Source organism: Engystomops pustulosus, chromosome 5 (genome assembly GCF_040894005.1).
Source record: "Engystomops pustulosus chromosome 5, aEngPut4.maternal, whole genome shotgun sequence".
Classification (NCBI taxonomy): domain Eukaryota; kingdom Metazoa; phylum Chordata; class Amphibia; order Anura; family Leptodactylidae; genus Engystomops; species Engystomops pustulosus.
The window spans coordinates 39,310,631-39,454,809 of record NC_092415.1 but is presented as its reverse complement, the minus strand read 5'-3'; the positions used below and the strand labels follow the sequence as shown (position 1 = coordinate 39,454,809).

The following is a 144,179-nucleotide window of genomic DNA, read 5'->3' as shown; positions in this document are numbered from 1 at the left end:
AAGGAAGCACACTACTATGCCAGATGAGATGACACTGAGTTATTGCCTAATAGAAATCCAACCCCTACTGAATTTTGCCACTTCGGCCTTTGCTATGGATATGTGCGCCACTAAGCGCAGAACACAGCGGTCGCAAGTCTCACTACAAATTGCTCAGAATTGGCAAGTACATGCACTGCAGAAACTACAGCCACCAGCAGATCAACCAGAAATCAAATATATAGAACGCTACTGTAGGCTTCAAGAAGCTGTTTGTATTCTCCTATGGCTATTTTCTAGCCAAGTATCAAAGGAAGCACACTACTATGCCAGATGAGATGACACTGAGTTATTGCCTAATAGAAATCCAACCCCTACTGAATTTTGCCACTTCGGCCTTTGCTATGGATATGTGCGCCACTAAGCGCAGAACACAGCGGTCGCAAGTCTCACTACAAATTGCTCAGAATTGGCAAGTACATGCACTGCAGAAACTACAGCCACCAGCAGATCAACCAGAAATCAAATATATAGAACGCTACTGTAGGCTTCAAGAAGCTGTTTGTATTCTCCTATGGCTATTTTCTAGCCAAGTATCAAAGGAAGCACACTACTATGCCAGATGAGATGACACTGAGTTATTGCCTAATAGAAATCCAACCCCTACTGAATTTTGCCACTTCGGCCTTTGCTATGGATATGTGCGCCACTAAGCGCAGAACACAGCGGTCGCAAGTCTCACTACAAATTGCTCAGAATTGGCAAGTACATGCACTGCAGAAACTACAGCCACCAGCAGATCAACCAGAAATCAAATATATAGAACGCTACTGTAGGCTTCAAGAAGCTGTTTGTATTCTCCTATGGCTATTTTCTAGCCAAGTATCAAAGGAAGCACACTACTATGCCAGATGAGATGACACTGAGTTATTGCCTAATAGAAATCCAACCCCTACTGAATTTTGCCACTTCGGCCTTTGCTATGGATATGTGCGCCACTAAGCGCAGAACACAGCGGTCGCAAGTCTCACTACAAATTGCTCAGAATTGGCAAGTACATGCACTGCAGAAACTACAGCCACCAGCAGATCAACCAGAAATCAAATATATAGAACGCTACTGTAGGCTTCAAGAAGCTGTTTGTATTCTCCTATGGCTATTTTCTAGCCAAGTATCAAAGGAAGCACACTACTATGCCAGATGAGATGACACTGAGTTATTGCCTAATAGAAATCCAACCCCTACTGAATTTTGCCACTTCGGCCTTTGCTATGGATATGTGCGCCACTAAGCGCAGAACACAGCGGTCGCAAGTCTCACTACAAATTGCTCAGAATTGGCAAGTACATGCACTGCAGAAACTACAGCCACCAGCAGATCAACCAGAAATCAAATATATAGAACGCTACTGTAGGCTTCAAGAAGCTGTTTGTATTCTCCTATGGCTATTTTCTAGCCAAGTATCAAAGGAAGCACACTACTATGCCAGATGAGATGACACTGAGTTATTGCCTAATAGAAATCCAACCCCTACTGAATTTTGCCACTTCGGCCTTTGCTATGGATATGTGCGCCACTAAGTGCAGAACACAGCGGTCGCAAGTCTCACTACAAATTGCTCAGAATTGGCAAGTACATGCACTGCAGAAACTACAGCCACCAGCAGATCAACCAGAAATCAAATATATAGAACGCTACTGTAGGCTTCAAGAAGCTGTTTGTATTCTCCTATGGCTATTTTCTAGCCAAGTATCAAAGGAAGCACACTACTATGCCAGATGAGATGACACTGAGTTATTGCCTAATAGAAATCCAACCCCTACTGAATTTTGCCACTTCGGCCTTTGCTATGGATATGTGCGCCACTAAGCGCAGAACACAGCGGTCGCAAGTCTCACTACAAATTGCTCAGAATTGGCAAGTACATGCACTGCAGAAACTACAGCCACCAGCAGATCAACCAGAAATCAAATATATAGAACGCTACTGTAGGCTTCAAGAAGCTGTTTGTATTCTCCTATGGCTATTTTCTAGCCAAGTATCAAAGGAAGCACACTACTATGCCAGATGAGATGACACTGAGTTATTGCCTAATAGAAATCCAACCCCTACTGAATTTTCCCACTTCGGTCTTTGCTATGGATATGTGTGCCACTAAGAGCTAAACACAACGGTAGCAAGTCCCCCTGCTAATTCCTCACAAAATGGTAAAAGATGCAAATTAAAATAAAAAAAGTAGAACGTTATTGTAGCCCTAAGAAGGGCTGTTGGGTTCTTTGAGAATCACTCCTGCCTAACAGTAAGCTAATAGAACACCCTAACGCTTTCCCTGACCAGCAGCAGCTCTCTCCCTAGCGGCATCCAGAGACAGAATGATCCGAGCAGCGCGGCCAGCGGCTAGTCTATCCCAGGGTCACCTGATCTGGCCAGCCAACCACTGCTATCGACGTGTAAGGGTACCACGTCATGCTGGGTGGAGTGCAGAGTCTCCTGGCTTGTGATTGGCTCTGTTTCTGGCCGCCAAAAAGCAAAACGGCGGGAGCTGCCATTTTCTCGAGCGGGCGAAGTATTCGTCCGAGTAACGAGCAGTTTCGAGTACCCTAATGCTCGACCGAGCATCAAGCTCGGACGAGCATGTTCGCTCATCTCTAATAATGACCTCTACATAGATATAACCAATGAACCCTCATAGAAAACATCTATTTATTCCGGTTTCAATCATTTTGATCATTCTTTACTGTAAGAGCAGTGAGACTATGTTTGGTGGACTCTATGGGGCAGATTTACTTACCTGGTCCGTTCGCGATCCAGCGGCGCTTTCTCTGCGCTGGATTCGGGTCTGGTAAGTAAATGAGCACCACTGTGTCAAAGCTTATCTCTACCTCTCCCTGTACAATGTCCTCTATATAGATAACACTGACCTATGATTACATCACTGCTGACAATAGATGATGTCACAGCTTATCTCCTCCCCCTCCCTGTACAATGACCTCTATATAGATAACACTGACCTGTCATTACATCACTATTGATTATAGATGTCACAGCTTATCTTCTCCCCCTCCCTGTACAATGACCTCTATGTAGAAAAAACTAACCCATCATTACATCATTAATGTCAATAGAGGATGCCCCAGCTTATCTCCTCCTCCTGCCTGCACAATGACCTCTGTATAGATAACACTGACCCATCATTACATCACTACTGACAATAGATGATGTCACAGCTTATCTCCTCCTCCTGCCTGCACAATGACCTCTGTATAGATAACACTGACCCATCATTACATCACTACTGACAATAGATGATGTCACAGCTTATCTCCTCCTCCCTGTACAATGACCTCTATATAGATAACACTGACCCATCATTACATCACTACTGACAATAGATGATGTCACCGCTTATCTCCTCCCCTCCCTGTACAATGACCTCTATATAGATAACACTGACCTATCATTACATCACTACTGACAATACATGGTGTCACAGCTTATCTCCTCCTCCTCCCTGTACAATGATCTCTATATAGATAACACTGACCCATCATTACATCACTACTGACAATAGATGATGTCACAGCTTATCTCCTCCTCCCTGTACAATGACCTCTGTATAGATAACACTGACCGACCATTACATCACTACTGACAATAGATGATGTCACAGATTATCACCTCCCCCTCAATGCATAATGACCTCTACATAGATATAACCAATGAACCCTCATAGAAAACATCTATTTATTCCGGTTTCAATCATTTTGATCATTCTTTACTGTAAGAGCAGTGAGACTATGTTTGGTGGACTCTATGGGGCAGATTTACTTACCTGGTCCGTTCGCGATCCAGCGGCGCTTTCTCTGCGCTGGATTCGGGTCTGGCCGGGATTCATCAAGGTAGTTCCTCCACCATCCACCAGGTGGCGCTGCTGCGCTGAAAAGCATCCGAATGCCCTGAAATTCACCAAGCCGGACCAAGTGAAGGTAAGCGCGTCCCAAGCGACACTTTTATTGTTTTAAATGTGGCGTTTTTTCCGAATCTGTCGGGTTTTTGCCCGCCCACGACCCCCGATTTCCGTCGCGTGCATGTCGGCGCCGATGCGCCACAATCCGATCGTGTGCGCCAAAATCCCGGGGCAATACAGGGAAAATCGGCGAAATTCGGAAACGTCGGGAAAACGCGAATCGGGCCCTTTGTAAATGACCCCATATGTGCATGTTCAAAAGAGACCTGTATGTCTTTCAAGATAGTAAAAATATCCCGGGTTATGGGTATGGATTTTTAGGTTGAACTTGATGGACTTTTTCCAGCCTTATATACTATGATGCTATTATAAAGGATCCTTACTTTTTAAAAATAATCCTTGTATGATCAAATAACAAAATGGGGCCCGACTGTGGAAAACAGCAAAGGACGCATGGTCCCCTCAAAACACCACTGTTTCCCATTTCTAATAACTACATTTAAAATTGATCTAGGACTGATCTAGAACATGTAAATATTTGCACTTAGTAATAGTTCTAATGTCACATGACCTGCTATCAGTTGTCGGTGAATATTTCTTGCAAGTGCAACATAGTACGGACCATACTGTAATATTTGAAGCACAAAACTCTTAGGCTACATTTACACGATGTATGCCCGCCGTACCATAGTATGGCAAGCATAAATCGGCCCTGCGGAGAGGACCCGGGGATGAGTGCAGCTCACCCTGCTCTTCTCCTCAGGAATATACAGCGCACGGCGCCGTATTCCATCGAAAGTAAGGACATGTCCTATCTTTCTACGGGCTTTGGAACGGTATGGTGCCGCGCGTGCTGCACTGCATCGGTCCAGTACGGTGCTGTGAGGCCATATAAGTGTATGGGAGACGTATATCAGCCGTATATACGTCCCCCATACGTTCATGTGAATGTAGCCTTGTATTGTACAGATGTTGAATATATTTTAGATACATTTTAATTTCCCGCCAACTTCTGTCTAAAAGACATGATCTGGAAAGATTGGAAAGCTTCCAATTCAGCAGTAACTTCTTAGTTACACATTGATGGTTTCATCTTCAAATATTTCCATTTTTTTTGTTTCATTTGATTCCAAAACTGCAAATGTCAGCAAGGAAAGCTGATAGCATTGGAGAAACTAGTAATAAGCAATGGCGGACCGAACTTGACAGATTTGTTGATGTCCATTTCGTTCACTGCTTGTTTTTTTACGGAGTGTACAGTGATCTGTAAATAGTACATTTATAGTCATATTGTTTGAAATGGTTTTGACTTTTTAGTTAATTGTTCAGCTTGAGGACAGATCTATACTAGAGATGAGCGAGCACTAAAATGCTCGGGTACTCGTTATTCGAGACAAACTTTTCCCGATGCTCGAGTGCTCGTCTCGAATAACGAGCCCCATTGAAGTCAATGGGAGACTCGAGCATTTTTCAAGGGGACCAAGGATCTGCACAGGGAAGCTTTGCCAAGCACCTGGGAACCTCAGAAAAGGATGAAACACCACGGAAATGGACAGGAAACAGCAGGGGCAGCATGCATGGATGCCTCTGAGGCTGCTTAATCGCACCATTATGCCAAAAGTATGGGCAACAGCATGGCAATGACAGAGTGACCGAATGAGGCTAGATAGCATCTAAAACATCCAATAATTGACCCTGACACTATAGGGGACTATGCAGAGGCAGCGGCAGCAGCGGCAGGCGAGAGAGTGCCTTGGCAACATACCCCAAATGGACTCAGGCTTAAAACCAATGGGTGGCAGAGAGGAACCAAAGGAGGTGAGCAAGAAGCGCTCAAATAATATCGGTAAATAATAAAAGTTTGCCAGTATATTTTGTGGATTACACAGCAGGGTGGCGACAAAGTTAACAAGTTTGATGAGGAAGCCATGAAAATAACCCAAAATTCTGCCTGACACAGCTCGTTTGATAAGGGGACCATGTATGGAGGCACTGAACTAGTAGTAGATTAAAGGTGCTGCAGTTAAAACTATGTTAGTTGGATCTTGGGATGGAGCTGGCGCTCCGCTGCCAGGCGAGCTTTCGCCAATCCAAGCCCCTGTCTCTAGGCTACTCCCCAAACAACACTTCTAAGAACCTTTTGTATAAGATCAAGTGTAGTAGCGTTCTTATAAGTTTAGGATATGGTGGGTGAGGGGAATGTAAACAGATGCGCAAGAAGCGCTGAAATAATATTGGTAAATGATAAAAGTTTGCCAGTATATTTTGTGGATTACACAGCAGGGTGGCGACAAAGTTAACATGGAAGCCATGAAAACAATCAAAAATTCTGCCTGACACAGCTCATTTGATAAGGGGACCATGTATGGAGGCAGCTATATGGACTACTTTTGGAGGCAGCTATGGCGATGACGTGTGGAGGTAGAAATGGAGACAACGTGTGAAGGCAGCTAAAAAGACGACGTGTGGAGGCTGCTATGGAGACAATTTAATTTGGATAGTGCCTGTATGTGGCAGTCCAAAAAAGTTTTCAAACCAGAGGAGCAGGTAGCTGGTCCTCCAGAAAAATTACATAGATTGAGTGCCTGTATGTGGCAGTCCAAAAAAGTTTTCAAACCAGAGGAGCAGGTAGCTGGTCCTCCAAAAAGATTAAATAAATTGAGTGCCTGTATGTGGCAGTCCAAAAAAGTTTTCAAACCAGAGGAGCAGGTAGCTGGTCCTCCAGAAAAATTACATAGATTGAGTGCCTGTATGTGGCACTCCCAAAAATTGTTTAAAACAGAGGACAGGGTAGTTGGCCCTCCAGAAAAATTAAATACATAGAGTACTATAGCCAGAGCCAGTTGGCCCTGGCAAAAAAATAGCCAGTTTCCTCTGCTTTAGTGTACAAAGAGGAGGAGAAGGAGGACAATGAGGAGGAGGAGTGCATACATTATTCAGGTTCAGCTTCTTTCACCTGGTGGAGAATGGAAATGCGGAGAAATCCAGGCTTTATTCATCTTGATATGCGTCAGCCTGTCAGCGCTGTCAGTCGACAGGCGTGTATGCTTATCGGTGATGATGCCACCAGCTGCACTGAAAACCCGCTCGGACAACACACTAGCGGCAGGGCAGGCAAGGACCTCCAAGGCGTACAGCGCCAGTTCGTGCCACATGTCCAGCTTTGAAACCCAGTAGTTGTCGGGAGCTGTGTGATCATTTAGGACGATGGTATGGTCAGCTACGTACTCCCTCACCATCTTTCTGTAAAGATCAGCCCTACTCTGCCGAGACTGGGGACAGGTGACAGTGTCTTGCTGGGGTGACATAAAACTGGCAAAGGCCTTGTAAAGCTTACCCCTGCCAGTGCTGGACAAGCTGCCTGGTCGCCTACTCTCCCTCGCTACTTGTCCCGCAGAAGTGCGCCCTCTGCCGCTAGCGCTGTCAGAAGGGAAATACTGTTTCAGCTTGTGCACCAGGGCCTGCTGGTATTCATGCATTCTCACACTCCTTTCCTCTCCAGGGATGAGAGTGGAAAGATTTTGCTTGTACCGTGGGTCCAGGAGAGTGAATACCCAGTAATCGGTGCTGGAATAAATTCTTTGAACGCGAGGGTCACGGGATAGGCAGCTTAGCATGAAATCTGCCATATGCGTCAGAGTCCCAACGCGCAAGAATTCACTCCCCTCACTGGCCTGACTGTCCATTTCCTCCTCCTCCATCTCCTCCAACTCCTCTTCTTCTGCCCATACACGCTGAACAGTGAAGGACTGAACAATGGTCCCCTCTTCTGTCTCGCCAACATTCTCCTCCTCTTCCTCCTCATCCTCCTCCACCTCCTCCGATATGCGCTGAGAAACAGACCTAAGGGTGCTTTGGCTATCAACAAGGGAATCTTCTTCCCCCGTCTCTTGTGACGAGCGCAAAGCTTCCGACTTCATGCTGACCAGAGAGTTTTTCAACAGGCCAAGCAGCGGGATGGTGAGGCTGATGATGGCGGCATCACCACTGACCATCTGTGTTGACTCCTCAAAGTTACTCAGCACCTGACAGACATCAGACATCCACGTCCACTCCTCATTGTAGACGTGAGGAAGCTGACTGACCTGACTACCAGTTCTGGTGGAAGTCGACATCTGGCAGTCTACAATCACTCTGCGCTGCTGGTAAACTCTGGATAACATGGTTAGTGTTGAATTCCACCTCGTGGGCACGTCGCACAACAGTCGGTGAGCGGGCAGTTGGAGGCGGCGCTGCGCTGCCCTGAGAGTGGCAGCATCTGTGCTGGACTTCCTGAAATGCGCACAGATGCGGCGCACCTTCGTGAGCAAATCAGACAGATTGGGGTATGTCTTGAGGAAACGCTGAACTATGAGATTTAACACATGGGCCAGGCATGGCACATGTGTCAGTCTGCCGAGTTGCAGAGCTGCCACCAGGTTACGGCCGTTGTCACACACAACCATGCCTGGCTTCAGGTTCAGCGGTGCCAGCCACAGATCAGTCTGCGCCGTGATGCCCTGTAATAACTCTTGGGCGGTGTGCCTTTTATCGCCTAGGCTCAGCAGTTTGAGCACCGCCTGCTGTCGCTTAGCGATGGCACTGCTGCTGTGCCTAGAGCTACCGACTGATGGCGCCATGCCCACGGATGGTAATTCAGAGGAGGAGGTGGAGGAGGGGTGGGAGGAGGAGGAGGCACAGTAGGCCTTTGAGACCTGGACCGAGGTAGGCCCCGCAATCCTCGGCATCGGCAGTATATGACCAGCCCCAGGGTCAGACTCGGTCCCAGCCTCCACCAAGTTAACCCAATGTGCCGTCAGCGACATATAGTGGCCCTGCCCGGCAGCACTCGTCCACGTGTCCGTGGTCAGGTGGACCTTGTCAGAAACGGCGTTGGTCAGGGCACGGAGGATGTTCTCTGACACGTGCTTGTGCAGGGCTGGGACAGCACATTGGGAAAAGTAGTGGCGGCTGGGGACCGAATACCGAGGGGCGGCCACCATCATGAGGTTTTGAAAGGCCTCGGTCTCTACCAGCCTATAGGGCAGCATCTCCAGGCTACGCAACTTGGAGATGTGGACGTTGAGGGCTTGGGCGTGTGGGTGGGTTGCGCTATACCTCCTTTTGCGCTCCAGTGTCTGGGGTATGGAGAGCTGAACGCTGGTGGATGCTGCGGAGGATCGTGGAGGCGAAGATGGGGTTTTCGCACGGGAGGTGTTTGGGCCGGGGTCCTGGGCAGGGGGCTGACTAGCAGATGACACAGGGGAAGGAGCAGTGGTGTGCCCAGCCGGAGGTAAACGGGCTTGGTGCCATTGAGTGGGGTGTTTAGCATTCAGATGCCTGCGCATACTGGTGGTAGTTAAGCTAGTAGTGGCGGAACCCCTGCTGATCCTGGTTTGGCAAAGGTTGCACACCACAGTCCGTCGGTCATCCGGTGTTTCTTTAAAGAACCTCCAGACTTCTGAAAATCTAGCCCTCGCCACGGGAGCTTGACTACGGGCAACATTTGGCGCTGATGCACCAGCTCTGGCCCTGCCTCTCCGTCTGGCCCCACCACTGCCTCTTCCAACCTGTTCTGCTATAGGACTCGCCTCCGTCTCAGAAGCACTGTGTTCACCCGGCCTATCAACCCAGCTTGGGTCTGTCACCTCATCATCCTCCGATCCCTCAGTCTGCTCCCCCCTCGGACTTCCTGCCCTGACAACAACTTCCCCACTGTCTGACAACCGTGTCTCCTCATCGTCGGACACCTCTTTACACACTTCCACTACGTCAAGAAGGTCATCATCACCCACAGACTGTGACTGGTGGAAAACCTGGGCATCGGAATATAGCTCAGCAGCAGCAGGACAAGTGGTTTGTGACTGTGGGAAGGGTCCAGAAAACAGTTCCTCAGAGTATGCCGGTTCAAATGCCAAATTTTGGTGGGGGGGGGGGCAGACTGGGGGGAAGGAGGCTGAGGTGGAGGAGCTGGAGGAATGCCGATTTCGGTGACATGGGTGGACTGCGTGGAAGACTGACTGGTGGACAAATGGCTAGAAGCATTGTCCGCAATCCACGACATCACCTCTTCGCACTGTTCTGGCCTCAACAGTGCTCTACCACGAGTCCCAGTAACTTGAGACATGATGAAACTAGGGAGTGTACCTCTGCGGCGTTCCCCTGCTCCCCCATCAGCAGGTGGTGTCTCACCCCGCCCAGGACCACGGCCTCTGACCCCTGCAGTAGTTGGACGCCCACGTCCACGCACTCGTCCTCTACTTCTAGCCCTCGGGTTAAACATTTTCCAAATTAAAGTGTAAACTTGAAAAAAAAAAATAATTTGTGTTTATTTTTTTTTAGTTTTTTATTTTTTTTAACAAAACGATGCTATCCTATTGCTATGGCTAGTTTATAACCTACACTGACAGCACACAACTGGATTTTGTGCTTTGCAAGATGAGTTTGAGCTATAAAATGAAATAAAGGTAAAAAAAAAAAAAAATCAGCAGACTCTGCCTAATTCTAATCAAACCCCTAATAAATTGTCCCACTTCGGTGTTTGAGGTGGATATGCGTGTCACTAAGAGCTAAACACAACGGTCGCAGGTCTCCCAGCAAATTCCTCACAGTATGGTACTAGCTGCACTACTAGTGCCAGCAAGCCCAGCCACAAGCAAACAAAAAAAAGGGAAATATAACGCTATTGTAGGCCTAAGTAAGCCGTTGGGGTTCTCCTAAGGCTATTTTGTAGCCTACACTGAAAGCACACTGCTTTGCAAGATGAGTTTGAGTTTAAAATGAAATACAGCTAAAAAAAAAATATTAAATCAGCAGACTCTGCCTAATTCTACTCAAACCCCTAATAAATTTTCCCACTTTGGTGTTTGAGGTGGATATGTGTGTCACTAAGAGCTTAACACAACGGTAGCAAGTCCCCCTGCAAATTCCTCACAATATGGTACTAGCTGCACTACTAGTGCCAGCAAGCCCAGCCACAAGCAAATAAAAAAAAAAAAGTATAACGTTATTGTAGCCCTAAGAAGGGCTGTTGGGTTCTTGTAGAATCACTCCTGCCTAACACTATTCTAATAGAACACCCTAACGCTTTCCCTGACCAGCAGCAGCTCTCTCCCTAGCGGCATCCAGACACAGAATGATCCGAGCAGCGCGGGCTGCGGCTAGTCTATTCCAGGGTCACCTGATCTGGCCAACCAACCACTGCTATCGACGTCATGCTGGGTGCAGAGTCTCTTGGCTTGTGATTGGCTCTGGTTCTGGCCGCCAAAAAGCAAAACGGCGGGAGATGCCATTTTCTCGAGCGGGCGAAGTATTCGTCCGAGCAACGAGCAGTTTCGAGTACGCTAATGCTCGAACGAGCATCAAGCTCGGACGAGTATGTTCGCTCATCTCTAATCTATACCCTATTCCTATTTTTGATAGGCAATGACTTCCATTCAACTACAATAAAAGTTGGCGGATGATGTATCAGAAATGTATCAATTACAGGCGGTCCCCTACTTAAGAACACTCGACTTACATACGACCCCTAGTTACAAACGGACCTCTGGATGTTGGTAATTTACTGTACTTTAGTCCTCGGCTACAATGATCAGCTATAACAGTTATCACAGGTGTCTGTAATGAAGCTTTAGTGTTACTCCTGATTCTTATGACAACCCAACATTTTTAAAATCCAATTGTCACAGAGACCAAAAAAGTTCTGGCTGGGGCTACAATGATAAAATATACAGTTCCGACTTACATACAAACTCAACTTAAGAACAAATCTACAGACCCTATCTTGTATGTAACCCGGGGACAGTCTGTAATCTAAATTGTTAAAGAGATGAGGGAACATTTCGGACTAACCAATCAGAGAGTTGTCTTCTCTGGACAGATTTTCCCACTTGAATTGTGGATTTCCGTAGCTCCTCCAGAGTGACCCTAAGGCTCCTAGCTCCTTTTTGTCCTGGGCTGTCAGTCTAAGTGGACGGCCATGGCTTGGTAGATTTGCAGTTGCTTATAGTATTTTTACTATGTATTTTACGTTTTACCATGTTCTTCTCTTTTGTAAGTATTTTATTATGAAATTCTGTATTTAGGTAAGGTGTCTGAATATTGAATTTAGTGGTGCACATTTATTTACCCATCCGACTGAGTTCACCTAAAGTGCTTTGTCAGACGATAATGAAATCTGCTGCAATTCACTAAGATCGTGCGCCCGAGATCCTGCATGTGTCGCTTCCCCGCTCAGGTCCGACGGAGTTCACCTTCTTCTTCCTGGTGCATCTAAGTGCATTGTCTTGCAACACAATTTTAAACTTAAATCACGCGCTCAGTTCGGGCCCGTCCCCCTCCCCCCCCCCCAATTTCTGTCGCATGAGAGCCATAATTTGTTTGCGTGCCACACAATCCCAGCGCAGACCCCTGTAAATACCTGTCAAAGCTGCGCAAATCCCGAAGACAGCAAACAGTCTGAAGAAAGTGCATCCGCGGAGCCTTAGTAAATAAGTTCCAGTGTCTTGTCGTTTTTTATTACATTTTGAATGTCACATGTTCACCTTATTTGCACTAGGTGGCACTATATTAAGTTTTGCACTGTTGGTTTTTGTCTTTATTTCATGTCCCATAGCCCATACATTGGTATTGTTATACATATTATTTAATGATTGGATTATTTTGTTGTTTTTATTTTGTGGTGTATTTTTTTTGTTCCATGCTAGCTGCGTATTTCTTCTGTATTACCTTGACAATTCTGCCCTTAACCTTTCCAATGATTGTTTACTATTGCCAGTTTCCAAGATGGGGCTGAGTTGTGCTGGTGCTAACTATTTATATAAAAGGTCTATAGTGACCTCACTTTATGTAGGTCTGAGGCCTTCACAAAACAGCTGAATGTATGCTAGCAATAAGTTATGACTTCTACACGAGTCTATAAAAAATAAACATACATATTCACCATCCGGCACTCCCAATGCATGGCGAGGCTCTCCGCAGCTCCTCTTCTTTCTCCTCTCTGCTGTAACAGCTGGCAGAGGCGCATAATGATGCGTTTATTATGTCATAATGTGCACCGGCCGGCAGAGTGCATAGCTGTGCCTCTGCCGGCTGTTACAGTAGAGGGAAGAAAGAAGAGGAGCCGTGGGTAAGGGAACATTGGGGAGCAATGCCGAGCATCGGGGTCCGCCGGAATGTGAGTATGTAAGTTTATTTATGTGTTGGCTGGCTATATACTACACTGGGCTGGCTATATACTAAAGAAGGCTGGTTATATACTACAGGGGAATAGCTGGCTATTTACTACAGGGGGCTGGCTAGCTATCTACTACTGGGAGCTGTCTGGCTATATACCACTGGGGGTTGGCAGGCTATATACCACTGGGGGCTGGCAGTCTATATACTACAGGGGCTGGCAGGCTATACACTACAGTGGGCTGGCTATATACTACAGGGGGCAGGCTGTGACCAATGCATTTCCTACACTTGGCTTATGCTCAAGTCAATATGTTTTCCCAGTTTTTGGTGGTAAAATTAGGGTCATCTGCTTATACTAGGGTGGGCTTATACTAGCATATATACAGTACTTAAGAACTCTGCCCGCCCTGACCTTGACCTGAGGTATTAGGCACATAAATCTTAATTTCTATCGCACCATTCTGCAACGCTTTACAGATCACACAGTACACAAATAAAATAAGGTAATACTGAGTAAAATCATAGTTATATGAAACAATCAGTTTCCTTGTAAGCTCAAAAGAGCCATTCTTTTGGATCCGAATCAATAATATAATCGAGTAATAAATAATGCTGTTTGAAGCAGTCATAAGCCACCATCTTATATATCTAAGATCACTAGCAGATTGAAGAGTATGTGTTGACCAAAAGACTGAGATGAGGGAAGAGAGGTAGGGAGGTACAGCACTGTGCAGAGCTTTGTGGATGAGGGTGATTCATTTAAACTGTATTCGTAAGCAGTGCAATGAATGGTATATAAAGAGCAAAGGAAAGGTCATCTTTTGACATTTTTTGCTGTGGTTATTCCCCAACCAATTGCCTAATTCGGAGCACCATCTGGCTCATCATTTAAGAGTTTAAAACCTTAAAAAAAAACGCCTTGCATCGCTATAGAGAGGGGAGGAGTAACCACTCCTCCTCTTCATCGCAGCTAACGTATGTCCGCTGGATACGTTTGTGTGAATGTAGGCTAAAGGCCACTCAAAGGTTGTCTGTCCTCTATACAATATAATAGAAACTAAATTTGTTTTAGCCTTGGATCCTGGACTATGAAATTGTTCTGAGACATTGCAGAATATAGCATAGTAAAAATTTCTTATCTCCATCTATGTACAGTCTGTTATATCTACAATTACTACGGTAGTACCCAGACAATATACCCATTTAATCCACGTGTTCATAACCTCTTGTTGGCTTTCGTCTGGCCGTCCGTATACTGTAAAAATTAGCAGTATGTAAGGTGATCGTTGAGGTGTTTTTTTCTGTATTAAGTAAAGTTTGGATATAATTTGTAAAATAAAAACTCCTGTGAAAAAGGTGAGAAGCCGAGAAAATCAGATCTGGTTTGCCCTTCAGAAAATTAAATATCAAGCGAGAGTGTATGCAAAGATGTTTAATAGGACACAAAGAGTCTCTCTTACGTCCAGTGGATGCTTCCACAGAGTCTACTTAATTTTCAATTTGGAAGAGAAGATATATAATTTAGGAAGAGTTCCAGAATCACAGAGCATTCAGCATTAAAAGCTTCAACACTGGATGCACAGAGGAAGGCTTCTGGTTTGTGAGCGTGCCACTAACATTACTACATTCTGTATTTGCTTTTAGTACACTAAGATAGTGGTCATTTTAGGTCATAAACAGCCATATTTGTGTGAATAAGCCACAAATGAATGCTTCATTCTAAGTGCAGTAACAGGAGTCCATGACGCCTGAAGACTTTATTGATGGAAATAGCGTTGGCCTGATATAGCACCACACGTTATTTTGATATTTAGAGAAGCCATCTTTAACATCATTATAAAAGTTGACCAAATGCAACTTAGAACAGATAAACCTTACAGTTCAATCAGTCACATAAGTCAACTAAACATGTAGAAAGAAGATTAGCCTCTGAAAAGTTTCATACCAATACTAAAGAAATCTACAAAATATACACTATTGTAATGTCTTAAATGCCTCTTTTGCTTGTGATTAAATTTATTATTAGTAAACAGATTTATTTGGTAAACTAATAGTAACTGACAACAAATAGTCATTTCTGTAGTCAGGCTTTTTCAGTAGAAGCCAGGCTTACGTTATACGGTAGACGGACGAGTTTGTAAAAGAATTCATCCCACAGCTTTATCCAGTGACTGGCAGTGACTGTTGTGATGTATGACCAACACTTCTGGTAGTTCAACCAAAATTTTATGAATTATAATTTTTATACATTATGTACCTAATAAAAACTATTTGAAATCAATTATTTTAGAGTAATCTGCTCTGTATTGGGTGAAAATAGTAGAGTTGTTTACGCCTTTCCCAAAATGAAAGGACTATATAATTTATAAATGTGTATAAAAGTGAAATATGTGAATTAAAAAAAACATTATAAATATATACACTCACCGGTCACTTTATTAGGTACACCATGCTAGTAACGGGTTGGACCCCCTTTTGCCTTCAGAACTGCCTCTATTCTTCGTGGCATAGATTCAACAAGGTGCTGGAAGCATTCCTCAGAGATTTTGGTCCATATTGACATGATGGCATCACACAGTTGCCGCAGATTTGTCGGCTGCACGACGGGGCTGTGAGGAGGCATGCATTTACTCCGGATAGCATATGTCGCTCAACCAGAGGCTGCAGGATGAAGAGACGTAGCTTGCTACATCTTTCCATCCTGCATTTTTTTGACAGAGAGGACGTATGGTGGCCAGATTGAGGCAAAACTATAAAAAAACTATACTTAGCATGTAGGTAAGATGACAGGTTCCCTGTCAGCTATCATGACTACAAGGAAAGTGACAAAAATAATTCTCCCTTCCCAAAGGCTGCAGCCGCTAATACCTGGGATGCCCAGTGGGGCGAGTACATAAGCTACTTAAATGTCTCATACAATCCTTTTAAGGTTGGGGCATTATCCTGAATATATTTTTTAAGTCTCAGGCCTCATGAACAAGACCATATGTGAGTAGGTGATACAGCTGCACATTTTGCGGCCAAAAAAGGGCTCCCATAAAAGTATATGGCATTAGAAATTTGCTGAATATTTGTGGGAGTAGCATGGCAAGAAAGATTGAACACATCAATTCGTATTCTTTATCTCCATCTTGGTTCCAACTTGTTCACAGGAAGTACCAAGTCAATGGATAAATGAATGCAGTAGCAACTAGTCATGACTAGAGATGAGCGAGCACTAAAATGCTCGAGTGCTCTTTACTCAAGTCAAACTTTTCCGATGCTCGAGTGCTCGTTTCGAATAATGAACCCCATTGAAGTCAACGGGAGACTCGAGCATTTTTCAAGGGGACCAAGGCTCTGCACAGGGAAGCTTGGCCAAACACCTGGAAACCTCAGAAAATGATGGAAACACAACGGAAATGGACAGAAAACAGCAGGGGCAGCATGCATGGATGCCTCTGAGGCTGCCTAATCGCTCCATTATGCCAAAATTATGGGCAACAGCATGGTGATGACAAAGTGACCGAGTGAGGCTGCTATGGAGACAATTACATTTGGATAGTGCCTGTATGTGGCAGTCCAAAAAAGTTTTCCAAACTAGAACTAAACGTTCAGAAGAAATCAGACAGCAACCACAGAAGATGATTGCTAGGGCCAGTTTCTAACCTACACTGACAGCGCACAAAAGGATTTTGTGCTGTTACTGAGTGTGTCAATTTAACTTTTGAAAAACGCTAATGTAGCCTTAACAAGGGCTGTTGGGTTCTTGGAGAATCACTCCTGCCTAACAGTAATCTACTAGCACACTCTAACACTCTAGACCAGCAGCAGCTCTCTCCCTAACTGCATCCAGACAGAGAATGATCCGAGCACTGCGGGGAATGGCTAGTATATTCCAGAGTCACCTGATCAGGCCAGCCAACCACTGCTATCGACATGTAAGTGTACCACGTGATGCTGGGTGTACTGCAGAGTCTCCTGGCTTGTGATTGGTTCTGTTTCTGGCCGCCAAAAATCTAAACGCCTGGAGATGCCATTTTCTCGAGCTGGCGAAATACTCGTCCGAGCATCGAGCAGTTGCGAGTATGCTCGCTCCTCTCTAGTCATGACTGTACTTGAACCGCAATGTTTGGCAAAACCACGCCATAACTTACACTATGATCGTCACTCCCTGTTGATGTCACAGTAATGAGGATACTCAGAAAAATGGTGGCGCATGAAGATGGTTTATCAGATTAACATTTAAAGGGTACCTCCCGTGATCCAGTTATTACTGGTGAGGGTGAGCCTTCAGATTTGGGTACCCGGAACTGATCAGTCAATCTAGTGGCAACCAATGATGTTGATTGTTGAAATTTCAAGCGTAATGGAAGTTTTTTTAGTGCATTTCCATTTAAATATGAAAATGCAAGGTTTTTATTGTCCAGTTGTACAGCACAGCGGTCCACACATGATTCCTAGTCAATAAGGTAATTGTGCACCCTGAGGCTCCCCATTTATCACTTGTGTTTTCAAGTACTTTTCTTCTCATATGAGGCTGAAGAACCTTTTTTCTCTCTGAAGTTGAAGACCCACCACATTTGATCAAACCTTTTGTCATTTAAGGATATGGCAAAATAAAACTTCATGATACTTTGTTGATCCTTTAGAGCAGTAGTGGCAAACCAATGGCCCAAGTGCCAGAGGTGGTACTCAGAGCCCTCTCTCTGGGCACCCAGTACATCACCCCAAGCAGAAGAGGAGTTAAAGAGGACCTATCACCTGTACAAAAACGCACTAAGAACTGCTGCTCAAAGTAAGAATCTCCTAGTGCTACAACAGATGAAGCAGTGTTGTACTGCTAGCGTTTTCGGAAACCCCCAATGCCCCTAGCAGACACTGCCGCGCTGTACAATAGGAACGCTGGACCACGTTCAAAGCATTCTGGCGAATTCACGAGGAGACGTGACTGCCGCATCAACTCTGGCAGTCACCGCCGGCCTCGGACCGTCCCCTCATGAATATGCCGGACTGCTTTGAGCATGGTCCTGCGTTACTATTGTACAGCACAGCAGTGTCTCCTAGCATTATTGGAGGTTTCTGAAAACGCTAGCAGTGTAACACTGCTACATCTGTTGTAGCACTAGGAGATGCTAACTTTAGTAAGCTTATTAGTTTACTCTAGAGCTATTTATACAGGTGACAGGTCTTTAAGACATCCTCTTGCAGTCCCAGGACATCTAGGATATGCCATGTTCAGTATAATTTTGAAGCATCACATCTTTGGCAGCCTGGGACTACCGGAGTAACATGGAGTTGTGGGCAGAGCTGGACTATCATTGGAACTCCAGCTCCAGGCCTTGCAATCCTTCCTGTTCAGTGGACCCTGCAGGGAAGCTGCAATGGTAATCCGAATTTCTCCTCCCTCTTTCTACTGTATTGCTGTCCTCAGGATGATACATTTGAAAGGGAGAAATAAGTTATTGCTTAAATTGTCATGTTGGCAATTTCGATAAATAATCAGGTTTTTGTTGTAGTTTAGGTACCCAATCTGTAAAAGGGTAAACATCACTGCTCTAGGGTGATATGGTCATACTTCAAGTTTTCTTTCTTTGATTTGTTGGATTTTTTTGTCAATGTTCTTAAAGTCGTAAAGTTCTAAGTATTCAATAATCACACCAATTATTTTTATTGGCTTTTAGCACATTTGGGATTTCTGCCATTATTGCTCCTACAAATATAGAATGGTGTCATGAGTCAATGGTAAGAACTGTCATCTGTGCTCCATCTTATTTTAGAACGCAAGCTCAAATACTGAAATCCTTGTAGACCTGCAGAATATTAACAAGGAAAACGTCTTGTAAAGTCAAGAAAATGTTGTGCTCCTTTCCATAGTCGTTAGAATCATCCAATAAAAGGTTATTTTATGATTACTTCTTGTAATAAAAGTTCTGTTTTCTTTTGGGTCACTGGATTATACTGTGCCGATTCTCTGGCATGGAGCCCGGCTGGCCGTGGTAAGTGGTAAGTTCCTGAGATTAATGCCCTGCTGATTTTTAGGCTATTCTTTAAATCTACTTGTGAGTAATTTTCCCAATCTTGGTACTTAGACTAAAATTATTAGCAAAAGTTTTATATATATTTATATATCATGTATAAAACAAAATACAGGCAGTCCCCGGGTTACATACAAGATAGGGTCTGGAGGTTTGTTCTTAAGTTGAATTTGTATGTAAGTCGAAACTGTATATTTTATAATGGAAGTTCTAGACAATTTTTTTTCTTTTGCCCCAGTGACAATTGGAGTTTCAAAATTTTTGGTGTAATTGGACCAAGAATTATCAATAAAGCTTCATTACAGACACCGTACAGCTGATCATTGCAGTCTGGGACTATAGTAAAGCATCCAGAGAGCTTCACCAGAGGTCACAGTGGGCAGAGGGGTCCGTCTGTAACTATGGGTTGTCTGTAAGTCGGGTGTCCTTAAGTAGGGGACCGCCTGTAGATGATTAAAGTCAATGGTACTGTCATTACTTCTTCTTCAGTACTTGATCCTTGGCAGCTTTACATCTCTGGGCAGTGATCTATGGCTACAGTTTAGCTACAGAGAGTATGAGGTAGTCTCAGACACGCCCCCACTTTGTTATTGGCCCAGACCGATGCTTTTGACATTCACCTTGAATTGGTTGATGTGAATGAACACATGAAGTAGTCAAAACCAAGCCCCCCAGTAAATAAGTTCAAGGACCCATTGATAAATATATGTGCAGGAAATTATTGCCCTTGTGCTTTCCTTTGGAAGTCTCAGCCTCCATAAAAATATGGCTTAAAGAGAACCTGTCACCAGGTTTTACTCTAATAAACTACCAGCCTTCTCATGTAGGGTATGAAATGCCCTTTCTAGAATTCCCTTCGTTATGCGAAATATAACCCATTTACCATTTATATAAAATCTCCCAGAAAGTCAGGTAAATTTGACTCTTCTCAGCTGATTCACATGAAATGAGTCAAGTTTAGTGATTGCAAGGGTAGTGTCACTTCAGAAGCCCCTATCTTGGTTCTTTAGTACCTAGGGACATGTTTGATGGGATCTAAAAGATAATATTTTTTTTTTCCAGGATGTAGGATTGTAAACCCAGCACACTGACATACTGGGGGAAACATTGTTCATTGTTACACAGCAACCCCCCTCTTTTTGTTGCACCCTGCCGGCCCTAACGGTCGTGGATGAGGTCTATGCTAGTACGATGCGACTGTGACATCTGCGGCCCAGCAACCATAAAGTTAACCACTCTGTTTCTAGTCATCAGCTTCCATCATATACTGTCAGCCCTCAGTGGGCATGGTCCAAGTACAGTATGTGTAAATGATCTAAAATGGGATTTCCAAGAAAAACTGATCCATGGGATAGGTCATTATGGGGGATCATTGGGTGTGTGGCATTTGGAACCCCCAGCGATTTCCCAATTTCACAGTACAGAAGAAGTCAGAAGTAGATAGTTCTCTCTTGTATCACTGTTGATGCCGCAGTCTTGGCTCCTTCTGAGCTCTGCGAATGCGCAGTATTTCTGGCTTCAGAGCGCACACGCATACCTGTACTCCCGTCAGCTCTAAAGCAGGAGCTACTGCGCATGCGCAGATCTCTGAAGGAGTGTTAGGACTACGGCAGAAGTGTGAGTAGCGTGCCAAGGATGCACAGGTATTAAGGAACGCAGAGGCTAATGAGGTGTGGAGTACCATTTGCTCCCACTTCCTGGAGAGGCTCCTCCACACCCCAGTAGCCTCTACTGAAAATTAGCATATTAGATAGGAAAGGGGGGTAGAGCTGCACAGGAGCACAAAGGTGGGGACCAAGAGCTTAGCAGTCTGCAGCATAGACAAGTCACAAGACACGGCCGCAACAGTGCCGGATATGTGTGTAGCAAGCTCTAGCTGCAATGCCAATCCAATATCGGGCAGCTAGGGCAATCGCTGAATAAGTGTTGTATGTCTAAGTGTAACTTGGTATGCCTCTGATGATGCATCGATTGGTAGGGTTGATGCAGAAACGCATCAGACAGGGACATAATTGAGACAGACCTACTATATAAAACCACTGATAATAGGTGTTACAGCGAGAAGCTAACCTATGCTCCTGTGATTGCGCCTTTCTTGGTTTCTTGGTGTATGTTATCGGACTTCGGTTGGCACATATGTGTTTGGATTGCCACCTGAAGGTGCACCTTGAAAAGCCTGAATGGTTACTTAGGGCTATTTTTCTAGCGCATTTTTAATGATATTTTGAATAAAGATATTAAAGACTTTTAAACATTCTAATCAGGCAGATAATTGTGACAAAAGCAGGACGCGAACCTTGTATTGATAATACTTTTAGCATATGTCACATGTTGGTTTTTGAAATGGATCCAAACCAAAGCTCGACCCCTGGGACTACACAGAGGATTCTGTCAGGGTGCAAGGTAAGTTATAGCACAGAATTACACTCACCGGCCACTTTATTAGGTACACTATGCTAGTAACGGGTTGGACCCCCTTTTGCCTTCAGAACTGCCTCTATTCTTCGTGGCATAGATTCAGGTGCTGGAAGCATCCCTCAGAGATTTTGGTCCATATTGACATGATGGCATCACACAGTTGCCGCAGATTTGTCGGCTGCACATCCATGATGCGAATCTCCCGTTCCACCACATCCCAAAGATACTCTATTGGATTGAGATCTGGTGACTGTGGATGCTATTTGAGTACAGTGAACTCATTGTCATGTTCACGAAACCAGTCTGAGATGATTCCAGCTTTATGACATGGCGCATTATCCTGCTGAAAGTAGCCATCAGATGTTGGGTACATTGTGGTCATAAAGGGATGGACATGGTCCGCAACAATACTCAGGTAGGCTGTGGCATTGCAACGATGCTCAATTGGTACCAAGGGGCCCAGAGAGTGCCAAGAAAATATTCCCCACACCATGACACCACCACCACCAGCCTGAACCGTTGATACAAGGCAGGATGGATCCATGCTTTCATGTTGTTGACGCCAAATTCTGACCCTACCATCCGAATGTTGCAGCAGAAAACGAGACTCATCAGACCAGGCAACGTTTTTCCAATCTTCTACTGTCCAATTTCGATGAGCTTGTGCAAATTGTAGCCTCAGTTTCCTGTTCTTAGCTGAAAGGAGTGTCACCCGGTGTGGTCTTCTGCTGCTGTAGCCCATCTGCCTCAAAGTTCGACGTACTATGCGTTCAGAGATGCTCTTCTGCCTACCTTGGTTGTAACGGATGGCGATTTGAGTCACTGTTGCCTTTCTATCAGCTCGAACCAGTCTGCCCATTCTCCTCTGACCTCTGGCATCAACAAGGCATTTCCACCCACAGAACTGCCGCTCACTGGATGTTTTTTCTTTTTCGGACCATTCTCTGTAAACCCTAGAGATGGTTGTACGTGAAAATCCCAGTAGATCAGCAGTTTCTGAAATACTCAGACCAGCCCTTCTGGCACCAACAACCATGTCACGTTCAAAGGCACTCAAATCACCTCTCTTCCCCATACTGATGCTCGGTTTGAACTGCAGGAGATTGTCTTGACTTGTCTACATGCCTAAATGCACTGAGTTGCCGTCATGTGATTGGCTGATTAGAAATTAAGTGTTAACGAGCAGTTGGACAGGTGTACCTAATAAAGTGGCCGGTGAGTGTATATTGTAATGCAAATGCTTAGAGAAAGCAGAAAGGCAGATGTGCCATGCCGCTGTAATGGGCTTCTATAACCTGTCTTTAGTGAAAATGAGGTCTCTGGTAACAGGATCCCTTTAAAGGTCCACCATCCAATATAGTATGGACTCCATGAAACCTCTACAAGTCTTCCAAGGTTCAGTATCTGGCACCAAGGCATACCAGCAGCAGATCCTTAAAGCATCTTTCCCACGAAACAAGTTAGGCCCTATTCACAGGATAGGGCCTAACTTGCTAATCAGTGGGGTTCGCAGTGTTGAGACCCCCACAGATCACTAGAACGAGGAGTCCGATGGTGTCTGACTCTCACTGATCAGCAAGTTAGGACCTATCCTGTGGGAAAACCCCAATCTTTCTATCTTATGTACTTATCTGTCTTCCTAAACATCTATTGTAGATACATGTGTAATGTATTACATGCAGTAACTACTGTACTGCTTACTCATTCAGTTACGTCCTTCAATTTATATGTTTTCCAGTGGCTTCTATCTAATAAAACTTAAGTAGTTACTAAACTACATGCAAAACCCAATGTTTGAAAATGTAAAATGACATGTCTGTGCTGTTTTATTTACTGTTAAAATAATATGCTTTATCTGGTTTCAATCACTATCTCTGCTCTACGTAATTGCTTCATGACAAACAACATTAAACTGACCTCAGGACTATTAGCAAGTGTTGACTTATAACCAAAGTGTGGAAACTTACCAGATTTAATGAATTCACACACTGTATCAATTGGATCCCATAACCACAAGATGGAAAAGACCACACATGAATCCGAAGAAACACTAGAGAACCTTGTAGAATTTCTACCTGGACTTAACAGCCATTGATCCGGTGACCTTGGCCATTTCGTATGGAATAAACTTCTGAATAAAGTACCTGCTACAGCATCACAACTCCAACGACAGCTCCTTTACTCCAACATGGGAACGAAAGTGGTATATACATTAAAGGAAATCTACCATCAAAATCCATCATGATAAACCAGAGGCACTTACTCATAGATCCATGCACCAGGACTGTGGTAATCTTCGTATATTGGTTATCCATGGCCTCCTTTCTTCTAAAATTAGCTTTTAAAATTATGCCTTAAAGGCTACTGGGTGGTTACCAGAGCCCCTTTGTGCTGCAGATTCATAGAATGTTACACTGTCTCTCGCTCCTGCAACATCCCCCACCGGGGCCTAGCCTTTTCTCGGGGCCTGGAGTCAGCCGGGGCCCGCAGTACCTGAGTGGCTGGCGGTTGCGGCCTAGGCACGCTAGTGTCACGGTGCTTGGTATGGGGAACCGGAGGGCTGTCCTACAGCGTGGCAGGTCTCCAGCAGGGTGGTGTTGGCAAGAAATGATGAGGGAGAGGCTGCTATAGCAGTTCTCCCTGGGGCAACCCTTTGGGGTCTAGAGTATGAGTCTCTGTGTGGTGGACAGGGTGCCCGTGATGGTGACAGCCGTAGTAGCAGGGACCAGACGGAGGCAAACGTTGAACAAAAATAACTTACAGTTCTTTATTGGAACCGACAGGAACATTAGCAACGCACCTTGACAAAATGGTGGAATGCTGGAGATGCAGTTGGAGGGAGCCACATGAATGGATCTTAAGCCTGGATGCAATGGCAGGCTGGAAGATAGCTGTGTCCCAGTAGGATGCTTCAGCTTGTCCTGGGTTGCTTCAGATATCACCCTTGAAGGTAGGATGATACCCCTTTGCTCTCACTGACTAACTCACTACACTCTTCAGGCAGGGAGCTGAGCTCTCCTGCTCTGGTCTGGTGTGCTGGCTGCACTGACTCTTCTGAGTCTGATCTGGTCTGAGAGAGTGAATGCTCTCCTCACACTGCACTCTCTTCTGAGAGAGAGAACTGACTACTAGAAGTTTCCTGACCAGGGGTTTTGTTACTCCCACTAGTCAGGTGGTGGCTACTCCTCCAATTATGTCTCAGCTTACAGATAGAATACATGAACTGATGTGATTGGTTGACACATATTACATCACAAAACAATTAACTCCTGCCTTACCAGGCAGACTCTACCGCTGCAGTGCTCATCTGTGTCATGTAGTTGTTATGTAGTGACCTGTTGTGGGGTTGATCAGACCCTTCACAGGCTGCACGCTACATGGTGGGATGTATTCGCAACAACCCCTCTGCCTTGCATCGGCAGGGGTGTTGCACTCCCCTCTCAGATGCTTCAGCACTTCCCCCTCCTTCAGCCTGATATAATTTCACTGCAGCACAGGAAGTTCCAGTACGCAGTGGAAGGGGAAAGTGCAGGTAGGCAATCTGGTCTGGGAACTTTCCCAAAATCTAAGAAATTTGACTCTTCTTACCTCATTTTCACATGAGATGGGTCAAGTTTAGTGGTTGCAGCAGTCATTTAAGAAGCCCCTATCTTCTGTTCTAGACTTTCAAGAAACATATTTTTGTGTCATATTAAAGATAAGAATCTCATCTTTCAAATCCCATCATGCTTACAGTTCAGTAAACTACAGAACAAGAGATACAGGCAGTTAAAAAATAGGCAGGAACTGGACATGCAGCTTGCATTTCCAACTATGGCCCACATGAAAACTGGTGCAAACTACTTTAGAGCGGTTTACCTCACTAATGTGCACTTTGCGCCAAATAATCTAATAGTGACGCACTGTCTTAGTAAATCTTATCTGTTTCCACGATGTGACACAGTTGCACTTTTTTTTCTTAGTGCACTTTGCATCATGATGTTGTGACAGAATAGTGGCGTTACTCAGTAATAAATGTGTCGCAAACTCCAACTAAGCACTACCATGCCCCTTTACGTGTACATTTTTCTAAAGTATCGGACAAAGTGTAAAGTGGTGCAAACACATAATAAATACATGTGCAGGCCCCAAAGACCTCCTTTTTAGTGCAAATATAGACAAAAAAAAACTTGCAAAGACACAATGATACATCTGGGCGCCATACCTGGGCAAGTGCCGGGGCTCAGAGCTCCTGGGGTGGAACCCACATAGGGCTGCACATAAGGAATCCATGGGGTGAGAGGGGCTTTATCTAATGAATCACACTTTTGTCAGACTGTTCATGGTTTTCGGGATTTGCGCTACTGGGACAGGTATTTGGCAGCGGTTTGTGTTGCACGTGATCGTATTTTGGCGCAGCTGCACTGGCTTCCATGCAACAGAAATTGGGGGAGGGGGGCTTACGTCAAATTCAGACTGAGCGCAGGATTCAACTTTCAATTTGTGTCGCAAGACAATGCACTTACATGCACCAGGAAGAAGAAAGAAGATGGTGAACTCCGACAGACCTGAGCGGGGAAACAACACATGCAGGATACCGCGTGTATTATCTTAGCGAATCACGTCACAGTGCATTATCATCGGAACAATGCACTTTGGATGAACTCCTCCGGATTTGTAACTATATGTGTCCCATTGTGTTATATCGGCACGATTCTGGCTCAACTGAACTGAATTTAAGTTAGTCCAGTACAGCTGAACCACAAATACTAAATGTAGCCAATACACAATGGATGTTGACCAGACCATTTAAACCCAACCTTATGCTTTAACTAGCTCCTAATTTACCGAAAATAAAAACTAATATCATTTTGGACACCTTATGAGCTTTCCAGGAATACCATTACTATTTGCCATAAAGGAATCCCAACATTTAATAGCCAAAGGAAGCTAAAGGGTGACGTTCTGGCATAAGTTTTTCCACTTAATTCTATGGTCAGGGGCGTAACGACAGTGGTAACAGCCATAGCAGCTGCTATGGAGCCTGCAGTGTCAAGGGGCCCCGTAATCCGACCTGACACACTAAAGAATGGAGGATGTGCAGCACAATAAGACTGAGAGAAACAGCAGGTCAATAAAAGTACACCAGGATTGTGTATGGTGTGTATATATATATATATATATATATATATATATATATATATATGTTCTGTGTCTGTATATGGCACTGCATGTGTGTGTATATGTGATGTGTATATGCTCAATATGTGTGCATATGAGTGTAAAAATGTGCGTAACAGTGACCAGTATACAAATACTGTATGTAAGTGAGAAGGGGGCCCTATTCAGTAGCCTGCTATGGGGTGCTGCTGCCCTTCCTAGTTGCGCCTTTGTCGCACTTTGGTCACTGGTCTATGTACAACAGGAGTTTTTCATCATACTCACACATACTGCAGGACAGACATAGTGGGACATATTTTTCAGAGGTGCAGAGGCCCTGAAATAATCGCAAATGCTAGCTTATTGCTAGCACTTCCGATTATTTAACCCGATCCGCCACTTTCACGCCAGTAGGGCGTGAAGGGGGGGGGGGCACAGGCGGCCGGGAGTAGGCCGGCGTGGGGTGTTACTGTCCCCGCACTGGCGCACTCGCTGCTACCTGCGACTTTTCATACATGAAAAGTTGCCGGCTGCGTCTTTTTCTACGCCAGGCCCTACCTGGCGTAGGATAGACGCTACGCAGCCCGCTGCCCCGGCCTCTTGATGTATCCCTCTGCGAACATGCAGTGCACGAGCGCCAGCGTATGATAAATATGCCCCAAAGTGAACCAAACACAAAGAAAACAACATTAATATCTACTAACAAAAAATGTGTTTTGCAATGTCAAGAGCTCTGGCATGTACAGGTACATGGCATAGTACTTTAGCTTCTACCATCTTCACCAATTTCCGTGATTTGCATCCTTTATTTGGGTGAGTTTGGGATATATGTCTGCACAGTGGAAGCAGGATGCTACAATAAGATGTATTGCCCCGTAGCATAATTGAGAAGATGAGGTCTGGTAAGGATGGATGTTAGAGCTCCAGGTACTTCAGTTAGTTCTAAACTCTGGTAGAAATGTTGAATGCTGAATATATTCAGTGAGTGTACAGGGGGTTAGGGTTCACCTAACTTAAAGGGGTTGACCATCAATCCTAAACTTTAACAGGTAAAGTATACTTCCAAGAGTCCACCACCAGGAGCCGTGGGTGACCATGTGCATGCCTCCTCCATCATAACCATTCCCCTATTATTGGCTGGAGGGGTGTCGAATGTCAGATGCATCCCTCCAACAATGGCCATGGTAGTGGTTATGATGGAGGGGCATGCATGACTTCATTTCCCCTCTATCTGTGAGAAGCCAGCAGGACACAGGATGTCACAGGAAAACCCAAGTCCTGCTGCCAGGGGTCACATGACCCATGGCTCCCAGTGGCAAAAAATTCGACTAAAGCTGTTAAAATTTGGTATTAGTGACCAACCACTTTAAGAAATCACCTTTTCCCCTTTGGGCCAGTCCAAGCCTACTCGGATTGCTCCAATCACACTAGCATTTTGGGTGACAAAACTAACAATACTTAATACATTAAGATAGAGGGAGGGCTAAAAAAATTCCAACTGTGCCACAAGTGATGAAAGGGCATCTATCTATTGTAAGTTGGAGTTAGGGTGAAAGATCCTCTTTAAGACCTTATAATAAAGAATACCGTCTCCCTAAAAAAGATGAATGTTCATTAAATAGAAAACTTATTCCTAATCTTTATGTCTATCCACTACTAAATATTTTGTAAATTCTGCAGTTTGGTATAGTAACAAGAAGAAAAAAAGTCGCTGTGAGTTACGGAATTATTGACTGGCGCGTCGGTGTGAGAGCGCCGTATGTGCAGTGTTTATTATGATGTGTACGGGACTAGCATATACACAGTCTCAAACTATATAACTTCTGTCCAGTTTGTATTTTGGTTACCTTGGAGATACTCCCACATAAAGAATAAGTTCTGTATGTATAGCTGCCTTAGGAAAGGTGTCTTTTTACTTGCCTGAATAATTTACCAAATTTTGTTTTCTCAGTAGGTTTAACATATGGTGCCCATCTGAAGGAGCCGTAAATCTTTGCTAAACTACGTGTTGTATAGTTGTCATTTTAAGGTTGAAATGCAATAAAGGTCATACACTTCATGAGATGTCACATTGTCCAGAAGGAGGGAGACTATGCATCTACTAAAATGGCTATAGGTGTCTATGGTCACAGTGGACACATGTACTGCAGAATCTGTTGTCCCCAATATGTCATTACTGGTAGGTCACAAGTTACTCCACAAGAGGAAACCGATGTTCAGTTACATCCCTGAGTATGCCCAATGGAGGTCCGTGATGAATGTAAAACAGATACATCTATTATCAGCTTTAATGGCCTCCCATGAGCATATGCAGCCCAATTCCTTCTAGTATGTGACATATACTGAGGATATGGAGTCAAAAAAGATGCCTTAACCTGCCAATAAATGTCTATTGACACATTTAGTGTGTATGTTGGGAGCATTAAACATTTGCCAAAATGATATATGAACCTGGTCTTGCCTTGGGCAAATATAGTGAAAAAAAAACAAAAAACAGAGGGCGGCGCTTCAGGTAATAATGTTCGGCCAAATAAGGATAAACAAAACAGTCCCCAATGGGGTACTCAACAGAAGCCAACTTGGCTGTTGTGCATATTACAACCTTTAAAGGGTAGGTGTTCCAAGGTCTTCCCAATCTTGAGTCTCCAGACACGGACTGCTGCTCCTTTAGCCAATGAGAAAGTATTGATTCCGAAAATGGGTCGGTTGCTAAAAATGGTGCCCTGGCCACCAGATAGGAGTATCCATGACAGTAAACTGCCTCAACTCCAAAAGAAATACATTTATATAAACAAACAAGTTCATATAATATCAAATATAATCAAATTCTTTAAAAATGAAAAAGATATAAAAGCTAAAAGGTTTGTGGCTGGTAAGTGCACCATTTTGAGCCTGATAGTTTTATGGTTCCCTTGGGCGAAAAAAATTAGACAGAACCCTTAGATTAACTACTTAAGGACGTAGCCAGTTTAAAACTTAAGGCACAGCCCGATTTTTTGGATTCTGACGTGCGTCGCTTTATATGGTTATAACTTTTGAACACTGTTACTTATCAAAACGATTCTGAGATTGTTTTTTCCCCACATGTTCCCCAATCGAATAGCGATTTTCCATATTTTCAGAATTGACTATTTTGGGGATAAATACTGTTTTGAATTAAATTTTACATATTTAGCATCAAAACCCCCCATATAACCAACCCATTTTCAAATCTGCACCCCTCAAGCTATCACAAACAGCTTTTAGGAAGATTGTTAACCCCTTGAGATCTTCATAGTAATGAAATCAAAATGGAGGTGAAATTTAGAATGGTCAGATTGTGCCGGTTATACGTTCATTTAGCCCTAAAATTTACACATTTCCAAAAGATAAAAAGAGAAAACCCACCATACAATTTGTTCTAAAGTTTCCCCAGAGTAAAGAGACCCCCCACATGTGACCGTGACTTGTTTTATGGGTGCGGGCGAGGAGCAGAAAGGAAGTAGGGACCTTCAGCTGCCAGGATTTAAGCTTCCTCATCGGCCCCTTTTGTAGGCTATGTGACAGCATATTTTTTGCGGGATGAGATGCTTTTTCCAGTGTTACCATTTTGGGGTTGGTATCCCCTATTGTTGAAAATTTAGAACTTTTTTTTGAGGGCAGGAGTAGAAGATAATCAATTCTGTAGTTGATTTTTTCCTCTTTTTTTTCGTATTCACCGTAAAGCTTAATAATCATGTTATCTATCTTTATTCTATGGGATACCATACATGAATATTTTTTCTTACATTTTACAAAATTTGCCAAATAAAACCCTAATGTGGGGAAAATTTATCATTTTTGCATTGGCGTCTTCCAAGTGGCATAACATTTTAACTTTTTGGCTACAGAGCTGGTTGATGTACTTTGCAACAGCATCATTCTGGAGTACATATGTTTTTATGAGCACCTTTTATTGCTTTTTTTGTGGGATTCGATAGGTAAAAATAATAATTTTTGGAAGGTTTTTAACAGTTTTTTTTTACGCCGTTCATTGTGCGCGTTCAATAATTATTTAGTTTTATTCTACGGGTTGTAACGGATGCAGTGATACTATATATGTGGGGTTTCATCTGATTGCTTGCTCATGATTATACTCTGCAATAGTGATGTATTGATGTATTGCAGGGTATTAGCAGTGACAGCTGACACTCTGCCTATAAGATGACGTCATAGACGCCATCTTACTGTCACTGTCTGCAGGCATCTCTGGGGTCCTGATCAGACCACAGAGATGCCATAGCAATGATCGTCGCCCCCCGAAAACGGTTCTGGGGGGGTGGCGATCGTGAGGGATAGACCCATCAAAGGCATGTTAGATGCCGCGGTCGCGCTCACTGCGGCAGTTAACAGGTTAAACACCCGCAATCAGCGCTCACTCCAACCGTGGGTGTTACACTGGGGTGTCGGCTATTAGTTATAGCTAGCACCCCGTGTGTTCGGCTGGTTCGGCTCAGATGTTGAGCTGAACCAGCATTGATTCAGAGCCCGATATATCGGACGCTGAGCATCAGGAGGTTAAAATACATTTGGTTTCCTTACCCAACGCTTTCTAGTTTACCAGATGAAATATAAAAGTATCTTGGGCAAACATATGGCTCACATAGTTGGACATGTCTAGCAGACATGAAGGACATTGTCCCAAACTTAAAGGGAACCTGTCACCAGGGACCTAATTTTCACTAAAGACAGATTGCAGAAGCTTATTACTGCTGCAGTGCAGATGTGCCTTTCTGCTTTCTCTAAGTATTTGCATTACAATATAATTGTGTGTTATAACTTACCTTGCTCCCTGACAAAATCCTCTGTGTAGTACCAGGGCTTTGGTTTGGATGCGTTTAAAAATACAACACCTGACTTGACTGTGCTGCAGACTCCTCAGCTCTCAGACCCCACCTTTGTGCTCCAGTACAACTCCTCCCTTCTGCTCCTTCACAGAATTCACAGTCTGTGTGCCCTTCCTACACTTTCCCCTTTACTTTTATGTCTGGCTTTGCCTTATTATGATTGTTTTGTTGCTAGGTTCTTTTTTTTATTAGTAAAGGGAGGCTGGGGCTTTTTATTAGTTAAGGGGGCCTCTAGGGCCTTTTAATTAGTAAAGGGGGGCTTCTAGGGCCTTCTAATTAGTAAAGGGTGGGCCTCTAGGGCCTTTTAATTAGTAAAGGGAGACCTTTAGGGCCTTTTAATTAGTAAAGGGACGCCTTTAGGGCCTTTTAATTAGTAAAGGGGGGCCTTTAGGGCCTTTTAATTAGTAAAGGGAGGCCGCTAGGGGCTTTTAATTAGTAAAGGGAGGCCGCTAGGGGCTTTTAATTAGTAAAGGGAGGCCGCTAGGTTCTTTTAATTAGTAAAGGGAGGCCGCTAGGTTCTTTTGATTAGTAAAGGGAGGCCGCTAGGGGCTTTTGATTAGTAAAGGGAGGCCGCTAGGGGCTTTTGATTAGTAAAGGGAGGCCGCTAGGGGCTTTTGATTAGTAAAGGGAGGCCGCTAGGGGCTTTTGATTAGTAAAGGGAGGCCGCTAGAGGTTTTTATTAGTAAAGGGAGGCCGCTAGAGGTTTTTATTAGTAAAGGGAGGCCTCTAGAGGTTTTTATTAGTAAAGGGAGGGCGCTAGGGGTTTTTTATTAGTAAAGGGGGCCTTTTATGACTGTTTTAGTGTCATTTTGTGCTATTTTGGTTGGTGGTGTGCCTCAGGATTTTCTAAGTATAAAAAGTGTGCCGCGGCTCAAAAAAGGTTGAAAATCACTGATAAAGAGGTCATTGTTCAAGGAAGGGAAGGAGATAAGCTGTGACATCATCTATTGTCAGTAGTGATGTAATGATGGGTCAGTGTTATCTATATAGAGATCATTGTACAGGGAGGAGGAGGAGATAACCTGTGACATCATCTATTGTCAGCAGTGATGTAATGATGGGTCAGTGTTATCTATATAGAGGTCATTGTACAGGGAGGAGGAGGAGATAAGCTGTGACATCATCTATTGTCAGTAGTGATGTAATGATGGGTCAGTGTTATCTATATAGAGGTCATTGTACAGGGAGGGGGAGGAGATAAGCTGTGACATCATCTATTGTCAGTAGTGATGTAATGATGGGTCAGTGTTATCTATATAGAGGTCATTGTACAGGGAGGGGAGGAGATAAGCTGTGATATCATCTATTGTCAGTAGTGATGTAATGATGGGTCAGTGTTATCTATATAGAGGTCATTGTACAGGGAGGGGGAGAAGATAAGCTGTGACATCATCTATTGTCAGTAGTGATGTAATGATGGATCAGTGTTATCTATATAGAGGTCATTGTACAGGAGGGGGAGGAGATAAGCTGTGACATCATCTATTGTCAGTAGTGATGTAATGATGGGTCAGTGTTATCTATATAGAGGTCATTGTACAGGGAGGGGGAGAAGATAAGCTGTGACATCATCTATTGTCAGTAGTGATGTAATGATGGGTCAGTGTTATCTATATATAGATCATTGTACAGGGAGGAGGAGGTGATAAGCTGTGACATTATATATTGTCAGTAGTGATGTAATGATAGGTCAGTGTTATCTATATAGAGGTCATTGTACAGGGAAGGGGAGGAGATAAGATTAATGATGGGTAAGAGTTATCTATTTAGAGGTCATATAAGAGGTGGAAGGAGATAAAGACTGCTGCCAAGAAAAGAAACACACTAGATTTATCTAGTGTCAGTCTTATGTTAGACTTAGTGAGCAGATAATTGTAAACAATGACATTTTTTATTAAATGTTGACTGTTGCATGGAATAATCTAAAAAAAAAACCAAACTCCTAAAAATAAGTTTAATGTCAAAACTTCAGGTCATTTTCTGGTGTGACATTCCCTTAACAGTAATGTTACACTTGTAGAGTGGGTTTGCATACATTCTGTACATTTGTTAAGATTAATTGAGAGCAAAATCGACATCTCTGGGCACCAGCCCTAAAATCCCCCCTGAGTAGGACAAGCTCCTCCTTCCAACCCGCACTTCCATTTGACTCTGTTTTATGTTGCTAGCTTTTTTTATGTAATCACTTTTGAGCTTTCTGTAACTAATTTAAAAGCTGGCACTTCTCCATTAGCCGTCCTGTGGTTAATCATTTTTCCATTCATTAAATTTGCGAAAAAAGATACCTCTAAAACTCAAATTTTAAAATGCAGATTATTTTGGCTTCTTGAAACAATAGCATGTGGTCCTTAGTCAGCATTCCAGAGGCGGGAAAAAAAACACAACACTTCTCAGTTACTTCAAACTTCAAGGAATGTTGAACAACAGCCGAGTATTGACTTAAGGTGGTTACACACAATGAAGGACACTATTACATTGCTTTATTTGGGCCTCGGCATTGTAAGCGGGAGGGTAAGTGTCTGCTCTGGAAGAAAAGTGAGCAAGTTTACACAACGACTGCAAACACATTGTCATATCTATGGCACAAAGTCATTTGTGGTAACACTTAGGAATCAAAGTGGAAAGATTAATGTGGATGTGGAACACTTTTAGGTCATCACAACCTTATGTTACCTGTTACTACAAGTCTAAGTGATTATGTAAGAAGAACAAATCGTCCGAACATTAATTAAAGCAGTGATTCTGTTACTTGTAAGTACGGCTCTGGTGTATAGTAAAAACATACTTTTACATTTTGCCCTATTTGATATCAGTGAATAAAAAAAAAACTTTTGTGAAAGTATTTAGCTGAGATTAGTAGTAGAATTCTGGGGGGAAAAACTTAACTCCTATGATTCTCGCAACCCAAAAAGAGAGGACAAAAAGCGCATAAATCTGGTGGTCACATAAATCAGACTCCCGATGAGCTGAGCGTGATCGCGGCGCTGCTTGCCTGTAGACAACGAGGAATGATCATTATCCCAGAGATATGATGGTGCACCACACTGGTAATCACACAAGATTGGAACATATCTGTAACGAGGTGCTATGCACACTGAATGGCGTTTTTTATTTGTAAAACTATTAATGTTGTTACAACGCATTTTGGCTCTGTACCAGAGTCTTCATCAAGTAGAATTCCAAAACGCGTTGTAACAAAATAAACAGAAGTTTAAAAAATACAGAACGCCATTCGGTGTATACAGTGACACACATGGGGGCACATTTACTTACCCGGTCCTGCATGTTCCCTTGTCCGGAATATCTGATGAGAATGAACTCTGCCACGATATCCTGCATGTGTCACTCCCCGATTAGATCCGGCGGAGTTCACCATCTTCTTCCCGATGCATGTAAGGGCATGGCTTGCGACACAAGTTGAATCCTGCGCTCTGTCCGAATCAGATGGCCTGCCCCCTGATTTCTGTCGCATGAAAGCCAGTGCCAATGCACCAAAATCCGATCATGTGCAACACAATCCCCTTATTAATCCCTGTCCCAGCGCTGCGATCCCCAAAATCCCGACGGAAATGTGGCCGCGGCAGCCTTATTAAATGAGCCCCATGATGTCTGAGCGATGTCACAAAGGGTCAGTCCACAGTTTAATTCATTTATCACTTTTTTGTATCAGTTACTCGTACCCTCACTCCTATTTTGCGTGATTGTTATTTTTATGACTTTTTTTATTTGTATCTTCCCCAAAATCTGTAAAGCGCTAAGGAATTTGATTGTGCTATGTAAATAAAGATTATTATTAGTTATTGTGAAACAAAACCAAGTGTGAAGACTACACAGAGATGAAGTATATTTGGAAAACTTGCACCTGTCGTGGGTTTGTTATAGTAGTCTCAGTAACCCATTTTCACTTATATTGTTCAGTTCCTGACAGTATGGGGATTGAGGATGTATTATTAAAGGGCATGCCCTACATGGCACCTGTGCTACTTCTGTCTAGTCAGAACGCCATCCCGACATTATCTTTAAGCAGTGAGTGAGAAGCAGAGCCCCTGTCTCTTTATCTTCATTCCAATTGTACTTGAAGAATGGCTGCTCTGGTCCAAAACGCATTTACCCTATTGGAATTCTTCTTTAACCTATGGAGTGATGTATTAGTAGCGTGTACCAGCTACTTTTTACCTTTGTTTTTATTTTCCAGCTGCTCCTTCTGCTAAAAATTCATTTTACAAATATGTAAACCAGGGTTAAGTGCTTTGACAAAGCACCTCAGGGTTCCAACTACAATCTCACTGGGCCCAGGATTGGCGTAGCTAAAGGAGGAAGCATTAGTGAAGGTGCTGGGCAGTGGCCATGGATTTTGCTGGATCCCTGAGGCACCATGCTAAAGCCCTTCAAAGCACTTCAGTTTAATTTACATATTTCTAAAGTGAAGGAGCAGCTGGCAAGTAAAAACATGGGCTCTTTCATATATTGTAGTACAGAGGAGCTGCAAAAGGCCCAAGGAGTACCCTCTAGCTTCAATACCATGATTCATACTGTTCACAATGGAATTTTGTAACTTATTTCAAGAACATCCCATGGGCAACATAACAAATGAAACAGGTTTATCAGTAACAATCCGCAGTTCAGAAGGGGGAAAGGATGTAGACAGGGATAATTTGATTTCAATCCTTTTTCATCATCAAATAATCTAGTGGTACCAAGTATTAAATGTTCCTGTAGTGAAACATGGACTATTATATAATAGCCATTATATGCAATAGAGGGGATTTATCAGGACTTCTGCGCCAGGCCAGAGGGCATGGAAAGGTGTGAGGGGGGGGGGGCGCGTCTGGCGCCGGTCGTTCCTGTCCCCACGCCTGTGCACTCTCGGCTGCGTTTATTATAGAAATGGACGGTGTGCAGGCCCCTTCTGGATACATCAAAAAGCCGGAGCCACTTGATGTAACCAGCTGCACCAGAGCGTCAACGTATGATAAATGTCCCCCAATATGTCAATTAATGTGATACATGGATATGATAAATTCTCCTGAATTAGAGATAATCTGTTAATCTTTGCATCCAACCTCCCTCCCCCCCATTGTGAATAATACACGAGGTTCTTTAGGCCATCAATGTTCCCAGACCCCAGTGCTCTGTAATCTCTGCCCATTACTTTCTATTTAAAAAACTGCTGTCTTATAAAGTGCCATTGCCACAAGCACTAAATTGACTACTACAGTGTACATCTGCATCAACTTCCATTATTAAATAGTTTGTCACAAGTTGACATTGAATCCCCTACGCAGAATATATGTTATCACATTCTGATCGTTGGAGGTCTAACTGCAGGAATCACCATCAACCACTTTCTTTGGGACTGTCAGAAGTAGCCAAAGCCAATGCTCTCCAATGTCCTGCAAACCCATAGACAATGATAGCCAAATGCTCAACCTGCCTTTCCAAACGCCACCCAAACTTTTAAATGTAACCCTAAAATCCACTTGTTTAGGATTGCCTATACACAAGATAACTGCACTTATCTGCTACCTCACCTCATGTCTCCATCTACTCTGCTTTGTGACCAGGGTCTTCCTTCCACTTGTTTCAGATCTCTGTATTTTTTATATTTTGTATTTGTGTATATTCATGTCTTAATGTAGGGTATAAGAATCTCTTCAATGACAGCAAAAAAAATAAAAAAATCGGCGTGATAAGGACGTTTTTCCGTCCGAAACGCGTCAGTTTTTCTCCCAATGGACGTCTGTTGATGTTTTTACTATGATATCTTTTTCTAATAAAGTGGATTTTTAATCTTATCCTTTTGCCTTTCGTTGGAAGCTGGACTACAACCTTTTTTTTTTTTGCTGTCATTGACTGGTTCCCCAACCCAGGGGTCCGTGCAGCCACGAATCGCTATCCGCATTTACAACATAGGTGACCTGAAAATCACATTTTTCGTTATGATAATCTCTTCCTGATTGTACGGTGCCATGGATTTAATGGTTCTCTATAAATAATAATAATAATAACAATTCATTAGAGAAAATGGAATCCCCACTCATGCGATTATGGTCAAACGCTCAACAATCAGCTTCTTATTCCTGATCTGGTGTATAGCAGTTAACCCTTAAACTAAAAATTCTATAATAAGGTATTTAAAAATGTTTTTTCCAAACCAAGCAACCACTTGTGGTTGCATAATTATAGAATGTATGGCCCAATGGTGCTTTGTAAAGAAACCCTATCCCATACAATATGATGCCAGCTTTGTAAAATGCACGGCTGGAGTATACTTGGACACAATGCTATTGTTAGTTGTTCTATACCATGTGAGTTCTCCTGGAATGTAACATCCAGCTATTTGGGTTACTATGAAATGTTTCTCTTACGAGTGATCTGGCAGACAAGATGACTTTTCAATGAATTAATTGCCATTTCCTGGAAAAAGATAACAGGTTTTGAAGGAAGAAAAGCCAAAATGACTATGAATATAATAAACATAGAGAACCACAGTATGTTAGAATAATAAAAAATATTTCAGTTGCAGAGAAATACCAAAATGGCCATGACCATCCATCACCATAATAACGTAAACTTAACTAGGAGAATGCAGCATTCCTACCAACATATAGACCTTTGGGTCCCGTAATTTTACTTTGAAATAAAGTTTTGTTATTAGGAACATCCTGTTCTTTCAAATTCTTGATTTTGGCCTTGATGTTGTAACCTTTTCGGAGTGTCTAAAATGATTTACTACAGAAATAGTTCTTGCATGATCAGCATTATATAGTAAACTGGAGAATCATATTATTTGACCTACTTATAAGCAGGTCATACAGAAGGGCCGTCAAAACGGGGTAACACAGAGCCGATAATGTTGGTCTGGTTCCTTAGTAATAGTTTGAAATAGTAAAAAAGTCATTGGACTAAAAGTTTTGAAAACATATCCTTCAAATAGGATATCAGGTTCCAACTGGATTTTTTTGGAATACAGCACACTGAGGTATTGATGCAAACTTTATTTCATGATCACAAAAATGTAGTAAAGCCATCACATTATACCATTAGCATAGCATGATGATAAACGGAAACAGATCAACAGGTGGCGACATGTCAAGCTAGTAATGTACTGAAGTCCATGGTAAAGTAAGGTGGTAAGTCAGCTAGTCATCGGTGTGTCGTCTTGCACAAAAATATTTTACTGATTGGATTGAGAATACTACATGGGTCATGAAAGTCCAGTTGTCCCACTGTTATCTCTGTTGACTGAGTTTGTTTTTCTATTTAGCAACTAAAGTTACCAAAAAGTCAATAGTCAAACTACATTCACCGGCCACTTTTTCAGGTACACCTGTCCAACTGCTCGTTAACACTTAATTTCTAATCAGCCAATCACATGGCGGCAACTCAGTGCATTTAGGCATGTAGACATGGTCAAGACAATCTCCTGCAGTTCAAACCGAGCATCAGTATGGGGAAGAAAGGTGATTTGAGTGCCTTTGAACGTGGCATGGTTGTTGGTGCCAGAAGGGCTGGTCTGAGTATTTCAGAAACTGCTGATCTACTGGGATTTTCAGGCACAACCATCTCTAGGGTTTACAGAGAATGGTCCAAAAAAGAAAAAACATCCAGTGAGCGGCAGTTCTGTGGGCGAAATGCCTTGTTGAGGTCAGAGGAGAATGGGCAGACTGGTTCGAGCTGATAGAATGGCAACAGTGACTCAAATCGCCACCTGTTACAACCAAGGTAGGCAGAAGAGCATCTATGAACGCACAGTACGTCGAACTTTGAGGCAGATGGGCTACAGCAGCAGAAGACCACACCGGGTGCCACTCCTTTTAGCTAAGAACAGGAAACTGAGGCTACAATTTGCACAAGCTCATCAAAATTGGACAGTAGAAGATTGTAAAAACTTTGCCTGGTCTGATGAGTCTCGATTTCTGCTGCGACATTCGGATGGTAGGGTCAGAATTTGGCGTCAACAACATGAAAGCATGGATCCATCCTGCCTTGTATCAACGGTTCAGGCTGGTGGTGGTGGTGTCAGGGTGGGTGGAATATTTTCTTGGCACTCTTTGGGCCCCTTGGTACCAATTGAGCATCGTTGAAACGCCACAGCCTACCAGAGTATTGTTGCTGACCATGTCCATCCCTTTATGACCACAATGTACCCAACATCTGATGGCTACTTTCAGCAGGATAATGCGCCATGTCATAAAGCTGGAATTATCTCAGACTGGTTTCTTGAACATGACAATGAGTTCACTGTACTCAAATGGCCTCCACAGTCACCAGATCTCAATCCAATAGAGCATCTTTGGGATGTGGTGGAACGGGAGATTCGCATCATGGATGTGCAGCCGACAAATCTGCGGCAACTGTGTGATGCCATCATGTCAATATGGACCAAAATCTGAGGAGCTTCCAGCACCTTGTTGAATTAATGCCACGAAGAATTGAGGCAGTTCTGAAGGCAAAAGGGGGTCCAACCCGTTACTAGCATGGTGTACCTAATAAAGTGGCCGGTGAGTGTATTTGTCCCTGGTTCTTTAAAACATTTATTTGTCTCGTAGTGAATAAAATAAAGACTAACGTGATAGTGTATATACAAGTGATGTAACATCACAGCTGACAGCTAATACTGACCATCTGTTTTTTTAGTTTGAAAGGGGTTGGTCAGGATTTAGTAACTAAGACTTATCCATGCTTAATCAAATGGGGGGGGGGGGCACCATATCTGCACAGAGGCCACAAGGCTCCATGTCCCTGTACGTTGTAAGATGGAACCATCTGCTTCTGGCTCTGTGTCCCTGTTTTTGTGTGGTGGCAAAAAGCCAATTGATACAGTGGACCCTTACATTAAGCATTTATGTTTTATCTGTAGGATAGACTATCAATACTAAATGTTGGCCAACCTCTTTAAAGTTTTTGAATAAATAATAATATGATACACATTATTTTTGCATATTTATCATACTGCCAAGTTTGGGTACCAACTGCTTGGACCCCAATCACTAGGAGGGCCCCAATTCTTAATAGATTATTAGACGTTTTACGTCTACTCTGTAGACATTGAATGGAGTGGACGCAGGGTTTGCTCAACAAACTAGTCTTCATTGAAGATCTGTTGAGTAATCATAGTTATGCACAATGCGGTAATAAGTTTAGCAATGTAAATCATGGGCAAATCCCTTTAAACTTAAAAAAAAAGTTTTAAAAAGTTTACATTTTGAGACGTATCACAAAAGGAGACTGAAATTGTGTTATTTTTAATTAATATTTTGATGTTTTGCTGAGTTGCTACAGGGAACTTTTACAAAATAAACTCTAGAAGTCAAACTTTTACGATATCATCTTGAAATCACATTGCACTTTCCTCCATTGGGAACACAGAGTTTTTTATGCATTTCCTAATCAGAATGATCTCCACTTATGTAAAATGTGGTGACTGGTTTTGCCGGCAAAGGAAAACATTTTCCTAAATGTCTTTATTAAGAGCTGATTATACTTCCTGTGAGCATTGGTTCCTCCTGTTCACATTAGCCGCGGACTGAAGCTGTTTCACAGGAACGAAAATACAATTCCCAGGAATTAAACTTGAATCTCAGATACTAGTTTGACCTTTGAACTTAAGATTCCCAACTTACTGTGCTTAGTTTGAAACATTTTGCATGTCTTTATACAGCATGTCAGGGAAGATTATACAAGCAAGAACCCTTAATTCCAAGAAATAACTGGAAGTTCATTTTCAGGATATGTAGAGTATAAAAACATGTTCCGGAATTACTGCTGTATCTGAATGAAAATGTTCACACACTATGTAGGATCCTTGAGAATCTTTGGAACATGGTATGTGAAGTGCAATAGTACTGCAGGAATTTCTAAAAAGGGTTCAACCTCCTCCTAAAAGGAGTAAGATTAGGTAATTTGGTTTTCAGGAATCAATTTGTCTGTGGTAGTGCATTTTAGAGAAATTGGGCAGCTCAAGAAAAGTCTTGGAGACGGGATATAGAGGCTTGGATGATGGAGTATTGGCAGAATGTGCAGCACGACTTGTAGAGAGTGATGTGGGGGAAAATATTGGGGGTATTGATGGTGAAAGTGAGAAGTAAAATTATATTATGCATTGAATGAACAATAATATTGTGTTCATTTTGGCAACATGGAAATAGCTAAATTTGTCAAAAGTTGTGCAAACTGTACTTGGTGGAGTTTGCCTCAATAATCTGCAGAGTGCGGCAGATTCTTGAATAATGGTGCACAATCTTCATTAATCTGCCGCCCCCTCCACTGCTCAGGAAGTGTGCACCAACTTTATTTTAGTGCACCTTTAACATACAGTCAAAGTAATAAATTTGGCACATGGTCGGAATCCACACCAGAACAACCCTTTGGGTGCCAATTTTTGTGGCTCGGTGTGCGACCAGGACACAAAATCAGTGCAGATACTTAATAAATACATGTGCAAGTGGTTAAAAGGGTTCTTTTCAGTTCAGAAAGAAAACTGGTAAAAAAAATTTTTCCAGGGACCGGGCAGGATAACCCTCTTACCATGGTACCTGGAAAATAAAACTGTTTACCCTGCAAATAGTCCATATCTACTCCCAACCCATATATTGTGCCATTTACCACAGTCCCAGGTTTAAAATGTCCCCTTTCCCGCAGCTGCACTTTCCTCTGTATCCCACTTTTAATGTTTTAATAAGAAGACGGCTACAAAAAAGGGGACATTATAATACCCCATTTTCCATAGCAACCACAACACACCTATAATGTCCCTTTATCTTTGGGCACTTCAGTGTGAGGACAAAAATGTACATGCCACATATACGCAAGTACAGGCAGTCCCTGGATTACGTACAAGATAGGTTCTGTAGGTTTGTTCTTAAGTTGAATTTGTATGTCGGAACTGTATATTTTACATTTTATTTGGTATCTGTGACAATTGGATTTTAAAAATGTTGAGTTGTCATAAGAACCAGGATTAACAATAAAGCTTAATTGCAGACACCTTTAATAACGGTTATAGCTGTTTATTGTAGCCTAAGGCTAAAGTAGACAAAATTACCAGAGGTGGGTTTGTAAGTAGGGGTTGTCTGTAAGTCAGGGACTGCCTGTATAAGCTGATCTGATTGTAAACCACAAAAAAGGGGGAAAATTGGCCTGGAGTCTAGGCCTAAGTTGGGAAATGCATCTGCTACTCTTTAATAAAATGTCTAGCAGCGGCCTCCCCTCACTAACAACATGTGCAGCAGTGGCCTCCCCTCACTAAAAACATGTCTAGCAACGGCCTCCCCTCACTAATGACATGTCCAGCAGTGGCCTCCCTTCAGTAATAACATATGCAGCAGCGGCCTCCCTTCACTTATAACATGTCCAGCAGCGGCCTCCCCTCACTAATAACATGTCCAGCAGCGGCCTCCCCTCACTTATAACATGTCCAGCAACTGCCTCCCCTCATTAATAACATGTCCACAGTGGCCTCCCCTCACTAATAACATGTCCAGCAGTGGCCTCCTCTCACTAATAACATGTCTAGCAATTGCCTCCCCTCACTAATGACATGTCCAGCAGTGGCCTCCCTTCAGTAATAACATGTCCAGCAGTGGCCTTCATTCACTAATAACATGTCCAGCAGTGGCCTCCCCTCACTAATAACACGTCTAGCAGTGGCCTCCCCTCACTAATAACATGTCCAGTAGCAGCCTCCCCTAACTAATAACTTGTCCAGCAGTGGTCTCCCCTCACTAATCACATGTCAAGCAGCAGCTTCCCCTCACTAATAACATGTAAAACTAGTGGCCTCCCCTCATTAATAACATATCCCAGCAGTGGCCTCTCTTCACTTATAACATGTCCAGCAGCGGCCTCCCCTCGCTATTAACATATCCAGCAGTGGCCTCCCCTCACTAATAACGTATCCAGCAGTGGCCTCCCCTCACTAATAACATGTCCAGCAGTAGCCCCAACTCACTTATAGCATGTCCCAGCTGCAGCCTCCACTCACCAATAACATGTCCAGCAGCACCCTGCCCTCACTAATAACATGTCCCAGCAGCAGCCTCCCCTCACTAATAAAATGTCCAGCAGTGGCCTCCCCTAACTAATCACATGTCCAGCAGCAGCCTCCCCTCACTAATAACATGTACCAGCAGTGGCCTCCCTTCACTTATAACATGTCCAGCAGCGGCCTCCCCTCACTTTTAACATATCCAGCAGTGGCCTCCCATCACAAATAACATATCCAGTAATGGCCTCCCCTCATTAATAACATGTCCAGCAGTGGCCTCCATACACTAATAATATGTCCAGCAGTTGTCTCCCCTCACTAATAACATGTCCAGCAGCGGCCTCCCCTCACTTATAGCATGTCCCAGCAGCAGCCTCCACTCACTAATAACATGTCCAGCAGCAGCATCCGCTCACTAATAACATGTCTAAGCCGTGGCCTCCCTTCACTATTAACATGACTAGCAGTGGCCTCCCCTCACTAATAACATGTCCAGCAGTGGCCTACCCTCGCTAATAACATATCCAGCAGAGGCCCCCCCTCACTAATAAGATGTTCAGCAGCAGCCTCCCTTCAGTAATAACATGTCCAGCAGCAGCCTCTGCTCACTAATAACATGTCCAGCAGCAGCCTGCCCTCACTAATAACATGTCCCAGCAGTGGCCTCCACCCACTAATAACATATCCAGCAGTGGCCTCCCCTCACTAATAACATATCAAGCAGTGGCCTCTCCTCACTAATAATATGTTCAGCAGTGGCCTTCCCTTACTAATAACATGTCCAGCAGAGGCCTCCCCACCACTAATAAAATATCCCCAGCAGTGGCCTCCCTTCACTAATAACATGTCCAGCAGTGGCCTCCATAAAATGTCCTCAGCAGCCTCCATAAAATGTCCCCAGCCGTGCTTTCCCACCCATAAAATGTCACCTGGAGTGCTCCCACCACTAATTAAATGTCCACAGCGATGGCCCCATTATAAAAAAACAAAGAAAACACTCACCTGCAGCGGTTGTGATAACTGTGGAAACATACATTGGTCCAAGTCCAATAACCTACAAATCGAAAAGTACTGATCCAGAGAAAATTACAAACTATATATAAAACTTGTTATAGGATCTATATATCTATATGTTATAGGCAACTTAAAGGACATCTACCACCAGATTACTAGGCTTACCAGGCGTCTCGTTACGTCTACGGAATGGGGGGACCATGTTTAACATGTATGTTGGCTTCTATATTGCTGAAATAATAACTTTGTAAAAGTGCAGAGTACCTCTCGGGGCCTGGAAGAACGGAGCGTGTGTTCTATCCTAGTTCTCTGGCCGAATACATGTAAAACACAGTCACCCCATCCCTTAGACGTTACAAGCAGCCTATTTAGGACACTCTACCACCAGTAATCTGAGGGTAGATGTGAATTTTATAATTGCTTTTTCAGCAAAACCACTCAGCTCAGGGATTAAACAAGATATGTTTCTGCATCAGTGCAGCTCTTGTTTTATCCCTGAATTGAGTGGTTTTGCTGAAAAAAAACTATTATAAAATTATGATAATAAGGCTCTCTCCCTCCTGTGGCTCCCATTCAGAGAATGCGGAATTCACTGTGTTGTTCACGACAGGCAGAAGTAAGAAGTAATCCAGCTCAGGTTGATTAGTCCTGTCTTGACAATTCAGGAAGCTCCATGTAATGTGTTTATCAGTCTACACCCAGCTTTTCCAAGGTCCTGAAATTTATAATTTTTTTTTAGCAAAACTACTCAGCACAGGGATTAAACAAGATATTTTTAGCATCAGTGTGTTTACAGCATTCTCAAGGTATGTTTGGTCCACAATGCATAAAAACAAATGGTAGATTTCCTTTAAACGACAAGTAGAATAAAGTCACCACATAATTTGTGTGTTGTTAAGGAAAAAATGCAGACTTACAGTATACTTTTTACCATTAAAATCCAAAAACTAACAAACATGAATCATTAAATAATATATACAATTCATGCCAAAAAAAATCAACTGCAAAATAGAAAATTTAGGGCTTGTGAAATCTAAAAAAAAAAATCACTGATCTGCAAGAGCAGATTAAAGGGAACCTGTCACCAGGAGACCCATTTTAGCACTCCTCCAGTCCCCACAGAGCATAGTACATACACTGCCAAAGTGTTTTTGTATTAAAAATTGGTTTTACAGAAAAAAAGATATGTTATATTGTACCTTTCATTAGCATTTGCTGTGTGACTAGGCAGTTGCCAAATGGGAGGGGCTGGAAAGGAGCAATTCCCCCCACCCTTGGGGAACAGCTTCTCCATGTGACCTTTTCAAATATATGAAAACACCCATTACTTGGCTTAGCGACGCCCCCTGCTCCTCTACAGCCAATCCCGAGTGAGGGGAGTTATTCATATATTTGAAAAGGTCACATGTTTCCCAAGGGTGGGGGGGGGAACTGCTCCTTTCCAGCCCCTCCCAAAAGGCAACTGCCTAGTCATACAGCAGATGCTAATGAAAATTACAATATAACATATCTTTTTTTCTGTAAAACCTCTTTTTTATACAAAAACACTTTGGCAGTGTATGTACTATGCTCTGTGGGGACTGGGGGAGTGCTAAAAATGGGTCTCCTGGTGACAGGTTCCCTTTAAGTCTGCCATGGGCCCTGGGTCATAGGCATATAATAGTCCCTTCAAGTTTGGAATCCTAAATATGGTACTAGAATCAGGCTTCTTGAGGAATTGAAGACGTGTCCTTTCTGCCTGCTTTTGATCTGCAGTTTCAGAACCTTTGGAGGACCTTTAAAGGTTCTGAAATGGCTCTTGTGTACATCTCTATTAAGAGCTGCAATAGATGTACGAGGATTATATGGGTGAAGGTCCTACTCAGCATAAAATGTGGTGGGTACTTTGGTTGGCCCCTGGCTACCACCCAAATCACCTATATTATAATTTGCTAATGCTGATTTGCCTCATCAGGGTTAGAAAAGCAACACATTTTACACTCTTTATGCTCCCATTTAACCACTTGGCCCTCTCTTTGGTCTGTAACTCTGTAACTCTGTCAGTCAGGTCCCCTCTACTCCCTCTGGGGTACCAGATCTATCTCTCTCCAGTACTTCCTCTAATCCCTGCCTCCCAATATAATGACTTATCCAAACATAGCTCCGATGCTTATCTGTCAGTAAATGTATCTCGGTAGGATTCAGATGGTCAACTACCTGTAGCTCCTCATACAAAAGCCTCAGCTAGAAGATCCAGCAAGTCCTGCAGCTCAGTCAGAGGTGTATCTACAGTGGTAGCAGCCACAGCAGCCGCTATGGGGCCCGCAGTGTCAGGGGGCACAGTAACAGGGAGCCCTGTCAGTGTCAGGAGGATGTGCACCATTATGTAAATTTTATGTTGCACATTGTACAGCATAATGTGCTGTACAATATATAATGTATACTGTATGTTATGTACATATGCTGTATCTGTGATATGTTATGCTGTATGTGTATATGGTGTATGATGTGTGTATATACTGTATGTGTGTATATATATATATATATATTGTATGTATGTATATGGCAATGTATGTGTGTATATGCTATATATGTGTGCACATGTGTGTATAAATGTGTGATTGGAACTTGCATATGTGAGTATACAAATTTGTTTATTTTTTAAGTGGGTAGGGGTCCCATAGCAGGCTTCTGTCCTTCTGCCTTCTGTCTCTCCTAGTTATGCCACTGAACCAAGTCATGTCCTACATCCTACATCCTTCCCTTAGCCACGCCCCTTCCCATTTTACAGTGTCATACAGGTCCAACCTGCTGTTTGCCTCCCTCAGCCAAGTTCCTTTCCTCACTCACTCAATGCTCAGTCTCCTCTCCCACATCTAGAAATACCAGTGGCTGAAAGACACCTTCGTGTGATACATCTCTCCCATTCTCTGTCCCATGTAAGACTGCTATGGGACCCAGGGCCCATGGCAGTCTTAATCTGCTCCTGCAGGTCAGTGATGAAGGGCATTGACTGCTAGTGCTTGATAGGTGAACCCCATTATTTCTAATTTTTAAAAATAAATAAATAAACAATGGAATTTATTAAAAATAAAGTATTTATTTATCACCTGTTAATATCAGATCAATGGATAATCCTTTACTGAAGTCTCTTGTCCTCTTCATACAACTGATGAGAAGGGGTGCTGGGTTTGGGACACCAACTGATTTGCAGAAAGTTTAGACCCTCATGTTACACAGCGCGGTGCCCTCGGATGTGCTCTCCAAATACTTCACAATTTTACCTTCCTGCAGGTTGGCCCAGCCACTTGTACCTTCTAACACCCTAATCCACAGGAACAATTCTGTGAGTGTGATACAGGGGCCCGGGCGGTATAAGATAAAAGCTTACAAACTTATCAAAGTAACTCTAATCCCCCAGACAGAGTATAACAGGTTTTGCACACAAAAAAAAAATCGGCTCCTGTAGCGAGGAGACCTGTGACTTACACACTACCTACCTTATCTTACTACAGGCCTTTATACACTCACTATTAACTTTGCGCTTAGAGAGCAATGTGGTGCGTGCGCGGTTACACTCTGTGTCTGCACAGGGGCTTCTGTTCTCTCACTGACCCAGGTCGGTTGTGTACCTTAAGAGGGCCTGACTCTGTCACTTGTCCTCTCAGCAGGGTCCCTGATGCCAATCCTCTCCTTCAGATCTGGATTTCTGTCACAGTCTAGTTCTTCAGGCAGAGCCATTGTCCAGTGGAGAATGCTCTCACACATGGATGACACTGGAACACTCAGTCAGTAGTCCTTCTCCTCTTAGGACATGCATATGGTCCAAACGGCTCAACCCAGCACCCCCCAGATCTATCAGGAGACACTAGCAATGTGGATGCAATTTCTTGGTGCTTCGTGGGCCCAGGCCCTTTTCTGCGTAGGTCAACTATGGCGTACAATTGCGCTGTAGCCTATGCCCAAAACTGGTGCAGGCTATAACTAGTGCACAGGCACAGCGCTGGAAATGCGGGCACTGCTTGGTTCCGCTGTGTGCCTTGAATTGGGACGTTGCGATAGATAGATAGATAGATAGATAGATAGATAGATAGATAGATAGATAGATAGATAGATAGATAGATAGATTGTGTACAGGATGTGTATGACAGATTTACATTTATGTAGCAGTAATGTAGACCTGTGGCAAATAGACAGAATGTGAAATCCTGTCTAGGAAACTGACGATCTTATGCTGCCATCTAGTGTTATTTTTGAGGCTTACATGCATTTTTCCTCAACCTTTTACAAGACAGTGTTCTGATCTCTTACTGGAAATAATTCAGTATACTGACACCTCAGTAGTGTCCCCACACTTGTAGGCTTTCCAGTCAGTGTCCTTAGCATCTGTAGATACATCCTACTGACTTGTAAGACATAATTATCAACTTATTGACGTGCTCCCAGGAGGAAAAACAGAGGAATGACATAACACAGATTTCCAAGAAAAAGTATTCAATAATGTTATTTAACAGGGAGCAATAAAACCTTGTGAGCAGAGCTTCTTTAGGGTCACGTCGCTGAATTTACAAGTGTTGACATTCTGTTTTATGAGAAGTATCCGTGTGGAATGTTTGGCCTGAAATCTTGTCTTGTGTCTGAGCTTTCAAGTGTTTCTATACATATACACATAGCTGACCCAAAGATGAGACACATGAAATACGCGACCACTTATCCCATTATTATCATTATTAATGTAACTGCAGAGTAATATAATCAGCCATGCTGTATGATAGACTCCAGTATACAGAACACACTCCTACTTCCTAGCAATAGAAACAGAATGATCTTGTCTCTGCTCAGCTCCACTCCGATCACCTCAAGGTTTATTTATATAACACACACAGATTACACCGCGCTGCACAGAGTTTGCCAAATCAGTCCCTGTCCCCAATGGGGCTCACAATCTAATCAACCTACCAGTATGTTTTGGAGTGTGGGAGGAAAACGGAGGTCCCGGAGAAAACTAACGCAAACATGGAGAGAACATACAAACTCTTTGCAGATGTTGACCCTGGAACTTGAACTCATGTCCTGATGTCAGAAACTGAAATAAATCCAGTCTATATGTACTGGAGTTTTTATGGGATTTCTGGATTATCATTGAGCTTCATACAATATCTTATACAGCACAAAAGTGAATGAATAGAGTGTCCGCACATTTTAAATGTGTCTCTCAATTCAGAAGTACAAGGGACCAGGGACGAGCCAGACATAGGGGCACATTTACTTACCCGGTCCTATCGCGATCCCCGAGGTGCGTTGTCTGACGAGGATGAAGTCCGGCGTGATTCACGAAGATCGCACACCCGATATCCTGCATGTGTTGCTTACCCGCTCAGGTCCACCGGAGTTCACCTTCTTCTTCCCGGTGTATGTGAGTGCATGTCTTGCGGCACAATTTTAAATCCCACGCTTAGTCCGAATCAGTCAGGTTGTCCGACGGCCACGTCCCCGATTTGTGTCGCATGAAAGTCGGCATGACTGCACCAAAATCGTGCGCCAAATTGCGTGTGCTAAAAACCCCTGTTAAGCGCAAATCGGAAATAGTTGGCAAACCCAGCGGAAATGCGGTGTGGGGACCCTTAGTAAATGTGCCCCATAGTATTTTGGTTTACTAGGCAGTTTATGCAAATTGCTCCCCCTCGTACCCCACCTTTCTATATTTCTGCTTTGATACTATGATTTTTATCTATCAAGCAACACATTGAAGGTAATGGATACAAATCTTCCATTAATGTTCAGCTTTTTACTAATTTTACAGTAAAAAAAACCTCCATTCTGTCAGGTGCCTGGTGTATGTAAAACATAGTAGCCTGTACTTTTCTTGATAAAAAAAAAACACACAACTGAACAGAGAAAAACAGATTTATAAAGAGACCCTCAAAAATGAAAGGCCATTTTTTGTATGTTTACTTAAACTAACAGCAATTTGCATGGATGGATGAGGTTAAAGGGAACCTGTCACCAGGAACCTCATATTCACTAAAGACAGGTTGCAGAAGCCCATCACATCTGCAGTGCAAATCTGCCTTTCTGCCTTCTCTAAGCATCTGCATTACAATATAATTGTGTGTTATAACTTACCTTGAACCCTGATCAATCTTCTGTGTAGTCCTAGGGGTTGGGCTTTGCTTTGGATGCATTTCAAAAAACATGCGACTGCTCAGTTCCTGGCCCCCACCTTTGTGCTCCTGTACAGCTCCTCCCTCCTGCTCCTTCACAGAGGTCACAGCCTGGTGAGCTGACATTGGTAGGAGAGGGAGGAGCGGTACAGGAGCACAAAGGTGGGGGCTGAGAGCTTAAGAGTCTGCAGCACATGTCACATTTTTAAAATGCATCCAAAACAAAGCCCAAACCTTAGGACTACACAGAGGATTCTGTCTGGGTAAGTTACAACACACAATTATATTGTAATGCAAATGCTTATAGAAAGCAGAAAGGCAGGTGTGCAATGTAGCAGTAATAGGCTTCTACCACCTCTCCTTAGGAAAATGAGATCCCTCAGACCATCATAGCATATGGAGAACAGATGCAACTGTATTGAATCCATCCCCGGCCTCTGATGAGCATATGCTCTGGGAGGTCCTCAGTGATGTTAGAAGTGATACATAGACGCCCAGAATGCCAGTACATGTGACTGTGGCAATTTCTATGAGTCAGAACCCAACTAGTCAGAAATCTACCATCAAAATCCATCATGATAAACAGGGTCGGCACCAGCACTGGACATACTGGGGACTAAAGCTGCTGGGGGGTAGGGGCACATAAGGCTGTAAATAAGAAATTCATGAGGGGGGGGGGGTTAATACATAATAACCATGAGCGGGCTGTTTGGTATGATAAACTAGGGAATAGGAGCAGGAGACTGTTTAGTTTCTGAAATTTTAATGCCGCCACATGAGTTCATTGCATAGGGGCCCCCTGAGGTTCTGTCGCCCAGGGACCTACTGAAACCTGAAGCAGACCCTGATGATAAACCAGGGACACTTACTCATAGATCCAGGCACCGTGACTGTGGTAATGTTCTTATATTTGTTCACCATGGCCTCCTTCCTTCTAAAATCAATTTTAAAACAATGTTAACGAGCCTGAAAGGTTCTTTGGATGTTAGCACCATACGTCACATTCACAGTAATGTCTGTGAAGCTTATACAGTGCTCTACATAATGTCAGTTTTATATGGGAGGTTTATTTATGAACAACAAACTTTAAGGTCCCCTGCACATAATGTTATGTAGGACGTTTTTTTTTGTTATTTGTGTTGTTTCCTTTGGTGCGTTTTACAGCATTTCTTGTGTGTGTCGCCAATATTTTACTTTGTGCCTTTAGTTTATTGTTTTGTACCTTGCTGCAATGTTTTATTCTTTATCTGATCCACAGGGCATGGATAGGGTGGAGCATGGCAATTAGTTTAATTGATTACTTTTTAATTTTCCAAGATAAATTTTATTTTTTTTAAGTGTACAGCTACACCTTAAACATCACTGCTGTAGGATTCCTGCATTATCAGTTTCAAAAACCCAAAATGTTACTGCCAACCCATGGATCATCAGTACAGGTACTTCTTCTACATGCTACATCAATAACAGCAATTTTTCTATACAATTTTATTTCTTTATTTATACTATTTTATGACATTTTTTTCTGGCGTTCACTGTTTGGTGTCAATAACTCTTTAGCTTTATGACATGAGCTAAAATAGATACGGAGATATCTAAGCCACAACCAGGTGTGGAGGCTACACAGAGATAAGATATAATGGAAAGATTTGCACCTGTTATTTGTTTTGGAGTTGTGAACTGGTCATTATTATTACCATCCAGTTTTTGGAGTTTTTGTTTTTTTCTATTGTTTTACCCATTATTTAACCTGATAAGGAGTTCAGAGACTTCCTCAGGACATCATGTATGAGGCCAGGTACAACTCCAGGGTATGTGTTGTATATTACATATGACTGTTTGTACTCTGTAATGTACAGTAGTTTTCGGACTATTAGGCGCACAAGAAATCCTTGCAGGTGCACCTTATAGTCCAGTGCGGATTATATATGAACCGTACTTACAGACAACAGCTGCCTTGAACACTGCACTGGTCTGCCACCTGCTGGTCATTCATCCTTATAATCCGGTGCGCCTTATAATCCAGTGTGGCTTATATATGAACCTAGACGTTTAAACAGGCACTTATTGATGGTGCGCCTTATAATCTGGTGCGCCTTATATATGAACCCAGACGTTTTAGCAGGAATTTATTGATGGTGCGCCTTATAATTCGGTTTTCCTTATAGTCTGAAAAATATGGTAGTATCTTTCTTGTAGTAGTATATTTCTATATGTCCGCTATGATTTGTAAAGCGCTACGGAATATGATGGCGCTATATGAAGGGGCTTGGTCAAAACTCAGATATGTTTCTACTGAAATGTTTGCGATCTTGAACAAGTCTCTCAGGATATGATGATGTCCCTCTGGATCTATCAGAAGATCCTGGCAGGCAGCTGTGATGCTGTGTTGACGGGGCACTTCTACACTTGGTCTGACCTGGTGGCCACAACCTGCGCCACCCTACAGGTGTAGTGGAATTGCGCCTATTTCAGGGCTTGTATGCCAGTGTAAAATGTGGCCCCATGTGTTTTCCATTGTTTACACTGCTTGTTTCTGATCTCAAGTGTTTCAGGGGAAACGCATTTGCAATTGGGCAGAGCCCCTCCCCGGCAGAAACAACACAACAACATTCTGTTCTGTAAATGCAAATGTTAACAATAATGTAATCAGTAAATCTCCTCTCCTCATATGTTGACGATAAAACTTAAGTTAAAAGGGTTTTCCCATGAAGACAATTTAGGCTCTATCCACGTTATAGGGCCTAACTTGCTTATCAGCAGGGGTCTCAGTGCTGAGACCCCCGCAGATCGCAAGGACAAGGGGTCCGACTGACCCCTCATTGCTCTGTCAGAGTAATGGAGCAGACAGCCTTCAGACCCCTCGTTTACGCAATCTGAGTGGGTCTCAGCACTGAGACCCCCACTGATCAGCAAGTTAGGCCCTATCCCATGGATAGGACCTAAATTGTATTTGTGGGAAAACCCCTTTAATGTCTTTCACCTATTGAATTAAAAAACGTCACCTAAAGCCACATCAAAACTGATTACAATCCCATTGAGATGCAGTTTCAACCTCAACAGCGGTAAGCGAAAGTAATGTCCTGAGTTCCAAGATGGCAACTGATAAACCAGGGGTATTTACTCATGGATCCAGGCTCCTCCATCACTTCTCCCCTCTCTCTCCTTAACGTAATCTCACAGCAGGAGAAAAAGTTTCAGCACACAGGAGGGTGGGGATTGCTCCTGCACAGTGTAACAGCATGTGAAGTTACAACACGGGGGCTATGGTAACACCCTTTGAGCGCTTTTGGACATTAGCATAATTTTAAAAGTTGAAGGAGGCCATGGATAACAAATATAAGAGGATTACCACAGCCATGGTGCCTGGAACTATGAGTCCCTGGTTTATTATTCTTGATTTGGATGGTAGATTCCCTTTACCTTGATATTTGGTAAGTAACATACCACTGAAGTGAATGATACATACAAACTAACATTTTATATAAAAAGAAAACAAAACCTGCTCTCTCTCTCTCTTCTACTCTTTGTGTATCTGTCACATCAGATAAGGGACCGAGCAACGCTAACAATTAGTAACAATTAACTTCTTATGTTTTCCATTATATTTAACGGAAGGGGGAAGCTGTAAAATGTAGAAATATCAGGAAACTTGCCTAAAGTGAGTAGTCAGCTAGTGATTCCAGCTCACACTATAGAATCATGTATGGAAATAAAAGGCCATCCTGCAGGTTTTCATTGTTGAGAAGGGTGTGTTGAGCAAACAAGAATACTACCCAGAGATAGTTGCTATGGCACCTGATACATTTTTGCACGATACCTTTAAGGCTGCAGCTGATAAGGCCGGAGTTTTATGGCACACATCATAAATGACAATAAACTGAATATTTCTCAGATGTTGTTGTCTAATGCTGCAGTGTTAGAGGACTGGAGTATTAGCAGGTACTGGCTCATGTGATCTCTTTTTGCTTTCATCATCTTAGATCTTATCAGAGTATTCCCAACCTTCATGGCCTGCAATACAGTCGCTGGAAGGTCATACATATTATAAACTATAGATTCCATCGAGACTCTATAGACTGTGAAAAGAGTATATAACATGGTGATTACTGATGACAATCAAGGCCATTTGTGTCGTGGACCCTCTTTGTCCTAAAAATAGTTCCCTACTATGCAAAAAATATAGTTTACCGTATTTTTCGGACTATAAGGCACACAAAACATCCTTTGATTTTCTCAGAAGTCAAAGGTGCACCTTATAGTCCAGTGTGCCTTATATATGAACTGTACTTACAGACAACAGCTGCCTTGAACAGTGCACAGGTCTGCCACTTGCTGGTCATTCATCCTTATAGTCAGATGCGCCTAATAATCCGGTGCGCCTTATATATGAACCCAGACGTTTTAGCAGGCATTTATTGATGGTGCGCCTTATAATCCGGTGTGCCTTATAGTCCGATAAATACGGTACATGCTGTGCAGCTTCTATGTTATTTACTGTACAGGGCAAATCTACAAAAAGCGACCCCCCCCCTCCCAGATGTCATTAAAATAAACAGTACACAGTGCCCCCCCAATTTTATCATACATTGTCCCCCAAATTAATATTATTAAACATGGTGCTTCCAGATGTATATATCATACATAGTGTGTTGAGTACCGTCCCACTAAGTTAGCTTAACCAGTTCCTTACTGCTGTATGACTTTATACATCACACAGCAGTAACGACTACATGGAGAAGACTCATGGGCTGAGCCCACTTCATACATGGAGGGTGTCAGCTGTATTATACAGCAAACCATACATTATAGAAAGATAAGTATATCTTTATTATACAGCTGACTCTGCTGACACAGATTGCGGCAGTTAACCTGTTAGGTTTGTTGGTCGTGTTCGACCTAACAGCTCTGCTCATGGGCGCTGCTATATTTAAATGTCAATTGGCACCCCCTGTGACAGAAACAAAAAGCAGCGATCAGTTACCATGACAGCTGGGAGCCGGCTAAAAGGCTTCTGTAGCTGTCATCAGGCATTCTGTATCACACTCTGAAAGAAACTAAGTTGTAATGCAGTATGTTTTATAGGTGATTAGACCCCTAGGGTTAAAGTAGCCTAGGGGGCCTGAAATAATAGCCAAAAATGTAAAAAAAAATATTAAAAATATAAAAATTCCAATCAAGCCCCTTTCCCTAGCACACATATAAAAATAAACAAACAAATCATAAACATGTTATCCCCGTGTCCCAAAATGTCTAATCTATCAAACGATCAGAATAATTCATCCCTGTAGTGTACCCCATAATACAAATAGTGCCCAAATCAAATAGAAAGTGATCAAAAGGTTTTACGGTCCCCAAAATAGTATAAATGAAAATGACAGCTTATCCCACAGGAAAAGGCACCCTACATTGCTCCGTACCCTGAAGTATGAGTTATTCGCATCAGAATATGTTAAAACTAAAATAAAAAATTGTACATATGGGTTTCCTTTTTTATATTACAACAAAACAAACCTATATACTGTACTGACACAACAAATATAGAGTAGGTGCCACATGGACTGAATTTTTGGCAACTCTACCACACTCTGAATTTTTTCCAGCTTTCCCATACATTGAACTTAATATAGAACGATGCCACTAGAAAGCACTCTTATTCCTGCAGATAACAAGCCCTCATATCTCTGTAAACAGAAAAATAAAAATCATATGGCCTTGTAATAGTTTTTTATGGTCTCCTTTTCCAAAAAAAAGTAAGGACCTGCAAGTGTTCCAGGAAAAGCGTAACTGGCAGTGCTGTAGGAGCCTGGAGGGGCTCAGGTAACACCCCTGGAGCACTTGCAGCTCATTAGCTTAATTTTAAAACATCTTTTTTTTACATTTCTTTTAACTGATTTACAGACAACTCCTAATTACAGACAAACCTCTCAGCCCACTGTGACCTCTGGGGAAGCTCTCTGGATGCTGGTAATTTACTGATCTTGCTTCAGTCCCAGACTGTAACTATCAACTGTGTCTGCACTTCAACTTAAAATTCTCGTTCTCATGACAACCCAGAATTTTCAAAATCTAAATGTCTAGTAATAAATTTAGAAAATATACCTGTTTTAACCTATTTGAAAATTCAACTTAAGACCAAACAGAAGCTGCATAGCTACAGAAGCTATGTTATATGTAGTGACCTATGGGCTGCCTGTATGTTATTATCAAATTATAATAGTATGCCTGCCATGAATTATCATAATATCACAGTGCATAAATACAGCACTGGAACCAAACTCAATACGAAAATACAGCACCAGGATAATGTTTTTACGAAAAAAATTTATTTAAAAAACACCAAGCTTATATCAGCCCCAGGTCCATGCCCACCTCAGCTGACACAGCCCTGATAACAATTGCCAGCCAACCCAGCTTTCCAAAGATAAAGGAAAGCTGGGTAACACTGAAGAAAAAAACACATGGGGGGCACTGCACTTAGGTGACCTTTAGTCATAGGTGGCAATATTGCAACATTGAACAGGATGTTATAGGGATACCGACTGGTTAAGTGCTGGGGCGGTGCTCTACCTTAAAATGATTCATAGGAGTTTAGAAAAAACGTTCAAATGAGAAAAAACTTTATTCAAACATGATTAAAACAACATTGTTGCGGGAGGGAAGCAACAAGCTGCAGGAGCCACAGAAGGAAAGCTGGGTGTTTACAAGCCTGCCGCCAGTGGGTCACAACAACCAGAATATGTGGTTATGTCACAGTTCTGGAAAGATATTTCAAGTTAGCAGATGCCTTCCTGTACCCTTACAAAATTTGAAATCTGCAATGAAAACCAATAGCACAGACCTACTGAGGATTAAAAATCTAGTCATTTTACAGTGAAATATACAGCATGTGGATTTGATTAGTTGTAAATCTATTCACTGTGATGTAACTGCAAATATGCTCTGTTATTCACTGGTGATTGGCATTTGCACTTCGTGTGTGCCTATGGCCTTAAAGGAGGCCACTTTAAGCACATTTCAGAAAATAATTTATATTTTGTGTGTAATCAAAAGTTTAAAAATTTTCCAATATACTTTCTGTATCAATTCCTCACCTTTTTCTAGATCTTTGCCTGCTGTCCTCTTGCTGTCATGCAACAGGAAGTCTCATTATTTACTTCCTGTTTATAAACACCGGTCCATGGTCATGTGAAATCAGGTGCATGACTCGTTAGCATCATATAGCTTTTGATCTTTTTATAAAGGGGTTATCTGGGTTTTAAAAAATACTGAGGGCCGGGCTGGGGTGGGCTAGTTAAACATAATAAACATCCACTTACCTCGTCCGGCGCTGCCGATGTCCCACACTGCGGTCCGTCTCATCTGTGCGCCAGTTTGTATACAGGGGTGCACAGGGAGCTTCCGGATGGCCGGAAGCTCCCATCCGACACCATCTCTCAGCGCTTACAATGCTGAGAGATAGGGACGGATGGGAGGAGCCGGCCCCATCGCGGACCGGAAGTTCCCCGCGCACGGCTTCTGTGCCCTTGTAAACAAACAGGGGCGCGGATCGAAGGGACCGCGGCGCGGGACATCGGCGGTGCCGGAGGAGGTAAGTACATGTTTATTATGTTTAACTAGCCCACCCCATCCCGACCCTCAGTATTTTTAAAAACCCGGATAACCCCTTTAAAGGATGAAGCTGGCAGGGTAAATAAAGTTCAGAAAAGTATGTAGAAAAGTTTTTTTAACTTTTACACAAAAAATATCAGTTATTCGCTAGAATGTGCTAAAAGGGAACCTGTCATCAGAAATTGACCTAATAAACCACTACCAGTATGTTGTAAAGCAGCGGAACACCTTCCAGTTGATGTTTCTTTCATGTCTCTATGTGGAGGCATCATCCAGAAAATCAACTATGAAGTGAGATGTAAATTGGTTGTATAAAGTCAAGGAAGAGGAGATTCACTGAACACTGAAGTCAAGCTCTCTTTTCCTCAGAAAGCCCCTTCACTGTAATTGATGGTCCTGCATCCAGAGACATCACTAACCAGATCTCCTGAAGTCCGATGCATGATGTGAGTCACAGAGGAAGAGGCGTCCAGAGCTCCTCCTCCTCCTGGACTTTATACAACCAATTTACATATCACTTCAAAGTATATTTTCTGGATGATGCCACCACCCTGCGCCATGAAAGAAACAAAAACTATAAGGTGTTATACTGCCTGACAATATACTGGTAGTGGTTTTATAGGTCAATTGCAGGTTCCCTTTAAAGTGGATAACACCTTTAAGCTATAATCTCATTATGAGCCAGTCACAAATATCCACAAGAACAAGGTTAAGAAACCACTTCTCCTCAAAGATTCGGTGAGATTTCCAAAGGTGCCACCTGCACCTGTAAACCTTTTATGACCTAACCCAGGGGTTGGTCAAACATTTTTATGATGGAAATAACTCTTTAGCAGGTAAATGTGTTAAAATGAGGAAGTTCACAGCGCTCCAGTATAAACCAGTATGTCATATAAAATCTCATTTGCCTATTGCTTTATTTAAAAAAAAAATTCTTTTTTTTTACTTTTATACTTAATTACTTAATTTATTATTGTTCTGTATTATTTTTATATAAATATAATATAATTCATGGCAAACAAATGATTTCTGTCTTGTCTAGTAATGTGCAGTACAATACAGTATTGTCATGCAGTTATCTAATATTGTATTATAAGAATCACATGTGCTCTATTTACAATATGTCTTTAATTTTTTAATTTTTTTTATTTTCTATACCTCAGCCATAATCTCCCCAACCTGCCGCCTAAGTGATCTCTAAACCAGTTTCCTAAAAGAAAGAGTGAGCAATACTGGTAGCTTTCATTTTCCCTGCGGTTTACTACAGTAGTTACTGTTTAACATCCCCACCCACGTTTTTAGTTTGTTTAGTAAATCGATCTGATGGTAGGCAGCCCTGTCGCCATTGAGTAAAGGTAATATTCTATAGCATATGGTAGAAACGCATGCAGTGATAGCAGGCTGTTTAGGAAATTTCATCCAGAAACGCTGACAACATTATTCTTTATCCTGGGAAGGAAGTAAATTGTGAACATGACGTGTTTTGTGATCAGAAGACGATAAAAGGTTAGTGAAAAATCTGAAAAACTTAGAATTCTAAAGGCCTAACCACTTGCTTTTCGATATGTTGTAGAATATTCATGAAATGCAATTTGGTGTTTATCTAAATGAGATTTCGTTAGATTCTTTCTTCTGTGATAATCGCACCGGGGAGTCACATGACTTCTGTGATACTCTTTCGTTGGCGTCATTGCCAGAATGTTTTTGTCCTTTCCGTATCGAGGACTGTACAAAGTGCACTGACTGTTAACATGTGAACGGAAAAAAAAAAATCCAAATACAGGCAGTCCCCGGGTTACGTACAAGATAGGGTCCCGAGGTTTGTTCTTAAGTTGAATTTGTATGTAAGTCGAAACTGTATATTTTATAATTGAAGATCCAGAAAAAGAAATTTTGGCCCCAAAGACAATTTGGAGTTTAAACATTTTTTTTGCTGTAATGGGACCAAGGATTATCAATAAAGCTTCATTACAGACACCTTACAGCTGATTATTTTAATCTGGGACTATAGTAAAGCATTCAGAAAGCTTCACCAGAGGTCAGAGGGGTCTGTCTGTAACTTTGGGTTGTCTGTAAGTCGGGTGTCCTTAAGTAGGGGACCGCCTGTACTTTCATTTTTTTTAAATGGTTTTGATTTATTTGCAAAATGTTTCAAAATTCAAATTACAGAATTAAAAGGTAGAACATTTTTGGAAAAATATTTATAGAAACGTACATTGTATAAGTGATTGTCATGGCTATGAAGATTTGGTCCTGATTGGAAAAGCTTTCCAATATTTAGTACTCATTGAAAGAAAAGTGTGCATGGATATTTGTGACAGTGTGAAAAATCTTTTGCGTAGAAGGTCATTTGCATAGTGGGAATTTATGTTCTAGGTCAAAGGCATAGAGAACTATTTAGTTCACTGTTTATCATGTTTTATATGCTTTTACGTTTTGTGCAAAATATTTGCTATTTTTTCTTAGAATCTAAGGCAACTCCCTGCTCACACAGAATCAGGAACACCCTCTAATAGAATGTTTACACTTTTACAAGCTCAGGATGTTCTGTAGAATTCAATGTATCAAGACCCCGATCTGAAATAATACTACAAAGAATATATTTACATATTTCATTATGTCAACTATATTGTTATCAGGCATCTAAATGAGAATGATGGGTTTAGGGTCAATAAGATACGGTGATATATTCATGCGTTCAGGAAAAAGTTGACTCACAGACGGAAGTGAAAAATGGACAATGGAAGAGACAGATTAAAGTCCATATAGGCCTCCGGATATAAACATTCCATGAAGTGTCCCAACCTTTTTGGAAAATCAACAAAGAAGAATAGCATAGAAAAAGCACATTACACTTAGGTAGTAAATGTCAAAAAATAGTAAAAAAATATTGCTACTATCATTGGTCCATCAAAAATAGTAAAATAGTATAACACTATTAAGACTAACATGTAGAGATATAAAGGGAATTATTATCATGCCACTGTTTGAAGTCTTTTTTTAAGAACAGTTTTTATTTTTTTTTGACAACCAATAAATATTTACATACATTTACATACATATATTTTTGTGGCAAGGGATCCAAAATATCTGCGATGGCCAAAGTGCAAATTATTGGGATAAGGTGACATAGTATTTCTGCTATTTCACTTTATTGTTAGATCTTATTTTAGTCTTTTTTAGTCTTTTTTGAACTTTGACTTAAAGAAAAATTTCCAGCAGAATTAGCTAAAATAAAGTAGTGTCACTTACAAAGTCCTGTGGGTGTCCTCTGCCAGCATCTGCTACTCATTTTCTTTTTAATAAATTTCTTTTGGGAAAAAAATGTACCTTTAAAAATATGCTAATGAGCCAGAGGGGCTCTGGCCAGGACACCACCAGAGCCCCTTTGGGCTACGTCAGCTCACGCTTGAACCCAGCAGTAGCCCGGTGATGGCACCGGTCCTCTAGGAGGGCTGTAAGAGGAGGGGAATTAGGGCTGCTAAGGGTATGCATTAGTGTAAGCTGATGAAGCCTGGAAGGGCTCGAGTGATGCCTTCTAAGCCCCTTTTGGTCATTAGCATATTTTTAAAGTACAATTTAAAAAAAAAAAAAGCCTTTAGAAAAAAAATGTAAAGAATAAGCGGGCAGAAAATACCCACATGACCTTGTTAGTGACACTGCTTTATATTAGTTTATTCCACTGGTACATTTCCTTTAAGATCTGCCGGATTTATGAAAAGGCTAGCAATGCCAACTTTATCATCAAATTGTAAAAACTGGTATGGGTGAGTGGTATGTTTTTGTACAAAAACACCTTAAAATATTGCAAAGGCCAAACTCTAGACATTTCACTCATCACTACATATACATGGTTCAGTAAAAGGATTGTCAACAAAGAATATTTGCAAAAAATAACAAACATACAGAATCATTACTTTTTTAAATATAAAAAGTGATTAAAAATGTTGACATTTTATGATTTGTGCAGTAAACAGGATACTTCTATGACAGCCTGAACTTACCTCTAACTGCTGACATTGAGGACAGCCTCCCTTCAGCTGATGCCTATAAATGTTACTGGCTTAAAATTGCAATGTGTTTGAGACATGACTTAAAGGGATATTCCCATCTGGGCATTCACAATTAATTTAATTCATTTGCCATATATAAAGATTTCTTCAATTGGATGTTATAAAAAAAAATGTTCCTGTGTGCAGATAATTTCTCATAAATGTAAACAAGATGGCTTCCTCGGATATGACCACCGCACACTCTGGCAGCAGTGGCCAGACATAGACTATTAAGCCCTGCCTGACCTCCTGGAATCATTACCACAGGACAGCTGTGGGATATGCAGTATCTCCCGGACATTTCATATACAAAAACTTGTGTTTCTTTGTGCAATCACTCCAGTAGAGGTGGTCGTATCCAAGGACTCAGTCTTGTTTCTAAGGGACCATATGATTTCATTTATGAGAAATTATCTTCACACAGGTAAAAAACATCTAATTGAAGAAATGTATATATATGGCAGATTAATGAAAGTGAATGTGAATGCCCTGACGAGAATACCCCTTTAAGCTTAAGCCTCTCGGTATCAGAAACTTCAGCCTAGTGTGATCGGCACAAGCTCATCTGTAAGGACTAAAAAGGCATTAAAAATTATGCAAATGAGCACTAGGGGCTCAGGGCTCAATTAAATGTTATGTTATGAGTCTGGAGCCACCAGGTTCATTTGCATAATTTCTAAAGCCATTTTTTTGCAAAAACAAGGGCATAAAAAAACTAAAATAAGAGCAGATCTGCCCGATAGGGCACACGTCAGCATGTAAGTGTGATTGGTTAAAATCCTTGATCCTGGTGGTAGCTTTAACATCACACACACTTTACAGCAAAATGCAGTTAGTGGTGACAGTGAATAAGATTGTGGGATGTATATGGGTTACTATAACAACCTGATGTTGGAACCCAGAGATGCTACACCACTCCTGATTATACGTCTTCCATTGACACTAAAGTTATTATGGCCCCTGTTATAAACATGTTATTTTTCCTGTACCATGAATGGTGAAAAAAACATTGATGCCATTAAAAACCAAAATCTGTACTGCAAAAATCTGCAAAAGGAATGGCTCTTAGTATGTAGCAAAACCAAATAATCTACAAATTATCTCAAAAAGACCATTAAAAGTGAATTCTCTATAGTGTGATGTTTGTTTTGATGTATAATAGGAATTATTTGGGGTAAACAAGGTGACTTTGGTGATGTTATGCAGAGAGTGATTGGGGGATTATTTTTGCAAATTTGTTGTGAAATATTAACATTAATTTTTATATGTGTGCTCCATGATGTCATTAAGGTTACCTTGAGTACATTTTTTAAAATTAAAAAATTAGTATTTTTAATAACAAGGTTTCCACTGTAACTGCGGCATGTAGAAGAGCCACAGTTACGGGGGAAATGACCTTTTTGGGGCAGAGCTGTACTAGGTCTGATCACACTCAGCAGCTCTGATTAACTCTTAGCTATCAATGGCCCCCTTTTTGTTTGGTGCACCTTTAACATGGGGCCTGCAACACAATTCTGTTGCATAACTTAAAGACTATGAGGATGAGGGGGTGACACAAGAGCTTACAGTCTATGAGGATGAGGGGTGACACAAGAGCTTACACTCTATGAGGATTAGGGGGTGACACAAGAGCTTACAGTCTATGAGGATGAGGGGGTGACACAAGAGCTTACAGTCTATGAGGATGAGGGGGTGACACAAGAGCTTACAGTCTATGAGGATGAGGGGGTGACACAAGAGCTTACAGTCTATGAGGATGAGGGAGAGACACAAGAGCTTATAGTCTATGAGGATGAGGGGGTGACACTAGAGCTTACAGTCTATGAGGATGAGGGGGTGACACAAGAACTTACAGTCTATGAGGATGAGGGGGTGACACAAGAGCTTACAGTCTATGAGGATGAGGGAGAGACACAAGAGCTTACAGTCTATGAGGATGAGGGGGTGACACAAGAGCTTACAGTCTATGAGGATGAGGGGGTGACACAAGAGCTTACAGTCTATGAGGATGAGGGAGAGACACAAGAGCTTACAGTCTATGAGGATGAGGGGGTGACACAAGAGCTTACAGTCTATAAGGATGAGGGGGTGACACAAGACCTTACAGTCTATGAGGGTGTGACACAAGAGCTTACAGTCTATGAGGATGAGGGGTGACACAAGAGCTTACAGTCTATGAAGATGAGGGGGTGACACAAGAGCTTACAGTCTATGAGGATGAGGGTTGACACAAGAGCTTACAGTCTATGAGGATGAGGGGGTGACACAAGAGCTTACAGTCTATGAAGATGAGGGGGTGATACAAGAGCTTACAGTCTATGAGGATGAGGGTTGACACAAGAGCTTACAGTCTATGAGGATGAGTGGGGACACAAGAGCTTACAGTCTATGAGGATGAGGGGGTGACACAAGAGCTTACAGTCTAAGAGGATGAGGGGAGGAAAGAAGAGGTGACAGAGCTTATATAATAGTCCAGCCATTTGTGTAAGGGAATAGAATAAAAATAATTTAACAAATAAAAATGCTGCCGCTTGAACACACATAAAAATAAATAAATAAGTAAAATCATGCACATGTAAAATGTCAGTGTGTCCCAAAATGTCCAATTTAATAAAATAGAAAAACAATTATTCCTGGTAACGAACGAACAGAATACAGCACCTAAATGAACCAAGACCACTGTTTCACCATTTTTCTCTTCTATCGGCCAGTGATCTTAGATTATTTTCTTTCTTATTTCTAACCTCTCATCACATCTCCAGGACTTCACCCGAGCTGCACCAATTCTCTGGAATACCCTTAAAATCTCACTTATAACCAATTTATTTAGGCAGCCTATCACACTTGCTAACTGCATGAAACTTCAACTCTCTCTTTATTAACCAATTCATTGTACTCCCCCTGTCTTGTATCCAGAAAATGCCAGGTACCAAGCCCCAGGCTTCTCTGCAGTCCCACTGACTTTGGACTATGTATATAAGATGGCGGCTAATGGCTAGAAAAACTTGAGTATCTAGTAACAATGACAATACTGAAGAAAATAGAACATTCTGATTATATACAGAGCTGAGAATCGTGTATGTAGAAATAATAATACAATACAATTCAAACAATAATAATACCTATTTTACATGTGTCTTATGGTTCACATTTTTAGTGTTGTGATATAGTTATTTTATATAAAATGTATGTTTGAATTTTTCAGTACAAGTGTTGGTCATTTATCTGATTTAACTAACAATGACTATTGTGTAGAAGACACTACTTTAGAAAATGGAAATTGTGGGGGTGGGTGAGGACTTGGGTATCTCCAAACCAGGTTGCATGTGTCATGCAGTTAATAAAATGTTTGCTTAATGATGTGGTTATGTGAAGGGGCAATAAAATCCATTTTCTCTTAGCAGCAACAACTAAAAGACAGTGTTAGAAAATAAATGGAAAATGCACAGACAGATGAGATATCACTCCGGAGGAGAAGCTCGGCTGCCGTGTGATTCAGTTACATAGTAGAATCGGTCATGATGCAGAGAAGGTGTTGATAGAAAATTTTGTGATATAAGCCTCACTGTCATTAAAACTGGACTTCAATTTTCTAGCATTCTAGTTTTTCATAGTATTGACAAAAATTGACATGAAATATAGTAGAAATGTAGACATTAAATTAAAAATACCCAGATAAAGACAACCGTACCAAAGCATTTCCCAACCGATTCCCAATCTACCAGGTCTCTACCAGTCCCTCGGGACACTATACGGCAGGGGCATAGGGTAGAGGCTGGCCGGGCTTGGGTACCTGCAAGATCCTGATTTCATAAGACATGAGATTTGCCTCCGATTGTTAGATTCTTCTCCAATATTTAATATTTGACACTTTAAACTTGTGTTATGATAGATGGGTATAAGTCATACTGGACTCCAAGGTTTTTGCCTTGGTGCTCTCCATAAAAGAAACAATACTCCCCATTACTCTAAATCTCTCCAAACTGCAACTTAAATATAAGTTTAAAGCACATCTACCACCAGAATGAAGGATTGTACACCAAGCACACTGACATACTGGTCTGTGCCCCCTCTGGCAGAATCTGCTCATCTTTTAGCTTCTTATGCACTTGTTTTTAAGGCAAGATGTAAAAATTTTGCAATCGACATCTATTGAGCCTGGAGCCCCTTAGGTTAATTTGCATAGCTTTTAAAACCTTTATTTTAATAAGAACACGGCCTTAAGAAGCTAAAAGAATACCAAATCCTGCCTGAGGGGGCACACACCAGGATGTCAGTGTGCTTGGTTTACAAACCTTCATCCAGTTGGTAGATGTCCTTTAATATAAATTTACTATAATCTGGGAACTATATATTTATTACATTTGTATGGATGCTGCATAATTCTAGAATTGATGTATAATAGAGCAGTTTTTAAAGAAGAGAGATAGACAGTTGTCATTTACTGTACTTTACTGTACTGAATTTTATAGTTTTGTATCATTCTTTATTGCGCGAGAAGCAGTGAATTTGCATTACTGGTTTGCAGTTGTTAGATTTTTATTTAGTTAAAAAAGAGGTTAAGCTGCTATACAGCGTTTTCCTGAGGGTGTTTATAGACTTTGATCTGCCTCTGCTCATGAGGATTAAACCTGATCATTTCAATCCAAAAAATGGTTTGGTCCAAAGGTTTATTTCTACAATTGTCTGTGCCAGAGGTATACTTCCAGAGAATTTTGCAGTCTACACCTCCAATACAAGTATTCTACCATAAAGCCAGATGATTTGATAATAGGAACCCTATAGCCCCACTTGTTGAACACTTGAAGGTATTGGGTGATTTCAAGGAGCGACCATTTATTGCCTCAGACCGAATGGGTGCAAATGTCAAGCAATGAGGGTAATTAGTGTACAGATACAAATAAAATTGTTACTTGTATTCCTAAAACTTTAGAGAAGTCCATCGAAAACAGGGCAATATTAGTTTCAGGGTGGTTGAAATTATACAATTACAATGATAAAAATGCCCTTTTCTTTAACTCGTCCCCACCCACCCACTATCAAAAGCCGTTAGTGGACATCAGTGGGTGCGGGTACCAAGACTCAAGCGCCGTCTTTTGATTTTGCTATAGTTTCTCCTGCTTCCTTGCTAATCATAGGAGCAGGACCTGATCTCCGAATGTCAGGCACAGCGGGATACCCTAGGGCAGTGGTGGCGAAGAGCACTCCGAGCTCTTTCTATGGGCACCCGGGCCATTGCCCCAGCACACCAGACAGGACTTAAAGAATTTTCCTGTAGTTCCAAGCAACTTCAAAGATGCTGCTTTCAGTGATGTTTTAAAGTGACTTACTTGGGTACCTGGGACTGTAGGAAGAGGGAGAATGTGTAGGCAGGGCCTAATTATCTCTGGAGGACTTTCTGCTGGCCCCATGATTCTCTGTGTACAGAGGGACACTGGAAAGAAGCTACAATGATGAAAATTTTCTACTGTGTTTTTGTCCTCATGAGGCCAATATGATTGAATGTTGTTGAAGAACAGGAAGCAATAAGACACTGTTTTCATTTATGGTTGGCACCTCGTGATAAATGAAGGGGATTTGGGTTTGCAGCTTGGGCACTCGGTTGCTAAAAGGTTTGCCATCACTGCCCTAGGGTAAAGTAATAAACCACTTCTGCATAAGTGGCATTATGCAGCAAATAGCAGAGTTGGCACTGCCACAGGCTCTATAGACGTTATTGCTGGGTCTGCAGACATTAGCCTGGGTATTAGCTCTAACCAGACTCTAATTTCCCTCCACAGGGAGTTATTTTCCTCTGATAGATACCCCAATTATCTTGGAATGAAATAAAAAAAAAAAAAGGAAAAATGAAAAAAAAAAAACTTTGGAAATGTTCTCCAGGGGTCTTTTATGACTTCATGGGTGACATATAAAGTTAAAAAATACACAAACTGAAAATATTGCATGCAAAAGTATAAAAAAACATTAAAAACATTGCCATAGACATGAGACTACATATGTTATACATCAAAACAACACAAAAAATTCATTTAGAATGGTTTAAAAAATATATACTGATATATATATATATATACTTTACTAATAATGAATAAACTCCTATAACCTTTTTTTTTTATTAGCCCTAAATAAAACGCCCCAAAAAGGGTTATAAGGTATTGCCCCCCCCCAAAAAAATAAGAAGTTATAGCCCTTGTGCCAATAAGAATGAAAATTTGCTAATAATGCCCTGGTCATAAAAGCCTTTAAGTCCTAGTGAGAACGGGATTGAGTAGAAAGAGGAAATAATATTCAAAAATATCACTGATAAGATAAGCTTTAGGGCAAACTAAACATACACAGGGTCAGTCTACTATCCAAGGCAAAAAAGTAAAAAAAGCTGATTTCTTTAAAGGTTTTTATTTGCCAACCTCAGACACAGGCTCGCTCCATAAAAAGCGTGTTGACTCTTCCCCATAAATTATAGTCAGGGTGTGTTTATTGTATACATTCTACATGACCATTCCCCACCCACAGTCACCCTCACACACCTCGAAGAGCACACACAACCCTACCTAGAATTTCCGAACTGCATTTCAGGACCTATTTATTAAGAACTCAAAATAGAACATTGTTTTTTTTTTCCCTATACTCCGGCCCCTTCCGCAACACACAGAGAAAATAAAATATTTAATCCAAAGCATTATCCAGATTATACACAAACGTGTAATTGTATCATGTCAAGAATTCCTGTGCTGGTGCGGCTGTAGATATGTGTTATTCTAGTGATATATTCCCTTCCACAATGGAGCATTGATTGCTTGTGGGCTCCAGTTTATTATGCTCTGAAGTTCATTGATCTTCGCGGAGCTTAAACAAGCTCTTATTGGTTTTCGTTTACTGTTTAGTTACATATTTTAGAATAACATTCAAGTCACCTGCGCCCTATTTACTCCCCGGAGGAAAACAGCTCAAAAGGGAAAAAATAACAACACACACACACAGACTTTCTATTTCTATGTCCTTCTTACTTTCTTTCTTTCTATTTAGCTATGCGCCTTGTTTCTTGTATTTTTTAACTTCTCACATTTGTTTTCTTGTTTTCTTTATCTCTGTCTTTTCATTCCTTCTCATTCAACTCTCCTTTACCCTTTTCTACCTTCTTTTTCCATTATATCTCTACATCTCTAAATATTTCACATGTTTTCTTAACCTATTTTACCTTTTATTCTCGTTCCTTAGTTTTTTCTCTTTTTTTGTTCTCTCCCTCCATCTTTTTTTTTATTCCATTTCATCTTCTGTCTCTTTTATTTGCCTGTTTTCTTATTTTATTTTATCTTATGTATCTACCATTCTCCTTCTATTTCTTATTCTCTTTTTGGGGGTCATTTATGTTAGTCTTATGCACCTTTATTGGTTGTATTTTAGTGACGTTTTGAGCGCATTGGGGTATTTGCGCCATTTTTTGCACCTTTTTATAGCAGTTCACCAGAGTTCACTGGTAGAAGTTTCCTGGTTTGCGACTAATTTGTCTTTGTGTTTCTTCTGCTTCCAGATGTTTGCGCTTTATTTAACATTGATTGGCATCTATATGGGCGCAAATAATTGCACAATAACACCCAGTCCAGACCATGCTTAGGAAAGGCCATGGTATGATTTGTGCAGCAAAATTGCGCCTTTTTTAAATTTGTGCAAAAAAAACCATTTGTTTGACAAAGACAACAACAAATGAGGTGCAAAAAATAGACTAGCAAAAGGCACAAGAATAGCTCAGGGAAGAGAGAAATAAGATAAATGACCCCCTTTATGGCTAAATCTACCTTTTGTTGTCTTTCTTTCCTTCCATTTCTGCAACTGGAGTTCATAAGCAGTTTGTACCTTATAAAGCTGCAGACAGTATTTAGTATTGGCCCTGGAGATAAGTGTTAATACCTTTGTGTTTTTTCTAGCAGCAGCAGGACTGTAAAAAAATCAATGTATATTACAGGATTATATCTTGAGTTGGTGTGTGAGATCTCTTACTATACATAGTACAGCTCCTTTTTTTCTGCTATCAGACACTAATGCTACAGCTTCTGTTTGAATACTACAGTAGTTACTGAGGATGTGAAGCTGTATTGTGTTCAATAAAGAGATCTCACACACCAGAGTTCTCAGAACAATCTCAGAACCAGCTACAATCCTGGAATATAAATCTATGTTCCACAGTGCTACTAACAACACACACACAAAGGTGTGATCACACAGAACTCCAGGGCCAATACCTAACACAGACAGATAACATTTAACTTTCATCTGACTTTCTGCCAGTTTCAAAGCAGTATAGTACAACAGAATTACATGCTTTAGATCATTACATATATGTATTATTGTGCTTTGATTGTTGCTGTAGTGCCTTATATTATGAATTACGGTGTATATATGCTGTACAAGATTCAGTAAACATCATAAAATAAATGTGTTACTTAACAAATTGTTAGTAAAGACGATAACAAATTTAACATTAGTTTAATATGGAAATTGTGGCATAAATTCTTGCTACATTTAGGGTATATCAGCTAAGGATACAGACTGCTGGGCTTTGTAGTGAGAATAGTATCTGTAACACATGGAACCGGCTTCACTCCCTTTTCTGTCCCAGTAGAACTGTTCAGGGATACTATAGTGATTAGATGTGCACTGCACATATGTAATATAGACTAATTCATTCTAAATACTGAGAGGTATTTTTGGTTTGAATCTTTTCACAGCTGTTACTGGATATAATAGTTTCCTCATTGCTGACCCTTTGCCTAAATGGTGACAATGCTGCGCAGCCACCCATTTATCACCCTCCGTCATGCTTCTTGGCCAGTGAACTGATTCATCACACAGTCATACTCAAGATATCACGTGCACGTTCCAGAATATTCATAAACATGTCAAATAAATGCTTCAAACACTTGTTATATGCCGTAGATTACCCCCGTGATGTGAATATGTTTCAACCATACACAACAACCTGTAGTAGCTTACATCATATATAGTACATACTAAATGCTGTGTTATTTTACTCCTTCAGAATACATCTATTTCCATTTATTATATAGTTCTTTTTTTTTTTTTTTTACTTCAAAGACCTTTAAAGGAAATCAAAAACCATCATGGATTAAGCAAAAGCACTTACTCATAGATCCATGTACTATAACTGTGATAATCATATTATATTTCTTATCCATGGCCTCCTTCCTTCTGAAATCAACTTTTAAAATAGCAAGAAGGTCTCTGGGGGTAGTTACAAGAGCCCCTCCATTCTGTAGCTTCACAGTCTGTTACACTATCTAGCCCTCTGCTCCCTCACCATTTCCCCTCTCCCTCTGCCTGATGTCATCTCACCCCAAGGGAGGGATAAGTACTCCAGCACAGTGTTACAACTTGTGAATCTGCAGCAAGGATGAGCTTTGATAAAACCCCTTAGAGCCCTTCTGGCTCATTATCATAATTTTAAAAGTTGATTTTAGAATTAAGGAGGCCATGGATAATAAATATAAGAAGATTACCACAGTCACGGTGCCTGGATCTATGAGTAAGTGTCCCTGGTTTATCATGCTGGATTTTGATGGTAGATTTCCTATAAAGTTCTTGCCCCTATACACATTATTAGCACAGATTCTGTGTTTCCAATAAGCCACGGAAGCTTAAGCAGTCAGAATGAGTGTTATCACCAATCCTCGCTGGTAATAGAAGTCCGCTGTATAACAAAACTGGTGACCACCTCAAATTTTGCTTTGTGCATCGCTGTGTAATCTGTAGGCACTATATAAATAAAGAATTATTATTTTTCTCAAAACCTTTCCCTGAATATTAGCCAATTACAGGTTGTCCCTATGTTGCATCTGTAAATTAATGTGCTGGAAGCCAGGAGGTTTTCAGCAGTGCCACTACGGGAGATACAAGGAAACTATGGACATGCAAGATCCTCAATAGGCGACCAAAAATTACAAAATTACTGCTAGAACATCATCAAATACTGTTACTGCCGAAATATGAAAATAATTAATAACTATTCTAACCTATCCTGATATCATATGTTTTCAGACTACATGCAACAAAGCTGTGCGAGGTATGAGCATGACACCTAAGGACCCGCGGAATATACTGAATGCCGGACCCAGGTAAACTATCACTCCGAGTACATCCCTCTATCAATATCCCTCTATAAGTATTCTTCCAAACTGTCTTTAATGTTAAAGCCCTTTAAGGGGCTGTTCCAAAACAAGAATCTTCTTATCTTGAGCATATAGATGCTGAAATGTGGTATAATCTGCAATAACTATGGAAAGCTGACTGAACAACATTACCTACTCTACTGAAGGATGATCAATTTTTTAAACCCAGAAGACGCCTTTTATGTATAGTAAATTAATTACTTTTATTTTGCATGTCTTTATTTTCCAACAAGGTATTAGTCAGAAAGTGGCTCCCCCCACAAATGTCCTAGTAGAAAATATAGAAAGGGGTTGTGATGTGGATAGGGAATGTACAACCAAGGGGAAAGGTAAGGACAAACACAGACAGTGAGCCCTTACTAAACACCAACACAAGTGTCCCTACCTACTTGCCATATTCTAGAAATTGACTAGTCTGACCAACCGACATCGAGACCAAACAGAAAACCAACTAGCAGAGGGGGAATGTAAATGGAGAATTCATCTGTCCATCAAAACAAGCTGAACCATCTGCAGCCCAGAACCACTTTAGCAGGATACAGACGGGTGTGGTAGAATCCAATGTAGACAGCCAGGAGTGAAATAGGGAAGTGTTCAGACTATAAGACAGATTGAAAACTAAGTACAAAATCATAGTCAGTAGCATGCTTTAACTGATAATAAAGCCAGACCTGGCACATATGTTACAGGGTTTTCAAGTTAGGAAAACCTATCAAAATATTTAATAGAATAACTGACAAGATTGAACTTTCTCAAAAGAACAACAATGATTTCCCTACCAATGCTTTGGGGCCCATAAATAGGTTGCGTAAGTTTAGAAAGTAAATAAATAGCAACCCATAAGAAAGCTATAAATAGTTTTTTAAGATAGATGTATGACGGAGTGGTCACTGGCCACTCCCGTGGGACACTGATCTACAGAGAAAGTAAAATTTTCAACTACCGTATATACTTGCAAAATGGATACATTGACTGCGGTATTACTAGAGGCATCGTATAAGTGCCTGCGTATTCTGGTTTTTAGGGTGTTCGTCATACACCCTACATACTGTAGGTTACAGGAAGTGCAGGTAATGAGATACCTGCAGACCGTTTTTTCTTTTTTTCTTCCATACATGTTTCCCATGTGGGATATATTCCTGCTTTTAAAATTGTAAAAATAAACCTTGAAGATTTTACAATACTGCAATCTGAAGCTGGATCGTGTTTTTCTAAATCTTACCGTATATACTCGTATATAAGCAGAGTTTTTCAGCACAAAAAATGTGCTGAAAAACTTCACTTTGGCTTATACACGAGTCAATTAAAAAATAAATAACTTAATACTCACCCTCCGGTGTCTGGATCCTTGGCGCAGCTCCCTATCTTCGGCGTGGCTTTGGCATGGCTCCTGATCTTCACCAGGAGCCGCCACCAGGAATCAGGAGTCGCCACCGGGGATCAGGAGCCACCACCGAGGATCGCGGGTGAGTATTATGTTTTTTATTTTTTATGCGCTTGGCAGGGGGCTGGCTGTATACTGTATGGGGTCTGGCTGTTTACCGTATGGGGGCTGGCTGTATACCATATGGGGGCTGGCTGTATACTACATGGGGGCTGGCTGTATACTACATGGGGCTGGCTGTATACTACTTGGGGCTGGCTGTATACTACTTGAGGATGGCTGTATACTACTTAGGGCTGGATGTATACTACTTGGGGCTAGCTGTATACTACAGGGGGCTGGCTGTATACTAAATGGGGGCTGGCTAGCTGTATACTACACCCTCGGCTTATACTAAAGTCAATAGGTTTTCCCAGTTTTTGGTGGTAAAATTAGGGGTCTCAGCTTATACTCAGAGCTTTTACTCGAGTATATACAGTAACTTTTCTTTTTATTGGAAAGAGTAAGTTTTATTATAAAAACTCTTTGGCAATGTGTACACTATGGGGACATGGAGGAACCAAAATAAGGGTGTCTGATGACAGGTTCCCTTTAAGAGTCTAAAAATGTAAATGCTGCCATTTAAAAATACAATTAACAGTGTTATTAGGGGATAATGTAATGGTTTATTTCTAAAGCAATATTGTGAACTATAATTTTACCAACCAGGAAAAGAGCATAGTCCTCCACAATAGTCTGGGGACATTAACTGCTATCACAACTTTTACTCACACCAATTGTATTTTACAAGATACCTGCTTACACCCGGAGATCAAAATATTAATCCTTGAAGTGTGACTTGAATGTGCTGTATTACTTGGCATTTCTTATTTTCACGTCATTAACGCAGCTGTCATCAATGCACAAAGTACAGGGCAATGTAAATTGTTACTGAAAACTATGTTGTCACTCACATACTAGAAGGGAACATTCATTATACTGACTGCTATTGTTACTCCCATCAGAGCATGCGGTTACCAGAAACAAACTGATAAGATCTACGTATTATAATTAACTTTTTTGGATTTTTACTCCCCATAATTCTAATGCCATATCTTTTTATTCTGTTTAGAAAGACATATGAGGGCTTATTTTCTCCAAGACAATGGGGGTCATTTACTAATCACGTTTTTCCATACAGAAGAAGGGTAATGAATGTTTAGAAAACTCTTAAAAAACCCTGAATTCTAGCAGCAGACACATCTCTACAACAACTGATAAAAGGAGAATGTGTGCAGCAGCCTTCATGGTAAAATAGCTGCTAGGAAACCACTCCTGAGGACAGGCAACAAGCACAAGAGACTTGTTTGGGCTAAAGAACACAAGGAATGGACATTAGACCGGTGGAATCTGTGCTTTGGTGTGAGGAGTCCAAATCTTTGGTTCCAACCACCGTGTCTGTGTGCGACACAGAGAAGGTGAACAAATGGACTTTACATGCCTGGTTCCCACCATTAAGTATGGAGGAGGGTTTGTTTTTTTCTTGAAGCTGCCAGTTGAGGCCATGTAAGGCATCGCTTTCTCAAACTAGAGGCTATAATGTACTTGGCTTGGTGCTTAGTTGTGCAGCAGGCCTCCCACTTCTCTTCATACTTTGGTTAGAGTCTGTTTGTGAAGGGAGTAGTATGCACCGTTGTAGGATATCATCAGTTTCTTGGCAACTTGTTGCATGGAATAGCCTTCATTTCTAAGAACAAGAATAGACTCTCGAGCTTCACACGAAAGTCATTATTTTATGGCCATTCTGAGAGTTTCATAGATTCTTAACCACCTCAAAGAAAGGTCAGTTTTATAGCTTCTCTAATAAGCCAAAATGTTTTCAGCTGTGCTGACATACTTGAACAAGGGTTTTCAAGAGTTTTCTAAACATCCATTACCCTTCTTCTGTAGCAAACACAATGCATAATTAAACCACTGGAGTGGTGGTTGTTGGAAATTGGCCTATATACACCTATGTAGATATTACATTAAAAATCAGATGTTTGCAGCTAAAATAGTCAATTACCACATTAACAATGTATATAGTGTATTTATGATTCATTTAATGTTAGCTTCATTGAAAAAAAATTAGCTTTACTTTATAAAAATAAGGACATTTCTAAATGACTCCAGACTTTTGAGAGTTTGCATACTGTGTTTTTAGCCTTTGCAAAAATCTGGTGTACACTCCAAAAAAAATTATAGCAAAATTTAAACAAAGCTTTAGGAATATTACAGATTTTGAAGGGTTTAAAGCTGTTCTCCAGCCATTAAGATTATATTTAATGCACTTTCTAAATATTGAAAATTGATTATTTTAACTAATTTGCTCTATTTCCAGTTAGAGATGTTACAATCATTCATTTATACTTACCTGGCTTGCTTCCGTTGCAAGATCTCTTAGGAAATGACCTGTAGTTTCCTATCTGATAGTCATGCATTTGCAAACACTTCCTGTGTGATGGTGGCGCATCTATTTCACTCATAGGAGTGGTGAAAAGGATCTTGGGACTTGGGCATAGCTGGATACATCAAGAGGTTTAGTCCTTTTATAAAACCCTTTTATCACGGGTGATCCCGCAACCCATATCGCTTACGGGCCTTAGCTCCGACTTCCTCAGCCGACTTCAAGAGATTTAAAGGGCCAGCGGCCGCTAATTGGTGCTGGCTATTTTGGAAATTCTATTTAAGCCTACCTCTTCCTGCAAGTCCTGCAGGATCTTTGTGCTTACGCCATTGAGAAATCTACCTTGCGATTATTCCTGAGTATTCCTGCGTTCCAGTGTGTTCCTGCTCCTGAGTCCTGTGTTGCCGTGTTCCTGTGTTACCAGAGTCCCTCCATGTTCCTGTGTTACCAGAGTCCCTCCGTGTTGCTGTGTTCCTGCGTTCCTGTCTCCCGTGTGCCTCAGTTCCCATTCCCATCTGCCTGGACCTCCCGTTGCAGACTCCGGATTGGGCGTGACCTTGCATCTCTGCCGCCTGCCGTGACCCTGTGTCTGGACCCGACCACAAAACTGTCTTCCGTTAAGGTACCTCGACCTCGGCTGCCACCGCGGGCTAGTCGCACCTGTGGAGCGACCTGGTGGTACCCTGTTGCAGCAAGACCATTCCGCTTTGCAGCGGGCTCTGGTGAAGACCAAGTGCCACTTAGACTCCGGTCCCAGGTGTCAGCTAGTACTATCTCCTGCGGTGGTCTAGAGAATCCACTGATCCCGAACCTTGACAGTAGGATCCCCTGATCCCGAACCTTGACACCTTTTAAAACCCTTTTATAAAACTTTTTTGTTACTGGCATATACAGTTTAATAGAGTTTGTTAACCTTCTCATTAAACTTTACTGTTAATGTATACAGCTACAATAGCGAAACCAAAAGATGAAAAAACAACATTTATCATGTATGCAAAGTAGGGGAATATACTTCATATACTACAAGGAAAAAGAGACAATGTCCAGTACAGTAAGTGGTAAGACTAACTATACACGTATTACAAGTATTCTTCCGCATCTCCTTCCCCAGTCCACATGCAAATTCAACATCAGGTCAGGTTATCTTCCCCAATAACAAAATAATCAGTTATGTTGAAATTTAAGTGCAAGGTTCTTCTTTCTCTTGACAATTGCTGCCAGGGAATAATGAGAACAATGGCCCGCTGATGTCACATGGGTGTCAAACATGGGATCACATCCCTCTGCTTGCACACAAATCTATCAGAAGTATCTGAGAGGAAAACTGTTCTAGTTGCTCACCAATCAGAGTTCAGCTTTGATTTTCCCACAGAAGTTTAAAAAAATGGAAGCTGAGTTCTGGTTGGTTCCCGTTCAGACTTTCCTGATAAATCTCATCCATGTTTTTGATGATTTTTGTCAAAAAATCATGACTGATTTTTGTTTTTATCAGAGAAAAAATAGATTTCATTGTTTCCATAAACACCAGGCTCCTGCCAGAATGGAACTTTCCATCTTTCCATTTTTCCATTTTTCCATATTGAAGTACAATGTGGACATAAATGGAAGATGTATGTCCATCATTACTTTTAATTTGATCCATTTCTTTGATGGTTCATAACAGAAAACAAAGCAGACATATAGGGGTACAGTTATCAGTGTTTCTACACCACTATCTCCCCATGTGGATGTGAAGGGAAGGGGCACAATCGGCAGCAGAGTGGGCCAGTACGGGGCGTTCTTGCCCCTACCTGAGCCCTTTTTAAAAATCGGAGAACATTCACTGCTCAATGTTTGCAGGTTTTCATTCAAAACTAGACCGGACATGGCGTAGTGTTCTCCACCGGCGTGGTCGCCTGACAGATACATCATGAGGTCCAAGCCTTATGATGTATCTGCCATGGTGGCAGAGGGCGGGGCTTTATCATATGCCGGCGCACAGAGCACTAGTGTATGATAAACGTCCCCCAATTTTCATAAGTCAACAGACATTACTTGTCTTGGCCTGATCACCAATAAATATAGCTAAACTGCCCATCTTGTAAAAAAGGTGTCTCAAAATAAGACAACACTAGACTAGACAGTCTTATACTTCAAAGTGTCGGATGCTGGACAATAAATCTGGTGTAGAATGTTGATGTATTTTTCCCATTAAGCCATGTTCCATTTTGGGGTTGCCATATCTTCTTGTTATATACATTATGTGGGAGATTAATCATCAAGTTTCTGATGTACAGCCGTTCTAATTGCCCATGAAAACCTATTAGAGCTCAGCTTTAATTTTAATAACAGCTGTGGGAAAATGAAATCTGAGCTCTGATTGGTCGCCCTTTGCAACTCAAACAGTTCTGCTCTAAGAGACTTATGATAAATGTCACCCTATGCATTTATTAAATGCATTACATTAGTCAGAAATGTTTGTAAATTGCCTCAATTTGTTCCTTATTGCACAGTGCATATTATTTATCCCCCACCAGGTGGCACCGCATAAGTTTCTGTAAGAACCAAGGACATTCATTAAGGACACAGATGTTGAAAAATTTGCACTTGGGGAAGGGAGCTTCAAGACAAATATGGGCACATTAGTTCAGCACAGGGGAGTAACTTGAGGGGGTGCAGAGGTTGCGGTCGCACCTGGGCCCAAGAGGTTTAGGGGGCACTTATGGTGTCACTTTCCCATATGAGAAGACTATTACTATAAACCCTACATTATAGTCAGGGGCCTGGCACAGACTTTGCACTGGGTCCCATCAGATTCTAGTTACGCCACAGGTTCAGCGGACTAGTTACATTATTTTGACCTAATAGTCAACAAGTGGAGTAGTTTAGAAAAGCATGTCATATGAAAAGCTCTTCATGATGTCCCTGAGTCACCAATTAGCAACCTCTCTACATCTGTTACCAAGCCTGGCCATCATAGCTAGTCTTCCTGAAAACTGTCCCTGAGATTTTACATAGGAGTCATATTCTGTCCAGTGATTCTATTTATAAAGCACATTCTAAGGCTGAAATAGTTAATGGGTGCATGCTCTGATTAACACTCATAGGGGGGCGTTTATCTTTATTTTTCTTCCAGTTTTTTCTGTCTTTTTTGAGGCATTTTTTGCCTTTTTGCCTTTTTTGCCTGGGGACATTTATCATTTCAAACATTTTTAGGTGCGAAAATCTCACAAATTTAAGGAAAACTTGAGACATAAGACATTTGTGCGACATTTTTGAGACATTTATAATAAATGTCTCAAAAAGAGATCCAGAAAAAAAACATTTAACACAAGGAAAAAGTGAGATGATACATCACCAAAGTAGCAGACGGAAAAAAGACAGCCAAATACTAACCAAAACAAACAGAGATAAGATAAATGACCCCCATACAATAAAAATAATAAATCTCTATTCGTATACAGGAGGTCCCCTACTTAAGGACACCCGACTTACAGACAACCCATAGTTACAGACAGACCCCTCTGACATCTGGTGAAGCTCTCTGGATGCTTTACTATAGTCCGAGACTGCAATAATCAGCTGTAAGGTGTCTGTAATGAAGCTTTATTGATGATCCTTGGTCCCATTACAGTAAAAAAATGTTTAAACTCCAATTGTCACTGGAGCCAAAAATTTTTTCGTCTGGATCTACAATTATAAAATATAGTTTCGACTTACATACAAATTCAACTTAAGAACAAACCTCCGGACCCTATCTTGTACGTAACCCGGGGACTGCCATCATATTCTGCGGCTCCTTACTGATCATGGGGGACATGTATAGACAAATTAAAGGAAACCTGCAATGAGGAATCTACTATCAGAAGTGGATGTGATGGTAGATTCCTCCTGCTTCTGCCCTAATCTGTAATTTAATAATCCTGGAACCTAACATAACTTGTTAAAAAAACTTTATTTTAGTAATATGTAAAATAACTGCAGAGGCGACTGGGGCGTGTACTAGCCTGGTCAAGTACTGGGAGCTAACGCTACTCCACGCCCCAGTAGCCTCTGCAGCTAATTTACATATTACTAAATAAAGTTTTTAACAAGTTAGGTTAGGTTAAAGGATTATAAAATTACAGAGTAGGGCAGAGGCAGCAGGAGGAATCTACCATCACATTTACTTCAGATTCCTCATGGTAGGTTTCCTTTAAGAGACTACAGAGTAATAACATAGATAAAAGAATAGGCCCTGCTCATAAGAGCTTACAATGTACAGTGTGCATGTTCTGCCTATGTGGGTTCCCACTACCTCCAAGTTATTGGGTCACAAACATTTCATCAGACTTTGCATGAATGAATCCAATATAAGAAATGTTGTATTACATCATATTTAGCTACATTTCTCTCTTTTCTTCTCCTGGATTCATTTATACACTAAATTCTTTGATTAATCCGTCTTGGTGTCCCAAGATGTACTGATATGTAACATAACTAAAGATTGCAGTGATCTCAAATGTAGGACTTATGTTGTTACGTTTTACTACTCTTCAATATTTTTCTAAATTGGCTTTCCTAAATTAGTGAGTGAATGAGAAAGAGACTTATGGAGCAGAATTGTTTGCTGTTTGTGCTGGGAAATGGAGACATCACAATATCTGGTCTCCATCCACAGAGGCCTCATTTAGATGGCATTTATGGGGCAGTGATCTGGTCGCATGATTTGCTACCAGATCAAGGCCCCCTATAGCCCTCAATGGCTCCCGGTCACAGTGCGGTGAGCAAAGCGTACATGACCGCATCGTGATTGAGTCGGGCCCCTCTCCTCCAGGCCCTGTGCTAGTTTGGCAACCGGTCCAGGCAAGCACAAGGTCGTGGGAATTAACCCTTAGAGATAGAGCCTGTAGAGAATAAAACTACTATGAAAAAACAAATGCACGGTTATACAATATTCAAAAATAGTGTTATTCCTCATGCACACATACTAGACACTCGTAAGTTTGTAACTAACACGTTCTGTGATTTCTTCACTCCTACTTCTGGCTTCACGTACAGTCTCCTCGCTGTTTACACAGTCCCATAACCTCTTCTCATAGTCGCAGGTTATGTTCTTTGATTAACACAGATTACAATGCTGCTGATCACATGAATTAGACTAGTAAAATGCACGCCACTGACTGTAACATAGAAATATTGGACGGTAAAGATGGATGGTTCCAGGTGATACCAGGTACAAAGGTCCTGTCATTAAGAGGCAAGTCTAAATAAACAGGCTGCAATATGATCACTTTATTGCTTTGTGTTCAATTTAGGTTCTTTTATGGCCCTACTAATGGGTGTAGGATTAGCTCTGCAAAAGCAGTAAGAATATGAAAATGTAGCAAATAAATGGGCTGCTCAGCATATTCTTTAGATTGTAGTGTAACACGTAGAACAAATGAAAACCAAACAAAATATGCAGGAAACACCAGTCCTGATAAATTCCTGTTATGTGGTGGGCTCTGACATCCCTGCCATATTGCTGATAACCTGCTTCAGGTATCACATTGTGTATGGAGGTGACTGCTTCCTGCCCCATACACTGCTGACAATTTATCATTGGGTTTTTTGTTTATGTTTGGCGCTGTTTTGGCGCAGTTTTGGTACAAATTTTGTTTTGCGACTTTCCACTGCACCAGATGAACAGAGGACACTGCAAAGTCACTTTGTCATAGACCCTGCTTGCCCCAAATTCAATATTTGAATAAACTAGTTTTCACAATAAGGAAGATCCCGGCACTCGTCAACTTGATGCAAATAGGTTTTATTGTAAGTTCAACTTACAACATGCTGGGCAGGGACACAAAAGAAATGGGAACGCGTTTTCGGCTCGACACACGAGCCTTTATCAACCACGTGGTTGATAAAGGCTCGTGTGTCGAGCTGAAAACGCGTTCCCATTTCTTTTGTGTCCCTGCCCAGCATGTTGTAAGTTGAACTTACAATAAAACCTATTTGCATCAAGTTGACGAGTGCCGGGATCTTCCTTAGTATCTATTCAGGCGGAGGCCATACCCGGAGCACCGTCTCTATACGGAGTGCCGTCCACCTGCTATTTTGTTCAGTTTTCACAATAAGACTGAATTCATGATTTGCGTTTTGGGGCAAATTTACCCCAGTCCCTACCATGGTCTATGTTGCGACTTTTGATGTTTCTTTTGTGACTTTTCATGCAATTGGGTTCATGTCCCAGGGTCAACAAAGACCCTGCAAAGAGTTTGTATGTTCTCTACGTATTTGCATGGGTTTCTTCTGGGTCCCCCAGTTTCCACCCACACTCCAAAATATACTGGTAGGTTGATTAGATTGTGAGCCCCATTGGGGAGAGGTACTGATTTGGCAAGAACTGTGCAGCACTGCATAATCTGTGTGCAATATATAAATAAAGGAATTATTATTACAACCGACACAAACAACCCGGACAGCAAAAAGCACTGCCCTTTAATTAATCTGACTTCAGCAGAACTCCAAAGAGCCGCTCTAAAGATAAGTTACCCCCACTGACTCCTGCTAAAAGCTGATGAGTGGGAGTCCTGGTGTGATGCGCCAAACCATATGATATTATTGATTTACCCTAAAGATATCTTGAAAGATCCCTTAAAAGATGAGATCCCTAGCATTGCCCCATTAATGCTCACAGCCGCTGCACATAAATGTTCAAAGGGAATCTATCACCATGACTTGGGGGGCTCTGACTTGACAGTGATAGCAACTTGTATTTTGTGTTTTTTTCAACACTGTATTACATTTTATTAAAAAACATAGTTTTACCAATTCTTTCAATTAGACTCTTTTTAATATTTTTATTAATGATTTCAAGTAGAGCTTCAATATTTGCAGATGATACTAAGCTCTGTAAACTAATTAATACATAGGAAGATAGTAAATATTACAGAGGGATTTGAGGAAACTGGAGCTGACTAATGATCATGCAAATTAATGTGGATAAATGTAAGGTACTGCACTTGGGTCGAGGAAAAGAAAATTATAATTATATTTTAAATGGTAAATTTCTTTGTAAAACTGAAGGAGAAAAAGACTTGGGAATATTGGTGGATGGTAAATTTAATTTAGTGTTCAGTGGTAGGCATATTCCAATAAAAATTATGGCATATATTAATTATATACCATTATATTAAATACATCAGAGCGTTGGTGTATAATAAAGGCCACCCCACCCTGTCCATACACCTCTTGGTGCATCTGTCAGGCAGCCGCACCACGGGGCAAAACTACGCCAGGTCAGTACATTTAGAAGGTACACAGGCATGGGGCATGAACACCAAGTGCTGGCCTACTTTCCCATCGTCCGCTCACCTCAACGCCCACAAGGCATGGAGGTGACGTAGCCCCAAAAATAAGAAATTAAGAGATTATTTCAGTGCTTCTATGCCATAAATTGGTGTAGAAGCACTCATAAATGACCCCCATAGTTTTGCCCTTATACAAATCACTGGTCAGATCAAACATGGAATATTGTGTGCAGTTTTGGGCACCAGTGTATAAAAAGGGCAATACCACTATCATTTATCAGGTAAACACCCTACGTATACTTGTATACATTTTTATGATCTATCTTCTCTTTATATAGGACATTTATGAGATTTATTATAATAATAGTTGTGGTTGTCTAATATAGAGGAAAATGGTGAACCATTACATTTTTTAACTAAGTTATCATCAAGCCCTTTCTTATCTTTCTGGAATGTATTATTTGTATATTTAAAAAATTTTATTGAATTTCAATAAACAAGAAAATGAAACATATAACAATCAAAGGAATGTAAAAAGAAAAAAAGAGGAGTAATACAAATACATCACAGTCAAGATTAGCTCTTGAGTGGATGTAGTGTTATGCATATAAGTAAGGTATCAGTGTCTAATCTGCCAGGGAGAAGAGGGCTAAACATCATGCTAGGCAAAACTCTAGACCCTCTACTCCACCGGGATAGGTTGTGCAAAGGCAACCTAAAACGGGGTCTGGTGGTAGTAACACATGCATATTAGATGTAGGAGGGAGAAGGCCAGCATAGAAGTCCTGCCCAGAATCAGGAGGGAGGTTCAGGAAACCCATTATATTGTGCGATAATGATACAGACACCCTTAGTTTTAAGACAGTGGGGCAGATTTACTTACCCGGCCCATTCGCGATCCAGTGGCTCGTTCTCTGCGGTGGATTCGGGTCTTCTGGCGATTCACTAAGGCAGTTCCTCCGACGTCCACCAGGTGTCGCTGCTGCGCTGAAGTCCGCCGAGGCCCGCTGGAGTTCATGATCCTTTACTTGGTGAAGGTAAGTGCGTGTCCCGCGACACTTTTTTTTTTTTTAATGCAGCGGTTTCTCCGAATCCATTGGGTTTTTGTACGGCCACGCCCCCAATTTCCGTTGCGTGCATGCCAGCGCCCATGCGCCACAATCCGATCGCGTGCGCCAAAAACCCGGGGCAATACAGGGAGAATTGGCGCAAATCAGAAATATTCGGGTAACACGTCGGGAAAACGCGAATCGGGCCCTTAGTGAATGACCCTCAGTGACATATCATGAACAAATACAACTTTAAGTCCAAACCGGTTAGGGGAGAAAAAGAAAGGCACATATATCATTCAAGGGTCCACTCATAAGTCTTCATTTGATTGGGGATCTCTATGCTGAGGGAGACAATGTGGGGGCCACTGTCTTCTAACACACGGGGGTGAGATAATAATGAGTTAAGACTGGCATGTCAACATTCTCCCTTGTGTTAGTACTGATACTCTGTCTATCTACGGAGGAAAGATAAACCGCCCCAGCTATGTGACCACTGATACCAAGGATAGAACTGGAAAAGGCCAGCATACAGACAAACATTTTGGACAAGACACAGGGGGTACAAGGAGACAGACACAGGAACAACGAAGAAGGGAGACGGGGAAAGGGGAATGTAATGGAAGGTAAATGACATGGGGGCAAAGGATGGGGGATATATGTTTTTCCTTCCAAAGATCTTCAAAGATCTCAAGAGATCTGCTCTGGGATTCCCAGAATCATCCAAGGCTGCCACAACTTTATGAATTTTTCAGTAGTGCCAAGGGTATCCACCCAATTGACTTTTTACGTGCCTGTGACATTAAAATAAACGTTTTGCACAAGTTATCCCTGGCCTTTCTACCTCTGACGTATCCTAACTGATCTGTATTGATTACGTTCGGAAGGTGGGACGCTAACCGATCCGCTAAGAGCTTGGAGTAGACCTTCAGGTCCACGTTTAAGAGCGAGATCGGCCTATAACTGGCCGGTAAAAGAGGATCTTTGTCTGGTTCTAACAGGACGCTGATATTGGCCTCCAGTGACTGTGGGTGGAAGGCCACGGATGAGGAAATGGCATTGAAGATTGGGGAGAGGGCCTCTCTAAACAACTTATAAAAGGCCAGGGAGAAGCCGTCAGGGCCGGGGGTTTTCCCGGGGGGAAGTTCTTAATGGCATTGAGTATTTTGTCCAGAATGTATTATTTTGATGAAATAAATAATTGATTTTATTTGCATACAGTTTTTTGTGGTGGCTGTTTTCTTTGTAGTTGATATAAAAAGGACAAAGTAGAACTGGAACGGGTGCAGAGGAGAGCAACCAAGATTAGGGGAATGGGACGACTAGGATACAATGATGGATTACTAATAGAGATGAGCGAGCACTAAAATGCTCGGTTACTCGTTATTCGAGACGAACTTTTCCCGATGCTCGAGTGCTCGTCTCGAATAACGAGCCCCATTGAAGTCAATGGGAGACTCGAGCATTTTTCAAGGGGACCAAGGCTCTGCACAGGGAAGCTTGGCCAAACACCTGGGAACCTCAGAAAAGGATGGAAACACCACGGAAATGGACAGGAAACAGCAGGGGCAGCATGCATGGATGCCTCTGAGGCTGCTTAATCGCACCATTATGCCAAAATTATGGGCAACAGCATGGCCATGACAGAGTGACAGAATGAAGCTAGATAGCATCTAAAACATCCAATAATTGACCCTGACACTATAGGGGACGGCATGCAGAGGCAGCGGCAGCAGGCTAGAGAGTGTCAAGGCGACATACCCTAAATGGACTCAGGCTTCAAACCAATGGGTGGCAGAGAGGAACCAAAGGAGGTGAGCAAGAAGCGCTCAAATAATATCGGTACATGATAAAAGTTTGCCAGTATATTTTGTGGATTACACAGCAGGGTGGCGACAAAGTTAACAGCTTTAATGTGGAATCCATGAAAACAACCCAAATTTGTGCCTGACACACCTCGTTTGATAATGGGACGATGTATGGAGGCAGCTATATGGACGACTTTTGGAGGTAGCAATGGAGACAACGTGTGGAGGCTGCTATGGAGACAATTTAATTTGGATAGTGCCTGTATGTGGCAGTCCAAAAAAGTTTTCAAACCAGAGGAGCAGGTAGGTGGCCCTCCAGAAAAATGAAATAGATTGAGTGCCTGTATGTGGCAGTCCAAAAAAGTTTTCAAACCAGAGGAGCAGGTAGGTGGCCCTCCAGAAAAATGGAATAGATTGAGTGCCTGTATGTGGCAGTCCAAAAAAGTTTTCAAACCAGAGGAGCAGGTAGGTGGCCCTCCAGAAAAATGAAATAGATTGAGTGCCTGTATGTGGCAGTCCAAAAAAGTTTTCAAACCAGAGGAGCAGGTAGGTGGCCCTCCAGAAAAATGGAATAGATTGAGTGCCTGTATGTGGCAGTCCAAAAAAGTTTTCAAACCAGAGGAGCAGGTAGGTGGCCCTCCAGAAAAATTGAATAGATTGAGTGCCTGTATGTGGCACTCCCAAAAATTGTTTAAAACAGAGGACCGGGTAGGTGGCCCTCCAGAAAAATTAAATGCATAAAGTACTATAGCTAGAGCCAGTGGGCCCGGTCAAAAAATAGCCAGTTTCCTCTGCTTTAGTGTACAAAGAGGAGGAGAAGGAGGAAAATGAGGAGGAGGAGGAGTGCATAAATTATTCAGGTTGAGCTTCCTTCACCTGGTGGAGATTGGAAATTATGAGAAATCCAGGCTTTATTCATCTTAATAAGCGTCAGCCTGTCAGCGCTGTCAGTCGACAGGCGTGTACGCTTATCAGTGATGATGCCACCAGCTGCACTGAAAACCCGCTCGGACAAGACGCTAGCGGCAGGACAGGCAAGAACCTCCAAGGCGTACAGCGCAAGTTCGTGCCACATGTCCAGCTTTGAAACCCAGTAGTTGTAGGGAGCTGTGTGATCATTTAGGACGATGGTATGGTCAGCTACGTACTCCCTCACCATCTTTCTGTAAAGATCAGCCCTACTCTGCCGAGACTGGGGACAGGTGACAGTGTCTTGCTGGGGTGACATAAAGCTGGCAAAAGCCTTGTAAAGCGTACCCTTGCCAGTGCTGGACAAGCTGCCTGCTCGCCTACTCTCCCTCGCTACTTGTCCCGCAGAACTACGCACTCTGCCGCTAGCGCTGTCAGAAGGGAAATACTGTTTCAGCTTGTGCACCAGGGCCTGCTGGTATTCATGCATTCTCATACTCCTTTCCTCTCCAGGGATGAGAGTGGAAAGATTTTGCTTGTACCGTGGGTCCAGGAGAGTGAATACCCAGTAATCGGTGCTGGAATAAATTCTTTGAACGCGAGGGTCACGGGATAGGCAGCCTAGCATGAAATCTGCCATATGCGCCAGAGTCCCAACGCGCAAGAATTCACTCCCCTCACTGGCCTGACTGTCCATTTCCTCCTCCTCCAACTCCTCCAACTCCTCTTCTTCTGCCCATACACGCTGAACAGTGAAGGACTGAACAATGGTCCCCTCTTCTGTCTCGCCAACATTCTCCTCCTCTTCCTCCTCATCCTCCTCCACCTCCTCCGATATGCGATGAGAAACAGACCTGAGGGTGCTTTGGCTATCAACAAGGGAATCTTCTTCCCCCGTCTCTTGTGACGAGCGCAAAGCTTCCGACTTCATGCTGATCAGAGAGTTTTTCAACAGGCCAAGCAGCGGGATGGTGAGGCTGATGATGGCGGCATCGCCACTGACCATCTGTGTTGACTCCTCAAAGTTACTCAGCACCTGACAGATATCAGACATCCACGTCCACTCCTCATTGTAGACTTGAGGAAGCTGACTGACCTGACTACCAGTTCTGGTGGAAGTTGACATCTGGCAGTCTACAATCGCTCTGCGCTGCTGGTAAACTCTGGATAACATGGTTAATGTTGAATTCCACCTTGTGGGCACGTCGGACAACAGTCGGTGAGCGGGCAGTTGGAGGCGGCGCTGCGCTGCCCTGAGAGTGGCAGCATCTGTGCTGGACTTCCTGAAATGCGCACAGATGCGGCGCACCTTCGTGAGCAAATCTGACAGATTGGGGTATGTCTTGAGGAAACGCTGAACTATCAGATTTAACACATGGGCCAGGCATGGCACATGTGTCAGTCTGCCGAGTTGCAGAGCCGCCACCAGGTTACGGCCGTTGTCACACACAACCATGCCTGGCTTCAGGTTCAGCGGTGCCAGCCACAGATCAGCCTGCGCCGTGATGCCCTGTAATAGTTCTTGGGCGGTGTGCCTTTTATCGCCTAGGCTCAGCAGTTTGAGCACCGCCTGCTGTCGCTTAGCGACGGCAATGCTGCTGTGCCTAGAGCTAGCGACTGATGGCGCCATGCCCACGGATGGTAGTTCGGAGGAGGAGGTGGAGGAGGGGTGGGAGGAGGAGGAGGCATAGTAGGCCTTTGAGACCTGGACCGAGGTAGGCCCCGCAATCCTCGGCGTCGGCAGTATATGACCAGCCCCAGGGTCAGACTTGGTCCCAGCCTCCACCAAGGTAACCCAATGTGCCGTCAGCGATATATAGTGGCCCTGCCCGGCAGCACTCGTCCACGTGTCCGTGGTCAGGTGGACCTTGTCAGAAACGGCGTTGGTCAGGGCACGGATGATGTTGTCTGACACGTGCTGGTGCAGGGCTGGGACGGCACATCGGGAAAAGTAGTGGAGGCTGGGGACCGAATACCGAGGGGCGGCCGCCGCCATGAGGTTGCGAAAGGCCTCGGTCTCTACTAGCCTATAGGGCAGCATCTCCAGGCTAAGCAATCTGGAGATGTGGACATTAAGGGCTTGGGCGTGCGGGTGGGTTGCACTATATTTTCTTTTCCGCTCCAGCGTCTGGGGTATGGAGAGCTGAACGCTGGTGGATGCTGTGGAGGATCGTGGAGGCAACGATGGGGTTTTTGTGCCAGGGTCCTGGGCAGGGGGCTATCAGCTGACACAGGGGAAGGAGCAGTGGTGTGCACGGCCGGAGGTGAACGGGCTTGGTGCCACTAATTCGGGTGTTTAGCATTCATATGCCTGTGCATACTGGTGGTAGTTAAGCTAGTAGTGGTGGAACCCCTGCTGATCCTGGTTTGGCAAAGGTTGCACACCACAGTCCGTCGGTCATCCGGTGTTTCCTTAAAGAACCTCCAGACTTCTGAAAATCTAGCCCTCGCCGCGGGAGCCCTCGCCACGGGAGTTTCACTACGTGACACATTTGGCGCTGATGCACCTGCTCTGGCCCTGCCTCTCCGTCTGGCCCCACCACTGCCTCTTCCAACCTGTTCTGCTATAGGACTCTCCTCCGTCTCAGAAGCACCGTGTTCACCCGGCCTCTCAACCCAGCTTGGGTCTGTCACCTCATCATCCTCCGATCCCTCAGTCTGCTCCCCCCTCGGACTTCCTGCCCTGACAACAACTTCACCACTGTCTGACAACCGTGTCTCCTCATCGTCGGACACCTCTTTACACACTTCTGCCACTACGTCAAGAAGGTCATCATCACCCACAGACTGCGACTGGTGGAAAACCTGGGCATCGGAAAATTGCTCAGCAGCAACCGGACAAGTGGTTTGTGACTGTGGGAAGGGTCCAGAAAACAGTTCCTCAGAGTATGCCGGTTCAAATGCCAAATTTTCCTGGGAGGGGGCAGACTGGGGGGGAGGAGGCTGAGGTGCAGGAGCTGGAGGAGTGCCGATTTCGGTGACATGGGTGGACTGCGTGGAAGACTGACTGGTGAACAAATTGCTCGAAGTATTGTCGGCAATCCACGACATCACCTGTTCGCACTGTTCTGGCCTCAACAGTGCTCTACCACGAGTCCCAGTAACTTCAGACATGAACCTAGGGAGTGTAGCTCTGCGGCGTTCCCCTGCTCCCTCATCAGCAGGTGGTGTCTCACCCCGCCCAGGACCACGGCCTCTGACCCCTGCAGTAGTTGGACGCCCACGTCCCCGCCCTCGTCCTCTACTCCTAGCCCTCGGGTTAAACATTTTGAAAATGAAAGTTATAACTTTAATTTTTTTTTAACTTTTTTTTGTGTTTTTTTTTTTTTTTTTGTGTTTTTTAGTTTTTAAAACCAAACGATGCTATCCTATTGCTATGGCTATTTTCTAGCCAACTATGAAAGCACACTGCTATGCCAGATGAGATGACGCTGAGTTATGAAAAAATAAACGTAAAATAAAAAGTAAATGGCAGACTGTGCCTAATTGAAATCCAACCCCTAATAAATTATCCCACTTCGGTCTTTGCAAAGGATATGTGCGTCACTAAGCGCTAAACACAGCGGTCGCAAGTCTCACTCCAAATTCCTCACAATTGGCTAGTATATGCACTGCAGCAAGGACAGCCACCAGCAGATCAACCAGAAATAAAATATATATAACGCTATTGTAGGCGTAAGTAAGCTGTTTGGATTCTCCTTTGGCTATTTTCTAGCCAAGTATGAAAGCACACTGATGAGATGACGCTGAGTTATGAAAAAATAAACGTAAAATAAAAAGGAAATGGCAGACTGTGCCTAATTGAAATCCAACCCCTAATAAATTATCCCACTTCGGTCTTTGCGATGGATATGTGCGTCACTAAGCGCTAAACACAGCGGTCGCAAGTCTCACTCCAAATTCCTCACAATTGGCTAGTATATGCACTGCAGCAAGGACAGCCACCAGCAGATCAACCAGAAATAAAATATATATAACGCTATTGTAGGCGTAAGTAAGCCGTTTGGATTCTCCTTTGGCTATTTTCTAGCCAAGTATGAAAGCACACTGATGAGATGACGCTGAGTTATGAAAAAATTTAAGGAAAATAAAAAGTAAATGGCAGACTGTGCCTAATTGAAATCCAACCCCTAATAAATTATCCCACTTCGGTCTTTGCGATGGATATGTGCGTCACTAAGCGCTAAACACAGCGGTCGCAAGTCTCACTCCAAATTCCTCACAATTGGCTAGTATATGCACTGCAGCAAGGACAGCCACCAGCAGATCAACCAGAAATAAAATATATATAACGCTATTGTAGGCGTAAGTAAGCCGTTTGGATTCTCCTTTGGCTATTTTCTAGCCAAGTATGAAAGCACACTGATGAGATGACGCTGAGTTATGAAAAAATAAACGTAAAATAAAAAGGAAATGGCAGACTGTGCCTAATTGAAATCAAACCCCTAATAAATTTTCCCACTTTGGTGTTTGAGGTGGATATGTGTGTCACTAAGAGCTAAACACAACGGTAGCAAGTCCCCCTGCAAATTCCTCACAATATGGTACTAGCTGCACTACTAGTGCCAGCAAGCCCAGCCACAAGCAAACAAAAAAAAAAAAGTATAACGTTATTATAGCCCTAAGAAGGGCTGTTGGGTTCTTGGAGAATCACTCCTGCCTAACAGTAAGCTAATAGAACACCCTAACGCTTTCCCTGACCAGCAGCAGCTCTCTCCCTAGCGGCATCCAGACACAGAATGATCCGAGCAGCGCGGGCAGCGGCTAGTCTATCCCAGGGTCACCTGATCTGGCCAGCCAACCACTGCTATCGACGTGTAAGGGTACCACGTCATGCTGGGTGGAGTGCAGAGTCTCCTGGCTTGTGATTGGCTCTGTTTCTGGCCGCCAAAAAGCAAAACGGCGGGAGCTGGCATTTTCTCGAGCGGGCGAAGTATTCGTCCGAGCAACGAGCAGTTTCGAGTACGCTAATGCTCGAACGAGCATCAAGCTCGGACGAGTATGTTCGCTCATCTCTAACTACTAACCCTGGGGTTATTCAGCCTAGAAAAAAAATAGCTGAGAGGAGACCTCATTACAATGCGTACAAATACTTGAACAGTCAATACAAGGATCTATCTAAACGTCTTTTTATACCAAGGCCTGTGACTAGGACAAGGGGCCATCCTCTACGCCTAGAGGAGAGGTGGGTCTACCATCACTATAGACAGGGGGCATCCTCTACACCTAGAGGAGAAGTAGTTCTACTATCACCATAGACAGGGGATATCCTCTACAACTAGACGAAAAGTGGTTCCACTATCACCATAGACAGGGGACATCCTCTACACCTAGAGGAGAAGCAGTTTTACCATCACCATAGACAGGGGCATCCTCTACACCTAGAGGAGAAGCAGTTTTACCATCACCATAGACAGTGATTCTTTACTGTGAGAGCAGTGAGACTGTGGAACTCTCTGCTACTAGATGTTGTAATGGCAGATATTTTGTACATGTTCATGAGGGTCATGGATGCCTTTCTGGTGAGCACGGTATTAGGGGTCGGCAATTTTTCCCTACTTTTGATACTTTTATACACTATATGGACTGATGTCTTTTTCTAGCCTTATTTATGATGATACTAGTCTGGGATTGGCGCTTTTAGGTGTTAGCATCCGAGCTGTAGAAAGATAGAAGTATCCTTGAATAAGCAGTTACATCAGTACATTACATACGTGGCTTTCACCTACTTTGGGTAGTGTGCGGTCTTTCGCCAAGACAGATGAGTTTCAGCATGGTCTGCTGCTGTTTCCCTGTAGCTGTTCTGAATCGGGTGACGATGGCCCAGTGAGAGGCGGGAGAGGCGGGAGAGAAGGAGGCAATTTGAGGCAAAAGGTGATGTCTAGAGATGAGCGAGCACTAAAATGCTCGGGTGCTCGTTATGCGAGACGAACTTTTCCAGATGCTCGAGTGCTCGTCTCGAATAACGAGCCCCATTGAAGTCAAAGGGAGACCCGAGCATTTTTTTATTAAAACTGAACAGTAAAAGAACAGTGCAAAAAAAAAAATCCAGATGTTTGCAGATGTTTTACTTGTAAGAACACATTGAAATAACACTATTCTTCACTTTGCAGGTGTTCGCGCGTGTCTCCCGATAGGTTCGGAGATACGCGCGCACAGCTGCAAAGTGAAGAATAGAATTAAAACATTAAAAACAGTGAACACAGGACCATTTAAGTGCAGAACACATTGAAAGAACACTATTCTTCACATTCCAGATGTTCGTGCACATCTCCTAACTTAGCGGGAGACACGCGCGAACACCTGGAAAGTGAAGAATAGTGTTATTTCAATGTGTTCTTACAAGTAAAACATCTGCAAACATGTGTAATATTTTTTTTTTACAATAAAAATACTTTTATTCAATTTATTTTATTAATTTACTGCTCGATCTCGAGCCGGCGAGATACTCGTCCGAGTAACGAGCCGGTCCGAGTATGCTAATACTCGACCGAGCAGTATACTCGGACGAGTATACTCGCTCATCTCTAGTGATGTCCACCAATCCTTGATGGTGGAAGTATATGTGCCACAGCAATTCTTGCATCAGGCCCAGACAGAACTACATAGACCCAGTGGGCAGTGAAGGAGATATACTTGCTTACTTGTCTGCCATAATAATATTAATAATAATAATAATTCTTTATTTATATAGTGCACACAGATTAAGCAGCACTACACAGAGCTTGCCAAATCGGTCCCTGTCCCCATGGGGCTCACAATCTAATCAATCTACCAGTATGTTTTGGAGTGTGGGAGGAAACCCATGCAAACACGGAGAGAACATACAAACTCTTTACAGATATTGACACAGGTCCCCAGCGCTGCAAGGCTGTAATGCTAACCACTAAGACACCGTGCTGCCATAATATTTTTAAAGCTAGAATGGTAGCTTTTCAAAGCCAGCAATTTTGCAATGTTCCCTGTCAGGACAACAGCTTTTGGGTTATATGGGCTAGCATTCCTCTTTTTCTCTATTATATGGAGCTGGAAAGTTTAACGCTTCCTGGGATGGTGTGAACAGGCTTGTTGATGGTTGTGGTGGTGGCAGTGTGGTCACATCCTCCCTTAGGGGGAAACAGATACCCTACAATTGCTGGTTCTGACTAACCACTGGGCCAAATAGGGCAGCACAGTGGCTCAGTGGTTAGCACTACAGCTTTGCAGCACTGGGGTCCTGGGTTCAAGTCCCACCCAGGTCAACATCTGCAAAGAGTTTGTATGTTCTCTCCGTGTTTGGGTGGGGTTCTTCTGCTTTCCTCCCACACTCAAAAACATACTGGTAGGTTGATAAGATTGTGAGCCCAATGGGGACAGGAGCTGATTTGGCTAGCTTTGTGTGCGCTCTATAAATTAAGGTATTTATCATAATGGAACACAACTCGTTAATTTTACATGGTTGGAAATGATGTCATTACTGTGCAATGAGACACCAATTGTTTAATAGATGCCTCCAGCATCCACACAGGCTGTACATGATTTTAAGGTAATGTCCTAGTAAAGGACTGATATCTAGTGATAATTTGTTGGCTGGTTATATTTTAACATAATGTTGTTAATGTAGTACTACTGATTAAATAATCAATACATATCTGGTTAGAGAAGGGAATGAGCAGGAATACCAGGCTCGCCTACTCATCTGTTTAATTAGTGTCACATGGAAGCTGGAAGAGTTTGTGGCTGATTTAATCCAGATTTTATAGTACATCATAATTAGCCACAAAGCTGTACAAATGTCAGCAAATAAGTACTAAATACCTGATTATTTTTGTGTGGAAAAGCAAAACTGGAAAAATAAAATGTAATATACAGTAGTCTAAGTTAGAAATATATATTGAGATGAACATAATGAGATAGGAACTTTTTACTTAAAGGGAACCTGTCACCAGAACACTGTTTTCAGTTTTTCCCACGTCCCCACAGTCAATACCAAACATATCCAAAAAAAATTTTTTTCTGATTCCTGGCTTTTTTCTTTCAAACAATAACTTTTATAAAACTTTACCTGGCTCCCTGCCTGTACGGCCCTTGGGCGTGGTCATCCTTGCTCAAAGTAATTCCCCCCCTTACACAAACAGCTCGTCCTCCTTGAATTTGAATTAAAAAACCCTCCCACCTTCCTCCACTACATTGCCAGGTAAAGTTTTATAAAAGTTATTGTTTGAAAGGAAAAAAGCCAGGAATCAGATAAAAACTGTTTTCGGATATGATTGGTATTGACTGTGGGGACGTGAGAGAAGAAGTGATCCTAAACCTATACATGTGTTCTGCGACTTAAGAACATGACTCCTAGTTACAGATGGACCTCCCTTCCCACTGTTAGCTCTGGTGAAGCTTTGGATGTTGGTAATTTACTGCCCCAGGCTGCAATGGTCAACTACAGGGGTTAACAAAGGTGTCTGCAATGAATCTTCATTGTTAATCCTTGGACCCATGACAACGAAAAATTTTCTAAATCCAAGAAATTACAAGAAGTACAAAAAGAAATTTGGAGCCTGTTCCGACTTACATACAAGTTCCACTTAGAAACAAACCTATAGAGCTTTTCTTGTATGTAAATCTGGGACTGACTGTATAGTCCCCAAAATGGTAGAAATGAAATAGTCAGATTCACCCCCAAAAATGTGCACCTTACACAGGTCCTTACACCAAAGTATGAGAGAGTTATTGGCCAAGTTATTGGCTGTGCCAGTTTTCATTCTGACTTTGCACTGGAAAGAGTGTCTAATAAGCTTGCACGTGTATTTAAAAAGTGTTTGCACCATTTTTGTGATGCAAGCTGTGTATTAAAGACACATAAAAAAAAAGATGCACACGCCCTAAGCAGTGCAGGGTGTACCAGATAATTGAAGACCAGGCGCCAGTATTCAATAATCTAGTGCACCCTGCACATTTGTGAGGCAAACTGCACTGAGACAATTTTTCTCACTTTTGATATATTTGGGCCATTGGCTTCAGAATATGGCGAAATAATTAAATCTCTGTACAAAAGATTTACATTTTTTAAAAGTATTAAAACATAATAAAACCTATTTAAACAGTATAGCAGTTGTTATGCAAAAAATAAGCCCTAAGACATCTTTGTAAATGGAAAAATAAAAAAGTTTTGGCTTTTGAAAGAAGGCGAGTAAAGAAATAAATAGCTGAATGGAAAAGGGCATCAGCAGTAAAGGGTTAAAGCAACATTAGTTTCTTTATATATTTAGGGCATTACGTAAAGCTCTCATGGCCTCCAAGCATTTATATGCCTTTCAACAGTATATTTGATACTAATAGACCTGCGTCCCAGACAACTATATAATATGACCCCTTATGCTTCCTACATCCTACAATCCCGCTATGCCCTCACTTTTAAACATTGTGAAATGACTGTATCCCATTTCCTATAGTCTATTTAACGTTGATCCTCTGTCTTACCTCATAAAACTTGATAAAATTGGCAGTATGTGCAGGGAACTTAGCAGGGAGGAGATTAAAACATTTAAAAAAAAGATAAAACAAATGCACTGCTCCTTAGAATATAATCTCTGAGAATGGCCTCCCTAGTGGACATATCAAATGAAGTATAAATGAGACTAACTGCAAGATTCAGCTTCACAGAATTTGTGTGTAATATGTTACTATGGAGCAGGGCTGCCCTCAGGGGAGGTTTAATGTGACTGTAGTCAGGGGCCCAGAAAAAAAGGGGGCCCGGAGTCACAGAACCCCCTATACTTGAATGTAGATTGCTCTAAACTCCACAGTGCATGGGAGGGAGGACTAGGGTTGCACAATAATATCAATACTAGTGTTAAAAGCACAATACTGCTCTGAGGAACACTTGGGTTACGAACCAATCCTAGTGTTCATGTCTCAGAAAATTGTCTATATAAATTTAAGGCTTCAAACACAGGAGCTGTTGTCGGAATGGATAAATACTTAGATTTCACAGTTGTGCTGTGTTATCCAGTTCTAGACAGTCTTCACTGTAAAGTTGTTCCTTCACTAGGTAATCTAGGATAGTTAATGGCACATTAGAAGCTCTAACCCAGGGTGCTTAACTTCTTATACACTGTAGTCAAACATGGACTACTGTGTCTAAGTGGGTTCCCTCTGTCACCCATTGGCACCTGAAGAATCGATTTAAGAGTATTGATGATGTCACATGGCAATGGGTGGTCCCCTGAAGCACCCCATGGCTGCCTGTATTAACTATGTCACTTTGGTAAAAAATGGAATGGGGTGTTGAAGTGGGCTCCCTCTGTCACCCATTAACACCCCACAGAAGTGACCAATCCAAGGAAAAACAATGCAAAAGCACTCACATTAACAAAGCACTTCATTGTGTATGGGAAGATAATAAAAAGCTATACATATGGTATCGCTGTGTATGAACTCACCCAGAGGAAAAAGGTTTTATGTTTTTTTATGTTTCAGTTCTTTTTTAAATCTAAGAAATATAAAACCCAGAATTGTGCTATTACAAACTATATTTCATTCCACAAAAACAAGACCTTATGCAGAAAAAATAACAGAAAAATAAAAAGGTTTATGGAAGACAATGATGAAAAAATCTGAAACAAATTTGTACTCCACCATCTATTTCATAACCCAGCTTTCATCCCAGGCCAAGACCCAGGGGCCTTTAACTGATGGTTAGTGAAAGGTGTATTTTGCCTGAGGCATTTGATGTCAGGGGGTAAGCCCATGAACTTTGCAGAGGTTGTCGCTAAATTTGAGGTACCCACCTCTGAACATATTTACCTTAGACAACTGTTACATTTTGTCCAAACCATTCAATCAGGCACCACCACAGTTTGGGAAATAGTCTGTCCGAGGAACTATCTCAAGGCTATACTCTATATACATTAACTCACACATATAACAATGGGAGGCTGATCTTGGCCGCCAGTTCTCCCTAGTGCACTGGAGACATTGCTGCACAACCCTGGTGAAGGAAAGCCAACAGGTTGCTCCAACAGAGACCTTCCTTAGACTGTTAGAGGATATGAACTAAAGAACATTGCTTGATCCAGTTTATTGCACTTGCTACTAGAATATTGTATATATATCCACCAAATGGAAGATACCTGTCCTATCTATTACATCAGAATAGAAACACAATTAATCTTCTTATGATGTATGAAAGGATAGAGGCAACCAGATCTGATACTTATTGTTTATTTGAGGGTATATAGACTATGTGGATTGCTCACCGATACTTGAAAGAGCACAAGTGTCTCCCTGAGCACCACAGACCTGTGTGTTATCAGGTTCAAGTTAATGATGGAAAGAAACATTTTGTAAAAACTGAAAAAATTGGGAAACAGGTGATTCGCTATCAAAAAGGTGCATGTATAAAGACTCAATTTTATTGACGTTTATGAGACATCTGTAGGATCAAACTCTTTAAAATGCTTTTGGAATATTTCTAATAAATTATCACTTTGGGATATTCCAACCTTCATTGTGGTTTCCAATTAAAAACTATTTAGAAAGAAGAAGATTGAATTCTGTGAAGACTGCCTTGTAACCTTGATTTTATTAGTATGGCATTGGCTTGTATTTTGCTTGATTTCTGGACATGATTAGATCTAATAAAGAATAGTACAAGTTTAATAGTCCTACAGATAAGATAGACAAGCCCAATGTGTTATCTGTAAAGGCTGATAAGGCTGTTCATTTTATTAAGTATAAGTAGGCATGTTTGAACAAAGAACTATCTTTATGATATACGTGATTTGCTTTACTACAAAGTTAACTTATTTATAGTACTTTTACATAGTTAGGAAAAAATTGATACAACACATAGCTAGAACTATAGGAAAGTGGAAGCATGCTACATTACTGCTAATTACTATTAATCTTAATTACTTTAGTGATTAGTAAACAGTGAACCTGAAAATCCTGCAAGTGTCCGGTAACACCCGCGATCAGTGCTGGCGAGCAACATTCCTTACCAAAATGGCGCCGCCAAGCACTGCCGGCAGGTTATTGGGAGGAAGTTGAGATGAACCCGGCTCCAAACTTCTTCTGAAGTGTGGGGTTAGGCAGAGAACTTGAAACCGCAAAGTTCACTATGAACCAAAACTATGTGGTTCGGTTCTGCTCAACTCTACTATTTATGTGTCCTATTGTCTGTTTACACTAACATTTCTTTCAATCTCCAGGTTATAACAAAATAAACATATTTTTGTTCTACAATGTAACTTAGATATGCAATACATTTAAATTACAATATTCTAGTGGCATACAGGATGGCTTAAAAACAAAAGAATAAAAAAGAAACACTGCCTGCTTGTGACAAACCCATTGTCACGGGCACCCCCGCGATCCATACCACGGATCGGGGGTGCACCCGTGCCTCCGTTGCGGGCACCCCCGCGATCCATATCGCGGATCGCGGGTGCACCCGTGCCTCCCTCCGCTGCCCCAGTGCTGCTCCGGTGCACTCACCTCTCCTGGCTCCCGCTCCCGTCCGGACTGGGTCTCGCGCGCGGCCCCGCTCCCTAGGGCGCGCGCGCGGCACTGCCTCAAGATTTAAAGGGCCAGCGCACAGGTGATTAGTATTGGTCATTTCCTGTTTTGTATATAACCCTTTGTTTCCCATCATTCCCTGCCGGATCTTTGTGCCTCTTAGCCTTAGAGAAAGCTTCCTAGCGAGTATTGCTGTGTTCCTGCGTATTCCTGTATTCCTGCGTTCCAGTGTATTCCTGTGTGTTCCCGTTCCTGAGTCCTGTGTTGCCGTGTTACCTGTGTTCCTCCCTGTTGCTGTGTGCCTGTGTTCCCGTTCCCTCCTGCCTGGACCTCCTGTTGCTGACCCCGGACTTGAACCTGACGTTGCATCTTTGCCGCCTGCCCTGACCCTGTGCCTGGACCCGACTACGAGTTTGTCATCCGTTAAGGTACCTCGACCTCGGCTGCCACCGTGGGCTAGTCACACCTGGGAACGACCTAGTGGTATCCTGCCGCAGCAAGTCCAACCCGCTTTGCGGCGGGCTCTGGTGAAAACCAGGTGCCGCTAGGCTCCGGTTCCGGGTGTTGGCTAGTTACATCTCCCGCGGTGGTCCAGAGGATCCACTGATCCTAACAGTAAGATCCGGCCATGGATCCCGCCGAGGCTCCTTCTCCCAGTCAGCCTGATCTCGCCACCATCGTGATCCACCAGTCCCGGCAGATTGCAGCACAGCGGAATCAGCTAGAGCAAGTCACCGCCATGCTCCAACAACTACTTGCTACCCAACATCAGCAACAGTCTCCTGAAGCGGCCGCTGCGACCCCTGCTGCCCCGGCTTATCTTCCTGCTGCTGAACCCAGGCTACGCCTCTCTTTGCCCGGCAAGTATGATGGAGATCCAAAGATGTGCAGGGGCTTCATAACCCAGTGCTCCTTGCACATAGAACTGATGCCGTCGCAATTTGCCACAGAGCGGTCCAAGGTGGCATTTGTCCTCAGCCTTCTTTCCGGGAAAGCCCTGGCCTGGGCTACTCCGCTTTGGGACAGAGATGACCCGGTTGTGTCTAACCTCACTGAGTTTCTGTCAGAGTTCCGGTCAGTCTTCGAGGAACCAGCACGAGCCTCCTCTGCGGAGTCTGCATTGTTGAACTTGCGTCAGGGCAACTCATCGGTGGGAGAGTACGCAGTTCAATTCCGCACCCTGGCTTCTGAACTTGCGTGGAACGATGCAGCCCTCATCGCTACATTTAAGAAAGGGCTCTCTGCGCAGGTCAAGGACGCACTGGCAGCTCGGGATCTTCCATCTACTCTGAGTGACCTCATCACCTTGGCCACTCGAATTGATGTTCGGTTTAAGGAGCGAGCTGAGGAACTACGCTCCGAGTATCCCCAAGGCCGTGTTAGACGCATTCCTCGCCTGGCGCCAGTCTTCCAAAGGCCGCTCCAGGGTCCGCCTGAATCTTCTGCTGAGGAACCCATGCAGGTTGACCGAACCCGGCTCACTCTACGAGAGCGTTCAAGACGCCGACAGGAGAACCTCTGTCTGTACTGTGCCAGCCCTGAGCATTTCATCGGTTCCTGCCCTGTCCGTCCTCAACGTCCGGGAAACGCCAGCACCTAGGCCTCTTGGGAGAAGCGTCCCTAGGTGTAAATACAGCTTCTCCACGTCTCACTCTTCCCGTGCTCCTCAGCGTTGGCACCGGTACCCAGATCCAGGTTACTGCCTTCCTGGACTCGGGCTCTACAGCGAACTTCGTGGATGCAGCCTTGGTCTCTCGGCATCACTTCCCGGTGGTTCGTCTCGAGAAGCCATTGTCTATTGCCTCGGTCAATGGTCAGATTCTCTCCGTACCCATCTGGTTTCGCACGGAGCCCCTGCTTCTGCAAGTTGGTGCCCTACATCAAGAGAGACTTTCGTTTTTTGTGCTGCCCCAAAGCACATCTGCTCTACTGCTGGGTCTCCCCTGGTTGCAGCTTCATGCCCCTGTACTGGACTGGTCCTCCGGGCATATCCTCCGTTGGGGTCCGAACTGTGCTTCACGTTGTATGCAGATTCCCCGTCCGCTACCTGTGAGGACTTCGACTCTGGCTCCCAAGTCTCTGGAGGGTCTGCCAGCTTGTTATCGGGACTTTTCGGACGTTTTCTCCAAGAAGCAGGCGGAGATTCTACCACCACATCGTCCCTATGATTGCCCTGTGGATCTTCTTCCTGGCGCCACTCCTCCCAGAGGTCGTGTCTACCCTCTTTCTGTACCTGAGTCTCTAGCCATGTCCGACTACATCAAGGAGAATCTGCAGAGGGGTTTTATACGCAAGTCCTCCTCTCCGGCTGGCGCAGGTTTTTTCTTCGTTACCAAGAAGGACGGCTCCCTACGTCCCTGTATAGACTATCGTGGGCTGAATAAGATCACGGTAAAAAACCGTTACCCCCTGCCGTTGATTGCTGAACTCTTTGATCGCCTACGTGGTTCCAAGGTGTTCTCCAAGCTGGACCTCCGTGGTGCTTACAATCTCATCCGGATCCGCAAAGGTGATGAGTGGAAGACGGCGTTTAACACCCGTGACGGGCACTTTGAGTACCTAGTGATGCCCTTTGGACTGTGTAATGCCCCTGCTGTTTTTCAGGAGTTTGTGAACGACATTTTTCGGGACCTTCTTTATACTTGTGTCGTGGTCTACCTCGATGACATCTTGGTGTACTCTCCAGACCTTGAGTCCCACCAGGCACACGTACGACAAGTTCTAGGTCGACTTCGTGCCAATCACCTCTATGCCAAGTTAGAAAACTGCCTGTTTCACCAGCACTGCCTTCCCTTCCTTGGTTACATAATTTCCAACAGAGGCCTCCAGATGGACCCCGCAAAGCTGTCTGCAGTTCTTCAGTGGCCACGTCCAGAGGGTCTCCGAGCCATACAGAGGTTCCTGGGGTTTGCGAACTATTACCGTCAGTTTATTCCCCATTTCTCCACTCTGGTATCCCCCATCGTGGCGCTCACCAAGAAGGGTGCCAATCCACGTGCCTGGTCTCCAGCTGCTGAAATGGCCTTCTCCAAGTTAAAGTCTGCTTTCTCCTCGGCTCCCGTACTCTCTAGGCCAGATACGGACAAACCCTTTCTTCTGGAGGTGGACGCATCCTCCATAGGAGCTGGAGCGGTGCTCACTCAGAAAGGGCCCAAGGGCCGAACTTTGACTTGTGGTTTCTTTTCCAAGACTTTTTCTCCAGCTGAGAGAAATTATTCCATTGGAGACAGAGAACTATTAGCCATCAAACTTGCTCTTGAAGAATGGCGATATCTTCTGGAGGTAGCTCTCCATCCTGTTTGTGTGTACACTGACCACAAGAATCTTCTGTACCTCCAGACAGCCCAGCGCCTGAATCCCAGGCAAGCCCGGTGGTCTTTGTTCTTCTCCCGCTTTGATTTGCTGATTCATTTTCGTCCGGCAGACAAGAATGTCAAGGCTGATGCTCTGTCCCGTTCGTCAGATGTTGTTGGAGATGAACCAGTTCCTCGGCACATAATTTCTCCTGATCAGCTTGTTGTTGCAGCTCCGTGGACCTTCGGCAGCTGCCTCCTGGCAAGACGTATGTTAGACCTTCTCTCAGGAAGAGGATTCTGTCTTGGGGACATTCTTCTCGTCTGGCTGGGCACCCTGGGGTGCAGCGCTCCTTGGCCCTCATCTCCCGCTATTACTGGTGGCCAGACCTGGTCAAAGATGTTCGGGAGTTTGTGGGATCCTGCTCCTCCTGTGCCCGCAATAAAGCCTCTCGTCTCAAACCGGCTGGACTGTTACTCCCGTTGCCGATACCCAGTCGCCCGTGGTCTCACGTGGCAATGGACTTTGTTACTGATTTGCCTGTCTCCTCGGGCAATACTGTCATCTGGGTGGTGACGGACCGGTTTTCCAAAATGTCCCATTTTGTTCCCCTTCCAGGTCTTCCGTCTTCTCCACAGCTTGCCAGTTTGTTCTTCAAACATATCTTCCGTCTGCATGGCCTTCCGCTTCACCTTGTGTCCGATCGAGGAGTCCAGTTTGTCTCTAAATTCTGGCGTTCTTTATGTAACCAACTGCAGGTCATCCTTGACTTTTCTTCTGCTTACCACCCTCAGTCGAATGGTCAAGTAGAGAGGGTGAACCAGACTTTGGGCTGCTACTTGCGCCACTTCGTCTCAGCCCGTCAAGACAATTGGACTGACCTTCTACCTTGGGCTGAGTTCTCTTACAATTCTCTGGACTCGGGATCTACTGGTTCGGCTCCGTTCTTCGTGGTCTATGGACGTATTCCTCGCCCACCTCTCCCGCTGTCTACTCCCTCTGTTGTCCCTGCGGTGGAGGATCTGGTGCAGGATCTCAAGGCTGTTTGGGACCAGACCCGCCAGTCCCTTCTACGAGCTTCAGACCGTACCAAGACCCAGGCTGATAAAAGACGTCGAGCTCCTCCTGTCTTCTCTCCTGGTGACAAAGTATGGCTATCCTCCAGATACGTCCGGCTTAAGATACCCAGCTATAAACTTGGGCCCCGGTTCCTTGGCCCCTTTGAGGTAATCAAGCGCATTAATCAAGTGGCATACAAGCTCCGCCTTCCTCCATCTATGCGCATCCCGAACTCCTTTCATGTATCCCTCCTGAAGCCAGTCGTCTTGAACCGCTTCACCCAGCAATCCCCTCCTCCGGCTCCTGAGGCTGATTCTCCTGATGTATATGAAGTCAAGGAGGTTCTGGACATGAAGTTCGTAAGGGGTAAGCGGTTCTTCCTTGTAGATTGGAAGGGGTTCGGGCCTGAGGAGAGATCCTGGGAGCCTGAAGAGAATATTTTTGATCGGACTCTCCTCCAGAGGTTTCTTGGGACCAAGAAGAAGAGGGGGAGGCCGAAGGGGGGGGGTACTGTCACGGGCACCCCCGCGATCCATACCACGGATCGGGGGTGCACCCGTGCCTCCGTTGCGGGCACCCCCGCGATCCATATCGCGGATCGCGGGTGCACCCGTGCCTCCCTCCGCTGCCCCAGTGCTGCTCCGGTGCACTCACCTCTCCTGGCTCCCGCTCCCGTCCGGACTGGGTCTCGCGCGCGGCCCCGCTCCCTAGGGCGCGCGCGCGGCACTGCCTCAAGATTTAAAGGGCCAGCGCACAGGTGATTAGTATTGGTCATTTCCTGTTTTGTATATAACCCTTTGTTTCCCATCATTCCCTGCCGGATCTTTGTGCCTCTTAGCCTTAGAGAAAGCTTCCTAGCGAGTATTGCTGTGTTCCTGCGTATTCCTGTATTCCTGCGTTCCAGTGTATTCCTGTGTGTTCCCGTTCCTGAGTCCTGTGTTGCCGTGTTACCTGTGTTCCTCCCTGTTGCTGTGTGCCTGTGTTCCCGTTCCCTCCTGCCTGGACCTCCTGTTGCTGACCCCGGACTTGAACCTGACGTTGCATCTTTGCCGCCTGCCCTGACCCTGTGCCTGGACCCGACTACGAGTTTGTCATCCGTTAAGGTACCTCGACCTCGGCTGCCACCGTGGGCTAGTCACACCTGGGAACGACCTAGTGGTATCCTGCCGCAGCAAGTCCAACCCGCTTTGCGGCGGGCTCTGGTGAAAACCAGGTGCCGCTAGGCTCCGGTTCCGGGTGTTGGCTAGTTACATCTCCCGCGGTGGTCCAGAGGATCCACTGATCCTAACACCCATCATAGTGGATTATATCACGGAGTGCACTTATGCTAAAGAGCCTTGAATTAAAGCCCCACCCACCTATGCAAGGTGGCTTCTTTAGTCTAAACTTTACTTTTCTAGCCCTAGCGCTAGTTTAATTTCCTCATTTCCTTCACCTATATTTTGTTTGATAATTATTATTAATAGGGTAAAAATAAGGCGCTTGTCTACATAAGTACTTCAACAATTTAAAAACCTAAATTACAGATTAACAATTACGAAATTATGTATGCGATTACTTAAATTGGATCCTGGTAATGCTCCCTCTTTAGAAACTTAGGTGATTTAAGGCAACAAACAGGGACTTATTAAGTTTTACAATTTAATACACAGAGTCTAGTGCACACATAAAAAGACAGTTGTCGGATATAAAGGCTATAAAGCAATATACATACAATAAACGCCCATTTGTACTGTGAAAGGAATGTGACTACACTTGTACAAAGATGGGAACTTGGGGACATATTCCTAGATGTGCCATATCTTCTTCCAGGGGTCTCCTCAGGAGAAGATATTCCCACCACATTCCCCAACACGAATTTACAAATCCTAATATAACAAACACTATTATTAATGTTAGGCCAGGCTGGCTTTGAGTATAGTTTTGCCATAATCCTAAAGAGCCATTTTACAGACATCAGAACTAGAGATGAGTGAGTATACTCGTCCGAGCTTGATGCTCGTTCAAGTATTAGTGCACTCGAAACGGCTCGCTGCTCGGACGAGTGTCTCGCCGGCTCGAGATCAAGCATTTACTTAACGAAACACAGTGAAGAACAGTGAAGAATACAATGAAAACAGTGAAAACAGGATCATTTAAGAAGAACACAGTGAAGAACACAGTGAAGAACACATTGCAGATGTTCCGTACATCTGCTAACTTATCCGAAGACATGCGTGCCGAACTGTGTTCTTCACAATAGTATGTGAAGAACAATATGTGTGAAGAACACATTGCAGATGTATGGAAACATCTGCAATGTGTTCTTCACACATATTGTTCTTCACATACTAGTGTGAAGAACATCGTTCGGCACGCATGTCTTCGGATAAGTTAGCAGATGTAAGGAACATCTGCAATGTGTTCTTCACTGTGTTCTTTCAATGTGTTCTTTCAGTGAAAATATCTGCAAACATCTGCAAAGTGTTCTTCAGTGTTCTTTCAGTGAAAAATGCTTCAGTCTCCCATTGACTTCAATGAGGTTCGTTATTCGATACGAGCACTCGAGCATCGGGAAAAGTTTGACCCGAGTAACGAGCACTCGAGCATTTTAGTGCTCGCTCATCTCTAATCAGAACACATACCTGGCATTTGGTGACAGAAAGTCTGCATCAATAAAGATTTAAAACCCCAAAACACATGGAATTGTTGTTTTTATTAAATGCATGTCTTAAAGGCCATATATCTCATGTAATATGCATAGTTTCCTGCATAATATACCCCTCCCATGTCCCTTTTAGCTGCCTCCACATTCTCTCCTTCCAATGTCCCCTTTCCCAGACGAACTTTGTCAAAGAAAAAAATCCAATACTCCCCTTCCTCATTTCTCTGCAGCAGTTTTCTCTTCCTTTACTTCTCTTCTGCATTAGTGCATGGCTCTATTGTCATGAGACATGAGGTGATGACATCATTACGTGCACAGGCAATAGAGCAGCGCATTAACATGGAAATGGAGTAAAGGAAGAGAAGACTGCTGCAGGGGAACGGGAGAGGTGAATTTTTTTTTCTTTTTCTTTTTTTACTGAGACCGGCTGTGGCGTGGACCCAGCTGTTCCATGGCCACGTCTTGGGCCTTAGACCAGTGGTTGGAGAAAGCAGTTTTAGGCAATCCCGAACACTTGGGTTTTCAGATTACATTTGAAGGTTTGAAAAGTTCAGACAATCTAACACATTTTGGTGTGAAAAGATGCAGGGGAGAAATCCTGGATACGGTTGTGGGAAGAGCAGATGGTAATAGAGTGAAGCTGAAGGTCTGATTAACGAAAATTACATGTAGGATGGTATTGGATGATGAGCTCAGAGATATATAGAGTTCAGAGATATAATGTGAAATAATGTTTTATAAACAAATGAAATGATTCAGAATTTTGACAAAAGCCTAGCATAGGCACCTGCCACAAGCTAAAAATTACATTCCTCGGGACAAGTTTGCTTTAAATGATGAATAATAGATAGGATTCATATTGACGGATTTTGTTTATGAGACAATGAATCATGAATTAAGCCCTTTTTATCTAGAGATTCCAATAATTTCATTATAGACGTTTTCACAGTTTTCAAAACAATTTGTTTCATGTTGTTTATTTGACATTGACCATAATTGTAATTCACACAATGATAAGTGATAAGGGATCCTCCAGCTTTTGTGTGCACAGGTCATTCTTTACAATGTGAAATATAAATCCAAGATAAGCATAGGTAAGTTTATTAGACTTAATATAGATGTGTCACTAACAAGGTATCCTCGAAGTTTGCCTACATCAAAAAAAAAGGGAGAAAAACATGACAACAGTTCTGATAAGAATATTCCACTGAGCATTCCAAGACTATCACAAGTATTACCTCAAGCCACCATAAAAAAGGAGGTAAAGGTAGAAAGTAGCACGCAGAAGCATTTCATCAGCTCCTCCTTCAGAAGAGATTTCATTTCTAAGATTTGCCTATTACTGCTCACGAGGAATAGAGAATAGATCGCATTACTTGCCGTCTCCGAGCCTTCTAGTTCCTTAGTCACCATGAAGATGACTAGTAATTCAGTAATGGACATGGAGATGGCCAACTATAGTGATGTACTAGACCCCACGTATACGTCTCTGGAGTTTGAAAACATGCAATTACTTTACAGTGGAGGTGGTAAGATGACTTGGCTTATATAACTAGTTTTTAGTTGTGATACATTACTGATTTATGTTTTGTACTCTTTTGTATTGATTTAGTTGATGTTTTTTTTAGTTTTATACCCGGCACAGGCTTGGTGCATTGTGGGAAATTATTTCTAAAAATGTGATTGTACTGATTGCTTGTACATTATTATACAGGGTGCATGTGCTAGGAAAGTATAGTAATGCATATATGTAACATAAGTATGGATACGGATCAATCGACTTTGGTCAATCAGCTTTGGTCACACATCACTTCACTCATTTCTATTTGAGGCCCAGTGAGAACCTTTTTTAAAAAATAGTTCTTCATGGATCATGATGGATTCCAGTGACTTATATTCAGGTCAGTGAGGTTATTGGTTTTTGGATCTGGTGTTTCTGACAGAAGGAATATTGGTAATTATAGAAATACTGGATGCTTCTTACAATATTTTTCTTTCGCTACAATAATCCAATCAGAACAAATAATGTAATGGTAGGCAGATCATTATGTACCGATATATTTCAGTTCGAATCCTTAAACAATTTCAAACAAGATCTGTAAGTTCTATGTGCTATGATATGCTATGATATGAGAGTGTTGCAGGTATTTTCCTTCATCCAATCCCAACTCTGCTTAGGCACCATAAAAATAATGTAAACAACACAACTGGAGATATGACTTAGGCTTTAGATGCACCACACTTGGGTTAACCTGTTTGGTGATTGAACCAAATCTCAACAAGGCTGGTATATATTATTACAGCTTTTTTTAATGAAGAATTCATATATATATAGATATATATATCTATATATACAGGCGGTCCCCTACTTAAGGACACCCGACTTACAGACAACCCATAGTTACAGACGGACCCCTCTGACCTCTGGTGAAGCTTTCTGAATGCTTTGCTATAGTCCCAGATTGCAATGATCAGCTGTAAGGTGTCTGTAATGAAGCATTATTGATAATCCTTGGTCCCATTACAGCAAAAAATGTTTAAACTCCAATTGTCACTGGGGCCAAAATTTTTTTTGTCTGGATCTACAATTATTAAATATACAGTTTCGACTTACATACAAATTCAACTTAAGAACAAACCTTCGGACCCTATCTTGTACATAACCCGGGGACTGCCTGTATATATATATATATATATATATATATATATATATATATATATTTCTATATATATGTATATATTTATACAATACTACTGCATTTATTTTTAAAAAAATTTGCGCTGTGGCCATTACTATCTTTTCTTTATCTAAAAGTGATATACACACTGAAAGGCCATTTCTTAGAAAATATGTAATCTAAGAAACAAGATCATTGCAGGTTCATGGTGACATGAAATATGTTACATATCACCCTGAATACTGAAGGAAATAATACAAAATAATAGAAGTCATAATAAACTTTTTCTTGATCAGAAAATGAGTATAAACCCCCACTCCCCCCAAAATCAAGCATGATAAACAGGGTTATAAACAATTAATTACTCATAGATCCAGGCACTGGAACTATGGTAATCTTCTTATTATTGTTATCCATGGCCTCCTTCATTCTTAACTCTGGTGGTGGGCATTACTCTGTGCTGTAGCTTCACAGGTTGTTACACTGTGCAGGAGTAGATCTTCTCCCTTGAGTGTGAGATAACAGCAGGCAAAGGCAGAAGGGATGTGCTGAGTCATCAGGGGAATGGGGAAACAGTGTAACAGCTGGTGAAGCTACAGCACAAAAGGGTTATGTTAATACTCCAGGAGCCCTACTTACTCAATAGCATAATTTTAAAAGCAGCTTCTAGAAGGAAGCAGGCAATGGATAACAATTCAAGAAAATGACCAAAGTAACTGTGCCTGGATCTATGAGTAAGCTTCCCTGGTGTAGCATGCTTGATTTTGATGATAGATTTCCTATAACAATGCAGTTAAAGATTCAGTTAGCACTAAATATTTTTGACACATGCAGAAACCATAACAGTAGGATACATCGGTCTGTAACTATGCTGTATGTAGTGCCAGACTGGGGCAACAACAAGTACCAGAGGTTCCTGCTGTGGGCCCAGCTCAGATCTCTAACAGTTAAATAAGTTGAAGCAGAAGATTTGGATTTTAGTTGAGAGTGAATTTTTTGACTCTTCACTTTTTTTAGGTTTCTTGACTTTTTTTCAGGTTAACTTTTCAACAATCTGAAAATATGGCAATACAAAATATTTTTAAAAACCTTTACTGGATTTTTTTAATTTTTCAAGAACAGAGAAAAATGTAGGGCTGTCCATCCATTAATCACAAATAGACAAATTCCATAACAGCCATAACTAATATAATCAATGAGAGAACAGTACAAGGGCGCTGACTAGTTGTAGAAGAAGTATTGTTCACTGGAATGTCGGAATACAGAGTCAACATTTCTAAGTTGTGTTTGCAGTCTGAGGTGTCAAAGAAACAAAGCCACAGGACCCAACTTGTCCTGAATTTCTCTGTATCATAGTAGACAAGCCTCGAAAAACATGCAGTTGCATCAAGTCCAACCTGTTAGTCCCATAACATGGGATATTTTTGATCTATAGAAAGGTGCACAGGCATCTATTGAAGATGTACAAAGTATCAGCCATAACAACCTATTGCGGCAGAGAGGTCCACATTGACATTGATCCTGTGGATCAATAGTATGCCTGTCTATGGGGATGGTAGAACCATCTCACTTCTAGGTGTAGGAGATGCCCTGTCTATGATGATGGAAGAGCCACCCATTCTCTAGGTGTAGAGGATGCCCCCTGTCTATGGTGATGGTAGAATCGCCTCTTCTCTAGGTGTAATTGCTGCCCCCTGTCTATGGTGATGGTAGAACTGCCTCTCCTCTAGGTGGAGATGGTGCCCCATGTCAACAGAGATTGTAGATCTGCCTCTCCTCTAAGTGGAGAGGATTCCCCCTGTCTATGCTGATGGTAGAACCCCCTCTTCTCTAGGCGTAGATGATGCCCCTGTTATATGGTGATCGTAGAACCGCCTCTTCTCTAGGCCTAGATGATGCCCCTTGTATATGGTGATTGTAGAACCGCCTCTTCTCTAGGTGTAGTTGATGCCCCCTGTCTATGGTAATGGTAGAACTGCCTCTCCTCTAGGTGGAGAGGGTGCCCTATGTCTATGGTGATGGTAGATCTGCCTTTCTCTAGGCGTAGGGGATGCCCCCTGTCTATGGTGATAGTAGAACCAACTATCCTCTTGCTGTAGAGGATACCCGTGACTATGGCATTGGTAGAACTGCCTCTCCTCTAGGTGTAGAGGATGCTCCCTGTCTATGGTGATGGTAGAACCATTTATCCTCTAGGTGTAGAAGATTCCCCATGTCTACGGTGATAGTAAAACCGCCTCTGCTCTAGGCGTAGAGGATACCCTTGTTCTGGCCACAGGCCTAGGTATAAAAAGAAGAATACTTTGAATGTACTGCCCATTCAAGTATTTGTACATTGCAATGAGGTTTCCCCTCAGCCATCTTTTTTTCTAAGCTGAATAACCCCAAGATTAGTAATCTGTCATTGTATTCTAGTTTTCCCATTCCCTTAATAATATTGGTTGCTTTCCTCTGCACACCTTCCAGCTATACTATGTCCATTTTATACAATGGTGCCCACAACTGAACACAATTCAGTTTTACTTACCCGGTCCATTCGCGATCCAGTGGTGCGTTCTCTGCGGTGGATTCGGGTCTGGCGGGGATTCATTAAGGCAGTTCCTCCGATGTCCACCAGGTGGCGCTGCTGCGCTGAAGAGCATCGGAACGCACTCAAGTTCACTGGCCTATTCCTAGTGAAGGTAAGTGCAAGCTCCGCTACACATTTTTTTAAAAAAATGCGGCGTTTTTTCCGAATCTGTCGGGTTTTCGTTCGGCCACGCCCCCGATTTCCGTCGCATGCATGCCAGCGCCGTTGCGCTACAATCCGATCGCGTGCGCCAAACATCCCGGGGCAATTCAGGGGAAATCAGCGCAAATCGGAAATATTCGGGTATGACGTCGGGAAAACGCGGATCGGGCCCTTATTAAATGACCCCCTAATATTTCATGTGTGGTCTGACCAGGGATTTTGTATAAGGGCAAAATGATGTACTTATCATGTAAATCTATTCCTCTTTTCATAAATGCCATAATTGTATTTGCTTTATTAGTAGCTGCCTGGCTCTGGTCACTTAAATTAAGTTTGCCATTCACCAATACCCCAAGTCTTTTTTGCTGCAGTTTTACCATGTAATTGACTGTTTAGAACATAAATGTACTTTTTGTTTCTATGACCCAAGTGCATAACCTTAGATTTATCTACCTTAAACTTCATCAGCCATTTCTCTGCCAAAGCCTCCAGCTTCCATAAATGCCTCTATAGTGTTTGGTCCCAATACCAAAACCCATGTCCCACCACTGTTAACTTCATCTTAGAATTTACGAAAAATGAGAACCCTCTGTTACCTATCACTAAGTCAGTTGTCAACACAAATACACAGATTTTCCCCTAGTTCCATTTAGAGTTCTTTTCTCGTAAGAGCAAAGTTGTTCTAATCTAGAAAGTTGTGCTACCTTTTTTTTAATCATTTTCCCTACTGATGGTGGGGTAGTCTGGCACCAGTGTAGTGGGAAAAATTGCAGCATTTTGTCAGGGTGATGTAATATGGCCTCATTCACTTCATGGATCTTAGCTACATGCGTAGAAGTGGTAATTTTCCTAGAATAAAGTAGCCATGCTTTTCTAATAATTGGTGACCCTAAAGCACCCTAGTCCGATGATGTTGTGGCCAAAACCCTCAAGATAGCTACTTCTCTTTGTGGTGACAAGTCATTATAAACTCTTGTAATGATAAGTAAATGAACTTTTCATAGGTGCCCTCTTATCTATCAGTAGTCCTTATGTCATACACCAATAATAACTGCTTAAATATGGCTGAGATACAAAGTAAAATCTAATTGTTAACAGAGATTTATTATTTTATATGGGAATTATGCTTGAGTTTTTATTGGTAATAAGAAATTAAGAGGCTCTCTTAAGCCATTCTGGAGCAAGGCCAAAAGAAATCATTAACTCACATTGTTTTATATTAACACTGTATCTATTGGATATCATTTTATAGGCAGGCTTTGTGGTTATTTTCTCTAACTTTATTTTAAATAAAAATAAATAAATAAATAAATAATAAATAAATTATTTATAAGCATTTTGATATCCTTCCACCCAATTTTAGTTATACTGTATATTATTTCTTCTGTGATTTTGTCTATTTTATAACTACCGTACTTCATCACGATCTTGGAGACCATTCATAACTTCCATTATCTTGTAGACCTTACATAGAAAAAAAGAAAACATATTTCTAGATTTTAAAAGTTTGGGGATATCCATCAATAAATGAGCTTGCGAATTGTTTTTTGAAGATGTGATATTTTGTGATTGTTGTATAAGTTATTGGATGATAGCTGTGTCATGCTTAACTATGGCCCTTGTCATAGTGTCATCTTTTCTGTGATGCACATAAAAGTGCTTTATTTATTAGTCCCAATGCTAATAATTACATCACAAATGCGTGCCGTAAGAAATAAGTTGTAACTTGACAGTGCAAAATTTTGACAAAATTGGCACACAGCTGAGAGAGTCTTGAATGTTATCTTATTTTGTAGGTTGGTTTGGGATGTGTAGCACATTCTTCATTACGTGTGTAACATTTTGAGGAATTGGGGCACATTTACTAAGGGCTTTGCACAACTTTGTGCCGCACTTTATTTGGACTGTTCAAGTTTTTCAGGGCTAAAATGGCTTACAAAGGTATTTAAGAAGTGTATGCACTGGGATTGTGGTGCATGTAACCCTTTTGTGGCACAGCTGCGCTGGCTTCCATGAAACACAAATTATGGGGCGTTCTGGTGCTCGGTCCGACTGATTAGGACCAAGTGCCGTATTTAACTTTCAAATTGTGTTGCATGCCCTATGTTAAAGATGCACCACAAAAAAGATGGTGAACTCTGTCAGACCAGTGCGGGGAAGCGACACATTCACAATTTCAGGAGAACGATCTTAGTGAATCACTGCTCGCAGCTTTATAGATGGAGAATGCACTTTCAGTGAACACAAGCAGCATTGTAAGTAAATATGCCCCAATTGGTGCAGAGTCACAAAATGTTGCACGCATGAAAAAAAGGGGTTCCAAATCACTTCTACATTTCTTACATGGTCTTTCTTACATGGTCTTGTTAGGCCCGTTCCACACTTGCGAGTGTGATGCGATGAACTCGCATCACACTCGCAACGCATGTTGCCGGGAACCCACGGCCCGAACGCTGCACCCCGGGAGTGAACTCAGCATGTCAGTTCACTCCCGGTGTGCAGAGTTCGGGCCGTGCGTTCCCGGCAGCATGCGTTGCGAGTGTGATGCGAGTTCATCGCATCACACTCGCAAGTGTGGAATGGGCCTAAGTTATAGATTTCAATCCTGCCACAAAGTGTTTTGCAAACTTTCTGGGACCCTTTTAATAATATTTTTAATTGCCTCTGTTTTCATGAACAGTAGGGAATAGGGTTACTGTGGCCCAAAAAATTACCATATAATTTATTATACTTTATGGCATAAACTACTGTTGCTGAAAACTACGTTCCGAGCATTTGTCTGGAATATGAAATCCCAAAGAACTGTACTGAACTTATAGCTGAGGGTTTCACTAAATTGTATCCATACAAGACAATCCTCTGTAAGCTGAACAGCCTTGACTCCAACCTGATAACTCTTATCTATAATCAAACATTTAGTCAGAGGCTTAAATAGTCAATCTCTGAGTCAGACTAGCACAAACACATGACTTCACGCCAGACACATATAACAAACGCAGAAATTCTGTACATATACAAAGAATGATACATGGTACTCAAGCTTACTGTTATAGACACCATAGGATAGACACCATGTACTACATGTCGACAACAGTAATTTGTGGCAAACAACTGCCAGATAAAAAAGGGTTATATATGTTTATAAAACATGCACCAAAAAGGGATGTGCAATTGGGAATCGGGACATGGCTTTGCCTCAAAAATGTCTGTGCGCCAAAAAATAAAGTAAGGGCTCCAAAAATTAAATTGTAAAATATAACAACTAATATTTGGTCTGAATTACAACTTTATTATGTTAAATTACAAAGTGGCACCAGCATTTTTCACCTCTGAACCCACAGCACCCTCATGTAGGGTAATACAATGCCTTTTAGCTTGGTACTTAATTTTTTAACATAAAATCACATGCAACTAAGCCAAAATACATCACACAGTGACCTTTACTTTAGGAGGTAGTTCATACATAAGGAGTAAGGAGAAGGTTCACTTCAGATGATGTTATCTTGTCCTTTATAGCAGCTAGCATGGACAATATGAATATTCTATCCTCTGTCAAACATATCTTCTCACCAGACCTATCAATCACAATAAACGGCTACCTATTCCTATCATCACGCACCACATCCAAGCCGTTACCATACCAAACCCATATAGAGCTTTTACATTTGATCATTACTCAACCCAAAGTCTACATAATTCCTTGTTCTGCTTAGAATATTGCAAAATTGTCTTCTGTGGCTCCTAGCTAACACTCTAATGCCCCTCTGATCTACCTTTAAAGGGGTATCCCGGGAATATGAATTTATGATACAAAACCCCTAATGCTGTAAATAACAAAACTCAATGACACTAGTCACAAAATGGAGCTTAAATAGTTTGATTTTATTATTCACAAAATGTTATGGCCTCTCTAAAGTATGCAGAGTTATCACCAAGATGGTCGCCACTGGAAACTACAAGTCCCATGATCCTTTAGTTCTCAGTAACTCCTCCACCTACATCTTATGCTCTGCTTCCAGTTATGATGTAACAGTCTGTCCTGCTCTGTTACCGTACTAATGATGTATGTAACTGCCATCACTGCACATAACCTCACTGAGATGCGTCTCACCACAACACTGGCCATACTGGATGCCCTGCAACCATCCGACTACAGTGGTGATCACATGACCTGCCCAGGCAGGTGTAGGACATGTGATGTGGACATGTGACCAGCGGCCATCTTCTGTCCTGTGTCTGCTCCGCTTGGAGGAAATCAATGGACTGATTAAACGGCCAGTAGCATTTTAATTCTTCATTACAGTGTATGTCAGCAGCATTTTCTGCTAAGGGAAGCAAAATTTTATTACACTAATTAATTAACTAATTACATATTAGCTTATATTTTAAGGACCCATTTATATATGAATTATGCTTATTCCTGAAATACCCCTTTAATTATTCTGCCCATTTATTCCAACTTACACCTCATGTCTCCTCTGCCTCTCCACTCTCTCCACTGTTTACCCAATGCACAAGGATTTCAGTTCAAAATATTAACCATGACTTACGAAACCATCTACAACCTGTCTCTTTTATATATTTCTGACCTAATCGCCCATTATTATCCCAAATATAAACTGTGATCCACAAGGAACCTTCTGTTTCACTCTTCTACTATCCACTCTTTTCACCATCATCTCCAAGACCTCTCCAATGTATGTCCCACATTCATCCCTCATAACATAACCTGAGAAGCTAGTGGTTTATAATTTTACTAAATAAACTATAGCTATAACTGCTATGCTTCTTCGCGTATGGTTTATATTTACCATCCCATATAGACTGTGAGTAGAGATGACCGGACGCAAACCCAGTGCGACCGGACATATGACTGGTTTGGTGGCCATGCCAATAGCTACTAGCTATAGCAGTGTCTCCCTGACCATGGCTATTAGCTATTAGCTTCAAATTGCCAGTTTGGCTTCATGGCAGGCAATCCTGCAATATGTCTGAGTCACATGGGGAACAACCGAACCCCGTTCACTAATTTCTGTCTTTGAGCACTTGAAGGCAGGGACAACCTCCATCTGTGCTATTTTAGTTTATTTTTGTGTCTTTTCTACTTCTTTGTGCTTGTTTTTTATGCAATATATGTGCCCCCCTTTTTAAATGAATAACATTAATGATGTACAATAATTAATCATCATGGAAATAATGCAATTAATAATATGTTACACATCTTCCCAATGCTCCACACAAGCTTTTAAAAACTGTAACTGGATTTTACCGATGAAGAGTAATAATAGTCTTTTTACATTGAAATCTACATTTTCATGATATTATTCTTTCCTATGATATTCTATTTGAGCCATAATGATTTTTAAACCTTTTCCTGCAAGTGGTCATTGTTACATCAAAGACTTTAGATGAGATGAATATATTGAAATACCTCCAGGTAATCTACAATTATTAAAGGTTTAGAGTGGCTCTAATGATCATGTGCTTCCCTTCCATAACACCTTGTTCAGCTCTAGTGGTCTGATTACTTAATAGACATTCAATAATTGTTTTACACCTAGGATATTAGCTTCCTTTTTCTTGTATCGCAGTTTGCAAAAATGTATCTGGAATGATACCATTCCTCTATTGCTAGGCCATTCTTTATTATTGTTATTTCAGTTTAAATTAATTATGTGTTTTATATTTTCCCCATGTTCTAGATAGTTCTCCCGGAGAATCAGTCATCATGAACGTAATTGACAATGGGATCAACAGCCTGTGTGCAATATGTGGAGACAGAGCTACAGGAAAGCATTATGGGGCATCCAGCTGCGATGGTTGCAAAGGGTTCTTCAGACGTAGCATCAGGAAGAGCCATGTTTACTCTTGCAGGTATTTTACAAATAAGATTTTTAAAAATGTTGAACAAATATTTTTATAAAACCATTGCCCTAAATGTAAAATTGGCTTTAAATCCAAAATAATCAACTCAGAATCAATTACGAACAGTGAATACAGTAATAAAACACAACCTCTCAAAATTCAATGATACGGTAAGGACATAATAATAAAAAAAAATGCTCGTAATGAGAGCCATGGAATTGGGAAAGAAAGACAATGATAGTGTCACCTACCTAATTGCTTCTGCATATCCTAGGTGATATGGGACAACTAGAAGACAGTCCCTCCCTACACCAAAGTGGGAACACAAAACAGGACAAACAAACAAATAGCACAAAAGTGAATCATTGATACAAAGGGGTAGACTCAGAACAATAGCCAAATAGTCAATAGCCAAAGATCAGAAAACTAGAAGAAAAAAGAAAGAACAGCAAGCTGAGTAACAGGGTAGAAAGCAGGTGAAGCAAAGCTAAAATCGGCACTGTACTGAATGAGAACAAAACATTCATAGGAGGCCAGAACCTCAGCCCCAGGACTAGTGGAGCAGAAGTTATCAATCACAACATTAACTGTTGCTGGACCAGAGTAAACTGCAGGAGCATAAGGGTGAAAACTACTCCAAATGAGCCAGCAAACTAAGTGCATGTTCACAAAGGCAAATCAACACATCTACAGCAGCATTCCACAGACAGAGGATGACACCAGCACAGATGTTACAATGATCCTTAAACGGTTTCTAAAATTTGATAAGAAAACTGTGAATGGGAAAGCCATGTGTAATAAAATAATCACCCCCAATAGATTCAATAGATTGCAAAACCACCTTTCCTGAAATAGGTAGAAGTTTTTAATTTCATCAATCTCTCAAATCATTCAGCATTGTATCGGCTCATTGAGAATTATGGACATTTCAATCGGACACAGCATTTCAATTTTCAATTGCATTGAGTTCTGGATCTTGAATGGACCTTTGTGTATTTGTAATCATTGGGGGAGATTTATCAAAAGTGTCTGAGAGCATAACTGTTGAAGTTGCTTATGGAAACCAATCAGAGCTCAGCTTTCAATTTAAAACTGTTGTGGGGAAATAAAAGCTGAGCTCTGTTTGGTTGCCATGAGCAGCTAGAACAGTTTTGCCTTAGGCACATTTGATAAATCTACCCCATTGTCCTTCTGCATGCCCTAGCTTTAGCTGTTGGATAGATGACTCACATGTAATTCTGCAATACTTTGACCTATATTCAAGCTCATACATTGGTAATAAATTAATTCTCAACTTAAGTGGGGAGATTTATCATACGCCACCATATACATCTGGAGGATTTGGCCTTGGTGTATTTGGCAGACTGGCTGCGCAGTAGTACAAATCTATGACAGGTCTTGGTGTAAAGGGGGCATAGAGTGGAAAATAATTGCAATGCTTGGCGTTAGGGGGCATATGTCCCCCAATGACTATGAGATACCCAAGTCCTGTGTCTGAAAAAAGTCCATATCATCAATCCTTTCACCATCATGTTTGCACTGTATTTGAAAGTTGCTATATGATTTTGTGTTGATGGAACTTTGTGCCCCCACTTTTTTCTTACTTGTCCAAACACTGTTGCAGAAGTCTTGAGGTTTATTCAGATACAACTCTGCAAAATTATTTGCAAATTTATCTCCATGAGCTTCACATCCTCTGTGCTTTTTGCTTCTCTTTATCCATCGGCTTCGACTCTGGGGATAAGGGATTGCTTTATGGGCACCTTATAGTTATTGCCTCTAAAAACATAGTTACAATAACTATTCTTGACCATTGACTTCTAATTCTAAACACATTTTTCAGATGTCTTTTAAAGCTTTCTTAAAAATTTAAGAGCACAGGTCCACATTTATTAAAACCCTTCACCAGTTTTCTGTCTGACTTTGAACGTTCTTTTCAGTGCAAAGTGCTTGCACGTGTATTTTTAAAGTGTTCGTGGAACATGTGCCTCGCAACTGCCCTATACCCGACCCATGGACTTGTGCAGAGTCCGACAGCAGAGTGTTGCATGTCCCATGTTAAAGGTGCACCAAGAAAAATTTGGAGCACTCTGTCAGAGCAGTGCAGGGGGGGCCCGATTCATGAAGAACGGGCGCCAGAAATCCTGACTCTGGTGCCCCCTGCACACTACACAGGGAAACTGCACATGTGATAAATGTGGTCATACAGTTGATCCTTATAGGAGTTCTTGGATGTGCTACACATACATATAATGATCCATGTCTTCTTTCATTCTAGGTTTAGCAGACAGTGCGTTGTTGACAAAGATAAAAGGAATCAGTGCAGATATTGTCGTCTGAAAAAATGTTTTAGAGCTGGAATGAAAAAAGAAGGTATTTTTAGCTTTATTTTTTTTTTTACTTTATACTACCGTATATACTCGTGTATAAGCCGAGTTTTTCAGCACAAAAAATGAGCTGAAAAACATCCCCTCGGCTTATACACGAGTGTATTACCCCAAAAAAATTACCCACTTAAAAAAATAAAATTAAATACTCACCCTCCGATGTCAGCGCGGCTCCCCGATGTCGGCGCGACTTACCGATGTCCCCGATGTCAGCGTGTCCCGTCTTCTTTCTTCTCCGCGGCTCCTCTTCTTTCTTCTTTCTTCTATCATCGACGCGGCCATGTTTTCTTCATGGCCGCGCATACTATGACGTCAGCAGCGGCCGCGTCATAGTATGCGCCTGCTAGAAGAAAGCATGGGCGCGAGAAAAGTGAAGAGGAGCCGCGGAGAAGAAAGAAGACGGGACGCGCTGACATCGGGGACATCGGTAAGTCGCGCTGACATCGGAGGGTGAGTATTTAAGTTTATTTTTTTAAGGGCCGTGGGGGCAGGCTGTATACTACTAGGGGCAGGCTGTATACTACTAGGGACAGGCTGTATACTACTAGGGACAGGCTGTATACTACTAGGGGCAGGCTGTATACCACTGGGGGCTGCTGTATACCACTGGGGGCTGCTGTATACCACTGGGGGCTGCTGTATACTACTGGGGGGCTGCTGTATACTACTGGGGGGCTGCTGTATACTACTGGGGGGCTGCTGTATACTACTGGGGGCTGCTGTATACTACTAGGGGCTGTTGTATACTACTAAGGGCTTGCTGTATACTACAGGGGGGCTTGCTGTATACTACAGGGGGGCTGCTGTATACTACAGGGGGGCTGCTGTATACTACTAGGGGCTGCTGTATACTACTAGGGGCTGCTGTATACTACTAGGGGCTTGCTGTATACTACTAGGGGCTTGCTGTATACTACTAGGGGCTTGCTGTATACTACAGGGGGGCTGCTGTATACTACTGGGGGCTGCTGTATACTACTGGGGGCTGCTGTATTCTTCTGGGGGCTGGCAGGCTGTATACTACTGGGGGGGTTTGACCAATGCATTTCCCACCCTCGGCTTATACTCGAGTCAGTAGTTTTTCCCAGTTTTTGGTGGTAAAATTAGGGGTCTCGGCTTATACTCGGGTCGGCTTATACTCAAGTATATACGGTATATTATGACTGTACTGTATTACTGTATATAGAGTATATTACTGTATTGCACCAGTACTATTAAACCTTACTTCAGATAAACCAAAAAAAAATCTTAACTTTTGGTTTATTTATTATACAGACCACAGCATCTACTTTAAAGCTTGTTGAATATATATTTTAAATTCACATTTAAAGGATTTTATACCTGAAAACAGTCACATATAGATGGAATATATGACTTTCAGAATGGGGATATTGTTGTTAAAGCTTATGAATTCAAAAGGATTAACTTTTGTCATTTATAAACATAATACAATTCATAAACATAAAGAAATATTTAAGGTATTGCTAATAGTAGCTGTCATGATCATATCTAAAATGGTGCATGTAATTTGCAAGAGTAAACTTTCCCTATACAGCTATAGACTATTAGGAATGAGCCGACCCGAACGCTCCCCCCAACCCCCAATGTTAACACACTGGCAGCAAGTAACATCCACCAAGCCATTTCCCCAAGTATTGTTTTTCTTGCATGATGTCAAAGGGAATGGCAATCCACTGGAAAATAGGGGTACACAAATGCTGTTGTGTGTGTGCCCCCTCTGGCAGGATCCACTCTTCTTTTAGTTTCTTAAGCCCTTGTCTTTATAAAAAAAAAAAAGGTTTTAGAAAAAGGGATCCAGGCTCCATTGACATCTATTGAGCCCGGAGCTCTTGATTTAATCTTTTGTCAAAAAAAAAAAAACCAAAAGCTTAAGAAGCTAAAAGAAAAACAGATCCTACCAGAGGGGGCACACGCCACTATGTCAGTGCTTGGTTTACAAATCTTCATCCTGGTGGTAACTGTCCTTTAAATAGAAGTATGAATTTAAAAATTTCAGGCTCAGGTCTGCTTATCTCTATACAATATGCATTATATGGACTCAAATGCAATTACTAACCAGGTATGGGGATAATTGCCCTATAATCACCATACCTCTGGTCCCCCAACAGCCACCCAAAAAGACATATTCATAACTACTACTGGGGACAATATAGGTCATTTCTGCATTAGTACAGTATGTAGTTCAGTAATACATTATGAAAAGCCAAAGAATTACTTGTTATGTTCCATCAATGTGAATGGGCTTTATTAAGATCCCATGCAGGGTGACCATGGTCATTGTGCCAACATGCAGGCCAAATTAGCCACAAGGCAGAGATAGGGATAAAAGGTGGGAAATGTATTTACTAAAGATATCATGTGTAATTCCAAACAGAGCATCTTCCTCTTCTATTAAAGAGGTTTTCCCATTTCAGCAAATGAATGTTATTGTTTGTATAATGAAAATTTACAATTTTCCAATATACTTCTTGTATCAATTTCTCGCGGTTTTCTAGATCTCTGCTTGCTGTGCGCGTAGGTTCGGAGATGTGTGTGCACAGCTGCAAAGTGAAGAATAGAATTAAAACATTAAAAACAGTGAACACAGGACCATTTAAGTGCAGAACACATTGAAAGAACACTATTCTTCACATTCCAGATGTTCTGAACATCTCCGAACCTAGCGGGAGACACGCGCAAACACCTGGAAAGTGAAGAATAGTGTTATTTCAATGTGTTCTAACAAGCAAAACATCTGTAAACATCTGGAATATATTATGTAATGAAAATACTGTTCTTCACTTAATTTAATGCTCGATCTCGAGCCGGCGAGATACTCGTCCAAGTAACGAGCCGGTCCGAGTATGCTAATACTCGACCGAGCAATATACTCGGGCGAGTATACTCGCTCATCTCTATTTATTTCCAGTGGACAAAATCTGACCATGGTCACACAGGTGCACGGCTCGTTATAACCCACAGCTCTGATTCCTCTCTGTGATATAATGAGCCGTGCACCTGTGTGACCATGGTCAGATTTCTGTCCACAGGAAGTAGAATCTTTCTATAGAAGGACAGCATGCAGAGATCTAGAAAATCGTGAGGAATTGATACAGAAAATAATTTTTCATCATACAAACAATAACATTAATTTGCCGAAATGGGAATATCCCTTTAAGGGCATTGAATGTGCTTTGTCAGTGAAATAGAAAATTGGCTGAAAAGTGTTGGCTGCAGGGACTCCTTGCATCTTAAATTACTATCATGCTCGGATTCACTTTCCTGGAACTGTGTTTGGTCCATGAAATGCAGCCACCACACGGTCTATCATACACAGCCCAAACATGTTTGGGAATCTTTTCCCCCAATGAATCAATAAATATATACTCACGGAGTAACTTTCTATTACAATGAGTACACTGCTGTGTCTAGTGGCTTTTATGTACATTCACCCTATATTCATTTGTTCTTTATACTTTAGCTAACAAACATCATTTTGTTTAATAGCTGTTCAAAATGAACGAGACCGGATAAGTACAAGAAAAAGTGTGTTTGATGGAAGCAACATCCCCTCCATTAACACGTTGTCACAAGCCGAGGCCCTGTCTCGTCAGGTAAAAAAGACGTAAATTTAAATACGGTCTGATCTTACATCATGGATTCCATATTTATCCACTAATATCTTCACAGATATTTAGTGATGATGTAAATACTTGACTTATTTTCTACATGACTTGGGTTGTGCCCTTTATTGTAGTTCAAAGCTGCATTCACAATTCTTCCATCTAGCATACCAAATAACATCTATTAAGACCTACATAAAGTTAAGATTTAAAGGGAACCTGTAATCAGAAAAGTCATTTTTACCTGAAGACAGGTTCCCATAACCTAAGACATGTTCATTTCAAAAATGCTTTTGTCAGCAATATGAATAATTCCTGTGCTTTTTAAATAATTTTACATTACCTGGCTCCCTGCCAGTAGTGTGTGGTGAGTCCCAGGAAAGGGGGGCAGCTCAAATGACACAAATCATATTTTCCTCAATCCCTCCTCCCTGCTCACTCAGGTTGCAGGGTAAAGGCTGAAAAAGGGAAGTAAGGGCCATGAGTGAGGATGAGGACAGATTGGGAAGAAGACTTGTGCCATTTGTACTGCCCCCCGATACTCACCACACACAGGTAATGCTGAATAATTGATTAAAAAGCACTGGATTTATTCATATTACCGACAAAGGCAATTTTTTAAATGTACATGCCATAGGCTATTGGAACCTATATTCAGGTAAAAATGACCTCCCTGATTACAGGTTCCCATTAAAGGTGGGTACTTGGCTTTTCCATTTTGGCTTTATTTTTTAACACTAACAATGAAGCGCTGGAATCTATTTTTTGATGTATAACTGAGGTTGTATTTATCTTATGTCTCCGGCAAGATTAGTATTTTGTATTTTCTGTTGTATTGTTGTTTTATATTTTTGCACTATTATTACTTTGAAAAGCATATTTTAGATGTCAGTTGTATGTGTAACATTGATATTAATATTTTGAAATATTCCAAACTGTTATATTTTGTATGCTTAGTGCACCTCATGAAAGAGCAGGATTTGACCATTTGCATGCATGTTGAAGTGAAATCCATAATGGCAACAGAGTTTTTCAATTATTTGGATGATTGCTTCCGTGGTTTTTGTTTAAAAACAGTGTTAGGCAAAGGTAATTTTTTATGGGAATTGCATTTTCATATAGTCTATCCATTTTCTTTCTCCCTTCTACATTGTTAGATCACTACCTCGAGTTCTGGTACAAATACTGACATAAATACAAAGAAAATTGCTAGTATTAGTGATATTTGTGAATCCATGAAGCAGCAACTTCTAGTCTTAGTGGAGTGGGCAAAATATATCCCAGCATTCTGTGAGCTTCCTCTAGACGATCAGGTAAGAAGCAAAAAATCTACAATGTTCTGTAAATCAAGAAGATGCAGGGAAGTTTTAACCAAAAATTAGTAAGAACGGCTTCAAACAACCATGTTTGGTCCATGGCCTACAGAGCATATGTCGGCCATGCTTCTCAGATCAAACACTGTAGATGGACCATGACTACCAGCATTACAGTCATCCATGATGCTGTAAGTCACTGCCCCCAAGAGTTATCTACTGTCTCATCTTGAAAATATGAACACAGTATGGGACAGTCATCTCATTGGTGGCCACCCACTGCAGAAGACTATGATATTGGAAGTTCTGCAAACTGTTCAAACCAGGAAAAGCTAACATAGGGTCCCTATTTTTCAGAAATATGCAAATATGTTTCCCAGGGAGGGAAAAAGGAAAACAATAAGCCAAATAACATGATGTTAGTAAGAAATATAATTGCAGAACTGTGTTGTATTGAAAATCTAGTTATCTCATTAAAAAAACATACAAAATCTCAAAATGTCCAGCAAAGAGGCAAGATATGGAAAGGACACATCTATAGCTACATCCTATATGAATATGTGAAATTACAGACTTTAAATATAGTTTTTATATTTGCAGGTTGCTTTACTGAGAGCACATGCGGGAGAACACCTCTTGCTTGGAATAGCAAAACGTTCATTGGTTTTTAAGGACATCTTACTTTTGGGTAAGCCTAGCTATCACTGTTGTTATGTGTGATATACTTCAGAAGATACCAGTCCTATTGCATGTAGATATATTTATTATGTTAAAAAATTTGTTGACCTTTTGTTTCAGGAAACAACTATGTGATCCATCGAAACTGCAATGAGCTAGAGATAAGCCGAGTGGCCAACAGAATTTTGGATGAACTTGTCCAACCATTCCAGGATATCCAGATAGATGATAATGAATATGCCTGCTTGAAAGCAATTGTATTTTTTGATCCAGGTAAAAGAGAGGATTAATGTATGTGTAAAAATATTGGATTTGTCCAGTTAAAGAAAATCTGCCATCAAAACCAAGCATGACAACCCATGGACCCTTACTCATAGATCCAGGCACCATAACTGTGTTACTTTTCTTATATTTGTTATCCATGGCCTCCTTTCTTCTAAAATCAACTTGATCAATTATGCTAATGAGCCTGCTAATGAGCCTGACAACCCATGGGCCCTTACTCTTAGATCCAGGCACCACAACTGTGTTACTTTTCTTACATTTGTTATCCATGGCCTCCTTCCTTCTAAAATCAACTCGATCAATTATGCTAATGAGCATGAGAGGCTACGTTAGCCCATCAGTCCAACGAGCACTTACTGCTGTATTCTCTTGCTAAGAGAACAAGTGGGAGACTGATAAAGTGTAACAATCTTTAAAGCCAGATCACAGAGGGGCTAGGGTAGCTCCTCATGCTCATTGTTATAATTATAAAAGTTGATTTTAGAAGGAAGGAGGCCATGGATAACAAATATAATTAGATGAATCTATGAGTAATATAATTAGATGAATCTATGAGTAAGGCAACTTTTACACTAATGTTTGAGGGACCGATATCCAACCATACAGTTTGTGGACGGATATCCGCCCCCATAGAAGCTGGCCATGGGGCAGGCCTCGGTATGGTGACCACTGTATCATACCCTGCACAGGAAAATCATAGAGAATGCTCTATCTTTTCCTTTATACACATGCAAGCACCATAACTCGCTATGTAGAGGGAGGGAGCAACGTTCACCCCTCCTCTCTTCAGCGCAAAGCAGGAGCAAGATTCTTCCCAATGGTCAACTAGAGAAAGACCATACACCTCTTGTTCACCTCAGAAGGAGTGTTTGTCCAAAAGTCGACTTTAATATCATTAAATTGCATTCTAAATACAAAAACTAAACTAAATGCTGAGGTCATCACATCATTTTTCTGATTTCCAGATGCTAAAGGACTCAGTGACCCAATGAAGATTAAAAATATGCGCTACCAAGTACAGATTAGTTTAGAGGACTACATAAACGACAGACAATATGATTCTAGAGGACGGTTTGGAGAACTACTGTTACTTTTACCTACTCTCCAGAGTATAACCTGGCAAATGATTGAACAAATTCAATTTGTAAAATTGTTTGGCATGGTAAAGATTGACAATCTTCTCCAGGAGATGTTATTAGGAGGTAAGTTCTTTTTATTACTAATTTAGTTTTTATTTGCTTACATTTAGTAAAATATAAAAATTTAAATAATGCAAAACTAGACATCGTTCCCCTTGGCCTCCACCTCCAGTTTGTATCAATCACCAACTACAGTAGCTCAGCTTCCACCATATATAAATATATTTAATGTGATTACACAGTCGGTAGGACATGAGGTTCCAATGGTGTTAATATTTTACAAGTTACATCTTTACTATTACAGCTAGTCTAATAGATAGCAGTAACAATGACTTTAGAGAAATATTAACTAGTAAAACTGTTGGGTGATTTCCATAGTCTTACTGTTGTTGAACTTATTAAATAAAAGTCTCCTCTTCCGACACTGTTTGAGAAAATACTTGTATTGCATTGCAAAGGTACCCTAGTGATATAAACTGATCATATGGTCACAAAACTATTAATGAAGAATTGGTTTTTCAAATTATCATCAATATTAAAGGGAACCTGTCATCAGGAGCCCTTTTTCTTACTCCACCATGTCCCTTGGAAACCGCTCCGTCATGCATCTATTTAAAATTGGAGAGATATAGGGATTTTTTCAAATTTGAAATAGACACATGACGGAGTGGTTTCCTGAGGGTGGGGGGTAACCACTTCTCACTGGCCACTCCCACGGAACAGAGAGAAAGGTAAACTTTCATCTAACTTTTCTTTTTGTCGGAAAAAGATAGTTTATTTTATAAAGACATTATGTGCACACTATAGGGACAGGGGGTAGCCAGAAAAAGGACTCCTGGTGACAGGTTGCCTTTAAAAGGAGTTAAGCAAATTTGTTGAATTCTGTAGCTGAATTTTCTATGCATATTTTAAGGATAGCACCATAGGATAGTCGAAGCATATTAATAAAAATGTTTCATGATAACAAATCCACCCATACGTTTTTATGGAATTCTTGTTCATGCACAATACAAACTTAAAAATAAATAAAATGACTAAAATGTTTTAATATTGTTTTATTATTTTGTTTTTTAAGGTTCTTCTGCTGAGTCTAGTCACATGCATCATCTGACACATCCTCATATATCTCAAGACCCTTTAGGTGGGCAGACGCTACTTGTAAGTTCAATGTCTGCAAGTCTACACTCAGAACAGATTGGTAAGTATTAATAGGTAATGTAAATAATAAACCAAAAAAACCAAGATTTGTAATCTGTTTAGCAGGTAGCAAAGATTGAGCCGACCTCTCGATTTTTTTTCTTGTAACAAGATTATTTTTTTTCTAGCTACTCCTGAAACACCTTTACCTTCCCCTCCTCAAGGCTCAGGACAAGAACAGTACAAGATATCTACAAACCATGCAACAGTTATCACACATCAGTCTATCATGAAACAAAAACCTTGATGTTATTTTATTTTTTTTGCTGTATATAACAAAAGATGCCTGGACATTCATGGACACTGCCAGTTTGACCTTGATTGTGACTTTGAACTCATGGTCCAATGTAAGAAAAAAGGTTAAGAAACCTGATATTTATCTTTTGTATATCTCTTTTACTTAATACAAGATCCTGTTATAATTTCAGCACATACTTTACTTATATATTTGATATTGAAATCATACAATATGTTGTATTATTGCTACTGTATGTGCTACACAGAAATATTGCTAAATACTTTGTATATGATATATAATTTATGTTTATGTGTTGAAATGTGCTACTTCTGTGTCTTACGCTGGGGACTACAGATTTGTTATAGGTTACCTGCAGTGTAATCGCCAGCAACTAACCCTCAGTGATTTACAGTGACAGCATAGTGTGTGCAATTTATACAATTCCCATCCACATGCTGCATAAAAAAAACAGCTGCGTAAAATAATTTATTCTCAATCTACAGCATGTCATTTGCCGCTGTGAATTCTAAGAGTGCTATACAAGGGTTGAACTTTGACCCACCAATGCTGACAAAACATGTGAAAGCCATAAAAGAAACTAGCCTTTTTGTCTGATTTCTTGTTGTTGAATTTCCACTGCCTTCAATGTATCCTAATGTTCTAGATCATACTAGCCAAGCAGCTCAGAGTAAAGCGGCATAATATTAAAGGGGTTGTCTGGAGGTTTAAAAAACATGGCCGCTGTCTTCAAAACAGTTCCGCCACTGAAAGCTAAGCTGTAATACCGTCATCAGTCACGGTCAGGTATGGAGCTGTTTTTGGAAGAACATTTGTTGGTGTTCTTGGGGTTGTACTCATCCTTCTTTTTCTCCAAGTCGAGTTGATACCGAAATGTTCTGTTTTGGTCTCATGTGACCACTTAACCCTCATCCATGCCTCCTCAGATCAGATGTTGGTCAATTTGTGCCTTCTCGCTAAGCCGTTCGGCTGTTGTCCTGTAGCCATCAAAGCCTTGTACTGGTCTAAATATTGTTGTATGAAAAATGCTAATAAAAATGATATTACAAAAAAAAAAACTTCATCCCTGGTGTGGTTGAGTGGTGCTGTTTTTGGAAGAAAGCAGCCAGTTTTGACAACCCCTTTAAATAGAATGATACCACAACTTTCCTTTACTTGATGTAAAGGTTGAGTCCAGGTATTGATGTCTTAATTCACCAGCAATTTACCAGCAATACCAGCAAGGGTATTAACTTGAAATGGGGGAGGGAACAAGGCCTCCCCACCTCCCCAACATTTGTACATCTTCCTAGCATATACATGAAAAAAGGTTTACTTACCCTGCTCCAGCTCCTGATTCCAACACTGCATCAGTCTCCAGCTCTTTGGCACCAAGGGTCAAAGGACCAATTATGTAGAACAAGTGATGTCTCTTCACCCCTGACACATTCACCATGTTGGGTGAGCCAGAGACCACTGCAGTTCTCGAACAAGGAAGTGGAACAACTGCCCTGGCTTTTTAATTTTATTAATATTAAAATGAGTGTGATTACTGTTCTTCTGATATTTTCATGTATATTCATTTACTGTAAAATCTATTATTACTTTCTTATTTTATATATTATTATTGTACAATAAAGTTGATAATTAAGTTTGCGATTCCAATGTTTACAGTACACTAGTACATTTGACACTGTGATACTATTTAATTGTCACATATTCACCTTTTTGAACGCTTGTTTACTTGTTCTAAAATAGTAGCAAAATGTTACCTAATAACCCATCAGCCATAAAAATAATGTTAAAACATAATTATTTTATACTTAATAAATTTCCTTTGACAGATATTATTGTGTATGTTATTTTGTAGATACTTGACTGGTTGAATAACATTTGAAAAATACAGGTTACAGTTACAAGTTAATGGAGACCTCAGAGACCTTAACATTCACAGATAATAATATTATGACATGAAATGGGGAAAATAAGTACCGTATATACTCGAGTATAAGCCGACCCGAGTATAAGCCGAGACCCCTAATTTTACCACCAAAAACTGGGGAAAACTACTGACTCGAGTATAAGCCGAGGGTGGGAAATGCATTGATCAAACCCCCCCCAGTAGTATACAGCCTGCCAGCCCCCAGTAGTATACAGCCTGCATGCCCCCAGAAGAATACAGCAGCCCCTAGTAGTATACAGCAGCCCCCCTGTAGTATACAGCAAGCCCCTAGTAGTATACAGCAGCCCCCATGTAGTATACAGCAAGCCCCTAGTAGTATACAGCAAGCCCCTAGTAGTATACAGCAGCCCCCCTGTAGTATACAGCAGCCCCCATGTAGTATACAGCAAGCCCCTAGTAGTATACAGCAGCCCCTAGTAGTATACAGCAGCCCCTAGTAGTATACAGCCTGCTCCTAGTAGTATACAGCCTGCCCCTAGTATTATACAGCCTGCCCCCACGGCCCTTAAAAAAATAAACTTAAATACTCACCCTCCGATGTCAGCGCGGCTTCCCGATGTCGGCGCGACTTACCGATGTCCCCGATGTCAGCGCGTCCCGTCTTCTTTCTTCTCCGCGGCTCTTCTTCACTCTTCCGGTGCCCATGTTTTCTTCTAGAAGGCGCTGCTGACGTCATAGTATGCGCGGCCATGAAGAAAACATGGCCGCGTCGATGATAGAAGAAAGAAGAGAGAAGAGGAGCCGCGGAGAAGAAATAAGACGGGACGCGCTGACATCAGGGACATCGGTAAGCCGTGCCGACATCGGGGAGCCGCGCTGACATCGGAGGGTGAGTATTTAAGTTTATTTTTTTAAGTGGGTAATTTTTTGGGGGTAATAGACTCGTGTATAAGCCAAGGGGACGTTTTTTAAGCACATTTTTTGTGCTGAAAAACTTGGCTTATACACGAGTATATACGGTACTCAGCATATTGCCAATTTAGCCACATTAAAATACTCTCTTCAATATTTCAGTCATCCTTGCCTCTTTTCAGTAAAGTACCCCCCTAAAAGTATAATGTTTTCACTTCATACTTTTGATATTTTTGGGGCGATAATCATCCTTCCTTTTCTCCAAGTGGATTTGATACCAAAAAGTTATTTTTTGTTCTCATTTGATCACTTGACCTTCTCCCATGCCTCCTCAGGTTGTTTGTTGGCCAGTTGTTACCTTCTCACCAAACTATTCAGGTATTGTCCTGTGGCACATCAAAGCCTTCTTCTGGTCTAGAATGTGTGGACAGGTGTCTTTTATATAGGTAACAAGTTAAAATAAAAGTGCAATTAATATAGGTAATGAGTGCAGAATAGGAGGAGCATCTTAAGGAAAAACTAACAGGTCTGAGAGAGTCAGAATTCTTGCTGGTTGGTAAGTTGGTTACAGTTGAAGTATACCTACAAAGAAAATTATAGTCTTCTTTCATTCTTTCAATTTTTTAAAATTCATACACAAAAATCCTATTACCCAGATAAAAAATCAAAACCCCTCCCTCTATCATAAACAAAAGCTAATACCAACATCAACTTCTATTACAGTCAATACTCACCTTTTTCTTACATATGTCTGTTTAGGGGTCTCACAGTGAGGACAAAAGCTGGTTCAAAAGGAAAGTTGATCTATAAATTCTGTTGAATTATATTCTGTATTGCTCTCCAGAATGGCAGGACCAGAAAATATATAAGAATGAACCCTTCTCAGTTCCACATCCCCATGGCAGTAGGCTGGCACTGAATGCATGAAAGTTCCTGTTCCCATTTTAATGTGAACCCGGGTAGCGTTTGGTACATTGTATCCTGGATAAAGAGTGTCAAACAGGTTCTACACTAGTAAATAGTTTTTTCAAAATCAGAAAGATAATTTTCAAAACTGGTGAAATGAATTTAAGTAGGAACACAAAAATAGATCTCCAAAGGGTTAATATTCTCACCCCCAAGTTTCAGACATCTCCATCGGATGACACCATCTTAACCCCATTTTAAGAGACACCATTTAAAAATGAGTAAAATGTTGATAATAAATTAGTAAAATGTTGTTTTTCAATCCAGGGTACACTAGATAATAATAGTGGTAAAAAAAATTTTTCTAATGCAATCTATAATTTACTATCAGTATGCCTACACCAATCCATTACCCTAACCAGATGGGAAACTCTATAGTATGATTTAATGTCTGGAAAGGGCCAGTCCCCCTTTTTCTCTTGGTATGATTAATATATCCTTCTTTAAACGGAACCTGTCATCATCTATTAACCTAATAAACCCCTACGAGTATATTGTCAAGCAGCATAACACGTTCAAGTTTTTGTTTCTTTCATGGCCCATGGTGGTGGCATTGCCCAGAAAATCAACTTTGAAGTGAGAGGTGAATTGGCTGGAGGAGACAAGTCAAGGAGGAGAAAAGCTTAACACTAAAGTCAAGGTGGGAAACTCTGAATGCCTCCTCCACTGTAATTGACATCATGCATTGGACTTCAGAAGATGTGGTCTCTAGTGATGTCAATTACAGTGAAGGGGTCTAAGAAAGAGAGAACTTGACTTCAAAGTTAAAATCTCAGCCTTCCTAAAAGCAATCTACATCTCACTTCAATGTTTTTCTGGATGATGCCACCACACTGGGTCACAAAAGAAACATGACCTGGTAGCAGTTTATTTGGTCAATTTCTAGTGACAGGTTCCCTTTACCTGCCCGTTAGGTGGGAAAATTAACAAAATCAGTTGTGTAAACGATATACCTTGACACTATACATTAAAATAAAAACCCCTCAAGAACTAAAATGCTAAAAGCTCCTTTACATTCAGCTGATTGACTTTCTCACACAGATGAACAATCAGCTTGGATGAACTAGCATATGCAATGAGTGATGTAGCTCATCTCCTCAGAACAATGGTGCAGTCAGAACAATGGTTGCAAACTTGGTTAGCAGCGATCATAGCAGTTTACAGCAGTTGTATGTTTTGTAATACAGCACACACCTGCCCTTGAGAAAGCTCATTCTGTCAGTCTACCCCCCCCCCCATACATCCTTAACCGCACCATGATGTACAGTCACGTAATGATGCAAGAGAGGGTTAATAAAATTGTTGCAGATCATTTCAAACTTCTTTGACTTATTACATTTGGGACAGAATTCATAATGTTATAATTCATAAATATGTAAACAGAATAAATTATATTATTGGTAAGCAAAGAGATACACATAGATGAGCCATCTATAACAGTTGGATGTATAATATAGGTAAGAAAAACATCTACTGTATGGATGGACTAATAAAGAAAATGTCATCTAATTGCGTATAAGATAATATCAAATAAAATTGGTACATTTCATTTTTCAGACCTTTAATAACACAATTCCATCATTGCAATGTGAACATTCAAGGATCAATGAAAATATAAGATGTTCTTTACATAATATTCGAGTTCAGCCATTGTTATATTTGTTACTATTATCTATAAAACTAAATGCTCGTCACACAATGTGCAGGAACAAGTTAGTCACGGCCTCTAACAAAATGAAAGACTTTGACTCAAAATGACAGACTTTGACACAACAACCAGAAGGTTTCTTCAAGACACTTACACTTTTCATTGTGGTTAGAAGAAGGAATATTATCAAATAGCATTGTAAGGGTTATATAAATATAGTTGTATTACATGGTTCAATTGTAGATTGAAGCAAGGACTCTGCGTAATTCTCCAAGGACCTCACCTCTATCAAGTCTATAAAGCTATGTGAATGGGTAATAATTAGAGATGAGCGAACATACTCGTTCGAGCTTGATGCTCGTTCGAGCATTAGCGTACTCGAAACTGCTCGTTGCTCGGACGAAACTCATCTTGCAAAGCAGTGTGCTCTCATTGTAGGCTACAAAATAGCCATAGGAGAACCCCAACGGCTTACTTAGGCCTACAATAGCGTTATATTTTCCTTTTTTTTGTTTGCTTGTGGCTGGGCTTGCTGGCACTAGTAGTGCAGCTAGTACCATACTGTGAGGAATTTGCTGGGAGACCTGCGACCGTTGTGTTTAGCTCTTAGTGACACGCATATCCACCTCAAACACCGAAGTGGGACAATTTATTAGGGGTTTGAGTAGAATTAGGCAGAGTCTGCTGATTTTTTTTTTTTTAGCTGTATTTCATTTTATAGCTCAAACTCATCTTGCAAAGCACAAAATCCAGTTGTGTGCTGTCAGTGTAGGTTAGCAACAAGCCATAGCAATAGGATAGCATCGTTTTGTAAAAAAAAATATAAAACTAAAAAAAAATAAACACAAATTTTTTTTTTCTCAAGTTTACACTTTAATTTGGAAAATGTTTAACCCGACGGCTAGGGGTAGAGGCCGAGGGCGTGGACGTGGGCGTCCAACTACTGCAGGGGTCAGAGGCCGTGGTCCTGGGTGGGGTGAGACACCACCTGCTGATGGGGGAGCAGGGGAACGCCGCAGAGGTACACTCCCTAGGTTCATCATGTCTCAAGTTACTGGGACTCGTGGTAGAGCACTGTTGAGGCCAGAACATTGCGAAGAGGTGATGTCGTGGATTGCGGACAATGTTTCTAGCCATTTGTCCACCAGTCAGTCTTCCACGCAGTCCACCCATGTCACCGAAATCGGCACTCCTCCAGCTCCTCCACCTCAGCCTCCTTCCCCCCAGTCTGCCCCCTACCACCAAAATTTGGCATTTTAACCGGCATACTCTGAGGAACTGTTTTCTGGACCCTTCCCACAGTCACAAACCCCTTGTCCTGCTGCTGCTGAGCTATTTTCCGATGCCCAGGTTTTCCACCAGTCGCAGTCTGTGGGTGATGATGACATTATTCACGTAGTGGAAGAAGTGTGTAAAGAGGTGTCGGACGATGAGGAGACACGGTTGTCAGACAGTGGTGAAGTAGTTGTCAGGGCAGGAAGTCCGAGGGGGGAGCAGACTGAGGGATCGGAGGATGATGAGGTGACAGACCCAAGCTGGTTTTATAGGCCGGGTGAACACAGTGCTTCTGAGACGGAGGCGAGTCCTATAGCAGAACAGGTTGGAAGAGGCAGTGGTGGGGCCAGACGGAGAGGCAGGGCCAGAGCTGGTGCATCAGCGCCAAATGTTGCCCGTAGTCAAGCTCCCGTGGCGAGGGCTAGATTTTCAGAAGTCTGGAGGTTCTTTAAAGAAACACCGGATGACCGACGGACTGTGGTGTGCAACCTTTGCCAAACCAGGATCAGCAGGGGTTCCACCACTACTAGCTTAACTACCACCAGTATGCGCAGGCATCTGAATGCTAAACACCCCACTCAATGGCACCAAGCCCGTTCACCTCCCGCCGGGCACACCACTGCTCCTTCCCCTGTGTCATCTGCTAGTCAGCCCCCTGCCCAGGACCCCGGCCCAAACACCTCCCGTGCGAAAACCCCATCTTCGCCTCCACGATCCTCCACAGCATCCACCAGCGTTCAGCTCTCCATACCCCAGACGCTGGAGCGCAAAAGGAGGTATAGCGCAACCCACCCACACGCCCAAGCCCTCAACGTCCACATCTCCAAGTTGCTTAGCCTGGAGATGCTGCCCTATAGGCTGGTAGAGACCGAGGCCTTTCGAAACCTCATGGCGGCGGCCGCCCCTCGGTATTCGGTCCCCAGCCGCCACTACTTTTCCCGATGTGCCGTCCCAGCCCTGCACAAGCACGTGTCAGAGAACATCCTCCGTGCCCTGACCAACGCCGTTTCTGACAAGGTCCACCTGACCACGGACACGTGGACGAGTGCTGCCGGGCAGGGCCACTATATATCGCTGACGGCACATTGGGTTAACTTGGTGGAGGCTGGGACCGAGTCTGACCCTGGGGCTGGTCATATACTGCCGACGCCGAGGATTGCGGGGCCTACCTCGGTCCAGGTCTCAAAGGCCTACTATGCCTCCTCCTCCTCCCACCCCTCCTCCACCTCCTCCTCTGAATTACCATCCGTGGGCATGGCGCCATCAGTCGGTAGCTCTAGGCACAGCAGCAGTGCCATCGCTAAGCGACAGCAGGCGGTGCTCAAACTGCTGAGCCTAGGCGATAAAAGGCACACCGCCCAAGAGTTATTACAGGGCATCACGGCACAGACTGATCTGTGGCTGGCACCGCTGAACCTGAAGCCAGGCATGGTTGTGTGTGACAACGGCCGTAACCTGGTGGCAGCTCTGAAACTCGGCAGACTGACACATGTGCCATGCCTGGCCCATGTGTTAAATCTCATAGTTCAGCGTTTCCTCAAGACATACCCCAATCTGTCTGATTTGCTCACGAAGGTGCGCCGCATCTGTGCGCATTTCAGGAAGTCCAGCACAGATGCTGCCACTCTCAGGGCAGCGCAGCGCCGCCTCCAACTGACCGCTCACCGACTGTTGTGCAACGTGCCCACGAGGTGGAATTCAACACTAACCATGTTATCCAGAGTTTACCAGCAGCGCAAAGCGATTGTAGACTGCCAGATGTCAACTTCCACCAGAACTGGTAGTCAGGTCAGTCAGCTTCCTCAAGTCTACAATGAGGAGTGGACGTGGATGTCTGATATCTGTCAGGTGCTGAGTAACTTTGAGGAGTCAACACAGATGGTCAGTGGTGATGCCGCCATCATCAGCCTCACCATCCCGCTGCTTGGCCTGTTGAAAAACTCTCTGGTCAGCATGAAGTCGGAAGCTTTGCGCTCGTCACAAGAGACGGGGGAAGAAGATTCCCTTGTTGATAGCCAAAGCACCCTTAGGTCTGTTTCTCAGCGCATATCGGAGGAGGTGGAGGAGGATGAGGAGGAAGAGGAGGAGAATGTTGGCGAGACAGAAGAGGGGACCATTGTTCAGTCCTTCACTGTTCAGCGTGTATGGGCAGAAGAAGAGGAGTTGGAGGAGTTGGAGGAGGAGGAAATGGACAGTCAGGCCAGTGAGGGGAGTGAATTCTTGCGCGTTGGGACTCTGGCGCATATGGCAGATTTCATGCTAAGCTGCCTATCCCTCGCGTTCAAAGAATTTATTCCAGCACCGATTACTGGGTATTCACTCTCCTGGACCCACGGTACAAGCAAAATCTTTCCACTCTCATCCCTGGAGAGGAAAGGAGTGTGAGAATGCGTGAATACCAACAGGCCCTGGTGCACAAGCTGAAACAGTATTTCCCTTCTGACAGCGCTAGCGGCAGAGGGCGTACTTCTGCGGGACAAGTAGCGAGGGAGAGTAGGCGACCAGGCAGCTTGTCCAGCACTGGCAGGGCTACGCTTTACAAGGCCTTTGCCAGTTTTATGTCACCCCAGCAAGACACTGTCACCTGTCCCCAGTGTCGGCAGAGCGGGTTTTCAGTGCAGCTGGTGGCATCATCACCGATAAGCGTACACGCCTGTCGACTGACAGCGCTGACAGGCTGACGCTTATCAAGATGAATAAAGCCTGGATTTCTCCGCATTTCCATTCTCCACCAGGTGAAAGAAGCTGAACCTGAATAATGTATGCACTCCTCCTCCTCATTGTCCTCCTTCTCCTCCTCTTTGTACACTAAAGCAGAGGAAACTGGCTATTTTTCTGCCACGGCCAATTGGCTCTGGCTATAGTACTCTATGTATTTAATTTTTCTGGAGGGCCAACTACCCTGTCCTCTGTTTTAAACAATTTTTGGGAGTGCCACATACAGGCACTCAATCTATGTAATTTTTCTGGAGGACCAGCTACCTGCTCCTCTGGTTTGAAAACTTTTTTGGACTGCCACATACAGGCACTCAATTTATTTAATCTTTTTGGAGGACCAGCTACCTGCTCTTCTGCTTTGAAAACTTTTTTTGACTGCCACATACAGGCACTCAATCTATGTAATTTTTCTGGAGGACCAGCTACCTGCTCCTCTGGTTTGAAAACGTTTTTGGACTGCCACATACAGGCACTCAATTTATTTAATCTTTTTGGAGGACCAGCTACCTGCTCCTCTGGTTTGAAAACTTTTTTGGACTGCCACATACAGGCACTCAATCTATGTAATTTTTCTGGAGGACCAGCTACCTGCTCCTCTGGTTTGAAAACTTTTTTGGACTGCCACATACAGGCACTATCCAAATTAAATTGTCTCCATAGCAGCCTCCACACGTCGTCTTTTTAGCTGCCTTCACACGTTGTCTCCATTGCTACCTCCACACGTCATCGCCATAGCTGCCTCCAAAAGTAGTCCATATAGCTGCCTCCATACATGGTCCCCTTATCAAACGAGCTGTTTCAGGCAGAATTTTGGATTGTTTTCATGGCTTCCATGTTAACTTTGCCGCCACCCTGCTGTGTAATCCACAAAATATACTGGCAAACTTTTATCATTTACCAATATTATTTCAGCGCTTCTTGCGCATCTGTTTACATTCCCCTCACCCGCCAGAACCCAAACTTATAAGAACGCTACTACACTTGATCTTATACAAAAGGTTCTTAGAAGTGCTGTTTGGGAAGTAGCCTAGAGACAGGGGCTTGGATTGGTGAAAGCTCGCCTGGCAGCGGAGCGCCAGCTCCATCCCAAGATCCAACTAACATAGTTTTAACTGCAGCACCTTTAATCTACTACTAGTTCACTGCCTCCATACATGGTCCCCTTATCAAACGAGCTGTGTCAGGCAGAATTTTGGTTTTTTTTCATGGCTTCCACATCAAACTTGTTAACTTTGTCGCCACCCTGCTGTGTAATCCACAAAATATACTGGCAAACTTTTATCATTTACCAATATTATTTCAGCGCTTCTTGCGCATCTGTTTACATTCCCCTCACCCGCCAGAACCCAAACTTATAAGAACGCTACTACACTTGATCTTATACAAAAGGTTCTTAGAAGTGCTGTTTGGGGAGTAGCCTAGAGACAGGGGCTTGGATTGGCGAAAGCTCGCCTGGCAGCGGAGCGCCAGCTCCATCCCAAGATCCAACTAACATAGTTTTAACTGCAGCACCTTTAATCTACTACTAGTTCACTGCCTCCATACATGGTCCCCTTATCAAACGAGCTGTGTCAGGCAGAATTTTGGGTTGTTTTCATGGCTTCCTCATCAAACTTGTTAACTTTGTCGCCACCCTGCTGTGTAATCCACAAAATATACTGGCAAACTTTTATCATTTACCGATATTATTTGAGCGCTTCTTGCTCACCTCCTTTGGTTCCTCTCTGCCACCCATTGGTTTTAAGCCTGAGTCCATTTGGGGTATGTTGCCAAGACACTCTCTAGCCTGCCGCTGCTGCCGCTGCCTCTGCATAGTCCCCTATAGTGTCAGGGTCAATTATTGGATGTTTTAGATGCTATCTAGCCTCATTCGGTCACTCTGTCATTGCCATGCTGTTGCCCTTACTTTTGGCATAATGGTGCGATTAAGCAGCCTCAGAGGCATCCATGCATGCTGCCCCTGCTGTTTCCTGTCCATTTCCATGGTGTTTCCATCCTTTTCTGAGGTTCCCAGGTGCTTGGCCAAGCTTCCCTGTGCAGATCCTTGGTCCCCTTGAAAAATGCTCGAGTCTCCCATTGACTTCAATGGGGCTCGTTATTCGAGACGAGCACTCGAGCATCGGGAAAAGTTCGTCTCGAATAACGAGCACCCGAGCATTTTAGTGCTCGCTCATCTCTAGTAATAATGGTTCCTTTATACATTGGCAAAGCAGCACCCTGACAAATAAGGATATATCATTCAGACAAGCTACTAAAAGGAAGTAGAGATGGATCATTTGGGTGGGTGAAGTTCTTCTCAAACAAGATATCTAATATATAGACTATATATAATTTAACAGCTAACCTTTGGGATTGAGCATCCCTGGACTTCAGCCAGAAGTTTGGGTATGACTTTCGGACTCACCCAGCAAGCTTGCATAAACCGGCCTTTCATCTGAACAATGTGATGGATTTTACAGGCTGAGTCCCCTTCAAACATACTAGTTGTTTGCTGCAGTAAGCTCCCAGTAACACCACTGATCGCTGGTGTTAACCCTTAACAAAGGACGTAATAGCACTGCACAGTTGGCAGTCCCGAAACCATTGCCAGAAGCTGCAGGTTTTAGCTGTATATTACAGTTGACACCCACCTGTAACACCCAAGTTCACCAAAATAGTAAAACTGAAAAGAACAACCAAAAAATACTAAAGTTATGCCTCCAAAAAGATGGCGATGGTAATACAAATGAGATTTTCTCTATATTAGTTTTTCTTCAGTCAAATTGTAAACGCATATTTAAAATCTATATAAATGAGGTATCACCGTAATCGTAGTGATCCACAGAATAAACATAACTTATGATTTTTATGGTGCAGTGAATTTCCCCTAAAAATGCAAAAAATCTGAAACCAGAATTGATGATTTTCTTTTCCTCCTTACATTCAAAAGTTACAGAACATTTAATCAATGAGCTACAGACCTACTAAAATGAAGAATTTATAAATTGCATGTAATATCGCAAAAAATAAGCCCTCTATATCTCCAAATAGGCAAAAATAAAATAAATTGCATAGCCTTTAAAAAAGGTTACAATGCAAATCTGCTCTGAATGGTGCACCTTCAATGCCCTGGTGTGTGCCCATAAAGCAGTTTACCACCATATATTGGGTATTGGCATACTCAAAAGAAATTGAGTATTGAACTTTGTTGAGCATTTGAAAAATACATTCATTTAACCAAAAAAATGTAATTTCAAAATTGCACCCAATTTTGTTTTAACCCCAGCAAAACAATTAAAGGGTTAATGATAAAAGTTGTTTTACATAGGTTTGGGAATGTGGTTTCTTTTTTTTTTTTTTAATAAACTTTTATTATAGCAAAACGACACATTACAATTAAAAACCTTCAAAACATTTTTTCTTTCATCGTTGTATCACTCCATCATAATTTCAAAACCACATTAAGCTATTTCCTTTTTTCCCACCCTCCCTTATCCCTCCCTCTGGCAGTTGACAGGTTATTCTTTATATCATTTTCTATCGACAAAAAAAAATTAATACAAAAAATAAATAAATAAATAAAAATTTTAAAAAATAAAAAATAAAAATAAAAAACCGGGGAACTCTCTGTAGTTTAGCATGATCTTTTTATACATTCCTTCCAGACTTTTTCCTGATTACTACCTCTCTCCAATGCCTCCTGCCTCTCTGCATAACACAGCAGGTCTACCCCTGCTTCCCATTCCTTTACCTTGGGTGGTTCCCTATTCTTCCAAGAATGTAAAATTAACTTTCTTGCTAAAAAAAAGACCTTTTAATATATAATTGGTATGACTTGATGGTCCTAAAATACCCATTCTTGAGCCTAATACACACACCTGAATATTCCCTGGAATATCACACTTAAATACTGACTGCAATCTGTCTACTACTCCTAGCCAATAACGATACAGCTTTGGACAGTGCCACAACATATGAACAAGATCTGCATCGAACAGGTCACACCTAGGACATTTTTCTTCCTTCTTCTTCCCAAATTGGTTCAGTCTTTTTGGTGTGTAATGTACTCTGTGAATTATATACAATTGTGAAACAGTGTAGGACACATTTTTTGTAATTTTATTAGTTGTTCCCAGTAAATCCACCCACTCTGCTTCTGTTAAGTCCGGTACATCTTTCTTCCATTTCTCATAGCCCTTCTTTACGGGGGGGATATTCTCATCTATTACCAGTATCTTATATACCGTGGACATTAAACCTTTTTTCCTAAGCTGCCGAGAACACAATGTTTCTATTGGACATGTCGCTTCCCCCCTGTAGTCATCCCTCTGGTTCACACTGAAGGCGTTCCTCAATTGGGCATAAAAAAACCAATCCCTTAACTCCAAACCAAAATCTGCAGCCAAAACATCATACGACTTCAAAGTCCCCCTTATAATAACCTGATGCCTAAATAGTAACCCTCTCTATTAAAACCTTCGTTTGGCCCGTCGGAACTACCATATATTTTTTAAATCCCCATAACGGTGCTATCCTTAAATAACCTTTACCCCCTATTTTTGATTTAATCAATTTCCATACCCACTGCATTAAAGCACAACTAGGAAATTGGGCTTTAAATTCTACCCGATAAAATACCCCCGTTTCCAATTTTCCCCATATATCATAAACCTTAACAAAATCATATTTACTCCCTATCATATAATTTATTATTTCCCTATCCCAGTCATTAATATTTACCCATTGTGCAGCCAAAAAGTAGCTCATGAGGTCATGGATTGCTATTCCCCCCTTTTCTATTCGTGTGTATAATTTCTCTAATTTTATACGTGCCCCTTTCCCATTCCATATGAAATCGCGCAAAACGGAGTTTAACGTCCCGAAAATTTTTTTGTGAAGAACCACTGGACAGTTCTGGAAGACAAAAAAAATTTGTGGCAAAATCATCATTTTAAAGACTACTGTCCTCGCAGCCAACGAAAGGTTCATTTTTTTCCACGTTATCATCTTTTTCCTAATTTTTGAGATTAGTGGTTTAACATTAAGTTCCACATATTCTTTTGGATCTTTGCTAACCATAATACCCAAATAACGCATCTTTCCTACCACAGGAAGGTTCTCTAAACAGTTTACCGACGGCGTAGTGTCAAGTGGTAGATATGAGGACTTCCCCCAATTTATTTTAATTCCTGAGAATTTTCCAAATGCTTCTATTAACTCTATTACTACTTTTAAACTTCTTTCCGTATTATCCAAGAATAGGAGCAGATCATCAGCGTACAACAGGAGCCTCACTTCCTTTTGTCCCCAGATAAATCCCTTTAACCCTCTGGATGCCCTGATGCAACATGCTAATGGTTCTAGTGCCACTGCAAATAATAGGGGCGACAAGGGGCACCCCTGCCTAGTTCCCCTATACAGCTGCCATGCTGCTGATGCTTTACCATCTATGCTAACTCTAGCAGAGGCTCCATTATAGAGCGGTTTTATCCATGCAATAAACTGCTTCCCAAATCCCATCTTTTCCAAAACTTCCCAAATGTAGTCCCACTCAACGTGGTCAAAAGCTTTAACCGCGTCGAGTGAGACCACCGCCCTCACCCCGATTTTCTCACAAGGCACCTGTAGGTACCACCACATACGTGAGATGTTATCTCTGACAAATCTCCCCGGCATGAACCCCGATTGATCTTCATGTACCACTGATCGTATTACCTTTTGTAATCTAGTTGCAAGTATTTTTGCTAACAATTTGTAATCGGAGTTCAGCAGGGAGACCGGTCTGTATGAATC

General features: G+C 42.2%; 1 protein-coding gene across 5 annotated transcripts; it reads left to right on the top strand.

The window, feature by feature from the left end:
* Positions 1-59,614: 59,614 nt before the first annotated feature.
* On the top strand, positions 59,615-130,832 carry HNF4G (hepatocyte nuclear factor 4 gamma). 5 transcript variants are annotated; one of them, XM_072151688.1, is made up of 12 exons: positions 59,622-59,650; positions 59,753-59,801; positions 72,401-72,477; positions 117,966-118,137; positions 120,407-120,501; positions 124,023-124,129; positions 125,296-125,451; positions 126,052-126,139; positions 126,250-126,402; positions 127,380-127,616; positions 128,629-128,751; positions 128,879-130,832. In XM_072151688.1, exons 3-12 carry the CDS (start codon positions 72,465-72,467, stop codon positions 128,995-128,997), a joined length of 1,263 nt encoding a protein of 420 aa, XP_072007789.1. In that variant the 5' UTR covers positions 59,622-59,650; positions 59,753-59,801; positions 72,401-72,464; the 3' UTR covers positions 128,998-130,832. The 5 variants fall into 5 exon arrangements, with proteins under 5 accessions (XP_072007788.1, XP_072007791.1, XP_072007789.1 ...); XM_072151687.1 differs by having other exon boundaries at positions 59,615-59,801; XM_072151690.1 differs by lacking the exon at positions 72,401-72,477 and having other exon boundaries at positions 59,615-59,801.
* Positions 130,833-144,179: the final 13,347 nt, after the last annotated feature.

Bases quoted from the DNA above. Each gene is read 5' to 3' on its own strand.
- HNF4G (XM_072151685.1), top strand. From the start codon at position 108,266: ATGAAGATGACTAGTAATTCAGTAATGGACATGGAGATGGCCAACTAT. The intron at 124,130-125,295 runs GTAAAAAAGACG...CTACATTGTTAG, and splicing joins CCGAGGCCCTGTCTCGTCAG to ATCACTACCTCGAGTTCTGG. The intron at 128,752-128,878 runs GTAAGTATTAAT...TTTTTTTTCTAG, and splicing joins TCTACACTCAGAACAGATTG to CTACTCCTGAAACACCTTTA.